General features: G+C 38.8%; 11 protein-coding genes across 13 annotated transcripts; 6 read left to right on the forward strand and 5 right to left on the reverse strand.

Moving 5' to 3' along the window:
* The first annotated feature begins 22,110 nt into the window (after window positions 1-22,110).
* On the forward strand, window positions 22,111-23,207 carry LOC132266058 (alpha-(1,3)-fucosyltransferase C-like). The gene is made up of 2 exons (XM_059766888.1): window positions 22,111-22,682; window positions 22,748-23,207. The coding sequence occupies exons 1-2, from the start codon at window positions 22,111-22,113 to the stop codon at window positions 23,205-23,207; spliced, it is 1,032 nt and encodes a 343-aa protein (XP_059622871.1).
* Window positions 23,208-23,375: 168 nt separating this feature from the next.
* On the forward strand, window positions 23,376-24,615 carry LOC132266061 (alpha-(1,3)-fucosyltransferase C-like). Its single transcript, XM_059766891.1, has 4 exons — window positions 23,376-23,876; window positions 23,928-24,043; window positions 24,101-24,528; window positions 24,581-24,615. The coding sequence occupies exons 1-4, from the start codon at window positions 23,376-23,378 to the stop codon at window positions 24,613-24,615; spliced, it is 1,080 nt and encodes a 359-aa protein (XP_059622874.1).
* Window positions 24,616-26,518: 1,903 nt separating this feature from the next.
* LOC132255715 (uncharacterized) lies at window positions 26,519-35,262 on the reverse strand. Of its 2 annotated transcripts, none has more exons than XM_059751842.1 (6): window positions 35,066-35,262; window positions 34,336-34,452; window positions 27,608-28,063; window positions 27,115-27,341; window positions 26,928-27,047; window positions 26,519-26,866 (listed from the first exon to the last, which is right to left on the reverse strand). In XM_059751842.1, exons 2-6 carry the CDS (start codon window positions 34,354-34,356, stop codon window positions 26,698-26,700), a joined length of 993 nt encoding a protein of 330 aa, XP_059607825.1. In that variant the 5' UTR covers window positions 34,357-34,452; window positions 35,066-35,262; the 3' UTR covers window positions 26,519-26,697. The 2 variants fall into 2 exon arrangements, with proteins under 2 accessions (XP_059607825.1, XP_059607826.1); XM_059751843.1 differs by lacking the exon at window positions 35,066-35,262 and adding an exon at window positions 34,851-35,059.
* Window positions 35,263-36,387: 1,125 nt separating this feature from the next.
* LOC132266063 (farnesyl pyrophosphate synthase-like) lies at window positions 36,388-37,230 on the reverse strand. The gene has a single exon (XM_059766893.1). The coding sequence runs from the start codon at window positions 37,228-37,230 to the stop codon at window positions 36,409-36,411; it is 822 nt and encodes a 273-aa protein (XP_059622876.1). The 3' UTR covers window positions 36,388-36,408.
* A 1,500-nt stretch (window positions 37,231-38,730) lies between these two features.
* On the reverse strand, window positions 38,731-40,231 carry LOC132266064 (farnesyl pyrophosphate synthase-like). The gene is made up of 4 exons (XM_059766894.1): window positions 40,177-40,231; window positions 40,050-40,111; window positions 39,850-39,990; window positions 38,731-39,558 (listed from the first exon to the last, which is right to left on the reverse strand). Exons 1-4 carry the CDS (start codon window positions 40,229-40,231, stop codon window positions 38,731-38,733), a joined length of 1,086 nt encoding a protein of 361 aa, XP_059622877.1.
* A 772-nt stretch (window positions 40,232-41,003) lies between these two features.
* On the forward strand, window positions 41,004-42,361 carry LOC132265758 (uncharacterized). The gene is made up of 2 exons (XM_059766530.1): window positions 41,004-41,383; window positions 41,583-42,361. The coding sequence occupies exon 2, from the start codon at window positions 41,605-41,607 to the stop codon at window positions 42,259-42,261; it is 657 nt and encodes a 218-aa protein (XP_059622513.1). The 5' UTR covers window positions 41,004-41,383; window positions 41,583-41,604; the 3' UTR covers window positions 42,262-42,361.
* A 39-nt stretch (window positions 42,362-42,400) lies between these two features.
* On the forward strand, window positions 42,401-43,403 carry LOC132265757 (probable aminoacyl tRNA synthase complex-interacting multifunctional protein 2). Its single transcript, XM_059766529.1, has 2 exons — window positions 42,401-42,612; window positions 42,664-43,403. The coding sequence occupies exons 1-2, from the start codon at window positions 42,472-42,474 to the stop codon at window positions 43,348-43,350; spliced, it is 828 nt and encodes a 275-aa protein (XP_059622512.1). The 5' UTR covers window positions 42,401-42,471; the 3' UTR covers window positions 43,351-43,403.
* Window positions 43,359-44,980, reverse strand: LOC132266069 (forkhead box protein I1-B). Its single transcript, XM_059766900.1, has 4 exons — window positions 44,730-44,980; window positions 44,483-44,669; window positions 43,679-44,029; window positions 43,359-43,618 (listed from the first exon to the last, which is right to left on the reverse strand). The coding sequence occupies exons 1-4, from the start codon at window positions 44,978-44,980 to the stop codon at window positions 43,421-43,423; spliced, it is 987 nt and encodes a 328-aa protein (XP_059622883.1). The 3' UTR covers window positions 43,359-43,420.
* A 6,661-nt stretch (window positions 44,981-51,641) lies between these two features.
* Window positions 51,642-98,663, reverse strand: LOC132256557 (furin-like protease 2). Of its 2 annotated transcripts, none has more exons than XM_059753049.1 (12): window positions 98,179-98,663; window positions 84,516-85,218; window positions 80,406-80,615; window positions 74,089-74,997; window positions 68,352-68,756; window positions 67,231-67,673; window positions 64,494-64,681; window positions 63,962-64,118; window positions 60,657-60,931; window positions 54,494-55,249; window positions 53,081-53,319; window positions 51,642-51,889 (listed from the first exon to the last, which is right to left on the reverse strand). In XM_059753049.1, exons 2-12 carry the CDS (start codon window positions 84,828-84,830, stop codon window positions 51,719-51,721), a joined length of 4,068 nt encoding a protein of 1,355 aa, XP_059609032.1. In that variant the 5' UTR covers window positions 84,831-85,218; window positions 98,179-98,663; the 3' UTR covers window positions 51,642-51,718. The 2 variants fall into 2 exon arrangements, with proteins under 2 accessions (XP_059609032.1, XP_059609033.1); XM_059753050.1 differs by lacking the exon at window positions 98,179-98,663 and adding an exon at window positions 95,323-95,574.
* A 570-nt stretch (window positions 98,664-99,233) lies between these two features.
* LOC132265871 (transmembrane protein 185B) lies at window positions 99,234-100,774 on the forward strand. Its single transcript, XM_059766658.1, has 3 exons — window positions 99,234-99,427; window positions 99,501-99,571; window positions 99,634-100,774. The coding sequence occupies exons 1-3, from the start codon at window positions 99,390-99,392 to the stop codon at window positions 100,566-100,568; spliced, it is 1,044 nt and encodes a 347-aa protein (XP_059622641.1). The 5' UTR covers window positions 99,234-99,389; the 3' UTR covers window positions 100,569-100,774.
* Window positions 100,775-125,623: 24,849 nt separating this feature from the next.
* On the forward strand, window positions 125,624-130,266 carry LOC132265588 (cytochrome b5-related protein-like). Its single transcript, XM_059766316.1, has 5 exons — window positions 125,624-125,834; window positions 126,269-126,395; window positions 127,373-127,767; window positions 128,312-128,716; window positions 129,782-130,266. Exons 1-5 carry the CDS (start codon window positions 125,761-125,763, stop codon window positions 130,077-130,079), a joined length of 1,299 nt encoding a protein of 432 aa, XP_059622299.1. The 5' UTR covers window positions 125,624-125,760; the 3' UTR covers window positions 130,080-130,266.
* Window positions 130,267-142,934: the final 12,668 nt, after the last annotated feature.

Below are 142,934 nucleotides of genomic sequence, written 5' to 3' on the forward strand. Positions count from 1 at the left end.
TGTTTTCATTCAATTTCAAGCCATAACCATTCGCAAAGTGGTGAGAAAGTCGTGTCAGAAACTCGATCAAAATTAGCTTTAATAATTGATGAACATGCGTCTTTTTCACAAGCCAATGCGAATGGCAAAAAGCCGAACGTGAGGCGTCAATAATGCCTGAAAAAATATATATATTAATAATGATCGGAAAGATGAAAGGAGAGGGAATTCTTTTTAGCATTTCTTGTCGCCTCTCGACATTCATATTCGTGGCTTTTTTGCCACATGTTGGCAAAGACTGGGCGAAGATCACAAGATAGACGTCGATAAGTCTTGTTAAAATTGTTGTCGCTGTGATTCTATTGTTGACCGCGTGAAGATATGCTTGAGATATGAATTATTGCATTTTCATCTTAATGAGCTGCAGCATAATTTCCAATCGGTTGCGAATGTTGGTTTTTCAGTGCCACAGAATCTTGCATCTCGACGGCATCGCGATGCAATTTATTCGGGAATTTCCAGATTGATTCGATTCGTCGTAAAAGAAAAAAAATATTTCGTGATAAGGACGTAAATAATAAGACATAAATTAGTGAGAAAAAGGCTTTTCTGTGACCATTTTTTTTTCTTTAATAAACTGCAAACCAATATTCATTTCCCACCGCAATTTTCTACTAAATAAATGAATAATAAAAAATAATCAATAATTTGGGATAAACATTGAAGAAATTGACATTGAATTCAGTTCTTAATTAAAGCTTTTCAGTAAATTCTTCACCGAAATAAATATCTTTAATGCCGTTTCATTTCGTCTCTTGGTTTCGTCTGTTTCTTTAAATAAACCTCTAAAATCCAATTAAGTCCGACCATTCGCGAATATCAACAAATTTGCTCCGACATTAGAAACTCCTTGATAACTTCACAGAAAACACTTGGCAAAGATTGCTGATTAGTCGCAATATTTTGGTCATTCTTGGAAAGGATCAACAGCAAACAATCAATATCGAGACTGTGTCAGTGAATCATGTTGACGCGTTTCTTTGGCGTGTCGCTGTAAGAAAAAAGAAAAGTGAAGGCGAGAAAAGGAACGTGACAATTCACATGCGCCCGAGATTATTTCATCAAAAGCAACAAGCAACAAGCAAAATAATTGAATTTATACCATTGATTCTGTGTCAATTACTCTAAACTCTTCGTCATCCCTTCACAATCTGCCCAGACATCCTTCAATATGTCGCGCAAGGAGAGCCACAAAAGGGAGAGACTTTAAGGTTCAAGCGTGCCTTTTTGTGCGTGTCCCAAAATTCACACAGTGTGACTTTATTGAGAGCCGATTTCCATTGTTTGTTCTTCCAGCAACTCGAGTTTTGCACACTAAATAAATTTTGGGCTGAAATTTCTCACACAATCCCATACATATGTAGAAAAGTCTTTTTTGCCGGCTGATTGAACTCAATTTGGCCGGAAAATCGATGTGAAAGAGAATTCACATCATTTTGCAGAAATGGAGGCCAGAAATGCAAACGAGACTTCACGATTAATAGCAACTCAATGTGCACTTTATGACGCTTCACGAAATATTTAACACTGTGAGCGGGAGTGTAATTGGAAAAATGAATGAAGAGCGAATGAGAGATGAAATTTCACGGAACTCCCGATCAATCGTCATTAGTTTGGAATGACTTTTCCACCTGCAAATGGGAAAAAATCACATCATTTCCGGCATTTTACGAATTTTATTGCATCCACGCAATCGAATTGTGTCACTCAGCGAACACAAATTTGTGAATCTGTAAAGTTGAGATTGATAAAGCTAATTTTTTTTTGCTAATTTCCGCTAAATTTTTAGCTATTCTGATAGGATAGTGATAGAACGACGCCTCCAGTGTTGTGGAGACAGGAAAAACACTGTTTTCCTCGATTTTTGCGTGGAAAAAAGCACGTTTTTCCTCACGAATTCCCATTCGGAGGTGGAAAATCTGAATGAGAATATCCGTCTGGTTATGAATAGTGACCAATTGATGCAGAAGAGTGATTTTTATTAGCATCTTTCACTCCTTTTTCCTCTGATCATCTTCAATTTTCTGTCTGTTCGGAACTGAAAATTCTAATGGAAAACAATTAACGTAATAAAGAGTGTGATTGAAAGAAATGTTAGGAAATATTCTCAGTCTTGATCGAGAAAGTTTAACATACTCTTTGCCTTTCCAGAGTCAGCGGAAAAATCCATTTTGGGCTATTCGACAATGCCGAGTCATCAGCTCAGCGTGACAATCATAGGTTGACGTCTAAGACAAAGGACAGCGGCATTCTGGCCACCGTCTTCATCTTGAAGTGCAAAAAATGCATTCTGGGATGGAATGAAAGACATTCGCGGTGAGTTCACATCATAATTTACAGCATCTTTATGTCATCTTTATGATCATCAATTAGAAACAGAGCTCAGGAATGATGAAGAAAAATGCTAAAAATATTGCTGACTTTTGCTGAAAATTCGGCAGGAAAATTCAGAAAATTAGCAATTCGAGATATAAAATAAAAATGAGTTCAAAAATGTGCTGCAAAGTTATGTATTTTTAACACTAATTGAGTTTCCTCCATCGGTTTAGCACTTTTCAGGTGAATTTGCTGCTTTTTTGAGCTTTTTAGGCTCACTTGGAGTGCTGCTGAAGGTCAAATGGAAGCCAAACGCAGGATTCAAATTGCCTTGAGAGCCTTAAGCCTGTCATTTCCTCAGAGAGACTCGCTCAAATGCTTCTTCTTCCTCATCATCGGGAAAGTGTGTGTGAGCTCTTGAGTTGCGGAGGGAAAACAGTGCGTCGAAGCCACATAACATGAAGCGGTGGCGGCGGGAAAATGACTTGAGTGAATTGCTGCGGGAGGTGATATTCATGAAAATTCATTTAATGAATATTAATGGCTCATTCGACATCTTTGAAGAATTCTGCCCTGAGGCAACATCGATATGGCAACATGCGAAATTGCGATGCTGCTGAATGTCACCAGCTATTTATGTAAATCGCTGATAATTACACTTGCCACCCTCGCAATCACCCATTCATATTTCCCATGTTACGCACTTCACGATGGGTGGGAAACAAGGGTTTTTGGAATCACACCCAATTTCGCTTCTAATTGAGCAATTTTCACACAATTTCCCCGAAAATTCCCCAAGCGAAATCTACTGACTTTGCGCTCAGCTTTCGAACTTCCCGTGAATTCTTCCAGTGAATTTCTTCCCAGTCAATTGTATATATAGTGGAAAATCTGGGATGATTTCGTCAGTGTTTCCGTCAATTCTGCACACGTATCTTTTTTTTGTCACCATCCACCAATTATATTGGCAATGACACCCAACTTCCTTCGCAACCACGCGGCGTCCGAACTGAAATATTCCCGCCTGAGCAGCGAATGGAGAATTGCAAGGGGGAAATAGTACGGCTGAACTCTGTACACCACTTCCTGACACTTCCAGAACTTTGGCAGTGCCTTAAAGATGAGTTTTCTTTATTTTCACACTTCTCTTTATGAATAATTCTTAGGCTGTCCACGATTTTTGTTTTTAAATAAAATGTGAGGTTATGAATCTGTTAAAACCAATTCTTTTAATTTATTCTAATCCATTCAAGGTGAAATTGAAGTAAATTGAAGTTTAGTAAATCTTAAAGATCTGAATATTGCTAATATTCAAGCACTTCTGCTTCTTAAGTATTTCTGCTGATCTGTACACCACTTCTGACCACAATATCTGCCCCTTGGAGGAGACGAAAGTGGACAAATATGTGGTGACGCTTGCACAGGAGTCCGGAAAAGGTAAATGTGGTCATCATAAATTAAATCAAATCCCCAACTGTGACGTGACCAGAGACAGAAAAAGTCCCTTCAACCCTTCTGAGCTACTAAGCAAGCTCCTCATAATACAATTTTCCATCCAGTCATGCCATTTCTTGCGCCCACCCTCGGCCCACTAACGATATTTTTATTTATTCATCCTACATCCATGGATGAGAACATAATTTTGATTCACCGCCACCCAAATCCATGGCTCAACCCCCATCCCCTTCCGCCCATCAATACTTCGTCTCCCGGGCAGTAAATTTAATATCTGCCATCATAAAAGAGGGTCGCAGGTATGCTCAGAAATCTACCCCACTTTTCCCTGATATATTCGATCAAAAAATATTATTTCAGGCAGGGAAATATTTTACTAAAGCAGCAGAAACCACACTTATTTTCAATATACAGAAACTCCGAACTCACCTCAACATTTGGTCTGTGAATATTCCTCGGAAGTTGTAGGTCAGTTAATGTTTAGTAGAGTTAAAGTGCAGCAACTTTTGCAGATATCTTGTGAAAAGTGGAACATATTTAATGCTCTATTTGTGATATTATACTTTTCACCACACTTTAATCATTGTCACCACTGCTTGTCATCATGTGTCGAGTGAAAAATGTTCTTGGAAAACAGTGGAAAAGTGGTGAAGCTAAAAATGTTCACCAAAAGGCAGATATTACGGTTGGAAGTGGTTAAATATTTGCATTTCAAAAGCTTCTGTTTATGTCATTGATTTAAGATTTATTCTAATGAATAAATGACGCTCAAATGTTCCTTCTTTTCTCGGTAAAGTCGAGCATTTCTGCTAGGAAAAACCTCAGATTAGTCAGATTTCTTTAGCAAAAATCAAAAATTCAATCATAACCTCAAAAATGTTGTTTCCAAGGTCATTTCTAGACTGGAAAAAAAGTCTATTTGCTAAGGTTTTTCCGCGGTTTTTGCTTCAAAGAGGCAAATTCATACTTATTATCTAGTTGAAATATTGTGATATTTTCTAAATTCACCCATTTTCATGTTTGAAATCAATAAATTTAACCCAAAAATGATTTTTCTAAGTATTTTCCGATGAATACACTGGAAAATCAAGACAGAAATAGTTCATAAACAAATCCTTGTGATATTAGACTAAGTTCTGACAGTCTGAAATCTAAGCTTAAGCTTCTTGAGATTGAAAAATCTAGATTAGATTGTGATAACAGTTCGAAATGAGTGTAAGAAACAGTTGAAGGAGTCTGAAAATTGCCTGAAAAATCTATTATTCTATTATTTCCTCTTTAATGTGTACAAAAATATCTCATTTGTGCAAATTATTCATACCTGGTTTCTGTTAGAAAATTCGCTCTACTTCATATCCAAAATAAATATTTAAAAATATCTATATGAATTTTTGATTTTTTATACTCAAATATTCAATTTTCTCCCTTTTCACCATGAAGGAGTTCCAAGAACCACACAGTATGTCGATAATTGTAATAACCTTGACATGTTCTTGAGAGTTTGGAGAGATGAAGGTCATGAATTCGCCTTTTCTAGACAATTATGCTTAGATAGGAATATTCCTGGCAGATATTATCTCAAGAACTTCATTTCTATTTTGACTTTGAGGTATGAGAAAGTGTTCAGTAGTTGAAATCAACTCTTCTGACAATCACATCTTGGTGAAAGTCTCACAGAACTATTTCCTAGACAGAAACACAACATTCAGACAATCATCAAGGATTGTAGCTCTCAACAGACTTGTTATTGAGTGACATAATTGCCTCTGGCGATATTTTCTCACCCACTTTCCATACGCCAGACAGCAAGGATCTCGAGCATTTCATCCAGGAGCATCAAAGTGAATTATAGACTGTTTCCTCACAATCAATGTCGAGAACTCAAGTTTCAACGTTTTTCGAGTCGTTTCAAAAAGCCTTCTCGTTACACTATTAATTGGCTCTTGACACAAGGACATTTGCCAGTGTTGAATGCCATGAACTGGCCTAATATCCTTTCAGCATCATTAGACTGTTGAGAGCCAGAAGGCAAACAGAGTGGCAAATGCGAAGCTTCTCAGTTTCCTTCTCAGGCTGTTTATCTAGGCAATTGCGAATTTTGATGTCGTAAACTTTGGCCTTCGCCCCGAGAGTGAGTCAAAAGTGCGGCAAAATTAATTTCTGCAAAACTAATATTGTACTTAGAAGCAAGCCACATCGTCTTTTTTGCGTGCGCCCACGAACTTTCACTTCTCTGGGGCGAAGCTTTGCAAAATCGCGAGGAGAGAAGGAATTGTATGGTAAAATAAACAATGCCACAATGAATTATTCACTTTTCGCAATATAATCAGTCAACTGGGTGTGCAAAAGGGACGAAAAGACACACAACAGAGTTCCTGTTCTTAAGATGAAAATCCCTTATTTGTCCATCAACTCGAAATTTTAATTAAACTCCAAAATTCGACCTTTCGCCACGTTTTAGCTTTAACTGCGGGGCTTTAAGATCATTTTGGAAGAGTTTTTGTGGTGCAATTTTCTATATTGAAAAATGCAAGCAGTAATTCGTCCTTTGACCGTCACTCACAGGGCTTTCCACGCTGCGACGCTCAATGTGATTTCCGGCGTCGTGAAAGTTGAATGGGAAAAGCGCTGCAGAGAAACGCGCCGTGATACACAAGAAGTGGGAAAAAGAGGCGAAAAACGATGAAAATCCGCTGTATATGAAAATCAGTTATGTTTTCTCTGCACCGGGAATTTTCCTGGCACCACATCGAGAGGGTGATTTAATTTTCATGCAATTGAGGAAGCGAGAGAAAGGTCTCAAAGGACCCCAAAAATGGAACCGAAGGACGACATGGAATGCAATGGAGCTGAAAAATTCATCGAAAATCTTCTACAGCACAGCGGATGGGAAAAAATGTGGAATTGTTTCGATATTCACAATCGTCCTTTGAATATCTCTGAAGATCTGCAAATTTTGCAATGTCTAATCATCATATAATCTTCTCCTTGTCTCGTATTTACTTCCTAATCTCTCTGCTTTCGCTACAATCTATGCCAAATAGTAAACTTGTAGATCCTTTTCTTCCTTGTATCACTCAAAGTGCATTGAATAAATGTATGAATTCACATTTCCAACCATTTTTCTCTCTCTCTCTCTCTCTCCCTAAATCATTGTGGTTTATCATTTGAGTACTTGAATTGACTTTCCTTATTTCCGCTGCAAAATCTTCAATCGTCCTCATAAAGTAACATTTCTGGTGAACTTTCCTCCCTGGGTTTCGCTTTGAGGAAAAAAAAGGGGGGAGTCGAGAGAATTTCTTTTCCCCATTTCCCTCCTTGATAATATCGATAAGAGAATTTATTTTATTTTAAAATACCTTCCTGGGGGATGTAATAAGGCCACGCAGGGTGTAATTCATTCCCGAGGCAGGAAGGTGGGCTTGTGCGATAAGAAACGATGATGTACAAGTATCTGAAAATAACTCCGAGGGTGAAAATGCCTGGGAAAATATTGAGTAACATCTCCAGGCTCTTTTTGGCTCTCACACAAATTATTTCTTTTGACATCCGCACAGGGTGGAATTTCCCAGCTTCTGGACTTCCGGAAGCGAGTGTGTGCGCGCGAGTGAATATGTATGACATTCCCAACTGGGTTGCCATCAAAGCTTTCGCTCTCAGAATGTGCGATGGGGAGAAAGTGTGGATGATTTCATTAAATTTTCAACCATCTCCGACGTCGTCCCTGAGAATCGACACGCTAAAGGCCGCTCCACGTGCAGAACTTCTCCTTGAGTGCTCTTCAGAGGAGTCCCTTTGCAATTAGGCGCCACTTACATGTATTATTTACAAATATTCCTCCAGACTATGTACATATATATGTGAATTTAGCAGCGACGTCAGAGCGGAATTCAAAAATCCATCGCATATTTATTAAATCGCGTATCTGGAGATGTTCGTGTGAGTGAAATTGGCGGAAGGGTTTATTTTGGGGGTAAAAAGCATCAAAGACATTTCATCATGCGTGATAAAAGATGTGTTCTTATGTGTTCTTAAATTAAGTTCAATTAGAGATTCTAAAATTGGCAGTGGAATTTAATTAAATACTTCCTTTTGAACAAGAAAAAGCATCTAAATTTAGGCAACTTTTCAATGATAAACATTTGAAAACAGGATTTTAAATTTAAACTTCAAATTCTGCGTTTCGTGTTTAAATTTTCTCAATGTTTTCAAATATCATTGTGCTGAGTGGCTTTTCTCAAGGCTTTTCCCCTATTATTATTCAACCTTCATTACTATGATAAGATTAAAGTTCTGTGGAAAATTCATTCTGCAAGTTATTATTGATTTATTCATGTCTAAAAGATTTGCCTTTCAGTGTTCCCAACATTGTTGGTTTTCCCATTTTGCACCACTTTGTTTAGAACTTAAGCTGCTGACTTTGAAAATGCCTGTGAATGCAAATTGAAGATGCCTGCAGAATTCCAATCCAAATGCTCTTCGTCATTCCATATTTTATGTGATGCTTTTCAGGCCATTCTGGGCATTGTCGAGAGCAAAAGCGCCCAGATTGCCATCAGATTTGCGTGGTATTCGTGAAGAATTCGCATTTAACATGTGTTTTAGCCATTAGGGCTGAGCTTTTGGCCACTCAAAGCTCAATCGGCACTATGAAATGCCGTTTGCGGCGAATCGTGGAAAAGTCAGAGATTGGAATCGCGCGAATATGCATGAATTATGAGTTCAACGCTCGCCTGTCCGGCTTCCACGACTTTTCCAGTGCTGATGGGAAGTGAAGAGCCCTTGTCTGATTATCCGTCAAATTTGCATGTTATTGATTTTTGCACTCAAAACCCGACGGAGAGCTTTCTTCCATAAATTCCCACCGTATATATGCAGCCACTATTCTTTCAACCCTCAGCATATTTTGACGTCAATAGTGGACGCTTTTTGTCTCCTCGCTTAGTTTGAGAATCAATAGAGAGGAGCGAAAGGAAAGTTTATGCACTTGGCGAGAGTGAGAGAGTTCAGCATTGAAATCAATCATGTGTGAAATTGAGTTTTTGCCATGGCGAAGCGTCATTTTCATAGAAAGATTTTCACTCTTAAGTGAATCGAGTGAATCTATTAATTACACTCGGTCATGCTCAGCATCGGCGGAGGAGAAGATAAATGGCATGGATTCGTGGGTTAGAGAGCGAAGAATATGGTTTTCAACAGTGACAATATTTGGCTCGCGCTTAATTAAATTCACCTAAAGTCCTCACAGCCTTTTTTCCACCTGCAACCACTCAGGCTGGCGCACCTGCGAAGGCAGAAAAAAAGTAAATCATGATTATTGCGAGATGCCAGGAATATTCCGTCTTGGCTTATCTCCGCACTCGAGCTGGAGAGGCTCTCGAGATGAGGCAGAGTCTATTCGAATCGGATGAATCCCACGGATGGTTATATATAATTCACTGTTTCATCCCTTTTCTGTTTTTCCCTCCCGCCGAGACAAGAGAAGAGTCCCGAGCTTTTCTCAAACTGTGCATGCTTTCGGGGCTCTGTGAAGGCCTCGAAAATAATTCCCAAGGCAATTTGGCGGATGAGCTTCCAAAGAGACAGAAATACCCCTGAGAATGGGTGTATGTAAAGAAGAGGAGGAAAAGATGAAAAGCAATTTCCCAGTTAAGGGAAGATGCGCTGCAAGTGTTCACAGAAACTCCTCTCGTCTCTCTCTCTGCGATTTAACATTGCCGCAAAAGAGAAGAAAGGCAGCGCCGAAGCAAAGCTCAAAGGAGTGCAGACAAAAGAAAAGATATATATTCTAACATTGAATTTTCTCAGAATTGGGAGACAGTTTAATTCAATCTTCATGAATTCCATCAATTTGCCGGAGAATTATGTTGCTTTGCCGTGCTAAATTGCCGACGATGTAACGTATGCGAACCATTTACCCGAAAAGGTAACTCTCATTGAATTATATACCTGTAGGATGTGTAGCCTGGCATCCCCTTTGTTTGCTCTATCCTCTCCACTTGGTTGGCAAATACGCCACACTTCGTGCACCATTAAATTTCGGATATTAATAACATTTTCAAATATGTGCTGCAGTTGATGAAATTCGCAATTTGTTCTGACGATAAGCAATTTGCGTATTGTAAATAGTGGCTAAAAATTTCACACAACTAATCAACATTCACACCAAATATACATAAAATATAAATTCTAGTGAAACATTTAAACAGGGTTTTGTCACCCTATTGAGTGAAAATATAAGTATTATAATATTTTCCTAATGCAACACGCAATTTAACTTGCATTTTTCCACATTTTTTCAGAAACAATCTTTTCGAATATTAAATTTTGTATCCTGAAATAATATTTTAGAGGTTATGATCAATCTTAGCATAATTACAACATTTATTATGGGTTATTTGCAAACTCTTCATCAGTTTTCATTATTATTGTGCCAGTAAATTGCAAATTATGCCAACTTAGGCGCAAAAATGATTGAAGATTATTTTGTGGCAAAAATTATCTTAAAGATAATTGATCAGAAGCACTTCTGACCATAATATCTCCCCCTTGGCTGGAAATAATGTTCCTTATTATGTGAAATATGACTCTAAATTCACCATTCAAACTTGACCGTGTTTTATTAATCACAGGAAATTGACATTTAACCTATTTCATTTTCAATTAATTCTTGATTTTGGCAATTGATGGCTCAGAGTGATTTTACTGAGTAAAATAATAAAATCTGAAGTGAAGTGAATGGAAATTTTTCTCTCTCAGTCAAAAAAAATTGACGAAGTTAAGAAAGAATTGAATTAACTCGATTTGCGGGAACTTTAATTGCAGATAGACTAAAAAAAATCGTCAATTTAATTAATAGAGATTCGATGGCAAATCTATGATGTGCGGAATTCTCTTGGGTGACCCAAATAATTTAGATTTAATGGAGGGAATGGCAACATTTGCGGAATATCCTTCCGGGAATCGTGCAAGAGAATGGCTCTGGGATGCTCTGAAGGATGATGGATAGACGACTGTTTGGCTGAGTGATGGGAAAATGGAGAGATAGTCGTAAAAAGCTCATGGAATTTCCTGCTGGGAATGTTTAACAGCTCACTCAACAAATCTGTTGCTGTCGTCTCGCAATCATCAATCGATTTCTAAGGGGAATCGGGAAAAAGGACGATTCAATAATTCCCATCACGTATCCTGAGGCTCTCGCGCAGTGCCGAAGAGAGATATATATTCCATTGAGAGAATCAGCCGACACTCTTTGACGGCACAACCATGATATGGTTCCACAGAAACACACTCTCTCGTCGTCCTTTTGTCGAACGGCTGAGGTTTTGCAGAGTTGGAAGTTTTATTTGTGTTTCGCGATAACAACCCAGCAAAGTTCTCAGTACTCTTCAATGGCAACTTGCAACCCTTCAATTATCCCCACCAAGGGGGGAGATATTATAGTCAGAAGTGGTGTAAAATTCAGTTGAAGCATTTGGAAGTGGAAATGTTTCAATATCATCAATATAATGCATTCAAAGGTCACTTGCAAAAGAAATAATCGCAATAATTGAAGAAAAATAATTCATTTTTGCATCTTACTAGGTTTTTATTTTCCCCCTCTTCCACCCCCAGGTCCTAAGCTCAGAGAGCTTATTTTGGACCGGGACAATTTCCGTCATTGTGCAAGACAACCTGAGCATAAAGCTCACTGAATGAAGTTAAAGCCATGGATTCAGTAACATTTCTGCATATTACGTATGAAAAAGGGGCGGAGCATGTCAATGGGCGGAGCTTGTGGCTGATAAACAACTGTAAAAGGACTATAGAAGAGTTTTGAAGTGGAATTAACACAATAATTGGAGAAAAATAATTGTTTTTCGGCATCTTTCTAGATTATGTTATGAATTTAAGGCAAACTTCGCCACTAAATAACCTCCAAAATCATTCATTCTTGCACCTAAGCTGGTTTAATAAGATGGAAAATAAGGAAAACGCATATTTTAAGTAGTGCCGATGTTCTGGAAGTATCTGTGAAAGTGTCAGAAAGTGATGTACAGATTTAAGGCACATTATCTCCCCCTTGATCTCCACTGATGTATAGTTTAGTCATGTGCGGAAAAGCCCACAAGACAGAATTACAAACACACACACACATGGAAAGTATTGAATTTACATGGGTAAAGAGGCGACCCGGAAAGAAGAAAACGTGGTGAAATATGAACTATGAAAAGTAGGAGAATCCAAAAGTAATTTTACTGGAGGTTCAATGTTATGTAATTTGGACTTAAGTCAGAGCTTTGCTCATGCTTTCCTCACCGGCTCACGGTTTATTTAAACAGTCATTTTCTCTGGGTGTACATAGTTAATATTGTGAAAATGTATGCCTTCAAGTGACACGCAACTTTTCCACGATATTTCCTGTGTCGGGCAGGGAGAAATTTCAATTACCCCTGAGAAAACACTGTACACGACTTTAAAGTGATTCCATTCACTGGCATATTTAAGGCATTTGATTGAAAAGGTCTCTGTGAAATTATTCCCCCGAATAACATAATGAAATTTGTATGATTTTACAAACACTTTTATTTCTGCCTCAAATGAAATGCGAAACATGAGAAAAGAGAGAGAAAAAAACACCCAAGTTTTGAGGTGGCGTCATTAAAAATGAAAATATAATTTGGAGCACGGAAAAGTGACCAATTCAGCCCCACTTTCGAGGCAATGAAAGTGTGCAGAATAGCATCCAATAAATGCCTCTATTTCTAGCATTTCCAGAGTAGTGTAAAACCATTGAAAGTCAGCGAGAGTGTGAAAGTTCTATGAGAGAGTTTGGCTTGTTCCCCGTCGTGTTTGCGCCCCGAGGGGAAAATAGTTTATCGTTTTGGCATTTATATCGCAAACTCTCACCCCACTTCCACCCCCCATAAAGCAAATTGTAAGCGGCTTGGGCGCCAGGAGGTGGAGAGCCGCTTACATTTGTTCCCATTAAAGTGAATACAGCCACAGTGATTCCCATAATTCACATTTAGTGTAGTGTAGCTTTGTGCAATGAATGTGGGATTCTGATGAGAATACACACCACCAAATATCACATACAGCCTTCATCCCCTCAGGACGAGACGCGCTCTTGTGTCGCATCGAGACGCCGTCCGTGATATTCGTCCCAGCGTCTTGACTTTCCGAGTGTTTCGGAGACACAAAAGGAGCGAGCAAGAGATGTAATTCCATTCATGAATTATAATCCCAGGAAGTTTCGGGGAAATTGATTCACCAACAACTCAGTATATAATTCCCCCTGTCACACAACTATTTATTTGCGATACTCAGAAACTCAAACAGGATATTAGTATCAACAGCAAATTATCCTGATAATTTTCGAGAATGCCAACACTGTACAGTAGCGAAAATGAGCTTAAGACAAAATTAAGCTTTAATTCAAATAAAGGCGCATTTATAATGTACATCTTCAGTACTTTCCTCTGGACATTCCAAACTCATGATTTAACGTGGTTATCCCAGCCAGTTTTATGGTTATAACATGTTTTTAGAGACAAATCATCATAGACGCACATCTCTCTGCATTTTGCAATATCTCAGCTCTGAATTAAGATATCGCCATGACCTCAACACCATTTGAAAGACCATAAAATTCGGATTATTTTTTGTCTTAAGACAAATGTCTCTAAAACTTCAAGAAATGCCGAATTTTAAGCACCAAAAATTGTCCTATATTTCATATGTGTCTTAAACTAATTTTCGCTCCTGTATTTTAAAGGCAAGATAAGAGATGAAGAGATTTTGAGGGCTTTAAGAACTTCTCTATGGGTATATATTGGAAAATCACTCTGAAAGGCCTCTTTGAGACTTGAAATTGTACAAAGAAAGGATTTATTGCGAGAATAATTATTTTCCGCACAAAGCGGGTTAATTTTTCCTCCACATCGTCGAACTACCATTTCTCTGGCAGTTCAATTGTGCTCAACTGTTGCCGGAAAATAGATATTCAAATGTCTTTCGAGGGACTTCTTTATGATGAAATTTCTCACCAACCTAAAAGCACAAAAAAAAACAGACACAAAGTCCGCAAAGTGCGCCATTCGAATGGCCAAGTGTTGCGTTTGGTGAATGCGAAGGGTCTTATCGTAAAATATGACCCAGTGCGGAATCGTGAAGGAAGACAGTGGACAAATATTAAAAATAAAATTCATGTGACACTTTTTCGTGCTATTTAATCCACATTTTTTCCACCCATTTTATCCCTTCGGCCATATCTTTTATGTGCGCGTGACGATGTGGTGAAAAGCACGACATTCGACATAGTGTAATAATATCGCATGGAGAAATAATAAAGTCGCGAAGTGCAATAATAAAGGCGGATGAATATTGACGCGCGGAGAGATTAAGAAGAAGAAGAAAAAAGAGGAAGATGAGCAGCATCGCTGGGATACACTTTGAGTTTATTTGCAATATAAATTCCCTGCCGCATTTGCATCTTCGCCGTCTTTCTCTCCTCCATCTTTGGCCTGAGTTTTCTTGTGTTTGTGCTCATGTCTTCCTCACCATCATTGGGACTATTATTACGGGTTATTTAAGTTGTTATGTGACAGCATAACATGGAGGCACTTATTTGTCGTTTGTGGCAATTCAACTAATTGTACACTTGGCCATCGTCCTCTTCTTCTTAAGGCCACTCACGAGCTCTAGGCTTAACTGTCGCACCACTGAACTTGTTGTCCATCGCTGATATCGCGCCAGTAATCCAATTAATTATCGGCTATTTAGTGTCTGACGAGGAAAGGCGCACACAAGAGTGAAGATGAAGACTTCTGATTTCTGCATGCGACTTCCTCCTTCGGGATTCTCCTGCCAAGATGACACTCAATCCCGGGGAGTTTCTGTAATTACAGTGTCGCGTCTGAATTTCATTTAATCTCGATACTCCTCGTCTTTCCCACCGCGCTGTCCCTGCTGCAGAAGCCGAGGTGCCTCATCGTGCCAATTATGTAAATTAAGTGGGTAAACAGAGATTTCCTCCTTCATCTTCTCCAGGGAGATTTGCATGCCAACCGACAAACATCCACCCATAGTTTGCGATTGAGAATCAAATATCGCGTTGATGTGCCGGTAAAGTGATCACACAGGCAATTCTATCTCCATGTTGCAGCAAATCTCATCTCAAATACATCCCAGTGACAATGTGTCCCTCTAAAGGAGCAATTATTGATCAACTCAGCAACGCCAGTGCAATAAAATCCTCAAGCACTGCGAGGGAATTTGTACGTTTCGACATTAAAAGTGTCGCATAATAAAGTAGAGAGTTTTAATACTTGAGACAATCGAAAGCAATCGTAAAGTACTTCTTGTGGTGCTCGAAATTGCATTTGAAAACTCCAATGACATTCCTGTAGCGAATTCAAGCTCTTATTGGATATCATGAGCAGGTGCAGTGAAGTGCATTTAGGAGAATCACAAAAGGAATACAATCATTTCGATTGTGCACTTATTGGGAAAATGAAAATACACCGGAAATTGTGTTATGTTGCAAAAGGAAATGAGAGGAAATTGAAGACCAACGAATTGTTGAGCAAGAAACTTGTACATAAGTTCCTTTGTGCAACATTTTTCTTACAACTTTAGACTATTCATTCCACGGGGGAAGATATTCTGGTCGGATGTGGTGTACAGCTTTTGAGGCAGTGTTAGAAATTTAAAGTGTTAAAGTAATTCAATTGCAAGAGCTTCTATTTCAAGAAATTGAAGCAGTGTCTGAAGTATTTATCACAGAAAAATAAAATTTTTCGTTTTTCTGGTTTTTCTAGCAAGTTTTCTGGATTATGTAATTAATTTTAATTGGATTCTTATAATTAAATAACCTTGAAAATCATCAAATGTGTATTTAAGCTTGGAATATTTCTCTTTTTCTCGACAGAAAACCTTCAAATTGATTAAACTTCAGTAGTAGAAAAGATCTTAAAAGTCAAACATAACCTCAAAAATATCATTTGCTAAGATTTTTCCGCGATTTTTGCTTTAAAGCGACAAATTCATCGTCAGTTTTAGGTTAAAATATTGTAATATTTGCTAAATTTACTTATTTTCATGTTTTAAAGCAATTAATATAGTCTATAATTTGATCAAAAATTTATCTAAACATTTTCCGAAGACGAATAAAATACATGAATAAAACCCGGGGGTTTTAAAATCATTTCATACAACCAGAAAAAAAACCTAGATTAGATTGTTACAAGTTCGAAATGAGTGTAAGAAGCAGTTGAAGAAGTCCAAAAAGTGCCTGAAAATTCATTCAAAGCAGAGACTTTACAGATTTAAGGCCTATTATTTCCCCCTTGTTTCATCCCTAAATTTTCCTCTCACTTTCCTGTCCTAATCTGCACGTGAACGATGATTTCTTGGCGGCAAAAGACAGTGAAATTGGGTGTTTTGCAATGCAAAGTGCAGAAAGATTTTCCGACATGCGGCAAATTTATGGCGTCTGCCGCATGTCTTCGGGCCCAATCCACTTAGTCTTAATGAAGATCAACTGGGTGGGAGGTCAATGAGGCATTGCAAATTACATGTGACTGAGTGACAAATGCGGAATTGTAAATCTCCCTCTTTCTCAATCTTCGCAAACTCCGCGCCATTTCTTATTCATTCCATAATTGCAATGAGAACAGCACTGAAGATATTGTAAATTTTCCTTGGGCGTGTGAATGTGACAAATTCAACTATATAGTATGTGGGATATTTGTACAAGTTTGCCAGCTGTGATTTTTCAATTACACGCCATTATCAAATGAAGGTGGCATTTTAGTTGAACAATCAAATATGCATAAATGTCCTAAATCCACTCTATGGCAGGGAATATAATTAATTTCATCGTCTGCACAGTTTAGATTTTCCTACTTCACGTGCAAATACGATCCTTGGGCGCTTTTTGGGGGTGGAAATTTCAGGCCTTGGAAGCTGAAGATTTGTTCATTTGCGGTATTCTCATCTCTTCTGCACTTAATCGAATAACTTGTGTATGCTTTGCCTCCAAACCTTAAACTCCATTCTCGAGACAATGTGTGTGTGTGTGTGTTTCCTCAAATTGAGGATATGGCAAAAGGAGGCAAACGGATTGACCTGATGGCGTGTATTTGCTGTGCGGCTTGTTGGTCGTTCATTGATTTAGGCGAAAAGGGACTGTTTAGGCAAGTGTGAAGAACTTTTCCCGACAACTTAACCCAGATTTCTATATATGCCATATTCCCTTTGATCTGCCAACCAGAATGCCGGCGGAAAAAGGATGAATAATTCCATGAGTTGTGGTATGAAATTCCACAAATTTCCCACGGCTGAAATGTTGTCGCATTCTTCCAACTGATAACATTGCAAGTGAAATCGATTGGCTTCACATTCAACAAGCTGTCGCGCCCCGGAATTATTGTAAGTGGAAAGGATGTGGGACAATAAAGCCCAGATTTAGATGTATAAGAGATGTTTGACTATTTCCCCCCATGAATATGGCAATTGACAGAGTCACAATTGAGGAAATGCTCTTGATTCATTTTATACAACTCTTAAGAGACCCTTTGAAGCACAATTTCCAATGACAGTCATGAAGCAGAGAAGAAGTCATTGTCGTTTTGGAGAAGAAAGAAAGAACTTTGAAACTTGCACAAGATGGTTTTTTTTTCTTCTTCTTCTGGTGGGGGTGGAAATTCAACAACCACGAGCGAAGAGGGTGAATTTAAATCTCAAATCGAGCAACTTTTTCAAAGCTCTGAATGGAAAGTTTGTGGGGCGATTCGAGGATATTTTCTCCAGAGGAGTTTCAGTGGAAAACACAGAGAAAAAAGATTGAGAGTTGAACCTTCGGTGACGTCAGGGAATTTATTCGCTCGGCTTCTTCAACCGCTTCTCGTCCTTTTTCCCCCCCACTTTGAAAAATAAAGCACTTGCTGAATGGTGGCATTGATACTTTCCACGGTTTGGATGTCTTGTCAAAATCCCACCCAGAATCACTTTCAAAGCATTCAAACATATGAAATCAATTTCACTGACATTCCTTCAGCCTTTCACGAGGATCATCTCTTGTCTGTGTATGTTGAGAAACTCTCGGGGAAAAGCTCACAGTTTCCATGTGAATTCCTTTGATTCCTCAACTTGTCGCAGGGCGTGTTTCTGTCAAATGTGGAAAAGGAATGCGTTGACTTCAATAGAAAGGTATTCCAGGGATAGGAGCTTTGTTGAGAAACTTAATTAGGATCAAATATGAGAAAATCCTCCGCAGGTTTCTCCAAAATGTAAAACACTACAAACAAGTTATTCACTGCAAAAGCATTCGAATGTATACGTTTAAAATTCCACCTCAATGGGGTCACAAATTCTCCAACCACATGGAGGGAAAACATTGAGGGAAAGTTTCCACGTGAAGTACCGCAACTTCTTATTAGATTTGGCAACTTTCTTGTTTACAGGACGCTATTGGCGGTGAACTTTATCAGGAAAATCTCTGCTGGCTTTGCCATAAAGTCGTCACACTTTCTGAATTCGGACGATTAATTTGAGAAGCATTAAAGATTGTTTTCCCACCCTCGTCGAGAGAAAAAATCCATCGCACTTCAAGCATTTTACCGCAAATTTGTGGGGTTTTATATTTATTAAAAACTTTTTCCTCTCCCACGCATATTTATGCCAACACATCCAGCATGGCTGGGATGGATTTAAAGGGAAAATCTCGCCACATCTTTAATATTGGGAGGCCATTGCGTAATTACAATTTTGCTGGCAGGTTACTTTCCGCAGAGAGCGCATGATTTATATTATCCATGGGAACAGTGATTTGCAACACCTGATAATTTTCAGCAAATTTTCAATTATATTCTGCACAAACAAGATGATAACGCCTAATGAGGGTGATATTTGTACATTGAAGTCGTGCATTGAGAGAGCCAGGAAGCTTTAACAAGGATTTCACCAGCAAAGCTCTCCGACAATTACTTTCCACCCCCGAAGGAAAATGAGGAGCAAACGAGAGATTATCAGGTGAAGAACCTTTTAATTTGCTCTGTTTTCCACCAAATTGCCTAAGAGAGTGTCTATTATTAAGCAAAAAAGAAACTCTCTCTCACTCTTGCTTCATGTAAAAGCAATTCATGGCAGTGAAATGCAAAGAGTTGCTGCAATGCATGACAATTATCTGTGGGGATAAATGGTGTGCACAGGATGGAAAATTCCCAGGAATCGACACTCCGCGATTCGTGATATCACACGAATGAATAAAATTTAATCTCCTCAAATGGGGAAAAAACCCAATTTTTCCACTCTACACGATTGAATCATTTACATTTTCATCAAAGAGCAATTAATCTCTGATTTAACACCAATTTCCGCTCTACTTTGTCACTGGAATTTTTTTTAATCAGTGGGTTAACTCCATTCATTCCAGCAAATTCGCCTATTTGGAGCCTTATTAAAAAAAAGCGTTCCAATTCATTATTTTTAATTCACTGTAAAATTCATTCAAGCCCGAATTTTTATATGATTTACATAAAAAAAAAATTCACCGAATATTTGTGGAATATTTTATTTAGCACACATCATTATTTTCCACTTGTTTGAAAGTCAAATGAGTGCAAATTGAGGAAAAATAACATTGTTTTTGTACCAAAAGAGTAGAACATGAGCCATTCCTCAAAATTCCTATCGAGTTTTGGTTGCTCCTTCTCAACTTTGGGCTTCGAGGGTTGTCCGTGCTCAAAGGCTTCCTTCAGAGCCTGATTAAATTGACTCTGAGACATATTGAGCGTGAGTTTGGTGGTCTTTTCTGACCAGTCAAGGATTTCAGCCTCCTCTTTGAGGGTCTCAAAACGTTTAATCACATCGTCCAAGTCCAATTCATCATCTTCACTTGCGGTGGATTCACTTGAAGTTGTCACGAGAACGTAAAGCTTTTGAGACGTTTTCTCTTGGGTCAATCCGGCTCGAAGAACCAGAATGTTCCGAAATAAAGCGCGGATTTTATCGATATTTAAAGATGAAATTTATTTCCCGGAAAAATGACGCCTTCGTGGACTGTAACTTGTCTTGTTTCTATCACATTCTTGGTTTCAATCTCATATTTTGCCGTAACAAACACAAGCCCCGCCCATTTGTTTGCCCCGCCTTTGATATTAATTCACTTGAAAAAAGCAATGAAGCCTCAGCATCTTGTGGAGTTCTCAGCATATAATTTATCGCTTGTGGAAATTTACTATTATTATTATTATGAAATGGAGTCTCCTCTTGCTTGAGCATTGTCCTGTGGAACGCTGTCGTAAATCCACTTGGTGGGTACGGTTTTATAGTGGAAAATATTCGACAATGCGGCCAAAGTGATAAAGCGGAGAAAATTGGCCAATGTTTCCCCAACATCATATGATTTATGTGTAGTTTGTGGTTGACAATAAATACCCCGAGTATGTGGCATTCTTCATCCATCCTAACACACTATTAAATTTAATTAGAATTCATTCTTTGCCCCATTATCCCGGGGAATCCCCGGGTGGATTACAGAGGCTGCGTGGGGATTTTGCAGTTGGGGCTTTGAAAAGGGTGTCCGCACTCTTGTTGCGCTCGCCGAGCGGATGTGGAAATGGAAAGGGGTGTGTGTGTTTTGGAGGGGGATGAGAGACAAGGGAAAATAGATTTTTCGTGTCAGTCGTCCCATCACTGCACAAAACCAAGAGCAACTCATCCATTTAACTCTGTCACGGAACAACAAATTTATCGATGTTGTAGACACAGAGTATAAAATATGTTATGTCACCAGGCAAGAGGAGAAAGAGATACTTTGAGAATGTTATTCAATACAAAAGCTCATATCTCTTACCACCCGTCTTCGCCGCATTCAGCCACCCATTTCTCAAATTTCCACCCATCCCGTCGCCCATTCGAGGCTCCTTTCAACCCCAACGAGTTTCCAGGAAACAAATGTGCACGAGGAGCACCCCGAGTGTGCATTGGAGGCACGTAAACACGCTGTGACACTGACACCGAAGAGTAAATTGTCTCTGAAATTTCCATCTCACCCCACCGAGCTGACATTAAGTAAGTTCAATGGGTGAAAAATGTCATGAACACGATGAAAATTCACACTTTTCCCAACTTTGACGAGTAATCAAAGTTCCCAATTATAAATATCTTCACACCGTCACTGATAACAAGGCTGCGATGCAATGAAAGAAAGGTGAACGAAAGTTATATCTTATCTCGCATGCACGGCTTAATTAGTGCAAAACTTTTCCTGGGTATATTTTCATCGCCATTCTCAAGTGTCTAAATTTCACTGCTGAATTGTGATTTTTCTTATCACTGAAATTATCTCACGTCTTTTATCGAGAAATATGATATTTTTCTTCTCACAATATTTATACACATTTTATTGCACACTTTATGCGATCCGTGAGCTTCAAGAAGTTCAAAGACAGGAAATTTTTAACATTTCTTACCGAAACGTGTCGTCGATCATCACAAATATGGGTCAAATCAAGGGGGAGATAGTATGATCAGAAGTGTACAGCTCGATGGAAGTCTTGGAAAATGTTCAGTAAATTACAATAATCACTTCCTGAGTGCTTTTTTCTTGACAAATTGTCTCGATTCTTTGGATTTCTTTCCATTTTTGTTCTGGAAACAATCACAATAAGTCTTTTCTAGGCAAGTTTCTAGTTTATGTAACCAAAATAGTCATTTAAATGTGGAAAATGGTTATTTAGAAACCTTTCTGGGCGATTTGGACTCTTAATTAGCAATTTTGAATTCATTGGTAAATGATAATAAATGATTTTGTGATCAACAAAGTTTTTAAAGAACTCTTGGTAATATTTTAGTGTTTTTTTTTAGGTTATGGTCGGAAATATACTTTAAAAAAAGCACTTTTCAATGTATTCTTAAGGAAATATTAAATAAAAACTTAAGAAATCTAAAAAATTTCATGTGCTAAAAATGTTAGAATGTGGTGTACAGATTATAAAACGTATTATCTCCTCCTTGGATCAAATATTCAAATGCTATTCTTTGTTTCCGTGCCTTGGTTATAATTTTACGTTGTCTTATTTGTATTTAACAGATAAATTGAGACAGAGCATTTGACCAAATAAGAAAACATATGATTTTCAAGAGTATGTTGAGCAGGAAACAAAAAACTCATTTTAGTCTCAATCAAACTGTATTAGAATTCTTATCGCAATGAGAGGAATATATCAATGTTTTTCTATTTTCCTTATTTTCTTCCTAATCCTGCACTTAATTTACCTTTTTGCACAGCAAAATAATAATTCGGAATACAAAATGGTGACAAAAGTGCAAAAGTATATTTTGCTCTATGACGTGCCAACGTGGATGAGAAGACTTCCTATTGTGAATTTGGATGTTGAGTGTGTTGTGACATCGAATAAGACTTTCTTCGCCGATCTCAGGAAATTCGACGCAATTGTTTTCACAGGATCAACTGAATGGTTGGCTGAGAAGACTTTCCCTCGCGTGCGATCAGCGCATCAATACTACGTCTTTGCAGACTTGGAGAGTCCTTTTTACACACTCCACAGATTTTCCAATAACCCCTCATTGGAGATTTACAACTTAACCATGACTTATCGTAGGGATTCAGACATTTTCTGGCCCTACGGATTCATCAGCAATGCCAATGAATCTCATGTCAGTGATCTTGTAGTTCCGGTGTGGAAAACTCCAGTATATAATGATTATGATCGAGAGAAAGCTCTTGCAATAGCCAAGAAGAAGGGAAAAACGGTAGCTTGGTTCGTGTCTCACTGTGACGTTAAATCCAAGAGAAACAAGCTCGTGTCGGCAATGAAAGAACACGTGAATATTGACATTTATGGCTCTTGTGGTTCTCTCAAGTAAATTACATATAATCAATGCTGATTCTTGAAAATATTTTACTCATGTCTTAATTTCATTTTAGATGTAGTGTCAAGAATACAGAAAATTGCTACGAATTGGTGGAAAAAGAGTACTTTTTCTACCTTTCATTTGAGAATTCACTCTGCAAAGATTACTTGACGGAGAAAGTGTTCAACATCATGAAATACTACGTTGTTCCGGTGGTTTTCGGCGGTGCAAACTATTCACACTTTCTTCCTCCTCAATCATACATTGACGCCAATGATTTCGCCACTGCGAAAGACTTAGCGAACTTCCTAAGAAATCTGGCCAACAATCCTGAAGAGTACATCAAGTATTTCTGGTGGAAATCACACTACAAAACCTTGTCGACGCTCAAGTCTTACAACAATCTATGCAAGAAGCTTCACGAATTCAGTTCTGGAATCGATGGTGGGCAGTTTATTCGAAGTTACAAGAACATGAGTCACTGGTTGAATGATAATCAATGTGAAGAAGAGTCAAGAATAAAATTTACTTGAGAAAAAGTCTTGTCATCAATTTGTTTTTGTATACAAATCATCTCTGGTAAAAATGAGATTACAGAACATCTGATCAAATAGAGATATATTGCCTCGATGTGTTTTAATAGCTTGAAGAAGTAATATTTTTTTCAGTCTCTTCCGCACTTTGCTGCATTTCATATCGCAATGAGAGGAATATATCAATGCTATCTTGTTTTTATTGTGTGTCTGATTCTCCTGCATTTTCTCTACTTAATCCTGCAGGAGAGCATAAAACCTGATGATTACAGAGTGACGAAGAGTGTGCCAAAGTACATATTGATGTACGAAGTGCCGCCGTGGATGAAGATTCTTCCTATTGTGAATTTGGACGTTGAATGTGTTGTGACGTCGGATAAGAATTATTTCCCGGACTTGAGGAAATTCGACGCGGTGGTTTTCAGTGGATCCAAACCGTGGTCAGCTGATGAGATCTTCCCGAGTGTGCGATCGCCGCATCAGTACTACGTTTTGGCGGAACATGAGAGTCCTTTCTTTGCCATGCACAAGTTTTCCGTTGACATCTCAAAGTACAACTTAACCATGACGCATCGCAGGGATTCGGACATTTACTGGCCCTACGGCTTCATCAGCAATCAGAGCATTGATTACGTGAGTGAACTCGTGGCGCCGCTGTGGAAGACTCCAGTCTATGACTACAATCGTGCAGAACTTCTCAAGACAATCGAGAAGAAACAGAAGACTGCCGCGTGGTTCGTCTCGAACTGCAACGCTCGATCGAAGCGTAACGAAGTCGTGTCATCATTGCAGCAACACGTAGACATTGACGTCTATGGCAAATGTGGCACTCTAAAGTATGCGAAGTGATTGCTGAGTGAAGAAATCTTACTAAAACAACACATTTCTTGCAGATGTGAAAGAACGGACGAACAGCAGTGTTACAAACTAGTGGAAGAGGAATATTTCTTCTATTTTTCGTTTGAGAATTCACTCTGCAAAGATTACTTGACGGAGAAAGTGTTCAACATCATGAAATACTTCGTTGTTCCGGTGGTTTTCGGCGGTGCAAACTATTCACACTTTCTTCCTCCTCAATCTTACATTGACGCCAATGATTTCGCCACTGCGAAAGACTTAGCGAACTTCCTAAGAAATCTGGCCAACAATCCTGAAGAATACATCAAGTATTTCTGGTGGAAATCACACTACAAAACCTTGTCGACTAGAATAACATTGAATAATCTGTGCAAGAAGCTTCACGAATTCACTTCTGATGTGAATGAAGGACAATTTGTCAGGATTTATAAGAATATCAGTTCATGGTTGAATGATAATCAATGTAAAACTGTACCTGAAATTAAATTTTAGAATCGTCGTCATGTCTTTGGCAGATTGCTTAAGAGTTGAGAGACTCAAGGGGGGATAATTGTAGCTAAAATCTGTACACCAAACTCTTCAAACATTTAAAAAGATCAACAAGGATATTGTGATACAAAAACTGCTTCAAATCGCTTATCTGGATATTTTTCTGACCATAACCTAAACAAGAACAATTTTCAACATTAAAGAATAATAAATAATTATTAAAAAATCATTTCAAGTACACAAATTATATATTTTAAACAGTATTGATGTTTTTGGCGGTTGTTTTATTACTAAATCTAGCTTTATTTAGTCACATAACCTAGAAAATTCTTTAATGTTTTTTTTAGGTTAAATTAAAATAATTTCAAATTTTTATCCAAAAATATGAACAAATTGGTTTATAAACTGCTTTCTAAGCAAAAAAAAATATTGCCAATATTGAAACACTTCCACTTCTTAGGTATTTTTGCTGAGCTGTACACCACTTCTCACTGCATTATCTCCCCCTGGGAGAGACCTTTTGAAAATGTTCTCAATTGCGAGAATCAGTTGAAAATCGTGGCTGTGACAGTCGCGCACATTGCATGAAAGTTTCTTTTTCCTATTCTTATCACAATCTCACAAAGAGCGACTGTTTGATATCACATCAACAGATTTCCAGTTGGAATCTCACGCCTTTTCGAGCCACTCTCAATTCTGTCTCTCATTAGATTCCTTTTGTGATTACAGTCCTCAGCCTTCATTTACTTATTTATATCCATTCCGCCTTCATGCGTCTCTCGCACGTGCCCGAAAGCAGAAGAAGCAACATCGTCACAGGAGAAGAAGAAATTTCATTACGATTTTATTCACTTTTCCCTTTCACGGTTTTAACCAGCATTTTCATCATCCCCAAACACACACCAGCGTCTCTCTTTCACGTCCATTAGACGTGGAGGAACTGCCTTTTCCCCCCCCCAACACCCACACACACACACACACTTTCCCCACCCACTGTGGCAGTTTAAAAGGGAAATTTCCATTCTGTTTGTTGGTTTTTTTTCCTCATCTCTTCACTTTCCCAATTCATCTGCCTTGGCGCATTCTCAACATCCGTGCTTTTCCGCAGTGCTGCTTTTCTGCGCCTCATCCCGGCAAAGTGGAGGGAATTAAATACAATTTCTTGTACGTTTTTTTTTCTTCTCTCCTTCTTCCTCCGCCATGGCGTGCGTGTGTCACAATAAAAGAAAATCTCTCAGCACAACAAAAGTTTCACTTGGATTTTGGCACGGCAGAGATGAATTCTTCCCGTGCTTTTGCTATCACTGTCGTCAGGTTGAAAGGGAAAATTCCACCTCATTTTTCACGCGCCCAGAGACAAAACAAACTTTCACTCACCTGAATTACTGGAGTTCCACCCCTCTTAATTTCCGCCAAATTGCTGGCAATTAAAGAGGAAATTGACCGTCTCTAAAAAAAACTCCCCTCGAAGTACATTTTGCCAGGGAAACAGTAAAAGAGAACAGTAAACTTGTTAAATACTTGACTTTGACTCCCATTGTCACACTAAATAACTCTCAATTCTGAGAGAATTTCACAAACATTGCATTTCTTCTGCTTATAGCGAACATCTTCTCTTAACATAAGATAAACAGCCAGTATTTGAATTAGAAACTTAAGAGACAGCAGAAACACAATTTGAAATCTAGCCAGTGCTCAAACCATAGGGTAATGACGGGTTATTCAGCTACACTTTTTCACATCCATAATTTGTGATTTGTATACTTCAATAAATCATTTTTATTATAATTCATCATATTTACAAAAAATTTCTACAATCTCAATACTTTTTTTTCTTCTTCAAAAATTACTCCCTAAAAATCATCCTAATACTTTCCAACTAATTTCAAGATAACAAAATATCTCACAATAGAGGTGATAAAATATAAGAAATATACTTAAAGAATTTAAAAAATAATACGCAATTTCATATCAAATTCTACTCTCGCATCTTCGGCATGGATTTTTTTTATATATATAAAAAAGAATAGTCGGGCTCAAAAATATTAGCACTAATTTGGACAATTGCAGTTATGGAAGCTATTCACAGTTCTGTTTTTTTTTTCTTTTATATTGGTACAATTTCTGAATTGGCGTGCAGACTTTAGTAGACATTCTTTCGGCGCTTCTTCATGATGAAGTCCTCCCACTGTGCAATCAGGCAGGGCGCTGAAGGAGCTTCAGTGGGATTCACGTCGCAAAGCTGAGCAAGGGAAAGAGCTGGACGCAGTTTCGTGTGATTCTGTGCATCGAGTTTGGGACTCGGAGTGTTTCTGCAGAAGAACGACATGATTTTAAGTGTGTCGGAAGAAGGCGAAGTAACTCAATTCTTACCTTGGCGAGAGACTAGAACTCGTGAGACTGTCACAGAGCTCACTGATGGACTTGGCTCCCGTCATCTTCCCATAAGATCCGGACTCCTCATCCCTGTCCGATCCATCGTCTGTGTCGAAACTGTGAAGCAAGAGTACAAGTGTCATATGACTGTCCTACACCCTTCCTTCTTAACCCATGAACTCACTCGCCGCCTTCGTCGAGAAGGTCGGGATTTGACGCTCGCATGTGAGACTGTTTCCGGAGTTGCTTGAGCTCCACTTCGCGGTTCTTCATTTCGCGCAACTCCTTCTGTATCTTCTCCTCCACGGGCACATAACCACGTCGAATGGGTCGCCCATTCTGATCGCGCTCGATCACCGGAGGACACGTCTTTGCTATTGGCGACAGAAGGATTGGAGCTCCGTTGCTTGTCTGAAAAGGAAAAGCCAAGATCAGATACAGGATAGTGAAAGGTTTTTATATTCTTTATTCATTCATGGTAGCATCATATTTGCTCCACACTCCCCTAATGTATGTCTTTTAGTGACAAATTAATTTCAAGCTCTCTAGCTTCAGATAAAGCGGCCTTGATAGGTAAAAAAAACTACTCATTTCCCACAATTGCCATGAACTTACGCCCTGAAGTGCTCACAAAGTCATTTCAGAGCACTTCCGCGCGATCACACCCACTTCCTCACCTTCTTGTCCATGGGAAACTGCTGCTGGCTCCCATTCATGCGCCCGCGGGACGCGATGAAGCGCTGCATGAGGCCGCGCCGCGGATTGGGCGCCGGCTGGAAGATCTGCGGCGTGGACATGGTTCGCGTGAGCATCTCCGGTCGGCCGCTCAGGTTCTGCTTGCGCGGCACAAACGTGAAGGCCGTGGGCGTACGATTGTAGGGCTGCGCCGACCTTGGCGCTGCAATCTTGTCCTCCTCCTCGGCGGACACACCGTTCACAGGACTCGAGGATGTCGTGGACACGCCAGAGTCGTCCGTGAGCGCGATCGTTTGCGCCTTGAGCGGCTGAATGCGAGTCGCTGCCGCTCTGAGTTCACGCTCGCGCCTCACGACCTCGTTGATCTCCTCCTGAATGCGCCTCAGCGGATCCTCACGGCGCTCCTTGATGTCAATCAGCGGCGGCACGATCGGACTCTGCAGATATTGAGGATCATTAGCCACGCGGAAAATGATCAATTTAGCAATCCGGCATGCGCAACGCAAGGCATCAATTATCCATCACCTGACGCAATGTTAGTTGGATTTGTGGCCATATTTTCATATGGTTTTCGCCTCATTAACCCAGAAAAGATTGGAAATTGATTGAGGAGAGCAGAAGAGTTTGGGAAATGTTAGATGAAGAGATGCTCAAGATCACCAACTGTGCCATTTCATATACAATTACTCACTTTGTGCGGGAAATTGGGTGAAATTTTTCTCTATCTTATAATGCTTTTACAACAACCTTAAACGTGCCGTTCCACTTTTGTCATGTGGCTGAAGAAGTATAGAAGAGAGAGAGAGAAGTTATTGGTCAAAATAGAAATCTAGCAAGTCATTCTTCTGCGCTGTTCATGTTCTGGAGAATTGTTTTTACTACAAAGTCATAAATTGTAAAGAAATCAATATCCTGCTTTAAGCCCCGCCCACTCAAATACTCCGCCCAGTTTCACATTACTTTGTTGCGTTTTTTTGTGCGCGTGTCTTAGAAAATATCAGTTATATTGAAGGGCTTTTCATACAACAAACTAGAGGTTCTAAAAACTAGCAAAGATATTCTTAAAATCAGCTCAGGAGCACCTGAGTTGTGACTGTGTTTGAATTGCAGGAACACAACATTTCATGCCCTCAAAAGACACTTTACTTTAGCATTTTCCCAGCAGCATTAATTCAATTACAGCAGAGAAATTCCTCTTTTTTCCATACAGCTCTCATTGCATCTTAGCGGATGCTGAATACCCTTTTTATCACAAATTTCTTAATGCAATCTCTCTCTCAATCTCCCGCGGTAATTCACAAAGTGCCCTTGGCGAGCTCTCAAACATGGAAATTTCTCTGGGAGTTTTTTCCACTTTCTGATTGGGCTTCATCAGATGGAAAATGGCTTTTTTTTTGCCCATCAATATTGCTCACTTAATTCCTTCACATTCGATCTCATTTATATGTTATGAAATTCTCTCGCGAATGCCCGAATTAATGAGCAATCTCTGAGGGTAAATCTCGATGCCAATTTGTTGTGTGCTTTGAATGCCATTCGCCTTCGTGTGCAGCTGAAAAGTGCATTTTCTCAAGATCGCCAACAGTGTGTGAGAGAGGGAGAAAATGCGTTCATGAGGGAAGCCGCGGGCTTTTCATACCTCAAAGCTGGCCACTTGCGTCGGTGGGTGGAGTAAAAATTGATGAAAATGGATGATTGTTCAATTGCGAGAATTCCCATGTGATTTTACATTATTTTTTTTTGCGAAATGATTTGAACAAACATTGAAAGTCTGTGAAAATTGCTCAAGACATTGGAATGATTTGCCCAGATAATACAAAACATTTTTGCTCTCATTTCAACACGTGTAAATTGTGGTGGTATTTCTTTTCCTGCCTTCACAATTTTAAAGACTATCGTTTTTCCACGTGATAAAGCGTGTAATTGGCGGTTGTACGAAAAAAAATATATATATGAAAGAAATGCCCACAATTGTTGGGTGGAAATATTTTGCAAAATGCACTTCAAATGTGGGTGGATTTAGCAGAGACATGCCAGAGTGTTGGATGTGCTTTTATATGGAAATCAGTGTGAAAGATCAATTAGAAAATTGTATTCAGAATTGAAGGCGCGGGGAAAAGTTTCTCCTCATTTCTTCTGTATTCATACGATGACTTTTTTTTTCTTATTCATCTTCAGGCAAGAGAATTGCACTTGGGCTCTTGGTGAGAGAGATAAATAATTGCATAAATTGCAATAATAGAAATGCAACGCGGCGGAGTTGCAGAAGAAACGAGGAAATTCCATCTTTTCTTCTTTCTCGCCATTTATGTACACCTTTCGCCGATGAGGAGGAGGGTGAGTGACCTTTAATTTTCGTCTTCACGCCACACTGAACCACATTAACAGCATTTTCACTCCCATCGCGCAGAAATGACAGGGAGTCGCGAGAAATTGCACGGAGAAAATTGCCCCCCGGAAGAGGATGAAGAAGAAGAAGCGAATAGAATTGGTTTTCGAGTCATCATCATTATCGAATGGGTGAGACAGTGCATAAAAAGTGAGGCGTACCGTTTTGCCACAGTCGAAACCACCACAAGAATCCACATACACAACAAAAGACATGCAAGATTGTAAGAACGTCTTAGAATCGTGATATCGCGTCCAATCTCCTCGCCTCGCTGGATTTCTGAGCTCCGCAGACACCTGGACTGTATAATAATGGGCATGATTTGTAATTCAAAACACAGCATTAAGAACTCAAGAGTCAGGGTAAACTACCAGGGAAAGTTTTTAATTATCTTTCTGTTCTTGCGTTTTAAGAGCCCCAACTCAAGATCTTGCGAAACATTCTGAAGAATTGCGTAATTGTATAATGCAACATAATCAAAGATAGATATTTTGCAACTGTGACAAACATTGCAAACAATGAGAAATATTGAATATTATGTGCATTTTCTGCCAAACCAATAAATTGGTCAATAAGTGGGCGGAGCTTCTGAGTGGGCGGATTCTTTGGTGGAAAAACCATTATTGAGTGCAATTTCCTTATGACGCACAATATTTCCCACACTCTTGGCGCTCTTGTCATTGACTACAAAGCGATGCACTGATAAAAGATAAACTAATAACATTTACTCTTGCCACAAATGGTGTCACAATTGCTTTATTTTCAATAATTCGGTGCAATTGAGTGTTTGCGAGGCTCTCATAAAGCGCGTCACTGCGGGAAGTTTTATCACGTGGAATTTCTCTAATTGCCTCTTGAGCTTTTCACTCTCAAGGCTACGAATCCCCATCAAAAAGCGTGTTGCATCAAAATGAAAGAAAGCATTTTCATTTACTTGAGCAAAGGCAGAAAAAATGCGAGACAGAAAAAAAGAATAAATCATCGTGGAATGATTTATTTCGGTATGTTTATCGCATTGGATTGAAAAATTGTAACAGTCCAGATGAAAAGAAAACAATCTTAATTGATTAGTGAGTTGGAAAAAGAAAGCGAAACCCGTACAGTCGAAATTTCATGCATCAAAACTATACATAGATTGGCTTGAGACACTGCACGAGATCCACACGAGTGATCATGAGATTTTTATCTAGCCTCAGCGTGATTTGTGCTGAATCAAATCTTCTCGCGAGTCTTCTCGTGTGGCATTAATGGGCTGGTGATTTCAGCACGTAAAGATGAAAAAAAAACTTTTCTTATTCTACACTTCGTGGTCGCGGATTTATGACGTATTGTCTGAGACTTCTCGTCTCAGGAACTTCCAGCCAAACACAATTGCCCATTAAAAGAGAGTCTTCAACACGCAACCAGCTTCACAAAAGTCAATGTTAATCACATTGAATTAAATTGCATAAGTCAGGCAATCACTGCTCGCCTCCAAATATTTTAAGACGCTTTTTGGTGGGCTTCAGAGTTGACATTATGTGAGTAAATCCGTGGAGTGAACACGATTCTTAACAACTATTTGTAGTTTTATTGCGCAAATAGACTTGCTTTCGTTGTTATTTTCTTAGGAAATAAGCGGCTTAGCGTCTTTGATGACTTTTAAGAGTATTTTGAGAATTCTGGACCATTTTTATTATATCATTGAGAGCCTCGATAACGATTTCATAAGAGGAACTTCCCGGTAAATTACTCTCCACGATTATTTACTTTATACTTTAGTGGAATACAAGGGGGAGATAATGCAGTGAGAAGTGATGTACAGATCATAAGTGTCCAAAAACTCATAATCTTCCTTTCCTGCGAGCTTCTTTTACTGACTAAACATCCACTTTCTTAGGATTTCTTTAGAATTATACGAAGAAATAATAATTTTCTAGGTTATGTAATGAATCAAGAACAGATTCAGTGAATATATCGCTTTCTAGCACATCAATTCTTATGCTAACATCGAAAAGATCGCTAATCATTGGCAGAATTAGGTATTTTCATGCGAAAAACATTGTTTTTCTGACCATTTGATGTCAAGAAACACTGCAAATTGTGTTGAGATTGAATATAACCTCAAAAATATTGATTTGAACTTGAAACATGTTTATTCAGATCACTTTTTGCACGATTTTGACTCTGATTTAGCAATTTTGATCACCTAGAAAGCTTTCAATTGAAGTCTTTTATGCTCTATTAGTGATATTTTTGAGGTTATTGTTGGAAAAGACGCCCAAAAGAGCGATTTTAAGTGGATTTTGAACGAAATTATGTATGGATCCTTAAGTGGTGTACACAATAAGAGCATATTGTCTTCCCCTTGATGGAATATTTCGCAGCTCATTAGCGCTGAATGAGTAAAAAAGACAGTTTATTTGCATTTGACAAATATTGTTTGTTTCGAGGAAAACCGGTTGAAATTCAATAATAATAAAATCCCCTAAACTCCACATTTTTATGGTGAAGGGAAGAGCAAACCGTGCCTTTTTTTTGGGCCATTATCACATTCTCAAATTGATCGATTTTATTGTCTAGAGAGCGCGGCAAAATTGCGCGTTTTTCTATCAGGCAAACAATTCCAAAAGTCACGCGCGTTGTAATCAATATTGGAATATATATCATCAAGTGCTCGAGACAAGGTGAAGATTACTCAATTGCTGCATTCAATGACCCACGGAGAATGGCTCCAATTATACCCCGATGGTCCTCAGCAGCAGATTGAGTGAAAGTGAAAGAACTTCCCATTCCTCAGAAGAAACTGCACACACACACACACACAGTTTTCCCATCTAATGCCCAACAATTGAGTCATCGCCGCAAAAAGCAATGGTTTTTAATATCACTTTCTCTCCTTCGTCGTCAGAACATTGCCTTGTGTGCGCGTGTGTGTGCAGGAAATTATCTCTGATAAGCGGGTGTTTTTGCCCAATTGCCTTGATCATTGAAATCAAGAGTTGCGAGAGGTATTTTTTCCCACCTTCTCTCTCTGGCCATGACAAACATAATTACACTGTCATTTCAGTGGATAATGAGACATTTCACCCGCTCACGCCCTGCACTCTCTAGAGTGTGCCATTCATTCTCCCGTCACTGTAAACCATCAGCAAAAGCGATATTCGACTGAATAATGCTACAATTTCTCAATCAGACAAGCAACAAACTACTTCGCGCAGTCTTAATTGATTGGAATGCGAATTTTCGGTATGGTTCAGGAGGAAGAGAGTCACAATCAGCCATCATGATCTAATTGCTCAGTAATACCGGACTGAGTATTTTGCCACGATAAAGTGCTGTTCTTTTTGCCCTGTTTCTCTTCTTGAACACTGAGCCATCAATTATATGGTCTCGATAGGCGCGAACGTGAATGGTATTAAATCGCGCTTTATTTGCACACACCAACACATCAGCAAATGTGCGTTATCAATATGAGAGAAAATTGCCTTCAATCGCATGACACACTCACGGGCAGCTTTTCAAGTCTCTCTCCTCTTGACACTGACAAGTCATCAGATGATATTTTCTTCTATATTTTTCATTCGGTCAATATTTGGAGACTTTCTTTTCTCTCTCTCTCAACAGTCGGCGATTTGTGTGCCAGCGTCTCATCACTTTCCTGGTGCTAAAAATTGCTCAATATCTTGCCATCAATTTGAGCACCACTTTGCACCTCATTGTGATCTCTCAAGAGGCTGACAACTTCTCTAATGAGACAGCGGAAACACATGCTCAATTGCAGAAATCACGGGAAAACTGCAGATCTTCGCGGTGAATCTTCCAACTGGGCGGAGCTGCCGAAGGGGCGTGGCTCATTGCCACTTTGTCGCCCCTTGCACACCGTCGCATTGAACTTATTTACTGTGTTGAGGTGAGGAAATCTCACAGAGATGCGATCTCTTTGTGGTCTTGCGACATTTTCTCACTTCGCTCATCAATGGTTTTGTGACAGAATAAAAAAAAGGAAGGAAAGGTGTGAAGTTGAGGTCGGATTGTGAAAAATCAAGTGCAAATTCCGTGAGATTTTGTGCCATAAGTACAAGATCATCGGAATGAAAGCTCATTAATCACCCGTGCAAGATCGAGAAAAGAGACAGGAGAGAAATTTAAATTAAAAAAAAAACTACACAGCAGAAGAATTTGAATATCCACCAGAAAGATGAAGAAAGAAAGAGAGATGAAAAAGGTAGAAATTTTTTGGTGAAACTACAAGACTTTTTCGCGGACGCGTTTATCTCAAGTGCTCGTGAGAGTGCAGAAGTGAACATTTTGCGATGCAATCCACTGATAATCACTTACCTCAACGTCAATTTGCCCCATTTTTCTTTTTTGTCTTGCTTGTTGATCCGGTTGTCTTGGCAAATGTTTAATCCTAATGCCCGAAAATTGCCTTCTCTCTCTGTGTGTGACTTTCTCCTGCCGAAAAAAGACATATCCTCTCTAAACATATGTATTTCCCACCCACAATTCGCGAATGTGTGTGTGTTTATCTCTCTAGAATGTCAGATTGTGTTAAGTGGGGAGGAAAGGGAGAAGGTGTAATTAATGAACTGCCAATTCGCCTAACAAACTCGTTTCACCCGAAATTTTCCCTTTCTGCCTTGATTCTCATCAGCACAACAGCGCAAAACTGTGAATATTTATGGACTTTTGAGATAAAAGCGAAAGCTTCCCTCCTAAACAATGCAGAGCGACCCGGCAAAAGTGTAAAAATGTGTTGTATATGTATTTTTTTTTGGCAAAATCCACCAAGTTAATTTCCAAGGGAAATGATATGCGGAAATGGCAAGATAAATATTGGGAAATTTTCTCACAAACTCTCCGCGTGATTTGTCTGAGTGTGTTTCTTGTCTTTCACTCCCGATTGTTTGGTGTGTGTGCCGTTTTTTTTTTCAATCACTTTCCCCGCGACTTTCTAACGCGCTCTGGGCAATGAGAACAGCAGCCCGGATCCTCGAGGAATCGTCGCGCTGTCCTGATCACCGCACAGTCAAGGGATTCCCCAAACACAAGAAGCAATTTGCCTTACGCTTGCGCTCTTCGATCTTCGTACCGCACAATAATCTCGCGCGTTTCACTCACTGAACAATGAAAGACTGAAGTTTTGAGTCTCTTTGCCTTTCTGCGGCCCCACAGATAATTGGGCTCTCTCAGGCGCCCCCTCTCGTCATTTCTCTCGCAATCTCTCTCTCTCTCCGGCTCTCTGAGTGTGACTCAGAGGCCAGGAGGTATTGTGTGTCGCCGGTGAAATGGAACCGAGCACTCACCTCAGCCGCCTCTCGGCGGCATTCCGCACGGCTGCCCAGAGAGTCGCCGTTGGCCCAGTTTCGCGCCACTCGGCGCTGACCAGGTGAGTCTCCGCAGACGGTCAGAGTCAGAGGCTCTCTCGCGTGCCCCAACAATTGCCCGCGATCGGAGAGTAAATGCTCAAATCCAGCGATGTAGAAAACTCGCTGGATTTATTACGCGCTCATCGAATGCGATGGTGAGTTTGATAGATTGAAATATAACGTCTCTTGCAGCTGCAAAGTCTGCAGAAAGCTTATTTGAAGAGTTTAGCTAAGACACGCCCACTCAGATGCTCCGCCTCCTTGTTCTGATTCTTGCCGTTGAACCTCCAATAAATCCTGTTCGTCAATCGTAAGTCTTTTTGATATTATAACATGGAAAAAGACTACAATTTCAAACAATCATTTATGACAAACATTATTGCGCGTAGAAAATTGATCAATTACCGCGGCTCTCTCGCAGCCATTCCTGACCTCACGCGGCAATCTGTTGCACGGCTTTTGCTGTGCCTCTCGAGAGATGAATTTCACATCACATGAGAACGATCTCGGCGGCAATTAAAGTTATCTCAGAGAAAGAGAGAGAGAGAGAGAGAGAGAAATGGATTGGAAATTAATTGGCAGTTACAATTCAGTGACAATAAAACGTGTCGTTACTCTTTTGGTCTCCCTTCTTTTGCTGCCCGACCTTTTAGAACTTCCTGTACACTTTATGGCTTCTCTCGTGAGCCAAATTCAACACTGGTGAGGAAATCAGAAAAGCCACATTAATTGTCCATTTATTTGCTTCTGTTGCAAAAAAAACCATTTGCTGAAGAAATCATTTGTTGGCACTTCTTGTCTCTGTTCTCCAATGACGATTGCCTTCACGGAAGTTAGATAATAGATTGAAGTGTTTGAAGAGTGGAGATAGATTCTCACTGACGCGCAGTACTTTCCTTTGCTTTGGCCGTCAAAGTTTGAGATGAAGGAGAGATTGAAGTAAAATGTTTATTCATTATCAGAGAATTCATTTCTGCTTCTCATTTTGCACTACATCGACTGATAAGATTAAATTTTCTGCTTCACTACAGAAACTATTCTCTTAAATTCCACAATTATACTGCTTAACACCGTTTTCATAATCAGCGATGATGTTTGGAAATTGTATTTCTCTCTTAAAATAAAAGTTTACTATCGTCTTGAAGATTTCAGATGGAATTTCGCCCGGATTCTCGATGGCTTTTGCCACCAGATTCGCGCAGCTCTTCTTCATGTAGTCGAAGTAAAGCGTCGACAGGTTGAGTTCGTCGTAGAGATCCTTGATCTTCTGGATGCACTGCGGATCCTTTTTGCCGTAGCACTTTTCGAAGACCTGCCTTTGCTCCTCGGAGGCCATCTTGAGACACTGCACGGCCAGCCAACCGCACTTCCCGGACTCGATGTCGGTGCCGCTCTTGAAGGACGAATCCATGTAATCGTAGCAGTCCCAGAAGTCGTTGATGACTTGCGCCAAGTAGCCGATTTCCAGGAACAGATCTCGCGATCTGGCGAAGGCTCGCGGCTCCGTGCGTCCTGCCAGGATCATCACCATCCCGAGTTGAAAATAGTAGCAGAATGACGACTTTCCCTTCAGTATCAAGTCGTAGTTCTCCTGCGTGAACTTCTCGAAGCTCTCCCTGGAAATCTTGTCGTCGAAATGCTGTCCAAGACTGACTCTCCAGATCGCTTCGGTCATCAAGTCCACCAGACTGGCGTAGCAATCCAAGTGCGAGAAGTGCTTCTTGAGCAGAATATAAACGCACGAAATCAAGGTGTGACTGTCGTTGGTTGCTCGTCCAACGCCGACGACATTGTACCAGCATTTCTTCCTGAACCTCAAAGCACTGCCATCGATGATGTCATCAACCAGGGTCCAAGCGGTCATGAGCTAGAAGAAAAGCGTTAGAACCGCCATTTTGATTTCTAAGATCATATTTTCTTACAATTTCCGAAATGGCAATAAGATATCCTGTGAGTCTAAAATATTCTTTCGTCTGTCGCGATTCTATAGCCATCAACTGATAAGACTTAAATAGAGAAATCCCAGTGTAAACGATTCCACTTATTTCGTTATACTTCAACATCTATCGAAAGAAAGTTCATCAAGATTTGAAGCCATTCAGCACGCAAACTTAACTCACTTCCTCCAAATAATCCGCATCGTATTTCTGAGCCAAAGCCAATTCTTTCAGTTCGGCAACCACTGGAAAAGACAACGTTTCACTATTGCATTCGACGATAACTTCAGGCTACAGATCAATTTCTAACCAATATCGTAAATGACGCTCTTTTCTCTGTTCGCTTGAATATCCTCTAAATCCATTTTGGGCACGATCAACACTTCACTTTTCACTTAATTCACGACTAAAAGCAGACTAAAATTCGCTTCGGACTTCGATTTAATTTATACCCAAAATATCGTTATGCAATTGATGCGTTAGACATTTTTCTGACTCTTAATGTAAATATTTACTGAATATTTTGACCTGAAATCAATACTTTAACTACATAATCATGATTTCATTGACAGTTTGACGTCGACATTCTATTCGCATATATTTTCCGTTCTATTTACTATACAACATTGTCTTATCACTTACCAAAGAATGCGAAGAGTCAAGAGCATTGAAATCTTTATCAGCGAAGAAAGTGATGAAAACGTCGGTAAAACAAATTTTTGCAATAAATACAACATGAAATGATTCTATTTGAAGGTATTATGTTCATTTTGCAATTTAAAAACGTTCTTTTTTTATTTCATTGCATATATTTTAGTCTCATTTTTTTACAATTGTATTTTTACATCAAATGTACACTGATGCTTCTTAGAGCGATTGCAGACTTGCAGATTACCCTAGAATCGGCGCGGACTCGGATCAATCCTCCGTTGATGAGCTTGAAGTGTGTAAAGGTCAGTTGAGCGATAAGTCGTGGTTTATCTGCACTTTTACACACTCAAATGTGGATCAGTCATAATTTGTGGCTGAATTGGCGCTATAAACACTCAGAGGATATTCTTCTTTGTTGACACTAGCGCCACTTTAGCTTCGTGTTCTGCTCTCAGCTATCAATTGATTTGTTTATTTGGTCAAAAAGCGTGGAATTTTACGATAAAATTGCGAAAATGAAAGATTTTCTGGAGAATCGAATGATTTTAAGAGCCAAGGAAATCATTCGTAAGAAATCCGCCATTTTCTCCGTTTTGAGCTGTGAAATGTTTCGGCGAATTTCCGTCCGAGCGCGCTATCATCGAGAATCCCATAAATATCGGTTGAACTTTCGATATATCGAGTGATCAGTAGCGTTTCATAGCTCAACCAGCTGTCTTTCACACTCGCGCTCTCGCTTACCCTCCCGTGGATTATCAGCAAGTCTGTAATCGCTCTTAAATTCCACAATTATACTGCTTAACACCGTTTACATCATAATTAGCGATGATGTTTGGAAATTGTATTTCTCTCTTAAAATAAAAGTTTACTATCGTCTTGAAGATTTCAGATGGAATTTCGCCCGGATTCTCGATGGCTTTTGCCACCAGATTCGCGCAGCTCTTCTTCATGTAGTCGAAGTAAAGCGTCGACAGGTTGAGTTCGTCGTAGAGATCCTTGATCTTCTGGATGCACTGCGGATCCTTCTTGCCGTAGCACTCTTCGAAGACCTGCCTTTGCTCCTCGGAGGCCATCTTGAGACACTGCACGGCCAGCCAACCGCACTTCCCGGACTCGATGTCGGTGCCGCTCTTGAAGGACGAATCCATGTAATCGTAGCAGTCCCAGAAGTCGTTGATGACCTGCGCCAAGTAGCCGATTTCCAGGAACAGATCTCGCGATCTGGCGAAGGCTCGCGGCTCCGTGCGTCCTGCCAGGATCATCACCATTCCGTGCTGGAAGAAGAAGCAGAACGAGGCCTTCCCATTCAATATCAAGTCGTAGTTTTCCTGCGTGAACTTCTCGAAGCTTTCCCTGGACATCTTGTCGTCGAAATGCTGTCCCAGACTGACTCTCCAGATCGCTTCGGTCATCAAGTCCACCAGACTGGCGTAGCAATCCAAGTGCGAGAAGTGCTTCTTGAGCAGAATATAAACGCACGAAATCAAGGTGTGACTATCGTTGGTTGCTCGTCCAACGCCGACGACATTGTACCAGCATTTCTTCCTGAACCTCAAGACACTGCCATCGATGATGTCATCAACCAGGGTCCAAGCGGTTATGAGCTAGAAGGATAAGTGTGTGGTTGTGATTTAATTGTATGTGGCTAAATTTCCATGTTACGTCGTTTTTGCATTTGGAAATTCGCATTTGGGATCATTGTCCCCAATACATATGGTTTTTGGCCAACACTCCTCTTGTCTCTCGCTTTTTGAAGTGGAGAAATAGCCAAAAACTAGTTTTAGAAACGTAAAATTTCCAGAACACCAATATTTCGTAATACGAAATTTGTCCGAACATAGAAATTTTTAGCATATTAGGAAAAAGAAATGTTAAATAAACTTTTTTTCACATACAATTTCCGAAATGGCGATAAGATATCCTGTGAGTCTAAAGTATTCCTTCGTCTGTCGCGATTCTATTGCCATCAACTGATAAGACTTAAATAGAGAAATCCCAGTGTAAGCAATTCCATTTAGCTTGTTGTACTTCAACATCTATCGAGGAGAAAATTCATCAAGGTTTTGAAGCCATTCAGCACGCAAACTTAACTCACTTCCTCCAGATAATCCGCATCGTATTCTTGAGCTAAAGCCAATTCTTTCAGTTCGGCAACCACTGGAAAAGACAACGTTTCACTATTGCATTCGACGATAACTTCAGGCTACAGATCAATTTCTAACCAATATCGTAAATGACGCTCTTTTCTCTGATCGCTTGAATATCCTCTAAATCCATTTTGGGCACGATCAACACTTCACTTTTCACTTAATTCACGACTAAAAGCAGACTAAAATTCGCCTCGGACTTCGATTCAATTTATACCCAAAATATCGTTATGCAATTGATGCGTTGCTCGATTTTCATCCATGCAAAATATGTAAATCTCTTGCTGAATATTTTGACCCCAACTTAACCACTCACAACAAAAGTCAAATGCAAATTTTACACTTTATATACTTTGGTTTATTTACTGTTTTACATTTTTTTTCTTCTTTTTAATAAATGGAAATGATTAAAGTCAAGAGCATGAAACATTTTATCAATGAAGAAAGTTAAGGTTGAACTTATCGACACTTGTCGATACGAATTGCATGCAATTTCACAAACAACTTTACAACACAAAGTCAGTCCTTTCTTATTAAATTTGAATGAAAAAAAACCAGTGTGAATGAAGCTTTCTCTTTACAGATGCAATTGCCGATATTTTCTGAAACAAATAATGAAATGAGGTTATTATCAGTGATTTAAAAAACTGGAATTTTTTGGGTATTTTCTTATATACAAATATTCAATATACTTCCATGTTGAAACTATTCGCGGAATTGATGAAGATGTGTGCAAAATTTCAACACACGCACAATGCGAAATCAAAGATGCTAAATTTTGAGGTCAGACGTAAAAGAAACACAGGGAATTTTACACAATCTTTGTATGTTTTTCGTATTCGCTACAATTTCTTATCAAACACGAAAGTGAGATTCACTGATTTCACTGAAATTGTGTGCAATCAAAGTCTAGCAAGTTTGGCAACAGCGATCAAATAAAGATTCGCATTGAGTTAAGAAAATGAGTAATAAAAATTTTAGTCCTGACACGATTGACTGTTACAAATCCAGCGCATTTGAGTTTGCCAGCAACAGCCATGCAAGCATGCTGACTGTGCGTGTGCTGGCATGCGAGTGCGCCTCTTTATCAGAGTGTGTCAAGAAGTTTACTTCGCTCTCGTGTGTACATTTTGCCATCTCAGTAGGTTGTGTGAAAATGCTCGGGAAATCTCATAATTCGTTGTGAAAACACTCGCGCCTAGTCAATTGCATCCCAGTGAATCTTTCCAGTTGCAGGACGAGCTTCGAAAGTCCTTCCGCACTTTGCCATCCACACTCGCAGGTTTGTTCACCTTCGCCACTCTTTCACTTTCTATTTTGCCTCTCTTCGTTGGTCTCTATTTTGCGCCTAACGTCGTCAGTCGGAGTTGTGCAACGGCCGCCAAGGTCCATTTTCGTTGGCATTTCAGCTGCCTTTGTTTACCTCCGGAGTCTGGAATCTCTCTGTGTCAACACGCGCGCTTATCAGTGTTTCTCCGCAGATTACAAGCCCCGCTGGTGAGGATGCAGAGCATGACGTTCTGGTGGGACGCGTCGCTGGGCGAGTTTCTGTTCTCAGGATGGAGTGTCGTGTCCACGGGCGCCTTCGTGGGCGTCTGTCTGCTGCTCGTGTGCCTGGCCGTGTTCTACGAGGTGCTGAAGGTGCACCACATCTTCATCCGCCTGCAGAGCCTCCGCCGAAGTCAGGCGCAGCAGCCGCGCGCCCAGTGCGCTCCGCCGTCTGGCGAGTCCGACACTCTGCTCACGGATCCGCCGCCCACCGTGGTGTTCGGCTCGCCGCAGGCCAGGCGGCTGATCCAGCTGTCCAAGGAGGCGCTGGTCTTCCTCTTCCACACCACCCTCGGCTACGGCCTCATGCTGGCCGTGATGATGTACAACGGCTTTGTCTTCCTCACCGTCGTGGGCTCGCTGACGCTGGCCTACTTCTGCCTGGGCCACATCTCCATGCGCCTGCACATGGAGCACGTGCGCGCGCGCCATCTGACCATCAGGTGCTCAGAGCGCTGCCCCAGCGAGCCCAGGGCCGCCGATTCGCCGCACGACAGCACGCCAGGCGCCTCGGGCAGCTGCCACGACGACGGCACGCGCTCCACGTGCTCCGGCAGCCCGTCCAGGAGCAAGATCCAGGTGGTGGCCGAGGAGATTGCCAGCCGCATTTAATCTAGGACGACGTCTTCTTGGCCAAAATACAAGACATCATGTATTATATTTTACATTTGATATATATTCTATTCGACTGTGGTAAATTTGCGCGTTTTCACTGGCATGCAAAAAGGCGCGCAGAATCATCGATTCGTCGACGAGTTGCCCGATGCGATTCTAACCTCCACTCTCGTTCCGTGCTGTGAAGATTTTTCCTCAAGGGAAAATATGTACAGTCTGAAGCCAATTGTGACGGAATTTGAGGTGGAAAAGGCCGAGAGTATGTACGCGATGAGGGACACCAATCCGCCTGAGAGTCTGGCGGACAGTTTCCTGGCCAAACTCGAGCGCAGCATCAATATCGACAGGGTGAGTCAAGGTCGTGTTTTCCGGTGAAATCCTCACGTTTCGACCTTCCAGGAGAGTGATCTCAATGAGCTGGAGGCCAAGCAGAAGCTTCTGCTGGAGAAGCTCAAGGAACTGCGACGACAACTGACTCTGCTGCAGAACGAGCTTCCAATCTGCAGGAAGCCTTTTCAGCTGCCAGCGAGGGCGCCTTTTCCGCCGGATCTCGTCATCTCTGTCGATCCCGCTGCGATTCCGTACAGTCTCCTGCTCCTGCTGAAGAAGAGGGCGACTGGGTTGGCCTTCTTCGTGGACTTCTACACGCACTCGACTGTGAGTGAGCTTCCGGAGGAGGCCAGGAAGTTCGCCGATGAGATTCTGCGCCTGGGCGCATGCTATGGCGTCCGCGTGACGGTGATTTGGAAGACAGGCATGCCGAGCACCTTCCAGGTCACCGTGGGCTCCGCGGGAAGCTTCTGGGGCGAGGACAACTTCATTCGCTACTTGACGCGCCTCGGTGTGCTCGAGAAGCCCTCAGAGGCCGATGACGGTGTCCTGGATCTGGCGCACCAGCTGCTGGCGCTCGACGAGGACAAGAGAGAGCTGTCGAAGGCCGCCGATCGCCTCCTGGTCGCCCTGAAGAAGCAGAAGCCCTCGCGAACGGCAGATTTTGCGATCTACTCGGCGCTGAGGAACTTCAGGAACGCCACGAAGATCGCGAAGGTGGACGCGGCCCTCAAGGAGATTGAGGGACGCTTGTAACTTGGGTGAAAATCTTTAATCACACTGAAAACTGAAGTAAATTCTCTCTCTAACCATCACAAGAGTTTCACTACAGCAACTCATTCTCGTACTCCAGCAAGTCCTCGAAGATTCTCTGCTCGTTGAAGGACGTGGTGAAGTTGTAGTCGTCCAGGGGCGGCAAGTTGTAGGGCAGAGGCTCCACGATGACGTTCGGCGAGCTGGTGTTGATGAAGTAGGGAATCTCGACGTCATCCACGGGCTGAGGCACTTCGTTTTCCGCAAAAATCTGCCGAAAAAATGGAGTAGAAAATCATGGCGGCTTAACGGTCACTCTCGCAAATCACACCTTTGAATTGAGCGAAACATCTTCTGGGCACACCGACACGAGGCTCGGGGTGTCTTTGGCAATCTTCGGCTCCTGGCCGGCGGCCGAATTCCCGGGCGCCGCCGCCTTCGCAGCCTGAACGCGCGTCTTCGGCTGGCTCTTCATCTTCACGCGCCGCAGGAATGTCCGGCCGCCCGGCGGCTGTCCATTGGCGTTCTCGTTCTCCGCCTTCTTGGCCTTCTTGTGGCGCTTCTTGTAGGACTTGCGCGAGTCCAGCGCCAGCTCCCAGTAGCCGCCCTTGCCGCGCTCGTTGCCGCCGCGCGCGGTGTTCTTGAAGAAGTAGCCCAGAGACAAGTTGTGCCGAATGGAGCTCTGCAAGGGAAAGCGGGATGCAGGTCAGCGGATCGCCCATAATTCGGCATTTAAAATCGCTTTCCTCGAAGGAAAATTCAATATTTGTAAGTTAAGAGGATGATTTGGTAGATAAAAGAAAGGAAAACATCGAAAAAGGATGAAAATTTCGCAGCTTTTTGGGAGTTTAAGACGAGTTTAAGAAATGTTCCTTCTTAAAACCCCAGAAATACTTAAAAACAATAATTTTTCTAACTCTTGAGGGAATTTCAAAGGTGTTTCCGACGGTATTCCTATTCATTTTCATGCATGACCTGCAAATGACCTTTAAGGACGATTATTAAAGCCATAAGAAGAGCTTAAAAATATTTCAAGCAGGGAAAACATGGTCGCGCGACTGGTCGGAGATTGAATGAAGTGCAGGGAAAGTGCCCAGACTCGATGCCGGGGAGGATTTGGGCGACTCCAGCTCACCTGCCAGTTGGTGTTGCACAGCCTGTAGTAGGCGAAGCTGGACTGGATCCAGTCGTACACCTGCTGCAGCGTCATCCTGCCGTTCTCCATCAGGCTGATCCCGATGAGGTGCGCGTAGTTGAAGGGTGGCTTCGTCTGGGCGTTCATCTTGTAGTACTCCTCGTCCTGCCTGTACTTGTCGCGGTCCCTGTGACAGAGAGGGGCGGCATTAGAATTGGCAGTGGCGCCGGCGGCGCGCGTGACTCACGATCGGAGCTCGTCGAGGAATTTGTTGAAGCGCGTCATGGGAATGTCCAGGACGGGCCCATCGGCCAGCTGCATGTAGCCATTCTTCAGCTCCGTGAGCCAATTGAGGTTCGTGAGTTCGTTCTCGTCATCGTCGAACTGGCCGCCGTCCTCGGCCGGCTGGCCCGCTAAAGACGCCCCCGTGGGGCGCTTCCGGCCAGCGCGAGAGTCGGGTGACTCACTCTCCGCGCCCCTTGTCTCATCTTTGGCCATCATTGGGAGTCACATGGAATTTTCCACCCTTTTTGGCCACGCAATACGCAATTCTTCCACGCGCGGTAAAAACGTCTTCGCTCACAGCAATGGAGAATGCAAAACGTCCTCCATCTTGAATTTCGAATTATCACTCATCTTAGACGTGATTTTTCACAATTATTGCACTCTCCTGACCATTTGGCGGACACTTTTTCACTCGCACAACACTTTTTCCTCTGCCAGCACGACAATTTCCTCACACTTGATCGACATTTTCATGGCGAAAAGTTCTGCGAACGAGCGTGCTTTTCGCAGTGCTCAAGCTGCGATTTTCATCCCCCAACCGACACTTGGCGCCTCTTGTGCGATCTCAGAGCCCACAGGAGGCCTCACTTGGCCAGGAAGTCAGCACTTTGGCGTGGAAATTGCCTCTGAGGACGACTGAAGTGCCCACGAGCTGCGGTCGATGAATGGACAGGACAATGGCGCTACTTTCGTGCAGTACGTGGACGCTGGTCATTGTGACGTAATCAACCCCTCGCGGAACCCCTTTTGGAGCGAGAAGGAATGAGAAATTAGTCGAGCATGTCAATTGAGTTGCACCTGCCGCAATTTCATCGCCCATGAAACCGTCAATCGCTGCCTATTCACTGTTTCCCACGTGCAAGCGGACCTGGAGCGAGACCTGGAACAGCAATTGGCCATATGTTGAGGGAAGAAGTGTGATTTCAGAGCGTTCTTCTGTGTCCCGAAAGGACGGTTGAATGGCCGCAACATTTGGGTTCAATGCAACTACAAGAAGTTGCACGAAACTAACAGTTGGAAAATACAAAAATTGTCGTTATTTCGTGATTTTCGGTAGTTTTAGTTCTGATTTTTCTATTTAAAATCACAAATTACTCTTTTTCATATAAAAAAAAAGGATTAAATATATGATAAAAATATATGATTTCTCGAAGCTTTCCAGATCACAAAATCATCTCTTATGACTTGTCAATAAACTCAAAATTGCTAAATCAGAGTCAAAATCGTTCGAAAAGTGTTGAAAATCAACACTTTCCAAGTTAAAAAATACTATTTTTGGGGGTTTGTTTGATCTCAGTAGTGTTTCTTGCCATTAAATTTGTAGAATTGCAATGTTTTTTATCTTTTAGACTTGAGCATAAGAATTGATGTGCTAAAATGCGAATTAGTCACTAAATCTATCCTAGATTTATTACATAACCTAGAAAAAGGATAAATATTAGTATTTTTGCCTTGATTTCTGCATAAAAATGATCAGAAATCAAGATAATTTGTCAGTAAAAGAAGCACACAGAAAAGAATTGAAGAAATGCAATAAATCTCTGTGAGGACCAAAAGTTCATCTGATCATATTTCTTAAGGACTAATTTTGTCCTGTTTTAAGCTCTCCACAAAGTCTCATTGGCGTTCGTTCATACCTTTAAGTGCCTTTCTTTTCATGATCACATGAACTCTCGAGAGTGTTCCAACACTAATTAAACCGCATAAGGGATGGCCCTGAGGGCGCAGAGATGTGGAAACACCCCAAGATGTCTTGTGCTACATATAGAGAATGTAGGTCAGAGTGCGAGAGGCCGAAGCGAGGCTCGCAAGTGGCGCTGCGGAAGGGCGCAAAAAATCCACCACGAGGAAAACACCGGCAATAAAATTTATTTGAGATGTGGCAGAGCGGCAAAACCAAGGGCGGGAGGGAGTGAATTAGTCTGGAACAGGTGTCTTGCTCACTAAGTGGTAGATATTTCACCCTCCTTTATTGCTTTTTATTTATTCTCAAACTCCCCGCTCTCTTTTCCCGCCGCCGCCGCCGCCGCCGTCGCGCGATGGGAAACAATATTTCCTCTCGAACCCTTGCATATTTTCGCCCTCCTTTCCACCACCGGAGCAGAGGTGGGAAAAAAAAACACAGCCGCGGCGAATTTTACGCACCCCCTCAAATGATTTTCAGATCAATTCTCAACAGTAAATCATGGCTTTTCTGCCTGACAATAAAAATGTAAGAATTTTCACTTAAGCGCCCATCTTTTCACCCTCAACGACGCGATGATTTATTGGATGGAATTTGCTCTCAGCGAGAGTTTCACTTTCACCTGAAGGGAATGGTAAGATGAGGATTAGAATTTATAATGCTGCATCTTGTAAACTCAGGGGGATTATTTAATTTAATACCATCTGAGTTTATATTTGACAACGTGCGCGTGAACTTCAGGCTTTCCAGCAAGGTTTCCAGCCAGCGAAAGGTGGTTTTGCAGGTCGAAGGAGAAGAATTTGGGAAACGACAAGGGGGAGATATTGTAGCCAGAAAGGGAAAGAAAAATTCAGATAGAATTTTTAGGGTATTTATTAGCATAATATCAAGTCGTTAAGGCTTAAAATTGTTTCTGAAAAATTCTAAACTAAGTTCTTGAAGCTATTTTGATACTGTTTTGGATTAATATTGAAAAATAACATGTTTTTATTGACTTAAAACGCTGTCTTTAGGTTTTTTAGACAATAAGATTAAGAAAAAAGCAGATAATTGATGCAATAACAGCTTGAATGTCTGAAAAACTCACTTATTTCTTGGAAATCCTCCGGTAATTTTAGTCTAGATTCAGGAAATAACGTGCAAAGCATAGATTTCAGCCACTGCCAAAGTGCTCTCAAACTGACGTGAGATTGTGCAGAGATTTGAGCCACATTTTCCACCCCCTGGAAAATTGATGAGCTCGAATGTGAAACTTGCTCACCCTTGGCGAGAAACCATCCACTCACCTCATCTAATTGCTATTTATGACCGGTGGAAATTATTCATGGCGCTCGGCATTTGCATTTATCATCAAAATGTTTGCCTTTTAATTAACAATTTTATCTTCAGCGTCTCCCATGAGCAAAGAACGTCGCCAAGACCTTGGCCCAAGATGGTGGAGCGCGAGAAGACGCGTCACTTCTTTGGCAGAGATTAAAGCGAAGCTGCAAAGATTTCTCACTGACTGAGAAAATGACCTCAATTCAGAATTAAAGATTCACTCAACGCAATCAAATGCAAAATCATCTTTAATCAATCATCACAAGAGGCGCAATTTCCCTTCATGTTTGCTCTAACATTTGAGAAGCCCTTTGAGAATTCTCCTCCAACCCTTATCATCTTTCTTGGTGGAAAAGGTCTCTCGAATGTTCTTGTTCTCTCCGTGTTCATTCATTATCACGAATGAGAAATTATTTGAGGAGTCCACAGAGGGAAATGCTGTGCAAATTATAAGCCCAGAAAAGGGAAGACATCGAGGGACAGCCAGCGAAATCCCAGCAGTAATTTCGTCCTGTTTGCCGCCTTTTGTCGCTCCTTTGCTTAATTCAAAAATGCCAACTTTCCCATAAACTCTGATTGCTCTGCATTTGCCGAGTTCAGCCAACTCCGAGTCGTAAGTCAGTGAAGTCAACAGTTTTTGGGGGCAAAATGAGTGCAAGTAATACACAGTTGGGAGAAAGCAAATAAAAAATTGCAAGGCACGTCAAATAGTTGCCAATTGAAGGACAGAAATTTCCTTATTTAAGGCCAAAAGGATTACTAAAAATGCAGTGTTACTTCTTCGTGAATCTTCGACTCATTTTCAGTGCATTGCGATGCATTTATTTCATGCCATTTCAATGTAATTCGTTTCACAGAACGATTTTGCAGTTGTTCTAACAAATATTTTCTCTAATTATCTCTTAAAATTTTAATTATAAAATGATTATGCATAATTTTTAAAGGATCTAAAAGCGAATTTCTCAGCTGAAAAGCTTGCAAACACAAATACTCGATCTTTAATCGGATATTTACGGTTTTACGTCAGGTTTTATGATAAAAACGAGTGTGAAGCTGAGAAAACCTCCTAATTTTTGCACATAAGAGAATATTTAAAAATTGCGAAGGAAAATCTGTAGTCGAGATTAAAGAAAAACCATAAAGTATTCTTTAATTGTACAATTTTCTACTTAAACTCAACCTCAAAATCCTTTTTCTATCCATAAAATTACTTAAATTTATATTTCTTAAATTTTTCTCCCTAAAATTCTCTCTCATGTTCTTAAAGACTCTATAAATGATCTCCAAAATAGTTTAAATAATTCCATCATCGCTCTAAAATTTCTTTTTATACCTGAAACTTCCGCCAACGAGACAATTTGATACGGAAAATGAATTTTTCTCCTTCATTTTCCACTCTTTTTTCTCTCTAAATCCCACACAGAATTCTCGATTCCGTCTTTTTGGGCATATTTTCTAAGATCTCAATCTTGATCGGAGCAAAATTCATATTTAAAGCCCTGGTTTAGGGCTTAATAACCATTTTTATTATTATAGTCTCACCTGAATTTCTGGGGCAAAATCGTGTGTGTGTGTGTCCTATTTCTCCCTCCGCAACTGTGCTGCTCTGTGAAAGGACGAAAAGGTGGAGGCAATAAAACACACATGGTTTGATTTAACATATCACCACATTATATTAATATTTTTAAGGTATATTATAAAAACATTTGGAATTTTTTTTTTTAAATGTATTTCATGGTTTTTCTTGTATTCTTCCGTCTGTCGTCAATCAATTTTTTCACCTTCTCGTGTGATACTTCTTCACAGTGTGCTTAAACATTGGCAATTTATACATTCTCTCGTGGAGAATTCTCCTTAGTTTTCCTATTCTAAAGGTTCAAAAGTGGAGCATTTTTTTCTTCTGCACGGTTTTCCCTCAGGTAGGAAGGAAATTTGGGGGAGGGGAAGAAGGGCGTTATCAGCTCCAGTTGGGTGGAAAAGAAATAAAATTGTCTCTTTATGAGTGGCTGTCATCAGAAATGTCCTTTCTTCGTGTCGCCTTGCCAGAAAACTGTACAAAGAAAGCAATATTACACATTTTCCACTCTTTTCCACCTTCAGTGTTACTTACAAATCCCATCCAATCACATTAGTCACAATATAATTCTCTTATTCTGTTAATTTCTTTGCATTTTTCTTCTGTCTTCGACAATTTCTGATGGCGAAAAAAACTGATAAAGGAAGCTTTTTTTTTGTTTTTCAAAGGGTTTTCTTTCCGGTGTGATTTGATATTTATATCACAATAATGTTGTTTTGGTGGATTTTTATTTTACAATGAATTTTTTTCTGTCATAACGAAGAAGAGTTAATACTATTTTTTTTCTTCTTTTAATTCTCTTTACACAATTTTCTCTCCACTTTCATCAATTTAATCTGGGTTTTAATCGCAAAAATTGGCTTTGATTCTTGTATTTAACATTTTTCTCACCTTCTTTTGTTTCTCTGCAATTCCTTTTTCTCTCTTTCTCTCTCTGTGTATATGAAAAACATTGTTTATAACACGGCAAAAATCACATCACAATTATACTTAATAATTAACAAAATAACAAAGAATTGTTCTCAAATATTTTTTTCTCCCACTTTGAAATTTTTCATCTCTTTAAAATCTACTTAGTTTTTCTTCAGTTACATTTCCTTTTTCCTACTTAAAACACTTTTGTTGTCTGTTTCGTATAAAAAACTGTTTTACATTTAAAACTCACTTTTCACGTGTCATTTTATCAGTTTTTTTTCCTTCTTCTTTTAGTGTTTTCCTCTGCAATAATAAGGTCATAATAATTTCAATAAAGTAGTTTTTTTTTAATATATATAATTAGTTAAATATAGTACTTTTAATAATTATATTTATATAGTTTGTCACTTTTATATATTTATACTTATTTATTTACAGAAGACGCAATCTTCAGTTTTATGTTTTCCTCAGAGATTTACTGTCTTTTTCTCAAGATTCTTGTCTTTTATGCCAATAGAAAATTATATGAAATTCTTGGCGAATTGTTTTTTTTTTTCTTCTTCATTTATTATAACAATTTTTTCTTTATACTTATTCTTTTAATTAATATATTTTCACCTCACTGACAAAATCTTTTGGTTCCTCAATTCTTCCTAAGCCATTTTGATAATAAGAATAATAAAAAAAATTGTCAACCAATTGTCTAACTTTTTCCTCTTTTTTTTCTTACTATAAAATCTATTAACTAATATAATTGAGTATAAAAATGTTCCTACGGGGGAAAGATAATCAACAATAGGAAAAAGAGTGGATTTTCCTTGTTTCAAACAAAAAATGGAATGACTTCCGATGGGACAAATTGTTGGTGTTTATTATCTCGAGGAGTTTCTTCAATTAGATTTATTGGGGAAGATGTTGGGTTATTTCGCTTTTTATGATTTAATCTTGGAAGGTTTTTTTTTCTTCTTGTATTGTAGAAATTGAATGTGGTCTTTATGACTATTTTGTGCTACTTGGGCTCATTTTTCATGGTAACTGCAAAAAACTTATTATAAATGCAAACGAGACAATGTCATTCCTCTATTGGACTTCATTTGCTATACATTTTTCCCACCACAGCGATTTGAACTCGCGGATGAAGTTTTGCGTAAAAGAAAATTGCACTGATGATGATGAAAATTATACTGGAGAGAAGAAGAAGAACTGCGCTCTTGTGTTCCTTCTTTTCTCCCCAATTCAGCTGATGGTGGGGTTTTTGGAGAGAGATTTATCTATACGTGTGTAATTTCTGGCGTCTACAAGTGTTTTCTCCCATCATCAGTGCGCGCATTAGAATATTCCGTGTTAATACTTGGCATTGAGTTCAATTCCGCCCCTTGTTTTCTTTTTCATCCCTCTCACACTTCGTCGGCCGCATTTGCGCCACGCCGCCGAGTTAGTTGTTCAACCCGCAATCTCATGTATTTCTATAAAAGGTAACTTCACCGTCAGCCTCTTCCTCCTCGTCGTCGTCATCGTGACACAAGGCGCGGTCCGATTCCTCCGCTGGAACTCTCACCACAGTCTTCTGGTAGTTCTGCGACAGTTTATTATACTTGATTCCCGTATATCGATGGTAACTATTTTTCTGTTCGGCCGCAAAATAGAAGAAAAGACAGGAAAAACAGGCAATTATTTGATGCTTCACCACACAAGTGACATTCTATTAATTTCCTCCTCTTCACTTTGGCAAAACAGAATCGATATTTTTCTAATAACCCAGACCATTAAAGTGGCGTAGAAAAATGTTAATCAAATATTATTTGAAATCAAGGGGGAGATAATAATGTACAGATCAACGGAAGTTATTCTTGCATTATTTCATTCCCGAGTGCTTCTTTTACTCACAAATTATTCCAATTCTGTGGATTTCTTTTGATTTCAACGTAGAAAAAGTCATAAGAATCGTTTTTTTAGGTTATGTAACAAATCAAGAACAAATTTAGTGAATAATTCGCATTTTAGCACATCAAATCATATGCTCAAGTCGGAGAGATTGCTAATTATTGGCAGAATTAGGCATTTGTAAGCAATTCACAGCGCTTTTTTGCGATCTCTTGATACCAAGAAACACTGAAAAATTGTATTGAATTCGAACATAACCTAAAAAAAAGTGATTTGAACTTGAAAAATATTCATTTTGAAACATTTTTGAATGATTTTGACTCTGATTCAGCAATTCTAAGTTCATTTTCAAGTCATAAAAGATGATTTTGTGATCTGAAAAACTTCCAAACTGAGTTTTTGGAGATCTCTTAATAATATTTTTGAGGTTATGGTCGGAAAAGATGTCCAAAAGAGCGTTTTTAAATAGATTCTAGCAGAAATATCAAATGTAAACTTAAGAGATTCAATTTAATTTGGAAAATTAAGTGAAAACAGTCTAAAAACTTCAAGTAAATTTGGAAGTGTTTTGGAAATGATGTTCAGATTAAGGGCTTATTATCTCCCCCTTGTTTGAAACGTGTTTCTTTACTTAAGACACTCTTCGAGGGATGTTTTACAGGCGATTTACTATTAAAAAGGAATTCCAAAAAGAAGTCAAACGTAGTTTTTCCACTAAAATACACATCGAAATTCAATGCAACTCTTTTTAAAGTGAATTTTTCACGAAGAAAAGACATGTAAAAATAGGGTGTGTCTCAAAAGATCTTAAGAATTGGGACACATTTTGTGAATAACGTGAAATATTCCACATGTTTCATCGGGATTCTGTTCCCCAGATTAAGTGCAGTCTTCGAAAGGGAGGAAATTGATGAAAACACCCCCAAAAACTCACCTTCACTACAGTAACAATGAGGATAATGCAGATGATGAGCAGCAGCGCGGCCACGGTGAGCGCGGCGACGGTGATCTGCGGCGACGTGAGGTGGTTGAGCAGCCCCTTGGCCTCCGGATCGAGGAACGTGGACGCCGTCTGGCTGAAGGCCCCAAACGGCCCGCTCAGCTGGCCCAGCGACTGCTCGGCCCCAATCTGAATCCGCCTCTTCCCGGCCGGAGATGAATTTATGCAACCGCCTGGAAAATGGCAGAAAAAAACGCCCTGAAGAATCTCCAACAGAAGCCAGAGATTGTGGCTCATTTGTTGTGCAAATGATAATGCAAATTCACCCCCCTGAAGAAAAACCGAAGTGCGTGCCATTGAGAAGGTGATAATAGGAAAGTTGATTCTTTCCCGTTAAATATTCACAATAAGGCTTCGGAGAGAGGCTTATTAATTCGAGATACCTTCGCATACATATTCAAAAGCGCCTTCTGAGAGTGTCGCTGGCAAAAATCGGCTACGCGAAGGCCTTAATAAATTGAAGGCGTGCGAGATTACAAGGGATGATTAAGATTAGAGGGAGATGGAGTGAAATTGAGGCTATTTTCCCATGGTTTTCCACTGAAACATGTTGAATAGAAGTGCTGAAAATATCTGGATAAACCACTTAAAATTCTTATTCACTCCATTGGCATTCAAAAAGGCACTTTAACGTTCTTTTGTATATATTTTTTTCCTAATAATTCTGCGTTCTTGAAGCTTTTTCAACGTCGATAAGCAATTGATTTGAAATCATTTTCATTTATCGTATTTTTTACGGGTGTTTCTTAATTACCGTTGCCATGAATTAATAATAAATTACTGATTTTCTGGATAATATAATAAGAAATTAACTAAGAATCACACTTTCTAACGAGAAAAATTCTGTAATTTTCACGACTAAATCTGTATACAGGATTTGGGCCGCGATTGTGCGGAAGAAATGAAGAAATTGTGCAAAAACCTTAAATGGTGTCTAAAAACATACAAAAAGTCCAAATCAAGACGCTTTTCTGATGTAAATGTCTTCTGGACATTCCAAACTCATGATTTAATGTGGTTATTCTGGTCAGTTTTATGATTATAACAAGGATTTAGAGCAAAATATAATCCTTTTGCGCACATCTCTCTGCAATTTGCAACATCTCAGCTAAAAATTGAGATATCGCCATGATTTCAACGCCATTTGAAAGATTATTAAATTCTTTTTATTTTTTGTCTTCAGCAAAATATCTCGAAAATTGAAAGAAATATCGAATTTTCAACGCCAAAGTCAAATCTTCGCTATTCTACGCGTTTGCTCGCTTGACTCGAGAATGCTTTGGATTGCTGAATGTTTGACTTGCTGTGGCGCAATATTGAGTGTCGTGCGGGCCGTGCGTGACTCACCTGTGTCTTTGTTGCAGTGGCAACAAGTCTGGTCGTCGGGGGCTGCGTCGGATGCACAACAAGGCACACATTGATTATTGAGGCGGTCGAGGTGCAGCGGGAAGGCGCACGTGACGCACGAGTACTGGCCGGGTCCGCTGCACGAGCGGCACGACTCGTGGCACGTCTTGCACGTCTGCGTGGGCGGGTCGTAGAACTGCGAGCCCAGGCACTCCATGCACAGGCCGCCGTCCAGCATGAAGTGCGACGGGCAGGACGTGCACGCGAGCGGACCCGCGCCGTTGCACGTGCGGCAGTAGTGATGGCACTTCTGACAGCCGAACGGGCCCTTGAAGAAGCCCTCCGGACACTCCGGGTGGCACTCGCCGCTGGCCAGCTGCCAGCCCGCGGGGCACGTCACGCACTGGTCGCGCCGCGGCCCGCTGCACGTGTGACAGCTGAGGTAGCACTTGGCGCAGTTGCCGCGGTCGCTGTAGTAGCCCTCGGCGCACGTGGTGCGACACTCGCCCGACTGCAGCTGCAGCCCGCGTGCGCACACCGTGCAGTTCATGCGGCTCACGCACTTGGTGCACGTGTGCAGGCAGCGCACGCACACGCCCGCCTCCATGTAGTAGCTGTCGTCGCACGCGCTCACGCAGCGGCTGTTCTGCAGCAGCAGCGACGCCGAGCACGACAGACAGTCACGCTCCGTGGGACCCGTGCACGACTCGCACGTGGAGTGACACGGATGGCAGTGCCCGTTGTCCGCGAACTCCGCTGCAAAGAGACGAGAACACCGCATTGAAATCGACTCAATCTGCCTTCAATCTCAGGCTCATCTGGAGCCTTCTGATCCTGGACAAAAGCCCCAAAATATGCTTCAACTCTTCCGCTTTGGAACATAAGTGAAGTTCTCGACGCAATTTCCTTTTTTTCACACAAAATTCTAGGAGAAAAATAGGACCATGATATGGATTAGTTAGTCCTTAGCGTCATATCCCACTGGTTTTGAAGTTATCGACAATTGAGTTATCGATAATGAATTTTAACCAATTCTCAACACATTTTTATAGCGAAAGTTATTGAAATCAACAATTTAAGGACGAATTAATTCATATTGGTTCATATCGCAGTTCTATTTTTCCCGAAAATTGTGTCAGAAAGAAAATCATTTTGTCCTGGAGGTTGATTACCAACACTAAGACGGCGATGGCCGCAAATGAGGCTACAATAAGTGTAAATGCTGTAATTTTTAATAAATGTATGTAAATATAATTTGGTGTCGATATTTTCCCCGTAAATTTGTGTCAATAACAAAAAATTTCACCTCAATTTGTGTCGATAAGTATCGAAAACTTCCATCAATTTCAACTTCAAGTCTGATAACGCAGTAATAATTTTGCAGTTTCTCACTTGTTAAATGTGTGTGTGTGAAAAAATAATCACAATCTGTCAAGGAAGATTAAATGCGGCGCAAATGAAATACTTTTAGTTCAAAAAAAAAAATCTACAAATTTTCAGAGTGAAAAGGCGAACAACAAACGACCATCTCATATCTTACTTGGGCCAAATTCAGCACTCAACTCGGCACACATTTGGCGGAATGCAAGTGATATGCAGAATTGAAAATGTATATACAGGATGAAACAATAGAAATGCAATTTTCTCTAAATGTACAATATGCAGATAAAGCTTCCTCTTCACTTCATAACAAAAGCGCCACAGACAATTATGCAAAATTGAAATTGTACAAGAAGAATTTATTAGGGGTTATCCGACTTGTGAGCTGCGTTATGTTAATGTGTAACAAGAGAAGTTTAATAGGATATAATCAGGGGGAGGAAAAAAAGGCATTTTTATGCGATAGAAAATATCTCAACCCCAACTTCAATGGGGGTGAGAGAAACGCTAAAATAATCCGCAATCCTTTTTGCTGCGAGCTTAAATTTTCTATAGAAAGCAATTAAAGGCCACTCCATTTGTGGCTTCGGTGTACATTAGTAAACCCTTCCAAATGTTCCACGTAATTACTGCATAATCATCGTCGGTGGCGAAGAGAGGGCAAAAAATGCTTCACCTTCTCAACAAGGGGGAGATAATGTGCGGGAAAGAGTGTTCATTTGAGCTGAATTAATTGGAAGTCTTTTAATATTTTCTACAATGCGTCATGAACTCTAGTGTTGAGTTTGAATTCACTTTTTTTTTATTTTTCCAGCATTGATAATCACTTAATATGGTGATTTTGTAATTTCAGTGTAAAAAAAACAGTGCAAAAATGGAATATAACCCCAGAAATAAAATTTTTAATGAATTATAATGGCTTAGTCACACGAAAGAGCAAATAAACACGGGATTTTATCAGTTTTTTCAAGGTTTTTCTAAACCGAAAAGTAATCAAGTTATCAAGGTAATAAAATATCGTTTTCCAACTACATTTCATATTCATAATCTGAGATTTGGAGTAACTAAATCAAGGGAAAAGTCACACGCGATTTGAGATCCATTAACTTTGTGATTATTGAATAATTTCTCAATTTTCGTAATTGTTATTTAAATTTTGCTTTATAATATTTATTTTGGCAATATTATTGGCTTATCCATTTTGACACAAACAGAGAAAAAGTCACAAATTTGCCGCAAATTGAAATTCGGATTCCTCAAAGGTCAATTTCTCTTTTGGGAAATACAATTTGAACTTCTTTATGCCTTGCAAGTTTGACAGGCTAATTAAAACTTCATTCTCGCGCTCAAATTTCCTCCTCTCCTGGCCAGAATTATACGTCAGGACGTCATAGAGTGTGAAAAAATGCGTGAGAAAGTTTTGCGTAAAATGCGATATTATTTATTAGCGTCCCCCACGCCTATTTTGCTGCCCTCTGGCGGCGATATGTAGAGAAAATAATCAAATATTTTAATTTCAATGAAATATCCTGAAAAAATTTGAGTTTTAGTTGATTTATTTATTAATTTTGTTAGAAAATATTCAAATTTTAATTATGTGCATTATGAAAAGACTTCGTAGGCTGTTTTTCTCAGGCAAACATAACCTAATTGTAGTTAATTTGGGTTGAAAATTGATTTTTAGACAGTTGAGTAGTTTTAAGAAATGCTGGAAGGTATTATATATTGTGAAAGTGACATGAAGTGATGTACAGATGTCAGAGAATCATCTCCACCTTGGCGTCCTGATGAAATGCGGCGGTAGTTTGAGAAAGTTCGTCATTTCCGCGCCAGAATGGAACAATCAGATGAATCACGGGCTCATAAATAGGTTAAACGATGCAACAAGTGATTCTCTCCACTAATGACATTGCCAGAGTATCTTTGGAAATTAAATCAACACGTGCAGGTGTTGATCAGGCGACTCGACAGTTATGAATTCAATTATTTCCACTCCTGTCATCATTAAAAAATCCCTTTTGCCGGTCGCTTCGCCATGAAATATTCAAATGCACAAGACAGAAAGCACCGAAAGCACAGATTAAATAGATTTTGGCGGAGCAAATTTTGCAATTAACAACGAGAAAATGCGACTTTGTCGCCAGACATCCACTAAAACACCTTTTTGATGAATATTTCACTAAAACAGAACGTCGACTTTGGCTGTTGTTAAGTGGAAAATTACTCGCTTCGAGCGCTAAATATTTCAACAAGAAGAATTAGTCTGCAAAGGATATTGATTATCCTCTATCTTTGTTTTGCATCCGCTTTCGAAGGAAAAAAAATTCCTCTCTCAGCACATAAAACTCTCAAGTTTTACATCTCATTTTCTATTTAGATATGTAATTCTTTTTAGCCCCAGACAAGCCAAACTGATGGAAATATATATAAAGTTTTCCACATGCAAGAGAAATTTCCGCTCATGGAGAGGAATTTTTATTCTACTGGCAATTTTATCGCTTGCATTTCGCCTCGGAAGAGCAAAAATTACAGAGAATGTCAGAATTTTGAGTGAAAGTTCTCATTTTTATGAACAACACTCAGTTAAAATGAAGCGGCAGATTATGTGAAATTACTCAATTTTACTTTGTATAATTTATTCTGTTTGCAATTGAAGTAGTTAAAACATGTGCCAAAAGCAGCAAAATTGAATATTTTCACCATTTCGGGGAGGTTTTTTCAATGGGTTTTTTACTTATCTAAATCAACGGGTGAATCGAAAAACTGTGAAAAGGAAATTTTTCATAATTTACGTTTTATATATTTTTGGATTGTTTTTTTCTCTGTTTACCTAATAAAAAAAATTGAGATTTGTTTCTTATGAGGCACTATATGAAAAATCAAGTTTTTAATGAAGTTAATGAAAAGTATTAAAAAATGAAACATTCTATAAAACCATCAACGGATGTTTGAGTTTAAATTCAGCAAATTTCGCAGCGAAATTAACGTTAATTTTTCAATAACTTTAACATAAATTGAGCTTGAACACCTTTAAATACATATCAAATTTCATAGGAAAAATATTAATATAATTTACAGCACTTGGAAAATGTGAGAATATAATAATTTCTGTGAGATTCACAATTTTAGTGTCTTTGAGAGAGTTTTGGAGAATTTCACGACCTTTCCAAAACAGTAAAACTCGTGAAAATCCGTTGAGAATTGTGGCTTTGACAGGTGTTTCAAATAAAACACATTCGCATCACACTATAATTAAATTGCAAACAAAATTTATGCTTGCATTTATGCTTGAGTGCATTTTCCTGTGAAAATGTACTCGTCAGACTTTAGCTAACTTTGCAATGTCTCTCTCCTCAGCATCCTTGTATACACTCTGTTCCTCATTTATATCTCAAGCTACTTTATACGATTGAGAAAGCTTTAGAAAAAATTACACGGAAAATATTGAAAAGCATCCCAACTTCAAGCCTTCCCACGCTGAGGCAAATTTCATATTTCTCGAGATAGAGAAAAAGAGTGAATTGTGTGTGTGTGTGTGTGTGTGAGTTTGCGGAACGGAAAAAATTCCACGACGAGCGAGAAAATAAATTTTGTTATCTCTACCGGAAATGTGGTAGCAAGTAGCAAGAAGTGAATAAATATTCTTGCAAATACACCTTGTGGGTGGGAAGAAAAAAAAGTCAACAACTTCCTCCCTCACTTTTTTCCCTCATGTCCCATCATCTCGAGTCGCCGGCGCACGAGGGGCGGCAGAGAGCTCCCTCGAGCTTATCTCACAATTCCTTCGCCCCGCAGCCACATCCCAACCGCACACACCAACCCCCGACACAAGGGAAAGACATTGTGGTGTACAGTTGTCTGCAGAAGTGTTTAGAAGTGGAATTGCTCGATTATTTGCAATATTAGGGGCTTAAGAACTGAATTTTTACACTATTTTCTTCAATGAAAATCTCATTGCTTGTCTAGGTTATGTAAAATCAAGGGACGAGTCACAAGGCGATTTTTGAGGAAACTTAATGTTCTCTAATCAAATAATAAATTATTTGAGAAAAATAATAAAAAAATGTATTTTTTCCCAAGTAAAATTGAAAAATAACCAAATTTTGAGTTAAATAAAGAGAAAAATGGTTATTTTGCCAAGAGAAATTACAAAAAATCAAAATAAACAAATTTTAGAATTAAATAATCAAGAAAATTATTATTTTCCAAATAGTTAATCACAAATATTCCGAATATTCACAATTATATTCAAATTTTGATTAAATATTCAGAAAATGATCTAAAAAATAATCATAATTTGTAGAAAATAATTAAAATTATAATGATACAGAATATGTCTATTTTAATAGCTGTTTGATTGATTTTCTACTCAAAAATAGCAAATTTCTGCTCTCAGTGGGACAATCGGTGGGTTTTCAAGGATTCTTTCACATATTGCAAGATTATTTTTAGGTTATGATCAACAGTCTATCTAAAAGAGCAATTCAATATTTAATGACACTTAAATATCCGCTAGAAACTTCAAATATTTCTCAAATTCTGCCTCTCTGTAAGTCTTTTTCAGAGTCCTTCAAGTAAAAAAATGAGTTTTTATGACAATTACGGTCTAAATTTGAGGTTATGATACTTTTAGCGGTGAGAAAAATGTATCAAGTTTTGAATAAATAGAGAAGAAACGATGGTTTAAAGTTCTGGAAGTGGTGTACACCGTTTTAGCCGTATTATCTCCCCCTTGGCCCAACACAGAGCACGGGAGAGACGGCGGAATTGTGGAAAGACTTACATTCATCGCAAATTTCGCTTCCTGCCGAGATGCACTTCCCCTTCTTGTTCTTGATCCAGCCATCCTTGCACGTGAGACAGACGCCGTTCGTGCTGCACGTGGCACACCCTGTGGCACAGGCCAGACACTCCTGGCGCTTCTTGTCGCTGTAGAATCCGTCCGGGCAGCTGTTCACGCACTTGCCATCGATGGCGAAGCGGCCGGGCTTGCACGTGATGCACTGACTCTCCGACGAGCCGTTGCACGTGAGACAGGAGGAATGGCACGGGGCGCAACTGCAAGATGGACGGGAAAATCCATTAAAATTCATCCCCAAGACCATAGAGCTCAAGTTTTGCAGCATTCGCAGGCGAGTGAGCATGATGAAATTTTAAATTACATCTCCCAAAACCGTCAAGCGCGCGTCCTCATTCATAAACAATCACGCTGGCGGGAATTTTGCTCCACTGCCATTCATTGTGATTTCCCCTCATGTCGTGTGATGTTAAATATCACGACATTATCAAATAAAATTCCAGCCAAGATTGGCAATAAATGATGATAAAAGTTTGTCGTGGCAAAAATACATCACACGCCATATGATGTATTCATGAGGACATGAGATGGAATCTTGTGTCGCGATGCAAATTTCCTCACAACAGTTGCGCTCTTTGCGTTCTTCAAGTATTTGCAAAGATTTTCCCTCGAATCTGCACATTTTTGTACTGGTTTAGGACATGTCCATGGAGTGTCCTCGGACAAGTTGATGGACAATAGAAGGAAAATACTTGTAATTATATCAATTTCAAGAGTTTCATGACAATTTTCAGAGTATTGACAGCATATTGAGTTCAAATTGAATTTGTCATAGGTCAACATAAGATTGTCTTATGTTATTCTGTAGGATTCTCAGATGACATTCTGACTTTTTGTCTACTTTTCATCACTATCGTGCAATTTAATGCGCAAATAATAATCTGCCAATTCAATGTGAATTTGTCATCAGAGTTTAAAATTAATATTTGATCCTTTTTCATTAAATATTTGCTGTATTATAAAATCACAAACACATAATGTCAGTTCTTTTCGCAGAAAAAGAGTGCAAAATGTCATCAAACAAAAATGTTATTAGCTTTTTGGACTTCAAATATAATTTTATCATAAATTAATGCATTGAATTCGCCAGAAATGTTGTGGAAAAAAAAATTTATTAACATGTAATGAGAACTGAATGAAATGTTCATGTGGGTTGTTTGTATTTTCACATCAGCGCATCAAATTAATAAAATAGATTTACATCGAATAAATTTTATTTATTCCCATTGAAATTGCATTTTGCAGTAAATACAAAATTGTACGGCTAATGAGAATTCAATGAAAGGGTGTAGATTTTTGGCTCTTTTCCCACAACAAAAGTAGGAAAAGTCGGGCGAGAAAATGGCGTGATATACGCAATATTTGTGGCTGCATTGAGAGTTTATTTATTCCCAAGGTTTTCCATCATAAAGCAGAAATTGAATTGGAAGAAATTCAATCGTGTTATCAAACATCAGTTCAGCAATTTTGCTTCTGTGTATTTTTTCTTTTGCCTCTCACCGCAATTACCCCGAGGAAAATGGGAAAGAAAATGCATTGCAATGGGAGGAAAATGTACAATTTGACATTGAATTTAATAAATATCTTCCTGCATTTTCACTGTGTAATATTCCACCAAAGAGGATTTCCTGCGAAATCAATTGTGTTGCAAAACGTCATTGAGGACATTCCTGCTGGAATTTTCCACTCTTGTCCAGCCCCAATTATATTGAACGTCTGCCAAGATTTGCGAAAACGGCGCAGGGAAATTTGTAGAGTGAAAAAAAAGTCATTTTTCGAGAATCATAAAATCATTGAAAATCTCATTTGGTCATTCGCAAATGGCATGAAAATTTAATCTTGTGTGTTAAAATAAAAGACCTCAAAAAATGTTCTCTCAACATATTTTCCCATTTATTGACTCTTCGCATCGTTAGTGTTTATTTGCACTTCGCAGTGTAAAGAGAAAAAGCAACATTTCTTTGAGATCTTTGTCGAGTTAATTTTCCTTATTCTCAATTCACACAAAATGGGAAAAGATTGTACGTGAATCTTCAATTTCTTCCCCTTTCCTTCACACACACACATTCTACGTCTTGAGAAGGGAAAATTTAATTAAAGCCAAACTTAGAAGAATTCCCGTAAAGTAGAGGAAAATGCTAAGAAAATTCCCCACTCCCCTTGACGCCTTGCCCAGAAAGTCACCGAAGAGAAAGTGTTAACCCCTATTTTTTATGGGTGGCCAAATTTAGAAAATTGTCAAGAGAAAGTTAAATTTACGAGCGACACATTAAATAAAAAGGGGGCGCGCGCGCGCACCCATAATAAATGCAATAAAATGGGCATCACGAGGCAATTGCATATATGCAATTACTCGAGGATTCCTTCCTGTTCTCATTAATTTGCTAAGATGCTTTTAATGAGATTCGCTGCTATGAGCGCACACGGATCAAGAGGGCCGCCGCCGAAGAAAGAATTCTCCTCCAATTTCCTCACCCACGGAGGGAATTGCTTAAAGAGATTTCCTGACCCACTCTCTCTCTCTCTCTTCTTCATGCCATTTTCTCCTTTTATGGACCCTTCTGTGACGGGCCTCGCTCGCCCTGGGAAATGGCCAATAAACACGAAGGGATGTTTTAATATGTAGGTTATTCGTGCGAATTGCAAATGGGTTCTGCATGGGAAAACTGTTGATTGGAAATGCACTTTGTCATCATTGAATTATCCCTGTTGCACAAAACGAGATTATTCTCTTATAGAGAATGTGCAGAACTTCTTTCCAATTAATTTGCAATTAAATTGCAACTGACAGTTTTCTGCAGTATCCAATTTATTTTTCTGCATTGATTATACTTTTAATGGACTTTCATAGTCACTGTTTATGAATGGGCGGGGCATTCGAGTGGGCGTGGATCAGTATTCCGTGCACAGTGGAAAGGATGTGATAAGCAAACGCCAAGGCTACCTTATAGGTCAGCCCAGCGAAGCAATCAACACAAAATGTTGGAAATGTCTCAATCGAGACTATCAAAATTTTATCAGTGACACTAGCGCCCCTGGAAGTAGTCAGACGAACTTCTATTGTTAAAGACAGTTGTAGATTTTTGCTAGAGCTTTCCAGCGAGCGATTTCAAGATTTCAAAAATCATTTTTTCGACTTTAGCGCCCCTTGCGTAGGATTACCAAGTTATGATGTTTAGATGAAAGAAGCTAGAAGTCTAGAAACAGCAAAAAGCACAGCATTTTCTCACCTGTAATCTTCGGTCTCGAAGGTGTGCAGCGGACAAGCGGAGTAGCAGCGATTCTCATAGATGACTAAGTGATGATCACAGCTGGAGCAGAAATCAGGGCGATCTTGACATGAGGCACAATTCGCCTCACATGGAACGCACGTGTTGTTCTCGTAATCTGCAATGGCAGTGTTTTGGCATCAGTAAAGGAGAAGTGCACAAAAACCGGGCATTTAATGAATCGCGCGTCGCGTTGCTGTCTTTCACGCAAATCGTGTAATGAATTTTTCTGTCTCTGCTGCATTTTTTCCTGGCTTTTTTTTGCTCTTCTCCCTTCAAACTGTGTCACATTGAGTCGCACAGAAGGGAGAAATGCTCAGGGAAAAAAAGACACTTGCAGAACAGCAGACGTTGATTTGAGAGCAATTTTAGATGGTTTCAGAGCACCTGGAGCGATGCATGCTGTTTTGCAGATTGCATCGTGCACTTTGCATTGTGTTTCGAGAGGAGGCAAAATTACATGTGTGAAGTCACTGTGGCACTCTTGACTTACTTTCGTAGTAGCCTTCGGGGCAGCTCTGCAAGCACACGGCCAAGTCGATCACGTGCAAGTGCGCCGGGGCGCACGTCAGGCAGCTGTCCTGGCCGGCTCCGGCGCAGGTTTCGCAGGACTCGTGGCACGGCCAGCACACGCCGCCCTGATTGGGGAAGCTCCGCGGCGGACAGCGGCTCACACAGGTGCTGCAAAGACACGCGAGACGACGTGAGAAGAGACCTTTTGCCACTGCAAATACACGTCTCGACTTGGCAATTCTCGCCATCGGATTATTACATTATAAAACACGTGAGTGGAAAGCGCAAAGAATTCTCTCAATTCCACAGTGGTTGCCAGTGAAATATGGACGTGGGGAATGCAATTTAAGTCGTCACTTTGTGGCAAACTGCGAAGACGTTCAATGTCTTTGTCTCCGGTGAAGAAGGAGAGGAAAAAGGCGTAACGCCTCGTTGCAACATTACTAATTTCGTATTTCAGTCCGTATAAAATATTAATCTGCCGTTGCAACTTTACGCTTTTTAATATATTATATTGGCGGCCGTCTGGTGGCGCTAGTGTGAAGTACAAATAAATAAATGTTGCAACATTTATTAGTAAAATCATATTTTTGACAGCTTATTAAAAATGCTATGAAAATTAAAGTTGCAACGAGGCGATAATATTATCATGCTGAAATGTTAATTGATTTTTCAACCAAATAATATACTTCTGTGGAGATGTTTCCGCTGATTTATTTCAAATTTGTTTCTGAATTTCACTTGGTTTTGATTAAATTCTCCAAAATATGTCACAATTTGAGACTATTTACAAGTCTTTCGCCTTGAACAACATTTTTTTTGCAGAACATTTGGATCTCATTCGAGCGTGAAATAAATGTCACTGAGTGACCTTATTTCGCAGCAAACAACTGTTCACACATATTGAAAACTTTTGAATCAAGAAATGTCGAGGAGATTCTTTAAAACTCAACGCCACACATCATTTTGCAATGCAAGCATTTCACATGAAGAGATTTTCCATCTTAGATAATCCCATTTTTCTATCTTATTGACGTGAAATCCTGACTTTTTCACCTTCGGCAAAACTGACAAACTCTGGCCAGCAAAATGCCAGCTTTCGTGAGTTTTAACGAGAATTGAAATGACAGTTGGAAAACTTTCACCCAGAAACTCCATTGCTGACCAGATTTCCCAGGAAAAGCCGAAAGCATGCAATTGGATTCTGGTGTCTCTCTCTCTGGACATCAATAGTGCATCAGGTGAAATTGTGTCAACTGTGAAATTTTTAAATCAATTAAAGTTTGGCGATGAAAATTAAATTGAGATGACCGAAAAACAGGGAGTGAAATTTAATTTCTGACCAATATTTCCCCGATGAAAATCAATAGAGGAGAAATTAATTTAACATGAATAGTGAAAAATTATCGATAATATCAATGTAATTAGTTGATAATTTTGTGAAATATTTTCTGTTTCAACACACATTTTATTCATCGCATTTTTAATTACGCAATGCAATAAATGCAATTTTGTTTGATGCTCTCCGAGAGAATTAATATCTCATCAAATATATTTGATATTGCCAAATGCCACGTGAATTAAACATTCGGTTATTCAATTCAACCTACTCTGTTTTACAATCCCTTCACACATTCTGCAAGTAAAATCATATTTTCCACCCCCATTCAAAGGGGGGGAAGAATTCTTTCCGCATGCATGCGCCATCCTCGAAATATTGAATGTCTTATCAACAAAGGCTGATGCCATTGTGAAAACTTCCAGTACTCTTTCTCGACGAAGGCGGAATAATTTATGAACACGCGCTGTGTGTGAAGCACAAAGAGTTGCGCGTCAACATTGTTGTCACACACATAAAAGGACGTGATAAGCGAACACTTATGATCAGCTGGGCGCCGCCAACTCGACAAACCCTGTTTTAATCGGAAAATTTCCAACCGCCATGACTCAGGTTTATAATCAATGATAAACTTCTCTTGTTTTAAAAATTTTTAGAGTTTTGCAAGAGCTTTCCAACAAGCCCAAAATCGTAACGATCGGGCAATTAGAACCGAAGTTATGGCGTATTTACAATTAAAACTTTAAATCGTCATAACTCCGGTTCTATTGCATCCACTAAGAACTATAACCTAGTTTTAGAAACATCCTGACTTGGACTACAACATACCAAAATCTCATCAGAATGCATAACAGATTTGCCGAGATACAGGCGTTCAAAGTTTTTTTTTTCAATATGGCGGCATTCGTTATGACGTCATAAACTAATGGTAAATGTAGCATACTAAAGGACGTCGAGACACGTCTTTTGGTGATGAGATGATCAAAATCGGTTAATAAACAACTGAGATATAGACCGGTAAAAGTTTAAACTTTGACCTTCCATATCTCCGCTCCCAAAACGTCAGGCCCCACAAGAAGGGTATCGTTGGAAATGTCTCGGTTTCAGCTATAACATACTAAAATTTGGGTTCAATCCATGCCATAGGGGCTGAACGATTGAGCAAAACGTTTTTTGGTTGTATTCAAAATGGCGGACGAACGGGTGAAGGGTTAGTTTTGATATCACCAAGTTCTAGCGGCAGTAGGATTCTTGACCTTTGGTGAAAACCTCATGACGATAACTCTTACCTTTTAGGCGCTACGAGTCCGTTTCCTACGGACCGACGGGCGGAAATCAGAAAAAATGACCCCCCTTTTTATCATCAGCTGTAACTTACTTGTCGAGGCGGTAGTGCTTGCAGGCGACGCACTGTGTGGGGCCCTTGCCGTAGCAGCCCTGCTGATCGCACTCCGGATCGCAGTCGTGCAGCACGACCTTGTTGTTGGCGTCCGCCATTGCGTTCTCACGCTGCGTCGTGGGGATGTTGTGGCCGCCGATTGTGATGTACGCCTTGTCTTGCGAGCTCGCGGCGCCGGCGTAGATGTTCTGGTAGTTCACATAGCCGGCATACAAGTCGGGCGCGTAGTAGTTGCCCACCAGCGGCTGATTCATGTCCGTCTCCGTGGGAAAGACGAAAGGATTCGAGATCCTCGGCAGACCGCTGCTGCGCAAGCCCTCGTTCTTCAGCCGAACCGGGTTGCTCTTCGTCCCGTAGAAGATCAGCTGCCACTTGGACAGAATGCCAGGCTGGTTCACGCGTCTTCGGCCACCATTGATGACCTATGATAGAATTTTGCGTCAGTTAATATTGCTTGTTTTGAGTCTGCGGAATAAAATCGCTCTTTTGTGATTGATTTTCACCTCTTTTTTCTTCGATTGTGTGCAAAGTGAAAAAGTCACTCACACATTTTTCAAATATGTAGCAATTTATTTGAATTAGTTTTTTCTTGACTGAGAAAAGCAATTTATTTCCTTTGTGCGCCACAAATTGATTTGCATTCACAAAATATTTAATCAAAGACTGCATTTTTACGTCGCGCACAGAAAACCTTTAAATAATTCTTGACATGGTAAAATATCTTCTTCTTCTTCTAGTTTATTGGGCAGAAAAAAACCATCTTCGAATGAAGGAAGTAAAGTTCTAAGACATTTGTATGATGGAATATTGAGAATTATTGTCTAATTTTGCAAGCAAATTGGCCAACTGAACGTGTATTCTTCGCATTTAAGGTGCTTTTGCTGTCGATTGACCATCGAGGAACTCCAGAGAGAAAGCAGAATGTCCATCCGAGAACAGATAGACAACATTCTTGGACAGATTTTGCACCAGAGAAGACAATTTTCGTGTCGATTGCTTAATTTCGTGGCTTCAAGAGCATTTGAGGCTTCAAACAAGCGCTTCAGACCAGAAAAAAAACCCTGAAATGCTTCGTGGAGGAAAAAAAGAGTCTCACTGACCTGCAGAGTCCATCTGCCTTCGGCCTTCTCGCCCCAGAAGTGGACGCTGAGGAAGGGCCAGTCGTCGAAGTTGGACTTGACGACGTCGCGCGGGCGCTCGAACAGCAGCGTGCTGGTGGTGCCCATGGGCGACGTGAGCAGGATGCGCAGGTTGCCGCGCGGGAAGAAGCGCAGCGTGATCTTGCACTGCACGTGCTCCAGGAAGCGCACCTCGTTCACCGTGCCGGCGCACCCGTTCACGTCCATGTGCGTCTGCAGCGTGTAGCCGTAGGTGCCGTCGATGGAGCGCTCCTCGTTGATCTCGCGACTCTTGCAGATGTGCTGCGGCGGCACGGTGGTCCACTGCTCGGCCACGCTCACGATGGCGCCGGCGTCCATGAGGCCATAACCGAATTTGTGGCTCACCTGCAAAAGCACGCGAAACAAGTGAGGTTCTGGGCTAATTGATGTCATTCCGTGTCATCAGCATTGCGCCCACCCACTCAAAATTGAAAGCCACCCCCAGCTTATTGACCGCTCTCTGTCATTTTCCGCCCTTGCGTGAATCCCAATTACTCCACACAGTGTATCAATGCTTTGTGGTCTGTGGCAATGCGCTCATAATTCGTCAAACACTGACTTTTTGCGAGATGATTTTTGCAAGACATTTCTCAGTGAATCATTTTCACTCACTATTTCACCATTTTTGTTCTAATCTATTTTCAGAGACGTCCTTATCGGGACTACAACATACTGAAATCTTATAAAAATGTACAGTCTAGTTGAGCACCCCTAGCGGTAGTTGTACCAAGTTATAATGTTCGAGTGAGAGATGGCATTTTACGAGACCTTTCCAATGAATACAAGATCATTCTGATCGGTTAATTAGAAGCTGAGCTATAGCAGTTTAAAGTTTCACAATTTGGACTCTAATATCTAGGGTTTGGAAGGACCTAGGTCCTTAAGTAACTATTCATTTGGAAAGGTCTTGATGTCAGCTATAACATACTAAAATTTGGACTCAATCCATACTATAGGGACTGAATAATTAAGGAAAATGTATTTTGGTGGTGTTCAAAATGGCGGACAGATGGGTGGGGGGTTTGGGAGAATGAGAGAAAATCTCTCAAATTGATTCTAAGCTCTTCAAATTGCTTCAGAGAAGAGGAAAATAAAGTGATTCTTTGCCAATTAACACAAGATTGAGGGGAAATCTTTCGCTTTTATGACTCAGTGGGCGGAGCTTAAGCGTAGGCGGAGCTTCGAAGCATCTCTCTATGACGCTATTAAAGCCTCACCATCAACGCATTGATGCATAGCCATGAAATTATTCGTATTTCATTCTATAAAAGTTGAGACAATAGTTTTCTAAATGAAATTATTATTTTCTGAAAAGTCATGTTCTGCCAAATTCACCATATAGACATTAATATATTTCATTTTCCTCTCAGGAAAACTTTCTCAAGCTCTGAAATGTCTGTCTTTCACCAGAAGAAGAAAAAAAAGGTGAAAAGAGCGAATGATGGAAGAAATGTGAATTTTGATAGTAAAACTTCAGCTCTGCGATTATGTCGAATATTTCTCCCATTCGATTGTGCAGAAAAGTTTCACGGACACGGAAAAAAAATGTATATTTTTTTTTCGGCAAAAGTTCGAGCACAAGTTCAATGATAATACAAACATGAATCATAATTAATCGGACAGTCTTTCACTATCGCTATCTGTGCAACATTTTGGATTCTGTCGAGAAATCTGCATTGCAGAAATATGCGACGAAGTTCATGTCAATTTTATGCATTCATTCACGTCTCAACTGTTTCGATAAAAAAAAAGATTCCACACAAAACAGAAGCCATATTTAATGAATTTTTGTGTGTGTGTGTGTTAAAAATAAAATAAAACACACATGCGAAAAGGTGACTTGCAATGATGGAAGGAAAAATAAAATACGGCGAGTAGGAAAGAAATGCACATAAATTATGCAATAATAACACAAAAAAAAAATTTAGTTCAAGAGCAAAAACGTGACCAAATGACGTTTTAGTCTTCATTATTCGGCCATCGAGGGGAGTTTTGTGCAAACATTAATTTATGCATTTCCTTCTCTGACTTGGCCAAAATATTGTGCAAATGATTTCTAGGCTAATTAAATTCTCTTTCATATCATTGTCCAATGCTAAGGGCAAAATTATATGCGTGCAAATGTAAATTGACCCAAATTCTCACTTGTGCATTTAATTAAGCCATTATTCCACCCCCTAAACGGGGAAAAAAGCCCAGGTGAAAAGCTCTATTCGCTGCGCTTAGAGGAGAATGGGGCAGTTTAGTTTTTTGGAATCTTCTCAGAGATTTTCACATGAATAAATTGCTAGTCTTCACACAATGTTTGTAGTCCTTAAGGTCTACAATTGACGAAAATTTGCACAGGATAGCATTTACTGTTTAGATAAAATAAGTGAAAATTGACGAGAATTTTTCTGCCGAATTGATTGTGTGTTTTCTCCATTAAAAAGGCCACAATTCGCGTGAAACACTATTATGGGATATTGAGAGTTAAGTAGAGATTCTAAATATGCCGGAACTTTTCCTCCTGATCACGGCCTTTTCAGTGCGTGGTGGAAAATGCACAAACACCGCCCACGGGGCAGATATAGATTCCATCGCGGGGCAGTTTCGTTTCACCACAAACTGACAACAGCGCGCTCTGACAGTCTGACGCAACATCACGGTCGAAATTTTCTTGTGGCAAATATTGAAGGTTTTTCACAAAATATTGCTCTGATTTGCATTGCTTTATCACGTTAATAGACTTCTTCGTTGAAAAGTGATGAAAAACACGCGAAAATCACTGATTAGAGCAGAAATTTCGAGAAGTACATTTTGCGCGGAACTTTTCGCGTCGCGTCAAGTTGCCACTAGTGACGAATGGTGGCGTTGCAATACGTGAAACATGACAGGCAACTTGATTCTCGCTCAGAACTTTTGACATTTCGTGCATGGGTCGAGAAAAGTCGCGAAAAAAGTACTTTTAAGGCGATTTTTAGGGAATTAAACAGTCTCAGTGTGAAGAGTAGAAACTAAAGTGATCATTTGCCCGCGATTCAACAATTCCACAATGGAATTGATGGTAAATAAAAGTGCATTCTAACACTGCCCCACGCCGACACGAAACATCCCCTTGTGGGGCAGTTATAGTGATATTACAATACTAATTTCATTCTTTTTTAGAGGAAAAACCATCAGTTTTAATCCCCAATGAAAGGCATTTTCTGAAGCTCAATAGACGAGAGTTTATTTAAGCGTTGTGATTATTGCAATATATTCAGCTGATTTTTCAAGAAAAAATCCTAAAATTGGAACGACATAACACTGCCCCCACTTACCCCTAATCGAATTGGTTTGGGCTGAAATTGTTACATGAAATAGACAGTGAAGCATACATTAAATCCCACAAATTGCAATATTGGACAAATCGAAAAATTATCTCTCAAATATCCAATTGATTTGCACAGCCAAAATGGTTTGAAACTTTCCTGCATTGTGCAGAGATTTCAACTCAATAAAGCGCTGTTGGGCGCCCAATTAGAGGACACAATTAAATACTCACTCTAGCAATATTCAGCTAATTCGCAGCATTTTCATCCCTTTTCGCATGTTCCCCATCAATTATTTCCACTAATTGTACTGGATGGCCAAATTTCAACCCACTCGACGCTCAGGTGTATCATTTAATCCCTTCACCGCGTCCATTGAAGTCCGCTTACAAGCTATTATGTGTTCACCTTTCACCATCAGAAGAAGCAGAGAATCATTGGCAAGCGCCACAATATAAGCAAATTAATAGCCTTATCACTCTGAATATGTAATGCAATAAATGGGAAGATTAGAGCGAAAAGATGAAGCAACAAAGTTTATGTCTTCAAAGTGTAATGAATTGCTTTTGGGGAGATGCTCCTTAACTCAAATCACAAGACGTCTGTTGGAAGAGTTTCTCGACGAGTATTTAACTTTGCCCTGACTGTTTACCTTGTTTTGTACACTTAATGCAAAGTTCAAGAGTGAATTTACATCCTAATTATTAACATGCTGGATTTTCTGAGTGGTTTATTGAATAAAAAGCATGGATTAATTAAATAGAGAGTCAAAAAATTAGAGTGAAAAAGACTCTCAGAGTTGATGATAAAATTTAACCTTTTTCTGAGAAAATTACAGCATTTCTCAGAAGAAGAAAAAAAAACCATGATAATTAGCTCATCTTAGAAAATCCTATTAAAATCCTCTTGAATGTCTTTAAGTGTGAAGGAGATCTTTTTCACCTCACGTCGGAAGTTAATTTTCTCCTGAGATGCGAATGGCAAAAATGAATTTTTTGTTAAATTGCTCATAAATTTTCATGCTTTTTTTCATGTCAAAATATTTAATTCAAATTCGACGGGTGCCTCGAAAACAATCCAAAAATTAAAATCACAATTTTTCAACGGTGCGAATTAGAAATTAAGCATTAATACAGCTGCAAAATTTGCCAAATTTACGTCAAAACCCTCAAAACACCTTCAAATCGTCCGTTAAAGTGCAAATATTGCTCTGTATTTATTATTTTGTAAATATTTTAGTTCATTTTATTGGTATTTATTGAAATTTTTGACTAAAATATGGCAAAATTAGGAGAAATTCTTAAAAAATTTCTTCCCAAAATCGATTTTTAATAGTCTCCGAGTCGATTTTATCCAAACAAGTTTTAAAAACAACTTTTCATGTTTTACTTGAATTTTTTCTTTAAGGTTTTGAAGTGAAAAAAATTAAAACAAAAATGAGAAATATTGTGGATAATTCTGAAAATCTAAAATTTTCATGGAAAAATTGTTGAATATTCGACATTTCATTCATAAATTTGTGCTTTTTAGATAAATGAGATTTTTTTACTTTTGTCTCACAATAATACAAATCTCAAAATGTTTGTACAGAAAGAACAAATAAAGAGCTTTTCCAAAACTATACATAAATCATAAACTATGATAAATCGACCGTCGATTTGCAAAGCTACAGAACTGGCCGAAGCATTAGGCATATTAGCACTAATTTCATACCTCAATTTTCCAGTTAATTATCAACTTTGATAAGCAGAGCCCATAAATGTGCTCTTATCCGAATTGCCGCCGCGCATTGCGCTTTCATATGCCGATTACGCGCCCCAGCAATTCCCCTCAAATAATGCATTCTAAATCTCCATTCATCGCGGAATATGTTCACTCTCATTTATCAAAACCAAGGGGGAGAGAATGTGGTCAGAAGTGGTGTACAGATCAGTGGAAGTATTTGCAAGTGCTTGAATATCATCAATATTATGCGTTTAAAAGTCATTTTCAAAAGGAATTCACGCAATAATTGGAGAAAAAAATTGTTCTTTGTATTTTTCTAGGTTATGTTTTTTTATTGAATTTGATTTTGCCACTAAATAACCTTCAAAATCATTCATTCTTGCACCTAAGCTGGTTTAATTTGCAATTTACTGGCGCAATAATAATGAAATCTGATGAAAATTGCGAGCTTTCAATGTAAAACTCATGTTAATTTAGCTATGATTGATCATAACCTCAAAAATACTGTTTCAAGATATAAAATTGTCTATTTTAAGAGCTGTTTGCTTGATTTTACTACTCTAAAATAGCAAATTTCTGCTCAATATCGATTGAAGTGTCTGTGGTGTACAGATTTTGGCCATACTATCTTTCCCTTGGTTCAAAACAATCGCACTCACCTTTCTCTTCACGCCGTTGAGGATCCAGCCGTTCTCCTTCTCCAGCGGCTCCGGCCGCGACGTGAGCACCACGAGATACTGCATGTCGCGCCACGTGAGCGCCGGATTGGCCTCGAGCGCCAGGGCGCAGATGCCGGCGGCCAGCGGCGCCGAGGCCGACGTGCCGGTGTGCTCGACCGTGCAGATGCGGTCCGGCCGCAGGCGGCCGTCCATGTCCACCGTGGCCACGCTCTTGTCGTGGCCCGGCGTGCCCGAGCTGTACGTGGTGGCGAGCGTGGAGGAGCACTCCTCGAGGTACCACGGCTTGTAGCCGCCCTGCGTGGCGCTGGAGATGGACAGCGTGAAGATGGAGTTCGTGTAGCCGTCGCAGTTGCACGAGTCCGTGTAGCGGCCGCCATTGCCGGACGCCCAGATGAAGATTGAGCCCTTTCCCTGTCGTCCACTCGTCACGCCGTAGATGAACGCCCGCCGCGCCAGCGGCCCCGGCCCGTCCACCGTGCTGCCGTCGTCCTCCGGGCCCCACGAGGCGCTGTAGATGTCGATGTGGTCAGGATTGAGGCCCAGCGCCTTCGCCTCCACGGCGTCATTCACGCTGCCGTCCAGCATCCGCACGCCGCCGATGCTGGCGTTGTACGCGATGCCCACGCCGCAGTAGTTGTTGAACGCCACGGCGGCCACTTCGCCGGCGCAACGCGTGCCGTGCTTGTTGTCGCCGTTGTCCTGCGGCATCGGATCTGAGTCGTTGCCGTTGATGTCATACGAGGCGTCAGGATCGTAATTGAGCGCCAAATCCGGGTGGTTCGTCTGGATGCCATCGTCGAGAATGGACACCACGACGTTCTTCCCCGTGTAGCCCTTCTGCCACGCCGGACCCACATTCATGTCCAGGCCGTCCTTCGCGCCGCCGTTCTGCAATGCCAAAGAAACACACAGAAAAGATATGAATCAGCTTCAACTAATTATAGTCAATTCTCCGGTGTTTTTCCACCGATTTTTATCATTGTTGGTGCAAATGAAAGATAATTTCATCCTCTTCAATTTTTCTTATAACACAAAAGTTCGTCCAACTCCTGCTTTTGCTGTTATTGTAGCATTTTTCATAACATTCCCAAAAAAAACGATTATCTGAGTATGGACTGTTTAAAGCGACTACAGCGCCACAAGCGTTGGTCAGACGAAGTTCACTGAGATATAAGAAATTGTAGAGAATTGAATTACCTTCCATTTGCTGAAAGGATGATTTTAATCGGTTCATAAACACCGGAGAAAAATGCATATCTTTATAAATTTGTGGGCGGAGCAAAGACATGGGCGGAGCTTGTGCAACTCCGAGAATTCACGGTTATCCTCAAATGTTGATTCTCTTTTAATAAGCAGTACATTATAAACTTTGTGGTATTTGCGTGAAAGCAAATGCAAAAGTCAATATTTCATAACATTCACATAACGTGCTTCTTTGTTCTTTCTCTTTTGCATTTATTCCAGCACTGCAAATCATACATTGTTGCTCATTTAGTGCATTTTGTACAAACTTTTTTCTGTTTCACCCCACAGAACAATTTCTGTGAAAACCACAACGACTTTTTGCAGCCACTGCGCGTCTGCACATTAACAAAATTGCTTTTCTTATTTGATTAATCTGGAGCGAAATGGATGCGCGCGAGTAAAAAAGATTCTGCGAATTGTTGTCTTTTATTTTCCCCTGGACCAACCAAAGAGCCAAAGGGTGTGGGAAGAATTTTTAATTAAACCTCCCCCCCCCCCACCCCGCCCACATTAATTAATTGATGAGGTTCTCGACAAGTTACTCTCATTCGCACTGTTGCAGCGTGGGCGTGCGATAAGGACTAATTTCATGAGTCTCTGATGTCCATTTGTCAAGGGTTTCGTTTTCCCCGTTGCCCAAAGAGTGAAATTTCAACTATCAAAGTTTGTATAAAATTTTCCCCTTCATCCCCCTCGTCTGCCGCTCAAATTTATTGACCTCTGCCGATTTTCCAGCTCATGGAGTAGCCATTCAACCATGGAGTCAGTATAATTTAAATGTCCAAGAATTCCACCCAACAATTCACTGCTCGCGCTTCGACATTTTTTTTTTCCTTCTCGAAGCATCTTTTATTTAAATTCCATGCCCAGGAAATATTGATAGCTTGAATCCAGAGAGAGAGAGAGAGAAAAAAAATGTGCATTCCATGGCGTTACATCAAGAGTGGAGGAGAATTTATAGATTGGAAACTCTTCAAAGTATCAATGTTAATTCCAAACATCCTCTTTTGAGCTATTTCTGAACACTCTTCAGTTAACATTCCCTCCTTTGTTACCTCCCTGCTCCACTTCTCTCTCTCTCTCACTCTCAACCCCCATACAGCGTTGAGAGGCGAGAGACTTTCTTATACATGGACTTCGTGAAGAGCTTTGGGGAAAATTGTAGCTCACAAACACGTGCAGATCGATGAATTCCATCGTATGAGTGTTATTGATGTCAATATCAGAGTGCATGCATTGTTTTCAGGCTTTAGTTCATGGGAAATCTTTGTCACGCAGAATGTATTTTCTTCATTCAACTTCCTCCAATTGTGTTAAACTTGTCACAGAGACTTTTTTTTCTTCTTCACAAATGAAAAACTTGTGCACACACCGGAAATTAGACTGCTAAAGTCTTCTCTGTGTGTAAGAGGAAAAAGAATGTACAAGAAGATTATACACAGCTTGCTAACGAATGCAGTGCAACGAGAGAGTGTAAGAAGCTTATTGGGAAGAATGTGGGTGAAGTTCAAAGAAAAGGCCACGCCCATTCACTTGCCCCGCCCACTGGCACCTCACATTTTGCACAGCACCAATGTGAAACACTGTGAATGATGATTTTCTATTTATGGCAAATGGAGAGGCATAAAAGTTAAGGAACTAATTTAGAATTCTCCGCCATGACTCTGTTTGTGGGAAAATTCAACGGTCAGAACGAAAATGTCTCTCGTATTGAAACTATACATATGTATGTTTAGAGTTTCCTCAATCAAAGTTTTGCTTCATTTATAAATCATTCAAAACATTGATTTCACTTGTGACACACAAAATGGTTAAGAGAACTTTCATGCTTGGGCGCAAAATGTGCAGAACGAACTTTTGGGCTGCCTAATTGTCAAATATTTGCCAATGTAATTTCTTAATAGGTGTGATTTCAGTCGTGAAGATTACACACATTGTCTCTGGGCCGAACAATTTCCTCCATGGACATCTTGCGCGGGCGGATTAGATGCATAGCAATTGGGAAAGCGAGAGAGAAGAAGGAAATCAAATGCTCTTTTAATCTATTTTCATCCCCACTTAAGGGAGATTTTTCTCCAAGTTAATCTCCTTTGAAATCATTCTGGGGCTGCCATCGTCCGTGGCGAAGGAGGAAGAAGAAGTAAAAAAAAAAGAGAAAAAGTGCTCGTGATTTGTTTTTCCCACTTATACCACTGTTGAATTTCTTTTTCTTCCTTCCAACGCCACACAAGGAGCTTCTCCACTCCTTGAGAATTTTCCCACTTCTGCCACTTTGTATTACATTTCACGCCTAGGGCAATTTCTGTATTGTTTAATTTTCAACTCAATTCACTCTCTCACTCTCTCTCTCCGCCCACTTGAGCATTTTTCACGTGATAATAGGAATTTCTGGTTGTTTTTCCTCCCCATTCCCATAATCAGATATGCATAAATTTCTATAATTGTACAGCATTGCACGCGGTGGCGTTGGGCGGAAGGAAAAGTCTCCCAAGAGAGTGTGTGTCGTGTTCCGGATATTGAAAATAGAATCATTTCAGGAGAGGATATTTTTATTTTTCCTCCCCGTGCGCCGCCGGCGCGTTCCTTTTTTTTTCCATCCTCGCCACAGGGACAAAACAAGAGCGGCAAGAGGAGGAAATTGAGTCAAAAGTACCGAGTGAAGAATTCTCAACATCCTCGGAATATTTTTCAACTCTGGCAAATTGAATTTTTACTGCGAATGTCCTCTTTTATTTTGCAAGTCGTAACTTCCACATGGTTGATTTTGGAGCGTGATTGTTTCAAGGCTCGCCAGAAATTCCCTTTCCCCCCCCCCCCCACTCTCGAGACAAAATGGGTGTTGGTGACTTCCAGGAGTGTGTTTTTCCCAGGATCTCCCGACTTATTTCTGCCATTCCCAGCGTCATTTGCATTGGGTGAAATTGTCTCGTTTGCAAATTTCAGATTGAAAAGGTAACAAAACAGAAAAGCTCGTGAAGAGACGAGAAAAGAGCTTTGATTGAAATCAATTAACAATGACAGTGAATTCTCTTGAATAAGTAACAGATTTTCTCAATGATTTCCAAGAATTCCAGGTTATTTATAATGTTATCAAGGGGGAGATAACAGGCCTTAAATCTGTACACCACTTCCAAACACTTCTAGAATCTGAAGTTTTTAGGCTATTTCCACATCAATTCTCAAATTAAAACGAATCTTTTAAGTTTCCATTCAATATTGCTGTAAAAATCAACTTAAAAACGCCATTTTTTGAACATCTTTTCCGATCATAACCTCAAAATTATCTGTTTATGATTTGCCAATTAACTCAAAGCTACCGATTAAGAGTCAAAATTGCCCAGAAAGTTTTCTAAATGAACACTTTTCAAGTTCAAATTAATATTTTTGAGGTTATATTCGACTTCAACACAATTTACAGTGTTTCTTGACATCAAATGTTGAGAAAATCACAATTTATTGTATATAAATAATTATTCGGCCAATGACTAGCGATTTCTCCGACTTAAACATAAGAATTAATGTGCTAGAATCTGTCTTTGATTTTTTACATAACCTAAAAAATAATTTTTATGATTGATTCTGCGTGAAAATCGAAGGAAATCCAAAGAAATGGGTCAATTTGTCGGTAAAAGAAGTAGTAAGGAAAGGAATATTGGAGGTTTTTCAACACTTCCACTTCTTAAGTATTTCTGCCAAAATGTACATCAATTCTGACTATATTATCTCCCCCTTGAATTTTATCTCAACTGTCGAAAAGTTGAAAGTGCTGAATTTCTTAACATTTCTCTATACATTTGAAAACGCAATATATTTATATCCATCAAGATATACATAATCAATAGAAGAAATTAATATTTAAATTTATTTATTATTAATAAGCGTCTTTCTATTTATATTCATGACTAAATAATGGCAAAAATTGCACTTTATCTGCTTTCAAAGTCTGCTTTTCAATTGAATTTTTCACATTTAAAGCTATTTACAGAAATTCCATTTCATGCAGAAGATAAACAAAGCATTTATTTACACACATATTTTGTAAAAGCATGAAAATATATTTTAATTTTGTTACATTTTCAACTCATTTGCATTCAATTCTGGAAAAAGTTCCTTCAAAAAATTCACACAATTCGCCTTTAGGGATAAAACAGACAAATTGCAATTTTAGTTATTATCCTTTGTGTGATATTGCAACTCTCATTATACTGAGAGACAGTAATTAATAACAGTTGTTAAACATAGTATGGAAAGAGTAAAACTTTGCATCAAAAGCTCGTCATTATAAATAACTACTGATTGAAGCTGTATTATGTTTTCAATACGCAGCAAAACTGTTTGATTATCAACTTCAGTGGGAGAAAAGAGAAAATTGAGTGTGTTTGAAAGCAACTGGAAATTCAATTTGAAGGCTAAAATTTCATATGATTTAAATATATATTTATTAAAATTTTCATTGCCAAGAGAGAGAGAGAGAGAGAGAGAGAGAGAGATATTAAGCTCTTTTTCTTCGTGCACTCAATTGATGTGTATTTCTGGGGCGTTTTTTTTACGGGGTATTTTCAAAGGGAGCCACAAAGTCATGGCATTTATTGGGGAAATATTTCAAAAAAAAAAAGAGAGAGAAAAAAAACATAAATTTGTACGACAGTGAAGAATTATTAGAAAAGCGAGGCGGCAGAATTTCCCTCCCAAAAAAGGCCGCTTATGAATTCACCGTCGAAATTCCCATGTGATTTCTCGGCCGCATTTGGTGTGTGCGTGGAGGCCGAAAAGTGAAAGAGAAAGTGAATTTTATCGAGCATCATCTTAGACATATGCTGAGGAGAGTGTGAGTGAGTGTGTGTTGTAAAAGTCAACAACTGACGTGATCATCAATTTAATTTGCGCTGTGAAAAAAAGCCTTCGATTGAAATTTGTGTCAATCAATTTCTCATTCAGCACCAATAAAGACATCTCATAAATTTCACAGCCATCACGCTATCAATTCTCCCCCAAATCGTCCAACACACGCGGCCCAATAGAGTGTCAAGGAAAAAAAGCGAGGAACTCACCAGGTACCACTGCTCCTTGAAGAGCGGATCCGGGAAGATGTTGTGCTGCCCAGTGTCTCTGTAGTGGATCTGCGACTCGGGGGCAATGTTCCTCAGCAGCGATGTGGACACTGTGGCTCCGGTGGTCGGAAATCTAATACTTCCGGACCCAGAAGCTCCATAATCACGTTTCTTGCGCACCTTCTCATGCTGCTGCTGAAACCATCGAACCTACAAATACACACACATGCAGAAACACAGAGAAACACATGTGAGAGATTTAATTATGAAGTAATTTCCTCATTAATCCAATTTCATTTACTACTGCGCAAGCATTCGCTGTTTATTTGCCCACTTTCAACCGCCGGAATAATTAGTCAAATTAAATGCACTCCCAGAATTCATATTTTATCGCCGCAGAAAATTCTAATAATCGCTCAATAGCTCGCACACAAGTCAATTCTGTGTCTCTGCTGTGAATTTTGCCCAATTAACACTGAGATTTTGCCAATTTGGCTCTCTTTTTAACACAATTTTCGACTAGAGATCGATTATTTTGACTAAAAGCCCAAATTATTCCACTAAAATTTACTCTAATAGGGAAAAAAGTATGAAAACAGTTTCATAATGTCATAGAAATACATAGAAAATTACAGATTATTTTCAATTTATCTGGAAAAATATGTTCTATTCGACAAAAAGAGTGAGAAAAGCTATAAATTTATACTTTGAAGACCTTTTAAATACCGAGACGTTGAAGCTGAAGTTGTCCAACAAAATGCTTTTAGTATCTTTTTTTTTATTATTATTTTGAGTGAGAAAAGCTATTTTTTATTTTTATAAATAAAATCGTATTTTTAACTCAAGGGGGAGATATTATGGTCAGAAGTGGTGTACAACTCAACGAAAGTACTTAAGAAGTGAAAGTGCTTAAATTTTTTTTCAATATATTGCGTTCAAAAGTAACTTTCACAAGGAATTAACAACATAATTAGAGAAAAAGAATTGTTCTTCACATTTTTCTAGGTTATGTTATGAATTAAAGGCACATTTTTCCACTAAATAACCTTCAAAATCATACATTTTTGTGCCTAATCTGGGTTTCATTTGCATTTTACTGGCACAATATTAATGAAAACTGCTAAAAATTGCAAGTTTTCAATGTTAGACTGTTTTAATTAAGCTAAGATTGATCATAACCTCTAAAATACTGTTTCAAGATATAAAATTGTCTATTTCAAGAGTTGTTTGATAGATTTTCTACTTTAAAATGGCAAATTTCAGCTCATTGTCGAAGTTCTTTACAAGGATTCTTCTAGATCTTTATGAATAATTTTTAGGTTATGATCCAAAGTGCATCCAAAAGAGTGACTGAAAATTTAATAACAATAAAATATTCACTGAAAACTTCAAATAATTCAGAAATTCTGTTTCTCTGTAAGTTTTCAGGGTCATAGAATTGAAACTGGCGTCTTTTTAGGCAAAAGACTCCTAAATTTGAGGTTATGATGCTTTAGGCGGTTGGAAAAAAAGTATGAAGTTCCGTAAATCGTTAGAAAAATATGGAAAACACATGTTAAAGCACCGGAAAACTTCTAGAAATGTCTGTGATTTTCTCTTGGAAATTGTTGTTAGTGACAGAAAGTGATGTACAAAGTTTAGTCATATTATCTCTCCCTTGATTTTGTCTTTGCTGACTTTTTGAGAACTTCATGTCCTTCGATATTCACAAGAATTCTTCTCTGCTTCCAAGGAACACTTCAATTGCCCACAATTTACTCTCAATCTCACCATATTCTTCCCAATTAAGAGAGAACTTTCTCTAAAATATTCTCAAAGTATATGAAAAATGCTTCAGCAACTTCTCCATTAACACCTCGGCGGCACTTCAAAATTGTAAAGCACCGCAGTTAAGACACGGTCGTCGTGCAGTTCAATGAGGAAAGCTTAAGACTCTGCACGAGACTGTTGTGCAGCATGAAAGACTATTGAAGTTCTGGAGATTGAAAGAGCCAGTATTAATGAGAAAATTTCTCAACAATCTCAGCCTCGAGCTGGGAAGTTTGTGCTGGGCTAGAAACGCAGCAAGAGCATAGAAGAAAGTGAGAATTATTCTCCTCCCGTAATTCTATTTATTCTGCATATTCAGCACACTTCAAACTTCGTTACGTTATGGTTGTGACATTTTCTATGAGCGTCTTGTGTGCAAAACTTGGCAAAATTTGCCTTCTCAGACGACAAAGTCTTAGAAAAGATGGACGACATTTAAAATCAACTTAGCAGAGAAGCGATGATGTGCATTGATTGACTGCTGGGAAAACACCGAAATCGTTAATTAATCTGACTCTGCACGATTGTTTACTCCCAAGGGGGAGATAATATGCCTTAAACCTGTACAACACTTCCAAACACTTCTGAATTTGTCTCACACTTTTTAAGCTTAAATTATAATGAATTTCTTAAATTTCCATTCAAAATTTCCGTAAGAATCGACTTAAAAACACATTTTGGGCGGTCTTTTCCGACCATAACCTCAAAATATTACAAAGAGATCTTCAAAAACTCCGTTTTGAAGCATTCTAGATCATAATAATGTCAGTATGATTTGCCAGTGATTTTAAAATTACTAATTCAGACACAAAATCATCCAGAGAGATTTCTAAATAGATATTTTTCAATTCCACCTCAATATTTTTGAGGTTATGTTCGAGTTCAATACAATTTGCAGTGTTTCTTGGCGTCAAAGGTTCAGAAAAGGACTTTTTATTGCATATAAATGTCTAATTCTGCCAATGATTGGCGATCTTTCGGACTTCAGCATAAGAATTGATCACAAATCTGTTCATAATACGTTACATAACCTAGAAAAAAATATTTTTATTATTGATTTTGCAGGAAAATCGAAGGAAATCCAAAGAATTAAGATAATGTGGCGGTAAAATACCGTCTCAGGGAAGAAATATTCTAAGCTTTTGAATACTTTCACTTCTTAAGTACTTCTACTGAGCTGTACACCACTTCTGACTATATTATCTCCCCCTTGGTTTAAACTATTGTTACAGCAGTTCGTCAGATGTGAAATGCGAATTCTCGTGAATAGAAGTGGTCGTATTTCGTTAAAATTGATTTGACACATATTCAAAAGCTTCTAATAAAGTGCCAGAGCTTTGAATTCCACTTGATTACAAATATCCCAAATATTTCTCGCTAGAGTTCTCCCCAGAATTATACTCGGAACTGACATTTTCTCATGCACAAACTTTATGGCCATTTAATCAGAAAGTGACGATGAATTCTGTGTGCCACAAATACTTCACGCGATGAACACCTCATTCACACTGCGAGCGGTGGTGAATTAAAATTTTGGTCAGTGAGTGAATGAAAGTGAAATAACACTCCGCATAGCATTTGCAACTTTGAACATTGTTACACTTTTGCGTGTATTTCCAACATTGTGTATTTCCCATGTTTGCAGACGTCCGGGAATTTCACAGTCAAAACCATCCACGTTTTCCCATTCTTCTGCGAAAGTTTTTATATACCCATCGTCATCGTTATGCATTGTTGTGTTTTGAGAATAGCGTTGCAGATTACGAAATATTGCAATGTGAAAATTTGAACTCCACGACAAAATATCATCAGAAGGTCTCACATGACAGCGGCAATTAGCGGAACTAAGTGGGACTCAAGTCCATCAGCCACTGAGCAATAAATGTTGTCAAGTTGTTGCATATGTTTCGGAGAGAATTAAATGGTTAGAATTCGAGGAGCAAAGAGAAATACTTGAGAAAATGGGCGGAGCGATCGTGTGGGCGTGGCTTCTACTTATTCCAATAATGTCTAAGAGCGCTCTCGCTTATCCTCTCGTGGATCACCCGTAAGTCTGTAATCGCTCTAAGATATCTTCGGAATTGGTTCTCACAAATTTTGATGCAAATTAATTTTCTGTGTCTCAAATTCGCGAAATTTTAAGACCTTCTGCCCATGAATTTGAAGAAATTCATTGAGATTTTCTGCATTTCCCCTCAAAACATATGCAACAACCGAAATAATTGCAGCTCAACTTCATAGTTACCGAACAGCGAATTCCGCTTAGCATTTTACCGTGACTAGTTTTGTGCATTTGCTCACCTCGGGTTCGGAACTGAGTGCCTCGTGGTGGCTGTCGCTGGTGGCGGTGGATCTCTTGGAGATGCGGTGGTGGTGGAAGTGGTAGTAGTCCCTCAGGCTGCCGATCTGGCCCATGTTGGTGAAGCCATGCTTGCCGGCTATCCTGTTGACCGCCCCCTCGTCGCCGCCGGGAATGTAAACGGCGAACTCATTCTGGTAAATTGGCGTTCGCCTCGCGCGCGGCAATCTTCTCTGATCGCCATCTTCGGCTGTGGCGATGTGCAGGAGGAGCAGAAGCACTGAGGACAATCTCGCACTGCTCATTGGCACCAACATTTTCTCACCCCCTGAATTTTTTTTCACTTTGTGTCCCAAACTTCTGTCTCTCAATCACTTCACCGCCAATTTGGCGCACTTTTGCAGAGAATAATCGTGTGTATTTACAATTTTTGCCACATAATTCACAAAATTCACAAAACAATATTTCACTCACTATTTTGAAACACCCTTTAAGTGCGAATTTATATGCTTCTATCGCACGGTTTCATTCTTCACCATAAATTTCGCCTCTCTTTTTTTTCTTTCTTCTCCTTCAACAAGAAAATTCTCCTTGCAATTTCCCTCTTGGAACACCACTTTGCCTCAATTGCCTCCCTCCTCTTGCCTCCTCCTCATCTACCAATTATATCACAAAGTTATGGAGCCTAGCACCTTGTAGATACACCTGTGGAAGAGAAGAAGAGCCGCTTCAGACTAAATGCACAACATATTTTCCCTGCGCTGTGCGAAGGAAACCTTATCTGACAGGAAAAGCGCACTCGTCACTTGTGAGAGGCCAAAGATTGACTCCTTTGATACACCCTCCGAAAGGGGGTGTGAGGGCACATTCTCTCGTTCATCGACGCTGTGCGAATTGTTTGGGGCTGATTTTACTCGATACTTTCCACATTAACTCTTTACTGACTATTGTAAGTCGAAAGTACAAGTTTTAGTTACAGTTATGACGTGTTTAGAGAGTAAATTTTCAATGTATTTCAGTTAAACTTGTAGATTTATTAACTCGAAGAAATATAAGTCGTTGCAACATTACAGATTTCGTATTTCAATTCGTAAAAGATACAAATTTGGGTTGAAACTTTATGCTAATATTGGTTACCGCTTTGTGGCGCTAGTGTGCCAATCAAGATACGAATAAAATACGAACAAGAAGGCGTAGCAATGCGAAGTTGAGAGTTTATTTAATACGAATTTCAGCTGTCAAAATGTCCTTTCAATTCATTTCACGAAAATTTTCTGGTTTTTCGTTGTCTTTTTGCGATGAAATACATGAATTGACTTCAAGTGTCAATTTTCGTAAATGTTATGAATCTCAATCTTGCAATTCATATTTTTGACAGCATATTTAAAATGTTATGAAAGTAATTGTTGCAACGACTCGTGAATTTGGAAACTTTAGAAAGATAAATTCATCAATTCTTCTCGTCATATAAAATACTATAGAAAAATCACAACATTTTCAGCTGTGGAAGGCAAGACGGCTTCCTTTTGCCACTCTTTCTCCTCACTCATGAATGGTGGGCAAAAATACGGAAGAGTGTTCAGTAACCTATTGACTAAAAGCCATATTAGCAGCACATTGTATTAACATTTAATTCCCAGAAGAGCACTTTCAATTTGTATAGCTTCACTGGTGGAGTAATTAATACTCAATACGCTCAATTTCCTCTGGGGCTTCGTTAAACTCTTTGACGCTTATGAAATTTTATAATGTGCTTTGCACAAAAAAAAACTAATATTAACAGCTGAAAAGCTGTTCGGCGCTGAACATTGTTGAACAGAAGAAGACGCAGCGAAAGCACTTTCGCACTTTTTCAGCCATTGATCCATGGTTTAAAACACGACTAACTTTTAATTATGAATTTTACATAGCATTAATTCAACTCTTTTTTCTCACTCTTTCCCTTGCAAAAAGCCTTCAATACTCGTCGCTGTTGCGCTAAATTATTCAATTGCATCGCTGCCATGGATAAAAATGATTTAAGATAGTGAAAACTTTTCTCGATGCGAGAATACATTTTTGCTGCTTTGCAAGAGTGAAGTTTTTTCCATCTCTTCTCCACAGTGTGCTGAAGAATTACCAAGTCTGTTAGCATTTTGTGTGTTCGCTCACACCATTAAATACAGCTTCTGTATTAAATGCTAATCCAAAATTAAACAGGTCGCGAGCCTTCTTTTCTTCTCAGTGCGAAATGCCCATATTTTAGCGTGTCTTTTTGTACGAAAAATTCTCGTTGAGGTCATTCAATGTCTTAAGATGGCTAAAATGAAAATTTATGATAAAACTCAAGTGACTAATTAGACACGGATGAATGCATGCAGACAAGAAGGTTATTCGGAAGATTTTCCCACTTTGCGCAGAAAAGCTCTTGATGGGAAAATAACTTCTCCACATTAAATTCAATGGAAGTTAATGGTAATTAATCTTCAAGTTTCATTTGATTTCTCAGCATAAATCTTCATCGCTTTATTTAATTTTTCCTTTGCATAATACATTTTTGTCATCGAAATTTGAATTTCAAAATCAACTTTTGAAGCTCTCAATGCGCACTTTTTTTTCTGATAGCCAATCAAAAAGCACACTTTTCATCCCCGAACAGACACTCAATTTTCCCTCTCATCCGCCAACATCTCCTCTAGCATGCTGAAAGGGTTAAAAAGTGCTTGAAAGTGAGCTTCCGTCACATGTTTGACTTCCAATTAACGTTACACCAAAAATTTTTTCCCCTGGCGAAGGACAAAGTGTTGGTGCAAAAGACATCAAATCGCTAAAAGTCAGCTCTATTTCGGCATCGGCAAAAAAAAACCAGCCATTCGCATTGCAAAAGAGTGGCGCACAAAGAGCAAATTCAGCTTGGTTGGAGGAACACATTGGAAAGAGCGCGATCCCGCCTTTTTTTTGTATTGCAAAACGCCAATTTGACTATAAGGTGAGGACACAAAAAGAGCCGAAGCACTCCATGACCTTCCAAAAGAGCTTAAGCTTGTTACCCGGGATAAGAGGAAGTGTGCTTGAGAGCCGAAAAATATTGAGTTTCTTCACTAATTAGACGGCTTTTACGGAATTGTTGCAGAACAGAGGAAAAAACTGGCTGAAAATGCGACTTTTGATCCCGTAAAAATTTACTTAGGCATGATTTGTCACGGGTTTTTAATCTAGTTTGAGGTTGTTTTTCTTTTGTAGTTTTCACAAAAAAACAAGGGGGAGATAATATGTCTGAAATCTGTACACTTCCAGACATTTCAGAATGCCATAGAAGACATTTTTCAACTGTTTTCATCATTCATTTTTGACTTATCACAAATCTAATCAAAGTTTTTCAATCTCAAGAAGTTTGAAGCTCGTCAAAAGCATAGATTTCAGATAGTATGAACTGATCTTAATGTCTCAAGATTTGTTTATGAACATTTTCTCGTTTTCATTCTCTAGTTTTGTCTTCGCAAAATACTTTAGAGAAATTCTAACAAAATTGTGAGATTATGAATCCGATTTAAAAAAAATTCTTCTTAGATTAATTTTTATCCTCTAAAACCCCAAAAAGATGTAAATATAACGAATATGAAGTGTTTCTGCTTGATAATAAAGCATAAACACATAACATTTTTGAGGTTATGATTGGATTTTAGGGTTTTTATTAACCAAGAAGAAGTTTTTTTTCGATCAAAAAGACTAAAATCTCCTAAGAAAAAGAGAAATATTTTTAACTTAAACATAAATTTGATAATTTTAAGGGTTATTTTTCGCCAGAATCAATTTTAAATCAATCACATAAACTGGAAAATCAATAAAATTGATTTTCCTAAGCAAAATAATATATAAAATGTCTCAATTTGTTGAAACAGACGCTTTTTGCAATGCAAATTCAATTCTTAACACTTCCACAGAAAGCTGTACACCACTTCCGACCACAATATCTGCCCCTTGTCACAAATGGATAGATAAATGAAGGTTAAGAGATAATTCAATCGATAATAAGAAACCACTTGAAAGAATAAGAATTATAAGAATGACTGGGAATTCAATAAAAGCTCTCTTTCCAACTCTTTATCTTTTTGCAAAGTCATTGCTTTGAACAGTAAATTAGCAGTCGTTTAACCCTGTAAGGTCGTATGGAACATGTTTATCCAACAGAAGATTGCTTTTGAGAGCTCAAAAATATTATTATTTGATTAGTAGATGAATTTTCAATGAAAGTTTCAGTGTTCTATGATTCAATATAGTAATTAGGACACGCCTCTCGCAATGCTCCGCCCCTTTCCACTGCTTTAGCGGGTCAATTTTCAATATCCGCTCACAAACAACCAAGTGAAAAGTGGATTTTACAATAGTAAAGCATAATTCTATGCTTACTCGATATGGCTGTAAATGACTTCATCAGATAGAAATTCACTTCGATAATTACATCAAACGAATCCATTGATTTGCAAGCACATATCACTGACACTCGCAATATTTGATATGCCAAAGAGACAGTGTTGCGAATAATCATTAAAATTTGCAATTGCAATCTGACCATGCGTTGCCCATGAGAATCATAAAAAATTCACCCATGCTGTTTGCAGAAATAACCAGCAAAAAAAAAGAGTTCACAATGAAAAATTTATTTGTATTGTAAATTAGTATTTTTAGTATAGTTATTTCAGAAAGGGTGTGAGAGATAATATAATGCAAAAGCGAAATTGAGCAATTTTTTCTGCATATTCTCCTCCCGTTCAGACTTTATATACACATATATCTGTGTGTGTGTTTTTTTTTACCCACTGAAACAATGCCTTTGTGTTGTGTTTTTGTAAAAAAAAAAAAGAATGTTTGTTTATTTGTTTAATGAAAATTTTACTCTGTGATTTTTGCAATTCAATTCATTTCCACTGCGTATTTTCCACATTCTCACTTTGGACCACTTTTCCTCTCAACTCTTTTCCTCCGCAAAAGCCTGTCTAAATATTTATGTATAATTTTTTTTTCTGTACAGTTTTTCTTCTATTGCAGTATTGAGTGTGTGTGTGTGTTTTCGCGCTGGCACTCGCCAAAGAACTGCGCGCTCGCGAGAATAATTGACACTTGCAATAATATTAAATGAAAATAACCGCAAATTTATATATATCAATGGAATTCCCCGGGCATTTTTAGTTAACCAGAAAAACACAAAACTCGTGGAAATCCCCTTTTCAAAAAAACACACACACACACACAAAACAGGCACAAAAAGCAGATCTCATGTAATCAGTTGTGGTTCTGAAATGTGTTTCAAAAAATATTACGTAATTAATGCGGTGGTTTTTCAATTCACACGAGAAAAAGAGGTTTAATTTAATCGTTTTACAAAATTCTGGTTGAAAATTCGACTTTTATTGAGTGTACAAATACATATGTATGTAGTTATCGAACGGAAACATTAAAGGGATAAATAAATCTGTTGGAAATTATGTACATCATTTGACAGAGCATTTAAACAACATACAGTCGTGAAAATTTGATTAGGACACCTTTTCCTTTTGGTGCTAAAAATGATCAAAATGATCCAGAAATTCCACTCAACGATGGATTATACGATTTTTTTTTTATTTTAAAAATTGAAATATCGCCATGATTTCTACGCCATTTGAAAGATTATTAAATTCCGATCACTTGTTGTCTTATGCAAAATATCTCTAAAATTGAAAGAAATATCGAATTTTTAGCGCCAAAAGGAAAATTGACCTAAATTTTATATATGTCTCAAACTAATTTTCGCTACTGTATTTCTATTACTCTGAATTTATGTGAATACTTTTGTAAAAAAAACAAACAATTTTCTGCGAATGAAAACACTGATAAAGTTGTTAATTAATTTCAAATTACTTTTCACTGATAAAGTTAAATAAAGTTTTGCACAGAAAACTGATTTTTGAAGTGTGAAAGCATAAAATCAGTGGAAAAAGCATTTTTCATCTATTATTTAATGAGAATTCCAACAGAGATTATCAAGAAGAATATTAAGACTGATGAAAGTTTTAATCTAAACATTGTTAAGATGTGAATTACGAATGAATAAATGAATCTACAATTGAGTGTAAGAAAGAGGATTTAAAGATTTCAGACGCACTGATTTTCTCAGTGAAAGCAAAGAATATTTGCAGCCGGAAAAATCGACTTTATCGGAATGCCAGGAATGACAGGAAAAACAGAGTGAAATTGAAAACTAATTGACGTTGAAATTGGTGAAAAACATTTTGCAGATTTAACATTTAATGAGAAAATGTCTCGCAAGATTATTGATTCCATTTTTGCCATTTCTATGCTTCGAAACTCTTAATTATTTACATGTGATTGCTTCCATTTCTTCACCATTTTCACCGTTCCTCAGCATTCAATGTGAAAAATAATTACACACAAATCGCTAAGAGGATTTGGAATTGTATGCAGAGTTGGGGAGAGTGGGTGGCAAAAGGCGGAGTGAAATAATATATATTGTGGAGAGAAAAAAAAAGTCAAGCATGTTGTTCAGTCCGCATTTTCAATCCAATTTCATGTTTTTCCTCCTCTTCCCCCATCAATTGGCCATTGATGATTTTTATCGAAATATCCCATTATTTTCCAACCTATTTTATTGCCCATTTTGTCATGCATACAGAGTGTATTTTTTTCTCGCTTTGAATACCACAAATTTATTTTCTCATTAACCCACCAACTCATCAATGAAAGTGCATCTCGAGTGGGGAAGGTAATTGCTTCGCACTATGGATGAGTTTTCGTGTTTTATGCAAGGTTTTTTTTTCATTATTATTATTATTATTGATGGAGGGGAAAAACTATATAACTCGGGCATTGAAAATTCCCATAATTGTCTGTGGAATTCTTGTGGATTTTCTCGAGGAAATGTGAAAATAATAAGGTTTCTTCTGTTGTGTGGATTGAATGTTATACAAGGGGGAGATAAAATGATTGGAAGTGGTGTACAGTTTGAAAGGAAAGCTTCTGTGTCAACAAATTGAGGCATTTTCTTTAAATTTTTTGCCTAGAAAAATCAAATTTATGGAGCAATTCTGAGTCACACACAAGAATGTTAAACTTTAAACATGTAAAAGTTAAGGAGCCGAAATTAATAAGGAAAACTCGCTTTTATTATTCTCATTTAAACAATGTGTTAGAGTTTTAGGCGCCGCAAATATGGTAAAAATTGGCAAGATTACTAAAATTCAGAAAACACCTTAAAAGGCAACCATAACCTCAAAAATGTCATTTTAGCCTAAAAAAATATTTCTTGTTTGTGCTTTATAGTGGAATTTACTCATATTTCAGGCTTAAAGTATTTTTTTAGGCCAAATTCTTAACCTCACAATTTCACAGAACAAATTTTGGGACATTAAAATTACTTCTTATAATCTGAAATCTAAATATTTGATGAGCTTAAACTGCCTGAGACGGAAAAAACTTAGATTAGATTCTGAAGGAGTCTAAAAAACGAAAGAAAATGCAGCTAAAGACGCTCAAAAGTGTCTCTGAAGTGTTAAAGATTCAACACAGAAACTGTGGAAGTGTCAGGAAATGGTGTACAGATTTAAGGCATATTATCTCCCTCTTGATGTTATATTAAAATCCAAAACAATCAATAGCATTCGGTGGTGTTTAAGTGAAATTTTCCAACGAACCCAGAAGTGTGTGTGTGTGTAATTTGAAAGACAAACAGTAATCGTAAAATCAATGGAATCAAACACACTTCATCGTCACATGGAAATGTCTGAAGAAACACACTTTTCACTAGAGAGGAAAAGAGAGAGAGAAGATAAAATTCTCTCATTGAAATCTCGAGCGGAAAATTTAATCTGCAATGTGCCAGAATTTTCAGCCAGAGCAACTTTTGAAAAACATACCAACAATGGCGGATGGAAATGAATTTGCTGAAAAATATCACCATGTCGCAAACAAATGGATACGAAGCAGAGTCAGAATGAATGCAATTTCACATGCAAAATTTCCGCTCTATGACATTTCTGCTGGTGAAATTTCCTCTTGATGCAGATTAACTCGAAATTGATTTGACAATCACGATTCAGTTGATGTCTTTTTCTTCATAAAATCACACACACACACACCAAAAAGCTGAAGTTTGGCGCGTGCATGAAAATATATATCAGAGAAAATTGACTGATGGATAAAAGATGCTTTTCCACCTGAGACTTTGTGACATATTCCTCTGGGCTGTGAGGGAAAAATGTTAACAATGTGGATAATAACTCTGAGAATTTCACCGTGTTTCACTTGTGAAAACTGCAAGTGGAAGAGATCGAAGGGCGGATGACTAATGACAGTACGAAAAGCACATCAAAAGACGTCTTGATCATGAGAAATATATTTTCTCAAGACAGTGAAATTTGAGTAATTTTTAGAGAGATTTGAGACCATTAAATAAGCCTTATTTAATGGTAAATTTCTCTTTAATATTGCTGAGAATTTTGCCAAATTCACCTTAAAACACCTAATCTTTCATTAAAGTGTTAATATTGCTCTGTAATAATTATGTTGTGAATGATTGAGTTGATTTTGTTGGTATTTATTGAAAATTTTGACTCAAATATGTCAGAATTGATTGAAAAACTGAAAATATTATATTTTTAAATTGATTTTTAAGTCTTTGAATACATTTTATTCCTTTAAATAAAAGAAAAATCAAATTTTCACTTTTTAAATAAAATTTTTCTATAAAGTTTTCGGCTGAAAGAATTAAGAAATATGAGAAATGATAACGAAAATTCAGGTAGTTTAATTACATTTAAGGAAAATCCCGAAAATCTCTATTTATTAATGCTTTCAACTCATTTGACTGTAGGGGTAAATGGGGCAGCTTCAGATTGGGGCAGCTTCAGATTTCTTAATTTTCTCAGTGATTTTCAAATGAATAAATTCCTGGTCTTCACACAATGTTTGTAGTCCTTAAGGACTACAATTGACGAAAATTTGCACAGGATTGCCTTGACTGTTTAGATAAAATAAGTGAAAATTGAAAATCACGCACAAACTAGAATTTTGCTGCCGATTTGATTGCGTGTTTTCTCCATTAAAAAAGCCACAATTCGCGTGAAACACAATCAAAGGTTATTGAGAATTAAGTAGAGATTCTAAATATGCCCGAACTTTTCCTCCTTGGCACGGCCTTTTCAGTGGGTGGTGGAAAATGCACAAACACTGCCCACGGGGCAGCTTCGGATCGCCACGGACTGACAACAGCGCGCTCTGACAGTCTGACGCAACATCACGGTCGAAATTTTCTTGTGGCAAATATTGAAGATTTTTCACAAAGTGCCGTTCTGTGCTGCATTGCTTCATCACGTTAAACGACTTCTTAGTGGAAAAGTGTGAAAATACACGCGAAAATCACTGATTAGAGCAGAATTTTCGAGAAGCACATTTTGCGCGGCACTTTCGCGGCGCGTCAAGTTGCCACCACTCACGCATGGTGGCGTTGCGATACAGGAAAAATGACGGGCAACTTGCTTTTCGCTCAGAAATTTTGACAGTGCGTGCAAGGGTCCAGAAAAGTCGCGAAAATATTACTTTAAAGGCGATTTTTAGCGAAATAAACAGTTTCAGTGCGTAGAATAGATATCAAAGTGATCATTTGTCCGCGATTCTACAATTCCACAATGGAATTTAAGGTAAATATCAGTGAAAATCTGAAACTGCCCCAGAGAAATCCGAAACATCCCCGTGCGGGGCAGTTTCAGATAAATTACAATATTATTTTCATTCTCCTTTAGAGGAAAAAGGATCAGTTTTAATGCCCAATGAAAGGCATTTTCTGAAGCTCAATAGACGAGAGTTTATTTGAGCGTTGTGATCATTTCAATATATTCAGCCGATTTTTCAAGAAAAAATCCTAAAGTTTGAACAGCATTTTGAATCTGAAGCTGCCCCACTTACCCCTAATTTAAGACGATTTTCTATGAAAAATTTACAACGTAAATAATTAATAATCAACTTTTCATAGTTTAACATCCCAAAGAATATAATTTTTTCCATTTAAGTTCTTTCGATTAAAAGAATGTCAGTTTTTTGCCCTATTAAATACAAAGTTGATTAAAAAAAAAATGTTTAAGTATTTTAGGAGGCAATATTGAAAGTTAAATGTGTCCATAAAGAACTTCTTCCCATTAATACATACTTATTTTGTTAGTTAAATATGATTGCTTGTTAATGCTCTCTAAAAACCTGCAAGAGAATTCTTTAAAGCAAGACTTTGCTGGTGAATTCGCCTCGCTAAAATGAACAACTTGTGAGAATATTAACTATCTTTTGAATGCGCAAAATTACCTCAAAGAGTTGAAATTAATATCAAAATTTCGTCTTGAGAATCTCTGACGGAAAACTTGCTTCCTGGAAAAGCCAGAGTCAAAAGCTCTTTATCATTAAGTTCACTCATCAATAGTAATTGCCAATAATCCTATTAGAAATACGGATCAAGGCTTATTTCCAAACACTGGCGAAGATTAAAGCATCTGCTTAAGTGTTTTTCCTGATACATTTTGCACAGAAAAGTTAAAGATTCTTGTATTTAAATGCATTTAGAGGTAAGAAATAGATATTTTCGGGCATTTTTTGTCTTCTAGGAGACTGAAAAGCATGGAAAATAATCAATTGCACTCTAATAGAATTCTCAAATTGATTGATATTATCGAAGGAATCGAGTTTCTGTTCCATAATTGCCTCTGATTCGCACAATTGTGCGCCTCTTTCACACAATCTTGTGGCTTTCTGTAACTTCACTTTGGAAATTAAACCAAATTCGCTCACCTAAACGCTGTTAAATTTTGAATTTTCTGCTGAAACAGAATCTCTCGTGCTAAATCCTGTTTCACTTAACGTGGTAACTTTGCATTTCACACACAAACACACACACACAGAGACTTTGGAACTGGAGTTGTTTTCCACCGCAGAACTTCTCAAGACGGCGCGGTCAATTCGGACTAGGAGGAAAGGCTGGTGATGGACAGCAGCACAGTTTCTGGGCACCTCGTCAGCACTGCCGAAGAGCGAGAGCGAAAGAGGGAGAGAGCATGAGATTTTGTAAAATGCTGAGAATTTTACTTTTACTTTCCAGGCCGCGCGAAGTGGTCTTCAGGTTCGCGAGTGTGCGAGAGAAAGAGAGCGCGAGGAAATGGAAGGAAAAAAAGCGTGTTGTAACAAGCCAGTGAATAGGTGTCTCTCTGTGTTTGTTGACGCGCTATTTTAACAATTATTTACAACACTGGCGGAAACATTGGCAGGGACATATTGACAAACATTTGTGTGGAGGAAGTGCGCGCGGTTCAACACAGGCGAAGCCACTCCGTTGTCAGCACTTTTGGCATCTCGCGTGAATTTTAGGTGGAATTTAAAAAAAAAAGGAAGCACTCATTGCTTTATGGATTTCTTTGTCACAGCGATTTTTGCTACATTTTCAACAAAATACTGCGGCTGTGCTTATGTGTCCGTATTTGTGCAAAAACAAAGTAACACAATAATAAAAATTTATGACAATGAGTGACATTTCAAGTCTGCACCAGACTTTAATTGGATGCCAAATTGTTTATTATTCGTGTCGAGGTTACATAAACACGTGCGATTGTAAGTTGACGTGCTTCTGATATTCAATTGTCTTCTCCTCTTCCCCAAAACTGGCCCGCAAAGTTACCTTTCGCGAGTAACTTCCAGTTCTCTCTCCGGTCAGTGTCTCGACAGAAACTCTGTTTTCTTCAAACCCAACTATAGAGTCTCATTTGGACAGCTCACTGACCTAGGCTTGATCTTGAGTCAAAGGCGAAATTCATAGGATTTTTGTGCCAAACCGGACGTGATTAAATTATATCACAAAAATAATCTACATTCGTTTTGATGGCGTGAATTAGAAAATTTTCCATTGTAACCTTCGCGAAATCTTGATTATGAGTTAGATTAGTTTTTTAAATTGTATAACAAACAATTAACAGATGATTGCCTATCCAGGATTTGATCCAGATTTGATTACAAAGTCATTGAGTTCATCGAAATCTCCACTAAATTTATTTTATTAGCGTTCAATGGCAAGTTAGAGCAGCTAAAGCAATTGCTGTTGAATGTTCTAGCTGAAACATACGCTTCACTGGAATTGTCTTCCACGCTCTGTTCTTAATATATAAAGGTAGACTTTAGAACCACTTAAGGTTGCTCGGCAAAAACTTATCACGAAGTTTTCTTTGAATGGAGAAGGCTTTGTTCCTCAATGGGACGTTAAAGCTACTTGTATACTATAAACGATGCTATAGAACCTATAAAACACCTGAATTTTGAATCTAACCACTTTGATTAACACAATTTCTTACGATTTCCGCTTGAAATTGATGGAATTTCGATCAATCGAGCCCTATTTATTCCTTTTCATTCAATTAAGCCGTGTCTTTTGAACATTCCAAACTCCTTTACCGCAAACTATAATCCATATTTCTGATTGGCTGCAGAAGTACAAAAGCGCCATTGAAAATTTGATTGAAATTTAATAGCACAACTGCATTTATTGTCAAATACTTGACAATTGTATAATATTTTTCAACATGAAGCATCGCATGAATTTTGTCCCATGAAATAAACATTAAAGCCACAATTGCATCCCTTTGTGGAGTCATTTTTTAAGAGCTGCCATGAATTTTCCAACCCCACACGAGGCATTTCAATTTTATCGCTCTTGCGGCGGAGAAAAACACCCAACGAGAAACTATATTTTCGGACAATCAATTTGCCAGCTTTACAGGGAGTTTCACAGAAAGAGAGAGAAAAAAAAGTAAAAGTCATTTTATAACTGTCCCACTTTTAGCAAAAATAAATATCACGCAATGACTTTTGTATTTGCCACTGTTGGACACTTGAGGGCGAGCGTCTAGAATTGTTCGCGTCACTGTTTATTTTGCTGCGATTGGACTTTTTGGGGCTTTTTTCCTCTCTTGTGTTGCTGAAAAATTTGTCGAAACGTCAAAAAAAATTTTCTACGCACACAAGCGCGCGCGTGTGTGAAATCTTCTTGATTTTGGCAAGGAGTGAGAGAAAGAAAGAGAGGGCGAGAGTGAGACAATGGCCTAAGATTTGCCAATGTAATTTTACTGTCTAAATTGCTATTTTATTGGCACTTTTTACACCGCCGCCAGTCGATTAAAAACACATCGGATCGAGTTTTTCTAGCCATGAAGTCTCACTGTGATTAATCACGAGACGGTTTTTCACAGCCGCAATTTCACTCGTGTTTTGTGAGTGATTGAAAAACAAAAGAGATGCGAATATTCTCGTGATTCGGACGCGCGAGGCTAGAAAGTTTCAACTCCGAAAAGCCACAAAAGATCATGCCTTGCTGTGCATTTTCCTCTCTGTTTTTCGTCGCGCGGCAAATGTCTTCTTGACACACAAAACTTGGCCTTCTTTTCCATCCGCGCCACTGTTGGCGTTGTGCAACGCAGTTGGCTGACTTTTCGCGGAATTTTCCCTCGAAATTTCGCCCCTTCTGGTGAACTTTTTCGCCCCCCCCCCCCCAAGAGTTCATCCCCGTCGTGGCGCCCCAAAATAGCGCGAGCGAGACAGACTGATGGGAAAATTTCAACATCGCACAAGAGACGCTTTAAGGGTGGAAATTAAGGGCACACTTACATGTTTTTCTTCTTCTCTCAGTTGCGAGTCGCGGCGGAGCAGAAACTGCACGGGAAAGATGTGAAAACCATCGCGAAGCAGAATTTCAGGGCTGAAGAAAGAGGGTTGCAAATTGGATCCTTGTGTGTCACCACTCAAAAACGCCACGAAGGGTGATAAAAAGCGACAGAGAGAGAGGGACAGAGAGTGTGACAGAGAGGGCGCGAGAGCAAAGAAGGGTGTTTTTCCTAACACACACAATTATTATCTCTCTATGCGTGACGTTTTCCTCCGCAAATCCTGCGGTGCCAAGGAAATCCGTCCTTCACTGCCTTTTCCGACGCACGAGAACGCACACTTTTAGCACATCGCGCGAGTGTCACGCGTGAGGCTCACACTTTTGGGCCACGATTAGGCACACGCCCGAAAATTTTCTCCCTCGAAATCTCGTGTTACAAAAGTCGAGACATTCTCTCACTACCACCACTACTGCTAAAATGCCAATTGACACTGCTTTGGGGGCTTTTTGTGCAGCACTTTCGGCCTCTTTCGCGCACTCTTCGCGACGCTCTGGTACTTCACTTTGGGCGGGAATCGATGTTGTGCTAGAATTTCATCGAAAGCAGCAGAAAATCCCATTTTCAGGGCAATTTCGAGGAGAATTTTCACTGCTAAATCAGTTTTTCGAAAAGGATTCGCGCTGAAATAAGAGAAAATGCCGAAAACTTTACTCATTTTCTCATCGAAAAACTCGTTCCCGCTCATTTTCAATACCACAAAGTTGGCAATCGTGCGTCTTTTGACTCCTTTGACGTATTGTAAGTGTCATAAAAAACATGCACTGTAAAAAAGCCAAGATTACTTTCATTTTCCTCTCAAGAACCTCGAGTAGAAAGCAATTTTATCTGTAAATAAGTTTCAAAAGCACACAAAATTTAACAACTAGAAAGCGTTGATCATGAATTCTCCCTCTAACGATTACACGCTCGGTTCATAACTGTCACATCCGAATTTACAGTGTCAAAACGACGTGTTCGAATTCGAGTGGAATGTCACTTTCGGTCGAAACTTCAGTGAGTGTTGAAATTTGTAGTTTTTCTGTATATCGCGAGACAAAGTGTGAATTTCCCAGAATTCTCCAGTTCCTCCGCTCAGTCAGGCGTCGCAGATCCCATCCAGGCTCTCCTCGCAAGATGTTATGAGGCGGGCTGTCCCTTCGCCGCGGCCCGACGATGAATCTTCAGTCGCTGATTAAGGACTTCAATCCAAGGTGAAATTCGACTCTCTCTCTCTCTCTCTCACTCTCCAATCCCACTGACCCCAATTTGTCCGGACTCTTGCAGCAAGTTCATCGTCCACAGCAGTCTGCTCCTGTTCACTGTCCTGTTCTGCCTGCGCATCGATGGCTTCATTGGTAGTGGAGGAGCGCCCCTGGCGCCCCCTTTGTCGCCGCTCCTAACACTGTTCCTCTTGCAGATTGGCCCTACTGGGCCATCTTCAGTCCGCTGTGGATCTGGAAGGCCATCGCGACGCTGGGCGCCACCGTGGGCGCCGTGGTGTGGTGCCGCTATCCGCACTACAGGATCGAGGGCGACTCCTACGCGCACTTCAAGGCCATGCTGATCTCGCTGTCGCTGCACCTCATGCTGCTGATGTTCGAGCTGCTGTCCTGCGACCAGCTGAGCTCCGGCAACCACCTGTGGGTGCTCGTGTTCATTCCCTTGATCTTCGGCAGCGTGGCTAGCGTGGGGGCGTGCGTGTGGGCTGTGAAGCACGACAGGTCCTTCGAGTTGGAGCTCTTCTTGGCCGTTAACACGCTCCAATTCGTGTTTCTGCCGCTGAAGCTGGACGACTTCGTCGGCTGGCGCTGGGAGATCGTCTTCATCCCCTTCTGGATTGTGCTGTGCCTGAGTCTCATTGGTGTGCTGTACAACATCATCTTCTGCGGCATCCTGCTGCGGACGCCCGAAGTTTCTGCCGAGCAGAAGCGCTCCGCCGTTAATTCGGCCATCGGCAACACGCTGTGCGTGGTGTGCATCCTCGCCTTCCAGGTCCTCATCGCCGACAAGCTGGACGGCGACCTGAACTGGCCGCTGATCGCCGTGGCTGGTCCACTCCTCATGGCTCTCTTCATCCTCATCCTGCTCAGCTTTAGCGCCAAGGGCGGCAACAAGTGGTGGTTCGGCATCCGCAAGAACTTCAGCCAGTTCATCCTCAGCTCACTGCCGTGCCTGCAGGAGTACGGCAACATCGCCTATCACATGGACAGCGGCCAGAATGTTCCGCTCGACGCCACGAATCACGTCCAAGTGGATCAGCTGTACGGCAAGAAGGCGCAGAAGATGCAGAGCAGCAAGAATGACCACCACAAGCCCGTCGTGCCCATCATCAACATCGATCTCCCGGACTGAGGGATCGACCACTTCCTCCCCCGACCACTCTTCACGCGCACGCTAGGAATGTTTGTACATAAAAAGGATCGTTTCGCTGTTGATTTAACAAATTGTAGCATTAGCCAGAGTAACAACATATTGTATATTAGTTGATCGCCAAAATATTTTATACATGATTGCATAGATTTAGAACAAATTAAATCAATATATTTTACGCATAAAAACCTGCCTTTTCCACTAATCCCACTGAACTGGGTTGTGACTGCCAGATAGTGCTTATCACACAGGCGATTCTGTGATTTGATAAGCATTTGGGCCGAAAAAAGGTCTTTGAACTTAGATGATTAGCTTATTTAGCACAAGAGGTAAAAAATTCCGTACATTTTGTACAAGATTTCGTATCATTTGTTCGATTTGTATGCGAAAAATACCATCAAATCTTAAGCAAAAGCGGCTCTTTCTGCAAATTTATCAATAAATTAGCGCTAATTTCTTGTGATTACAATAAAATCAACGGTCAAGAAATTTCTTTTTTTTAAATTACAGTCAGTAAAAATCCGTTTGAAAAGAATTTGAATTTTTTTCTGAATCTTAATTTTAAAAATATTAAAAACACTGAGAAAGAAGGCTATAAATGTTATTCGGATTGAGTATAAGAATTTGATTCTTTATTGTCTTTATTTTAAGACATTTTTAAGAAACTGAGATCTAGTTTCCTTCTTGATCTTCTTATGTACTCTGAAAATTTATTCATTAGTAATAAGGAAAACATCTCCACTGAATTATATTTGTCTGTTGAAAATCTTTCGATTTTTTCGCTCTGCACATCGATTAATCTATCATGAAGCCAAACTATGGTAAAAAATGCTTTGGAACTGAGCTTTAGCAATCACGCTTCACTTCTCTGTTATCAGAAGAACAAATCTTGACAGTGTTTCGTTAATGGAATTATAGGAATTGTGAGAGGATTTGGCTGTTCGTGGTCGCGATACGGCCGTGCTTAAGTGAAATGAATGCAGAGTGGCGGTTGTGATCAAATAGAATTTGAATATCTTGCCAAATATTAGCCTAAATGGATAGTATAAATATTATACTGTGCACACCGGCGCTCTTGAACCGTTGTCACTTCCGCTGAGCGCGAACTTTTGCATGCGACAAAATTCAGTTTCAACTTATAATTTAATGTCATCAGAATTAACATGGAGGATTTAATTTAATTGCAGCGCGACGACCAAAAATTTCGCATTGTCTTCTCCTGGGGGGGAGGAAATGCACGAGGGGTGGGAAGTGAAATTGTGCTGAGAAAGTGATGGTGAAGAAGCGCAGAACTGTGGAGGTTAATAGATCAGAAGTTGTTGATATTGTGCAATTTTAAAAGAAGGGTTTTGCACAGCTCTATCGAAAAGAATATCCACAAGTTTTGCTTGCGTACTTCTTTTCTCCTCCCTCCGCCAACCACCCTTTTGTGCGCCGCGAGAGGAGAAGGGAAAGTTTCTGCATGGCATTGCGAATGAAATAAGATCCGAAACCCACAATCAGATGACACAGTTTCCGTCGTTGGGCCGCTGAGGGTATAAATTCAATGCAGTGTGTGAATGTTTCTGAAAACTTTGCCACCCCCGCGATGGCACATGAGGAGGGAAACTCTGCCAAAATGTATTTCATTCCTGTGCGGCTCCTTTTCCTTTTTTGGGGGTGGGGTTTTCTTGTGGGCGGCGCTAGGGCACGGATGGCAAGAGCAATATTTACGACTTTAGGTGGATTGGAATTAATTTCATTGAATTCAATACGGTTGGAATTCAGCATACATTCGCGCGCGCCATTCACCTTTTGCCAGAGGCAAACGCCACCATTAGTGGGTGCGACCCCCGGACTTTCTAAGGGGGTTTGGCGGCAGGAGTGCTGAATGGCGACGTGAAATATTGGTGCTGGAGCCAAGAAAAAGAGTCAATTCACCACACTGTCTCTATATCCACTCTGGATATGGGATTAAATTGCGAAAATCCACCCCTCAATGCACACACACACACACCCCCAAGTGCTGTCGATGCTTCCCAATCATTGCGCCGTAATTAACACTTTTCCGCCAAAAGACAGTGGCATCTGGTGAGGTATTTCGTGTCGCGAGCAATTAAGACATTCATTGGCACTCTCTTGTCGGCACTTGTGTGTCTTCAGCGACGATTCCTTATCAATAAAGCGTGGGAGACAGTAATTGAGTGGAAAAGATATTGAGCAGCAAGAGGAATGCCTTCATTCTCAAGCGTATTCATTCTAGCTAATCCTTCGACAGTAGAAGAACTAGGAGACACAAGAGCAATTCATTTCATTCATTTGAGCATTACACAAGGGGGAGATATTACAGTCAGAACTGAAAAGTGTTCAAAAACATACAATATTCCTTTCATGAGTGCTTCTTTTACTCACTAATTGTCTCAATTCTTTGGCTTTCTTTTGATTTCAACGTAGAAAAAGTCATAAGAATCGTTTTTATAGGTTATGGCAATAAGTCTAATCAAATGAAAAGATAATATGATTTATTGTTAATTTTATTTTCTCAAAACATATTAAGGTATTTTCAAGATTCATTTTCTTTAATATTTAATTCCAAACCTTAGGATTTATTGAGAAATTTGAATGTGTTTGAAGTGTTAAAAATCCTGTACAAAAAAATTGTAGAAATAACAGAAAGTGCTTGTTATCTCTCTTAGACACGCCCACTCGCAAGCTCCGCCTCTTCTGATGTGTAATCATGGAATTTAAACCCCCAAATCACCTTACAATTTCATGTAAATGCACATGATTGAGAAGTTGTGTATCTTTTTGGAATATTTAACATATTTTCCATCAAGTTGCATTTGTAGAAATTCCATATTGTGTCGAGTGCCGAATAAACCCCACAAATTGAATGGTAAACAATTTATCGGCGGTGGAGGAGTACAAGAGAGCTTCGCCGAAGAATATGCTGATGATGATGGGCGTGTGATTCATGAAATATGAATTTTATATTCTACCCTGTGACATGGCAGAAGGTGTGTATTGCCAACTGTCGATTTGGGGATGATGTATTTGTGAGGGTGGATTTGCCGCGTCTTCCGCGGCGGGAAAGCACTTTTCGATATATTCTGTCTCTGCTACAATATTTATTCTCATGTAATACACTTGTATGCCACTGTGACATGACGGGGAGGCATCATTTATTACTCCTTCGCACTCAATTCTGGGGGTGATTTTGCTGCACCGCAGCAAATATGCAAAGGTTTTGTCGCTGCAAACGGCATTCTGATGTGACAGTGCATAAGATTAAATCTCAGGTTGAGATGCAGAGATGCTGAAAAGTGTGAGTTATATGAGATGCGAAGGAGTTGTCCGTGGAAAGATGCAATACAGATCGTGACATCCTCGACGGTGTGTGCAGACAAACACCAACAACAACAACTGCATGTTGGGAATTATTCATGGGAATTTATGGCGCACATGCAATGATGAGCTGCTCCTTGTGAGAAGGATTCGCCACAATATCTTGTGGAGGATGCAGAACAATATTTACCACACACATTTCGTTGCTCAATAGAAGACGACAAAACCCAACTGAAAATATGAGCGCATTATTCCAATATCTGGAGTGGCGCTAATAGATTTCCACATATCGATTGAGTGTGATAAAAATGGTGGTGGAAATTCTCACCACGCTTTTGGGCAAAGAGGGAGGAAGAGATATGAAGGCGAATTTGCATGTATGAGAAATTTGAATTGCAGATATTGAAATTGGTTTGTCTGCCTCGAAAAGTTATATTGATATCCTTTCTTCGCTTTTGTGTATGCTTTTCTCATGTGAAATTATTCACATATTCATCTTGTCTTTCTCGCTCACATTGCAGAAAACAGACAAAAAAAAATATAAAGAAAAGGGATAAATTCACTTTAGTCTAATGAATTGCTTTCTCTATCAACAACATATGTAGACATAAAAGTCCTCTTTTTTTTGATCCACCACGTCAGCATTAAATGCGAGACAGAAAATTGAATTATTCAAGAGATAGTTTCTGTCTATTAGACAAAACTTTAATCATCCCCTGTAATAACATCACCCTGGGATGATTGGTATTGATTAAAAAGTTTGCAATTTCCGTGAATGTACGCGAGAGCAAATAAAATCAGATGAAACACCTCTTTATGAAAAATTTATTATTCTCAACAGCAATTTAAATAGAATTTTCGTGTCATGTTGAAACTTTTCAACAATTAAGCGAACATGTTCCGGAGCAAACTTTCACCTCACACCGCATTTCATTTTTCACCCCCATCGCTTTGTTAGCATATATTAATGGGAAATCAATGATTCTCTCTCTCTCTCCACAGGGTTGCAACATTATTTGGATAGATTATTGTTGAATTCATTCAACACCAAATCCATTTATACGTGATTCACAAAATTGTCCGCGATTATAAATCCGTGATTGATGAACATGAGGTGAAAATATTGCTGAGAAATACACAAATTTTCGTGGAAATAAAATTATACTCCAGAAGAAAGAATTGGCACAGAATCAAAAGCTCTTATTTTCCATCATTGACAACATTTTGTCACATTGTTTTGAATTTATGGTGAATTGTGTAGGTTTTTTCGTGTTGCAAAAAATATAAGTTATAAATAATCAGGAAAAATTGAGATAAAAACAATTTTTTCTAACCACGAAAATCAAAAAAAAAACCCAGCGAGCACAAAATACTAAGATTTCAAAGATAAGAGTATAAAAGCTATTTCTTTCGATTGCTAAGATTCATTGATAAGTTGTGAAAATTGATGGGAAATTAGCAGAATATTTGGCTTGAAATTGATGTGTTTGTAATGCTTTTGGCATTTGCAAAAATTAGCAAGTTATTTTCCAGTTCCACACACGTTTTTTGCGTAAAAACTGGCGTAAAACCGTAAATATCCGATTATGGATTAAGTATTACAGCTATATTGTATATTAATTGGCATTTGGAAGCTTTTCAACTGAGAAATTTTCTTTCTACTATTTTTTTTTAATAAATAACAATATAAAATATATGTTTATTTGTCGTGAACAACTGCGAAAGATTCACGAAAACGTAAACGTTTTTCGAACATCTTCTCACTTTTTAACAAAAAATACCTGCCTTTTTTCAGTGTGTTTGTGACTCACTGAGCAATCACATGCTAATTTTCTGAGCTTTTGCCAAATTTTCTTTATCTCTCCAAGAAGTACGGAGAAAAATTGAGTCTCCAGAATGTATAGCAAAAATCCCTTTTCTCCCACCCCTTCGAAGCTTTCGCAGCTCTCATCTCCTTGAGCAATGTAACATTGTCCGCCTATCTTAGTTCGAGATTATGTGATTTATTGGCTGGAGACTGGCTGTATTTTGCGGCCATATTGATGACACTGGGGCGGAGATTGGACCTTCGACTTGGGGGGTGTTTGTTATTCAAATTGCGTGCCCCATCCATTCTGCTTTATGCACGTAAATTACTTTGGCAAATTAAACCAGTGGCAAAAGGCGAGTCTGAGAGATTGCATCACAGGGCAGCACACGGGGGCGCTTCTTGTGCTCCGCGTGTGAGTTTCTCCCTTTCTCAGGGGGGGGGGGGGGCGGAAAGTGCGCCCCTGGTCGCTTATCGATGCGACGGAGAGTGAAAAGTCTCGTCCCTGCAACTAAGTAAATCTCTGGACATAATTGGGACATAAATAAGGACTCTTGCGACAATATGTGTGGAATCGCGCGGCGCATGTGGAGAATATGAAGCATTTGCGAAGAATGATGGACACCATAAAACCCTCCTATCCGCCATAAATTGCACTTAATCATGATGAATATTTTATTCAAAACCACCCATTGAGCAAAGCAGGCCAGAGAATGTCGATATGATTATTTACAAAATTTCTGCAGAAATTCTCTCTCGCCCCAGCGAGCCAAAAGACCTTAAAAAGAAAGCAGTTAAATCAGCTAAAAAGTGCTAAAAATACTGAGCTAAAATTTGAGCAGCACTCGAAGAAAAAGTGCTGAGCCGAAGTATTAAAATGAAAGCGATTAAGCGATCGCAGCGGACGATGGAGGAAGCTGAGGAGGAAAGTGTTGAAAAGACATCAATTTACAGCACATTTTTAAGCTGGATTTTACTTCTATGAAAGCTAATTTTTCATCAGTTTTCTTAACAATCTTCTATTGTGCTCAATTTTTAGCTTTTTTCTGATGAAAAAAGTTATCAGAAGATCTGTAAGTCTCTGTAAATCCTTTAACATGTAAATCTCTCAATTTTGAAGGGATTTTCATGGCGCAATTTATACAATTCACTTGAGTGTTGTTATCACGAAGTATATTATTGAAATGACACAGTTTTACATGATGCGACATCTATGCATTTAAGTGGCGAATTAGTATTTTGACTGGTCGTCGCTTCGATCGCTAGTTCAGCAACTGAATGGTTAAAATTTGAGCGGATAAAAGCACAAAAATCAACAATTTCAAGCTCAACTTTGAGATCTCAGCATTTTGTGTTCGCTGGGACTCTTCAGGCTTGATTTGTTTCCGCCGCCGCGGGGAAATTTGTATCAAATTTTCCAATCTGAGTGAGAAAGTCAAACTATAAATTACACTTTCGCAGGCACCAACGATATTTTATCCCACTGAGTGGGTGGTATTTCTTGCAAAAACACACCCCGTTCCCGATCTCAAGGCAGCAGTTCTCCTCCACATTTTTGGTGGACGAGCGACGGTCGGAGTGAGGAAGTGAATGTTGGAAGAGAAAAAGATGGAAATGGCAATAATTCTTTGGTGGGTGTCTTTTTTCTGCTTAGTCAAAAAATCACAAAGAACTATATTTCATAAGCTTGTTTTCGTGTGGAATGCGCACTTCTTTCACCCCCAGAAAACCCACCCGTCTGCCCCAGAAATGTCTCACGACACCCATTGTAGGTGGAGAGATTTATATTAAGTCACTCCGGAGCGTCCTTTGCCTCCCTTTTGCTGGGGGTGAATTGAGTGGCAATTGTGGAGACACCGCACTGTCTCCACCAACTAATTCTCCACGGAACTTGTCGTCTTTGCATGCCAGTTTGTGTGCTTCCGGGGGTGACTTTTTACCCCACCCCCACCCCCGAAAAACACGCCCCGAAACTGTGCCAGAAAGGGCTTCATTTTGACCTCAAATCACAGGACGGAAAGACTTGGTGGAAAATCTAAATACAAATATTTGGAATCATGCGAAAAAAAAAACAATGTGATAAGTCGCAATATGTTTTCCACCTCCTTTTTCCATCCTCTCTTTTCCCATGTTTTCCTTCCTCACCACCTCATATTGAGTTAGCAGATGTCGCTACAAAATTATGCCTAGCAATATTTTTCGGCACAGCGCGCGAGCTTTTCCTCTCGACCCCAGTGAAAAAGCTCTCGAGAAACATCTCTAGACCTTTCGTTACATTGTCAGCGACAGCGGAATGGAAAAACATAGGAAATTTTAAGTATCTCAAGTACTTTAAGTAGCTTTGTTTCTTCTGATTTGCTTAAAAATAATGCAAATCCGGTGAATATTTTCATATTCATGCTTATGCTCACATATTAGCACAATTTATTGGTCGTTGCAACATTACAGATTTCGTATTTCAATTCGTAAAAGCTATGAATGTTGGTTGCAACTTTACACTAATGTTGCAAGGCAAAATTGGGAGTTTATTTAGTATGAAATTCCGGTGTCTTAAAGTCATTCATTTGCGATTACTTCTAAACTTCGGTTCTGAGAGTGTTTTTAGGACGGAATATTCCAACTTTCGCCCAATTTCTGCCCATTTTCCTCCGCTTTGACGTAAGGAAATGTTCTTTCAGTGTTAATTGAGCGTATTTTCAGTGTTCGTGTTGAATTTTCAGCGATTTCCGAGGGATGTTTCCAACGCAAAGTGTTGGAACTAATTTTGTAACACTAATTAGTTTTTTCGGAAAGAGTCAAAGGATGTCCGGAAAACACATAACCTCAATCTGGTGCATTGAAATGTGCACAAAAGGACAGATATATTCAATCAATTTGTATTTATTTACCAGAAAACATCAATATTGTCTATTTTCTCATGTTTTCCCGTAAATTGTACGAATTCATATCTTTTACAGCTTATTTAAAATGTTATGTAATTAAAGTTGCAACGACTTTACGTGAATTATAGCGCAATTTTATGACAGATTTCCTGGACAGAAGAATGTCCTTTTATTGGGAAATGTCCAAGATTTTGCGCCTATCAGTAGTATTTTATTTATCACGCAAAAAAATATTCAATTCTCATCGACAAAGTCGTTTCAGTGAGAAAACTAGAATTGAGGTTAACTTCTTCTGCTGCCGTCCAACAATGTGCACTTCTTCGTGCGGTGTTTTCGGCATGTCGCTCACGTGATGGTGTGCGGAGAAAAATGGGAAAGTGTAAAAAAGTTATGGAGTAGTGTTATGAAAAGACGTGACTGTGATTCCTTTGGGTGTTCCGGGAAAAGTCTGACAGTCATGAAAAATATTATGGCATGTATTTTCACGAATAAATTTTACAACGCATATCATGATAATGTCACAAAGTCCGCGACGCTGCTTCAAGATTCGAAAACCAGCAAAGAAATGGGATTGAAATGGAAAATGTGCCATATTGTTCTTCTTGTACTCCAAAGACAACTTTTAATAGAGTTTCGCCATACTTTCGTACGTGAAATCTCTCATATTTTAGATTCTTGGCTGTTCAGCTTCAACAGTAATTATCCTCCACTTTGCTTATTATGACAATTTTCAAGTATTGTCCACAATGACAAAGGAGAGAGATCCTGAAGGAATAATGATTAAAGCATCACATTGTTGAACTTTCGAGCGCTATTAACTTGTAATACTTTATGTTGTTGAATGCGAAAATTACTTCTCAACAAATATGAAACATTCCTTTGACTTTGCTTCCTTCTTTTTGCCCATCTTTTTCCCTCCCCCACCCTTTTGTCATTGTCCGAAATGTCTTTCAATTGGCACTTCGGGCTGAAATCCGGAGTGCTGCAGAGGGATGAAGATTCTGCCAAGACACGCCAAGAGAATTCCTTAATTAGAAACAGGCTGCAGTGCTCAAGGGGAGTTGAGGAAAAGTGTGATAAAACATCGTCCAAGGGAATTACAAATGCGCGAGGTGAGATGAATTTATTTAATTATAATCGCCAGAAAATGCTGTTCGCAGTGAAATTCCCATTTGGCGACAATTCTCGAAGGCCATTTCCATATAATAAAGTGTATAAAAGTGAGTCTCAATAAATTTTAAATTCCATCCAAGGGAGGGATAATATAGTTGGAAGTGTTGTACAGTTTTTCAGAAGTATTTGGTAAGTGAAAGTGTTGTAAAATTCAATATAATTTCACAAATATGAGAAATTAATTCCAGTTTTTCATGATTTTCAGTCTCCTTGAGGACAATAAACACCCGAAAATATTTATTTATTGCCTCTAAATGCTTTTAAAGACAAGAATCTTTAATTCTTTAATTGAGGCTCTAATTTGACAAAATATTGCAAACAAAATTTGTATTGCAAAGGCAAAAATTTTCAAAATTTGATTTCAACGACCTTTTCGAACATAATTTCTACGATATCTCATCGATTCTCATGCAAAAGAAGCTTCTTCCTAGATTCTTAATACTTAAAAATAGATTTTCCTCCTCATAATCTACGAAAGAGTGTGTGAGAATAAGGTTTTTTTCTGATTTTTTCTCATTAATAGAAGAAAATAAGTGAAAATAGTATTTGGAAGTGGTGTACAGATTTCAGGCAAATTATCCCTCCCTGGATTCCATCAATTCCAGGACTTCAACGGGTCCTTTCAGTGTAATTCAATGATATTAATTTTCCGAATGCGAAACAGCGAGAGAGCTTTATTGGATTGTCATGATGATGATGATGGAATAATTATGACACAAAAGTCACTTCAGCCAATCTGACGATGGGAAATTGCATCGCATAAGCGCATTAGATCCATAGTGAATGTCACGTGATGAATCCGATGCTGGAAGTCAACAAGGCACACAGACAGAGACCTCTGTGTTGTGTGCTGTGCATTATATTGTCAAAAGTGTCACTACCAATAACATCCACACATTTAATTGCGAACCACCCTGGAATAATGCCACTCCTTCGCGCTCAGCATATCGTCAGTGTCGCGCTTGGGAATTTTCACCAATTTGTCCAACACAGTGACAAAGTTTTGCCATTTTTCATGCGAGGCGCTTTTTGGCACATTTTCAGAAAATCCATAAAGAATGTCGCCACACAATGTCACTCTGCAACAGTTCTCATGGTTAATTTGGCTGCTCAGAAGTGGCCAGAAATTGCCTGCTTGACAACTCAACAACATGCTCTCAATCTCACTGAATTTAGGTCATTGATTGCAATTGATAGACACACGAGAATGGCTGAAAATAAATGGGATGAATTACTTTGAAAAGGCATTATTTTCATCACAATTTATAGTGTTAATTCACATAATTATAGGATTATTAACTGTTCTTAAATTCTGCTGAAATTTATTAAAAAAAAAATCTTAAAATTCTCGATGATTTATAAACTATTCAATTAATATTAATAATCAAATATCTGTTTTCATTCTTTATTTTCACTTTCTTAATTGTAAATCCAAATAATACAGAATTATACGGCGCGAGATGAAAAAAAGCGCCTGGATTGACCAAATAAATAATAATAATAACTGTTCTTATCAAGATTATTGTATCTTTGGAAATTCTTATTGAAGTAGAATAGGAAAAACAAGGCTTCAATTGCACTAAAACCACTGAACTAATATTCTTTCATATTAATTGTCAATTTTTATAGTGATCAATAACAGACAATTTCACTTAATAATGGCAAAATCAATGCGAAATTCCTTTTGAAGTATTATAATTTTTTTTTAGAAAGATTCCCTATATTTTCGGATAAATTCTCAGTCACACAAAAAATGTTAAAGATGTGTTATATTTATTTAACACACTCCTTTGCTATTCTGAGTCACACATGTAAGGCCTCAAATGGCGATTGTGCTATAAATTTTATCACTTGTGTTATTTATTATTCTGGCTTACATGTGTTAAGCACAACCTGGAGATATTGATTTAATGAATGCGTGAAAAGCAGAATGACAGATCAAAAGCTGCAGAATAATTTGCAAATATGGATCAATTTGTAATTGTAACTCTAATTTTCAAGCATAAACATGAAAAATGTTTGCTATAAAACCTTTTAATCACGGATTTACAAGTTTTATACTTGAATTTTAATAATTTTGGTAAAATTCATAATTTTTTCTTCTCATACAAATTGTGATATCGCTTAAAAAAAAACACTGTTTTAGCTGTTTTTTAATATTTCTGTATTTGACTGAGAATTGATCTATTTATCAATATAAAGCCACAATTTATCTCTTTTATTGTGGCTTTATATATTTTATTCCTCGATCTGTTCGCTTTTCCTAGAATAAACAATTTTCATTCCATCCACTTTACATTGTGAAATCCTGTAACTAACTCTAAAAGCCACACACTTTAAACTACAGCATTTTCCACATTTTCCATGTTGTTGGGCGCAAATTTAAATTGCAATTTACTAACTGAATAATGGCCACATCAATTGCTATGGCAATCCAACGTGGACTGTGGGAATTGATTGAATAAATTAATATAATTAAGCATGTATGCATTGAGAGTGGAAAACTCATCGAAATCCACTAACAATTACTACGAATAGAGCTTCATGGCATTTCATTTGGGTGAATAGAAACAGCCAGCATTCTGCAAAGTTCTCTCCAATGCATTCAATAGCATATGAAGGCGTCTCTCTGTTCAAATCTAATGCAATTCGCACGAAAATACCTTTCAAAATGCTACTAATTAGGCAAATATATTTGATTGAACATGGTGAAACAGTGCAGATATTCCTGAAATGCGATTAAAGTTGTTCTTTTTGCATCGTGTATTAAATTTTAGCGCTTAGTTGAGCAGATTTAGCTCGCAAAATTGTTATGGTATTTCCGCGATAAATAGCAATCAGGTGAATGTGTTCAAATGCTGAGAGCACACGTTGCTCTAATGTTAATGGGGGAAATTTAATTTCACCCCCCCAAAAAGCACTCTTTTCCAAGAGGTCAACACAATTTGTCGAATGGCAATTGAATTAATTGCTAAATAGCGGCCGATGACTGAATTTAAATATTGCCTCGATTGCAAATTCCATTCTCTGTGCAAAACTTTTAGCCCATGAACTTCAAATATAGAGTGTGAGTGATTTTCTGTCAACATTTATTCAATGGGATTTCACTATCAGCAGATAATGTGTGGAATGATTGAATTACAGGCACACGAAGAGCTCATCAATGGCTAAACACTTTTGTGCAGCGATTCTGCAACAAATTTTACGCACAAAGAAAATGTGTAATACAATTATATTCTCCATTTTGAGCATGGTGAAAATATAATTCAATTTTGTACAGCATTTTTAACATTATTATTTTCATAACTTGTTTTACGGAAACAACTCTTTAATTACAGACTTAAATTATTGTCGAAAATATTTTATTGTTTCTCATTATGACATTTTTTCCTCTCGACGAAGATTTTCCAGATGAAAATCCAATAAAAATATTCTAATTTTTATACAAAAATTCTATTTTCTAATTTCTACACGATATTCTAATTTTCACACGAAAATTATGCTTAGAAAACGAACTTTTATTTCTTTAGACGCAAATTCTAAATTCTAGTTTATAATTCTATTACAAAGATGAAAATTCACGTTTTATAGATGAAAATTCTATTTAAAATACAAAAATTCTTTTTTCCGGATGAAAATCACGAAAACATAAATTTTTAAGAGAAAATTTAAATGTTTCATACAAAAATTCTCCTTATTAGGCGCTTGTCTGGAGGAAAATCCACTTTTCAACAGTTTTCACCTTGATTTCCACACACTTTCGGTGAACTGTACACCGCTTTCCGGTTGTATTTTCTCTCCCTTGCCTCTCATGATGCAAATGCATCGTGAGATTGTTGCTGAAAGCTCATAGTTCAAATCCTGTTTACCCTGACAACTTTGTAATGCAACCCTTTCGCTAAATTGTGCAAGTCATCCGTGGGTGAATTGCGGACGGAAAGCGCGCACTTTGTCATGTTTTGCTGCTCTTTTGCCTGGGCGAAAAGTGTGCATAATGGAGAAGTTTGTATGAATCTCCGAATGTCGTGTGAGACGATGTGAGGGGGTGGTTTAATTAAGTGGAGGGCGGGATAAAAGACTGCGAAGAGCAATTCGGTCTCTCAATTGCGGCCACACCGAAAAGCTCATCCGCACACGAGTGTGGAGGTGAAATAAAACTGACAAAGACAAGAGGATGGAATCGAATTTCAACTTTTACATGAAGCCTGACTTCAAGTCGGGGAAAATTGTGTCGAACACACATCTTGAGGGTGTGGAGAAAGAGTGAGTTAACATGCTCAAACGATTTCACCCACCCACAAGACCAGCAAACGCCTTCGCATGAGGATTACAATGGAGCATACTCACACCCAAGCAGCCTCGCAGTATCATCCTGGAAAACTCCAGCAAATATATACAGAGAGAGCACCCAATAGTCGAGGCAAGTGGTGGAGAACATCCCTTCAATTACACGAAAATCTCTCCCCAAGTCATTTATCCGCAGGCAATCCATTATACAGTTTTCATTACCTCGTTCTAATCATGTGGACTAAGTTACATGGATTCCGTCGTCTTCGGCGGTTTGGGTGAGCTTAAAGCTCGGGACTTTGTCCCACTTCCAGCGAATGTCCTTAGCACATCTCCTCGTCACCTTCTCAATGGGCGACACGAGCAATTTTATTGATGAATACACAGTCAACACTCAATGGCTGCTTGAGGAAGAGATGAAAGGAACACACCTTTCGTCGTTGGGCAACTGTTTTGCCGCAGTGAGAAAATTTGTGTCTCTCCATGTGGAAAGGCGGCTTGGGAAAAGGCGAGAGAAGTCAAAAGGAGCAGAGAGATACGGAAAACACGACTCTGCAGCTCCTGAAAGCATTATCAATTGTGCTTTTGAATCACAAAAGTGATCGATATTGGGAAATAAATACATTTTCCGACACTGTTTCTGGCCATCACACAATAACGTCAGTGCAGTGAGAAATGAAAAGATGTTTTCTTGGTAATTCCAAGTGACGAAAGGAGAACTCGATGAATGCAATTCTTAATGGAAATATTGCACAGGACAACCAGTGAGTCTTCTCAGACTTTTCACTGCTTTTCAAGGGGGAGATAATATGGTGAGAAGTGGCAATATTTGATTTTCTGCAGATTATTTTACTCTTAGACATTAATATTTTTATGCAAGTCTTAATTTTGACATATTTTTCTACGTTATGTGACTGATTTAAGACTGAATAATATTTTAAACTAGAAATTCTTATGCCTAAATTGAGAGTATTTTCACTTCATTAGTAAAATTGTGTATTTTTAATTCAATGGAAATTGCGATTTTAAGAAAAATTGCTAAAGTTAAGCATAACCTCAATTTTTCATTAATAAACTATTGCGATTTTGAGTTAGAAATAGGAAAAAGAAAATTAATTTTTATAATTAAAGAAATATGATTAAGAACAATAAGTAAAAGTGCAGTTTTAGCGGAAGAAAATCATGAAATATTGTATGAAAACGTAAGTTTAAAAATTATCAGTTAGTTTTTGGTTATATTTTGGTTAGATTTCGGTTAGATTTTAGTCTTGCTATAAACAATTCGTAAATTCTAAAATCCTGAGAAGTGTTAAGGACCTTTCATACAAATCGTATTGTACAGATTTTAGTCATATTATCTTTTCCTTGCTCCTTTTTTGATCAAAAAGACACATTTTGCTCAAATGACACCAGAAAAAAGTATATTTTGGCGAGTAAAATATTCAGAATTATCAATAAATTCAGTATTTTTCGTCAGTCAGTCAGAAGAAGCATTTAATTTCTCCGTTTCTTTGCAAAAATATGGATTTCCATCGACATTTTACACATCTTTCCTCCCTGTTTTCCTTTCGTTCAATGAAGAATGTTGCGATTAACATGGAAAGCTCTCACACACATCTCCTCAAGGAATTTCCCGCTGACTCATCGCTTCCTTACCTGGGGATTTGCCTGAATCCCATTTCGTCCATGGATTCGCTGCACATTCCATCCATTGCACGTCAATCGTGACGCCATCGCGAATGCATGAATGCTCACGAGAAGATAATTAATCACTGGGATTATGTGCTTTATTCAATGTTTTCTCCCATGCTTGCTGATCACTCAATTTCACCCTCTTCGCCGTCACACGACGAACAATCATTTCGGGGGGTGGTGACGAAGAGAGGGTGTGGGTGATTGAGAGCATCGAGAGAGGGAGGAAAAAAGGCCCCTCATCGACTTTCTCGCCGAGGGAAAAATCCCCAAGAAGATGTCAGCGCTGAGAAAATTCCATAAACATGCGAGGCTTCTTGATTTCCATTACAAGCCATGCTGAGGATATTATTCATCAGACAGATGGAGATTGATTATGAAGTCATGGCATCTAATTTATACATTCAATATAATGCGATACAATTCGCGCGCATGAAGGGTGGAAAAATGACGGAAAATGCTTAAGAAAGCGAGAACAAGCGATGAGTTTGAGAAAGTATATTATATACCCTCGAGCCTTTAGATGGGCCAAAGATTATCCCTGAATGAATACAATTCGTTAAAAAACTCCTACAATTTCACGCCTTTTCCCTAAAAATTCCACATAAATTTTTCCCTCACGCCATTGCAAGTCAAGTCTAGTGAAAATGATGAAAACTTTCTATCAAACTTTTTCCATAATTGCTCATTTAATCCAATTGAAGCTTTGTTCCACCGTCGGATTTCACATTGTCCCGCGCGTAATTTATTTATTCAGATCTGTCCTCGCGCGCGCGTCTCAACCCTTAATGAACAATTTTTGTGACTAAATGTGCGGGTGGCTTTTTGCTCATGCAGAAAAAGCTCTCGTGCTCGCGGAGCTTTCATGTATTAAAAAGTTTGTGCAGTTTAATTGGGAAAATGTTGGTCGAACGGCACGAAAGTTGAGGAACAGTTTTGTGTGTGGCATTAAAATTAATTATTTCATGCTTAATATCAAGCGGATTGAGATTATTTCGTATAACTAACAATTTTTGCCTCGTCCAACGGATGCAACTCAATGAAAAGGTTTGATATTAAACCTAAATTAAATTATACTGAATTGTATTAATTATATGCACAAATTGGATTTTAGATTAGTATGAATTTTGAATGAAAAAGCCAAGGGGCAGATATTATTAATTTGTATTAAAAACGGAAATATTTCACTTTTTCTTATTTAGATTTATGCATTTGTGTTCCAAATACTTTCATATTTGTTGATTAAAAGCTTAAAAGTCAATTATAACCTCAAAAATATCACTTTAGTCTCGAAAAACGTTTCTTTATTTTCTTATTTCTGTCGTTTGTGCTATAAAAGTGTCAAATTCACTCTTAATTTTCACTCTGGCGGTTGAAAAATCTGGAATTAAATTGTGATAAAAGTTAGAAATTGATGCAAAAAGTGCAAAAAGCGATGGAAAATGCCTCTAAAGACGCTCAGAAGTGTCTGAAGTGTTGAAGATTCCGCGCAGAAGCTAAGAAAGTATCAGAAAGTGGTGTACAGATTTCAGACATGTTATTTTCCCTTGGAAAATCCCATGAAAAACAAACATTCTTGCCTGAGATAAAATATTGTATGAAAATTATGAGTTTTCATTTGTAATTTCCACTGCTTTTGAGCACGAATTGCGTTGTTTAGCACTTTTCAACTATTTTTTAATAAATTTTACAGGTAAATTATTGCGAAATATTGTTGCAAATTAAAAAAATATGAATCTCACTCAAGTCAACAAGTCCCGAACAAATATTTAGTGGATCGAAATTCAGTGCAAAATAAACCAATATTATAATCCATCACATGAAATTTAATCCGCGAAAATGTGCACAGAATTGAAATTCAATCAGGCAAAATGCAAAAAATGGAAATTTATCGTAGTCCAGAAGAGTATAGTATTATTGCCGGTGTATAAACTTCGAATCAACGCAAAACAGAGTCATAAAAATAGGAAAATACACACAATAAAGTGGCGCCAACATTGATATCGCGAATGGGGCGCGATTTGCCGCCCCGTGGCGGTTTTTTTTCCGGGTGGGGTGAGTTTGGAATGAGACTTGACAGTGTGTTGAGAGGAATTTTCCTATTAACTCCGTCGTTGGTGGTGCAAAAATGCCAAAGTCAGACATAATTTTGTCGCGCGGACAAGATTGGAATCCAATCCTTGAGGATTATGAGAGACATTTTGTGCTGAAGAAGTTTAGTTGGCGGAGGAGATGCAAAAAGATGGCAACTTCCGACATTGGGTTAATAGTTGCTGCACAGATGGCGCGAAAATTGGGAGTTGGGGTGGGGAAATTAATGAAAAATTCCGATCGCGTCTCTATCAATGCATGCGAAGAGTCTCTCAAGGAAACTCACGACTCTGGGCGTCTTATCTAGGCCACGCCAGGCGAAACTTTCCCCCATTCTCGCGCCTTGGCATTCAAGGCAAGCACGCGAGCGAAGGAGCTGCCGATAATCCCACAAATCTTCAATCGCAAAACTGTTTTGGATTAGCGAAGGAGTGGCGCGTTTTTGCCTTCTCTGACAACCCAAAGGCATAATCACAAACTTGCCTTCGACACTCCTCAGCCGTCGCTCGTCTTTTTGGGCATAAGAAGTGTGAAAATATCTCTGATAATCCCAAATTGAAGTTTCGCCGAGAATCTCATATATTTGCCACACTCGCAGCGCGGATTAAATTAACTCATGAAGGAGAAATATCGCAGGGAAATCTCATTCACAGAATGTAATTCTGACTCTTTGGGGCTGATTTCACACACTGAATTAAATATGTAAGTTTTGAAAACCACCAAGAAAAACATCAGATTTGAATAAATATTGAGCATTTCATGCAAATTGACAATTAATTCAGCGAAATAATATGGACAAATCGCTGGCAAATTTGAATGAAAATGAGGCGAAATTAGAATATTGATCAATTCCAATAATTTTCAGTTTATTTGATTGGTTAGTTTTTGAAATTTTAATTGTAATATGGAGAATTGATGGACAAATTAACGATATTAACAACAAAAAGTCGGGTTTTGATCTCTTTTTTGTGCTGTTTTTGATGACTATTTTGTATAAAGCATAATTTTACATTTTTTCTATACATTTAATTAATAATTTATAAGACTTCCTTTCATTCTTGTCGCTTTATATTTGCATTTTTCACTCAATCTCCCCCTAAAACTCTTTCTTTAAACAGAATTATTGAACCCACAATGATTCTTTTACGAATCAATCAGCGCATAAGAGCGATTACAGACTTGCCGCTTATCCTCGAATCGACACCTCAAAAATATCACTAAAAGACTCTAATTAAAAGCTTTCTAGGCGATAAAATTGTCTATAAACTCAAAATTGCTGATTCAGAGTTAAAATCGCGAAGAAAGTCGTCTGAATAAATTGAAATCCTAAGAAACTGGATGATTAGTCAATAAAAGAAGCACGCAGGAAAGGAATATTGTGAGTTTTTGAACACTTCTTAAGTATTTCTTCTGAGCTGTAACACTACTTCTGACCACATTATCTCCCCCTTGAAATTTGCAATTTACTCTCCTGCAAAATGTCGATTTTGAGTTTCCGTTCAATGAGGCGTCTTAAATTAAAAAGGGATCAGTTGCAAGCATTGAATGATTGCAAATTACGCTCGCCTCGCACTACAATAAGTCTTCAGCAAAATGACGCTGGGAAAATGGAGTTTGCCAGAGGAAAACCGCCAATTGTACAGAACCACAAACTGGCAGACAAGAGTGTGTCATTTGCTGAGTAAATTCGCGCTTTGGCATAAATATTGGGCTGGGAAATTCGGCGGATTTGGCTCTCGTGGCGTTCGCCAAGTGCCAATGAGGGTCAGAAAATGCGAAATATCCATAAATATTTTTATTAGCTCCACGCATTGTCCTGGACTTGGTCCTGAACGTGGGCGGTGACTTTCTGATTCCAGCTCGACTGGCTACAATAATAAAATTAATGGGGAAATGTGTAAATGAGCACAAATTGGTTTTTCAGTTTATTCATCCAAAAAGCTCCGGCAACTAAACGAAATTAATGGTCCATTTGGTCCGCCTGTTCGAGAGGGTGGACGCGCCATTAGAGCACACACAGAGTGTCCTCATGCAGGAGACAAACAAGGGTTGAGAGGGAATTCTAGAGGAGTCAATATGCTGGGGATGTACACTGGCTTCTGACATCTCGTGCACACATGTTACACGCACAAATTACAAGGAGATTCTAAACTTGACACAACAACGCCATGGATTCTTCTCAGGGATTATGCCAGAGGAATTAATTCAATGCCAGACCTCACAAAACAACCCCCAAAAGCAACTTCCTCTGGCACAATATAAACTTTATTTAGTGAATCTGCCTTCGACTTGACTTCTTGTATGCTAATGTCTCGCAAACGCGCGCGCGTTGTCTTTAAAGAGTTTATTCTTTCATTTCTTCTGTGCATATATAGAATTTCTCACCAACAAGGGGGAGATAATATGGTCAGAATTGATGTACATTTTGGCAGAAATACTTAAGAAGTGGAAGTGTCGAAAAACCTCCAATATTCCTTTCCTTACTACTTCTTTTACCGACAAATTGACCCATTTCTTTGGATTTCCTTCGATTTTCACGCAGGATTAATCATAAAAATTATTTTCTAGGTTATGTAACGAATCACGGACAGATTTAGTGAATAATTCGCATTCTTAAGACGGAAATTTCACTAGTTATTGTTAGAATTAAGTATTTACATGTGCAACAGTGCTTTTTTATCCTTTTATGCCAAGAAACAGTGCAAATTTATATTAAACTCAAACATAACCTCAAAAATAGACATGTGGAATTGAAAAATGTTCATTTAGAAAGCTTTTTGGACAATTTTGACTCTGAATCAGCAATTTTGAGTTCATTTTCAAGTCATAATCAGTTGATTTTGTGATCTAGAAAGCTTCGAAATGGAGTTTTTGAAGATTTCTTAGTTATATTTTGAGGTTATGGTTGGAAAAGACGCCTAAAAATGTGTTTTTAAGTCGATTCTTACAGAAATATCGGATGGAAACTTAAGAAATTCATTAGAAACAGTCTAAGAACTTCAAGGTCTAGAAGTTTCAGGTAAATTTGAAAGTGTTTGAAAGTGGTGTAAAGATTTAGGGCGTATTATCTTCTCCCCAACATTCTCCCCATACTGTTGGATGATCTTTGGGCAGCCACAAGGAATGGACTCACCTCGTCTGGCAGAGACACTGAAATAACAGTGAGGTTTTGAGTGTATAATGGTCTGACCATTGCCAGAGAAGGAGAGACAATGGCATAAAGTGCGTTAAATTGAGACTTTGGCAATTTTCCCCAACATTAATTCTCCAATCCTTGTGGTGGGAGTTTTCCACTATGGACTTTAGTCTAATTTATGCACCCTTCCAAAAAGTCCTTCAACCCAGCCAAAAATCCACTCATCATGCGATGGAAAGTATGTCCTTAATCCTTGCATTCTAATTTCCGTGTATTCGAGAGTAGAAAGAGAAAAATTCATCCATCCTGACCATCACGAGAGTCACAATATTAAGCTGAAAGCAAATGTTTACCTGCTCTGTATCGCCTTTGTCAGCACACATTCATCATTGCTTGAGTTTACCAGGGAAAAAAGACCATCGAGTGGCAGAAGAGCTTTTTTCCCACGGTTTTGGCGCTGAAAGTCCAGTAATTAACATGGTGCTTTTTGTGCATATTCAAGCATTGGCTGAAAGTTTTAAATTTCAATCTCGCTGCCCTTTCTCTCTCTGGCCACTCAATCGTGGAGTCGCCGCAGTATTGAGAAAAGCGCGGGGGTTGAAAAACGAGCGCCAACTTTGCAGTACAACTCTTAAACAACAATAAAAATAAACATTTCAGCCAGCGGTAGTAAACAAGAGCTTAACATTGTTGCAAGATGCTACAAGAGAGCACTTCATCTGCAAACTTTAGCCTCACCCAGTCAGCCAAGAGCCCATGAATCAAATATGTGAGCTTCATGCAACCTGTGTTAGTTTGCCGATAAGACGCACTCAAGTGAGGTGATTGTGAGCTCGTTGCAATTCAAATTTGAATATGATATGCTCAACCAACACCACTCAGCGAGCATAAAATGGTAAGATCTCCAAGGTAAGCTTTAGAAGTCTAATTGTTTGGCTTTCTTTCGCTAAAATCTCAGCAGATCGATTGATGCACTTCCGATCAAAACGACGACCAGTCAAAGTACTGATGCGCACTTTAATGCACAGATGTCCGCATCATGTAAAATTGTGCCATTTCAATAATATAGTTCGTGATAACAACACTCATGTGAATTGTATAAATATCGCCATGTAAATAACCTCAAAATTGAAAGATTTACAGCACATTTTCATGCCAAGTTCTGATCAGAAAAGAGCAAAAAAAAATTTAGCACATTATTGAGCGGAAAACAGTAGTAAAATCCTGATAATTGCTAACAAAATTTATGAAATATTAGCTAATTGAAGCAAAAAAAAAATTAGCGTAATATTTTGCTTGAAATTGCTGCGTTTGTAGAGCTATTGAGTTTCCTCTATCGTCCGCTGCTATCGCAGATCGATTCCATTTCTATTTTGTTTGAGGGCTGCTAAACTTTTAGCAATTTTCAGTTAAAATATCTGCTTTTCTTAGCTTTTTGTCTCGCTGAGATGCTAGAAAAAGCACTAATTTCAGCTACACTAGGGCGCTTATTCAATGCGTGAATCCAAGGCTTCTCGAGTGACTCGAGCGTCAACTGGTGAGCACGGAAAGCGAAAAAAAGCGTCAGTATTCGAGATGACGAAATATCAAGATTGCATGGACGAAAAGGAATAATTATAGTGAAATAAATACTGTGATAGGAATAATATTAGATTATTTCATTCGCTAACAGATTAACTGATTTTCAAAGTCGTATTTTCACTTTAATTGTGCGTTTAAAATAATTTAAATCGAAAGAACTTGACTGAATTAGTATGAATTGACTCACAAATAGGCTTTAATGCCTGGAAAAAGCTTTAAAATTGCTCATAATTGCTCAAAAATTGACAGTTTTTCGTCACTTAATCAGCATTTTTGCTATTTTTGGCTTCTTTTCCTCACTTGAGCCACTGATTATCACTGGGTTTTCCCTAAGTTTTCCTCATTTTTCAAATATGACAGTCTGATCAACTGAGCAACTTGCTCAGTTACAATAGAATGCTCAGTTGAAGCGTTAAAATGGTGAAATTTAAGTTGAAATTGGTCTCTCAATACATCTAAAGTTATGATTGTCTTTGGGATTCTGCTCGTTGAGATATTTCATGCAGAATTCCTGGTGAATCCCTGAGAAGAGCCTCAGGAATCCGAGTCAGTAAGTGGATGACTGCCATTGTGGATTCAGCCATAAGAATGACCATTCATTGCAAATTCCTTGCGGTCGAGAGCAAATATGAAGGGGTCTTATCGGGGAAGCCATTGAGGCCACGATGAATTTGTATTCAGAAAACAGCCGTTTGAGATCTTTATCCCGCACATCCCCTCACTCGCAGTGGCACATTTCCCACCCCCCGAAGGAAAATGCACATAATATTAAAATTTATAAGCAGCGCATGTGATTTCTCTATGATAAACTTTCTCCTAAACTTCCACATCTTGCTCAATAATTCCAATAATGTCACCGTCATATCGCAAGGAAAAATGGCATTCGCGTTGTTTATGGGATTCTGGGCGCATGCATTATTCATGAGCATCGAATACACATTACAACACGATGGATGACGCCAGGATGGATGTCACAAGACTCCTGGCGAACATGCAGTCACATGTGAAGTCATCTGGAGCAGTGGAAATGTAATCAAATTGCGAATTTCGAACAGCGAGTAAACTTTTCCAGCGAATTCACTTGGTTTGATGTTGTGTTTCTCATTTATTTTTTTTTAATAAAAAATTCGCGGAAAATCATAATTTGAGTGCAGAGAATTCCCAGTGAATATATTTTCTGTGAATCAAATAAAACGTTGCAAAATTTTACAAATTACTTTCATTCATTTAACGAGAATTAAAAAGCCAGAAAAAACATAAATATACAGTAGCGAAAACTAAGTTAGGACACTGCTTGTTAAAACCATAAAACTGACTGAAATAACCACATTAAATCATGAGTCTGGGGTATCTAAAGGATATTTACATAATAAACGCGTCTTGGTTTGGACTTGTCAACTTGAATAACATGGATTTAGAGCAAAATATGAAGAGTCTTAACTTAATTTTCGCTCTCCTCTTGCGCACATCGCTCTGGATTTTGCAATATCTCATCTCCAAATTGAAATTTGAAAGATCATGAAATTCTGGTCATTTGTTATTTTAAGGTCAATGTCTCTAAAATTGAAAGAAATTCCGAATTTTTAGCATCAAACGGAAATTTATCTATATTTCTTATGTGTCCTAATTTAATTTTCGCTACTGTATATATAATAAATATATTCAAGCTTTCAAAAGTCGGCAAATGAGCTGAATTCTGCAACACAAATGCAATTATTAGTTTCATTCACGAAATCTAAAATTTATCTACTTTTGAAGTGAAAATTAAAAAGCAGTGGAAGTCGATATAATTAATTAATTAATTTCTACTTCTTTGAATTCTATAAAATAATAATTAATTTAGGAAACAACGAGGAAAAAATTTGTACAAAAAATTCTCTAGCATTCATTGTAAAATGTTTTCCTAAATACGTGTTTTTTTTGACATGCGACGTGAAAATATTTTTAATAATAAAAATTCAAATTAGATTAAAATACGTCAAGTGTGAATTGTAAAATCGTCTGAATTCATACATATTTCATGATGATTTTCACTAAACTGCGTTCAGCGGCTTTTCACGGTGGCCTTGACTTAAGTCTTGCATTGCTTGGAATTTCCGCGCTCTTGCAATCGTCTCAAGACATCATGCAAATGCCGTGAACCTGTTTCGTCGCACGTACGAAAGGTGATCATTTGAATCGATTAGAGTGATTCACATGAATCTAATCGACTTATAATTCTGAGCTCTCTGACTTGTGCAACTCATTGTTTTGCAGCCACTCAATTGAATTCTCACTTGTCTGGTTCTGAAGTGTTGAACACATAAATTAATTGGCAGATTTGCTCACTCTGATTCTTCACTCATTCAATTTGTACTGTTTCTGCTGCAAAAAGAATTCACAAGGTGGAGATATTATGGTCCTGAAGTGGTGTACAACTTCACGAAAGTGTTGAGGAATTGAAAATGATAAAATATATCGAATATTTTCACTGAAAAACCTTCTATTTCAACAAATTGAGGCATTTTCAAACATAATTCTGTTAAAAAATAATAATTATATTGCTTTTTCTAGGTTATGTGATTGACTTAAGACAGTTTCGGGTGATTAAAAAATCACCTTCATCATGAAATTGTGTTTAATCTAGGATTGTTTCTCTTTTTTCTTGGCAAATTTGAGCTTTTTCTGTTTAAAATAACTTCATATTTACTAATTTTCTGGTGTAAAAAGGTTCAAATTAGGTGAAAAAAAATGTTAAGACTGTATTCATAACCTTACAATTTGATCAAACCTGGATTAGATTTGCGATAAGTTAAAAATTCGTGGAGGAAACAGTTGAAAGAGTGTAAGAAATGCCTTTAAAGACGTTGAGAAGTGTCTGGAAGTGGTGTACAGTGTTTAGCGCGTATTATCTCTCCCTTGAGAGCCCATCAAAGCCCGCGCAGTGACGTCACGCCACTTATCAAACACACAGAGACGAATTGGAAGAAAAGCGCGAGTGATTAGTGGCGGTTGTGTGTGGTGGAATGAGCTGATTAAAAAGCCAAAACATGAGCTGCTCGCACATCGACTTCCTCGAAGCCGCACTTCAATCGCCCGCGAATGCTGAACACGTTCGCAACTCAAGTGTGTCTGGCCACAGAATGCTATTGCTTTCTGCTCAGAATTGAGAGTCTCGAGTGAATCTTCGGTGTTTCAGTTCAGTGAAAACAAGAGTGAAAAATGCAGAAGAAGGGAACGTCAATTTCGCGGAAATATCCCTCGCTCAGGGATATTCCCAAGAGGACGCAATACAGGTTCGGGATTCACACAATTTCATTCACTCTTTTGCACTCTGTGACCCAAATTGCTGTGCTTTGGAGGAGATTTGTGGTGTTTTGCGATGAGTTTGGCAATGTTTTCACTTTGGATGGTGAAACAGAATATCAACAGAATATATTTCATTTTCACTTCTTCCCCCCCCCCCGAGAAGCTTAAGTCAGATTTCTATTTTTGTTGAACTTTAGCCAGAAAATGCGCATAAAATTCCCTCTCATTTCTTATCATTCTCAGTGTTATCATTTCATAGCTCAACAATTGTTTGTATTTAGACTCAAGAGAGCAATCCCGGCTCATTTGTGTTTATCAACACTCAATTTGTGTTTATTGTCGCATTTTTTGCCGGCTGATAAGATTCGCGGTTATCAGTTGACGAGCTGCATGATTGACAGCAATTGTGCTTCTTTTGCAGTTGGCTCGAGGGCCGCCGGATGGACGATGGCGCCGAAGGGCTGTGGAGAGTCCACGATGGCATTTATGACTTGACTGACTTCGTGGACAAACATCCAGGCGGTCGAGAGTGGCTCGAACTGACCAGGGTTGGTTAACAAGTCCGCGGATGCGTGAAGAAAGCTTCGCATTTGCATTTTCCCACGAATTTTGCTCACAATTGAGCTTCAATTTAGCGCTTTTTGATCATTAATAGCATAAGAATGTGAATAAGAAATGATTAATGCGCTCAAAACTTAACATTTGCTCTCTTATTGACGTAAGAACATGTTTCAGAACATATGTTTTACAGTGGATTAGAAATTTGTACGAACACTTCGAGCCAAGGGGGAGATAATATGGCTAATATCTGTACATCTTTTTCCACAATTTGTATGGAGAATCCTTAATCCTTAGAATGATTTTTCGACGGCATTCTGCCTATTCTGATGCTAATTTTGGCTTTATCATCCTGGCAATTTACTACAAATCGACTAAAATCTAACTGATAAACTTTCAAACCTTCATATCTGATGTTTTTAAATCATTATTATGATATTCTTCCTTCTAATAATCTTTTAATATCACTGAATAAACCAAATGTCTCTTAATTACAATCTTTTTAGCTCAAAATCGCAACTTTTCCGTACAAAAATTTGAGGTTATGTTTGATTTTGACGTGTTTTGTCACAATTTATGTTCCAGAATCGCGCTTTTCATGATTTTTTATGAACAATTCTGTAAATTAATTAACTAAATTCGCTTTCAGTGGAATAATAGAATACCTTGAGGTGTTATTTTGTCATTAAATCGAGTCACATAACCTAGAAAAATGTGTCAAGATGATTAAAAAAAATTGCAGATCTGCATTAGAATTGATTTCTAGGAGTAAAATGATCCGATTTATTGCAATATATTCGGCATTTAATCTTCTATATGCTTCAGCTGAACTGTACACCACTTCCTACCGTATTATCACCCCCTTGATCAAGTGGAAAATGCCACTAAAATGCAGATACGATGTTTGCTAATGAATCTGAGGCATTTTCCTCTGCGGATTGCTTACTGAACAGACTACATTTTGCAGGGAACCGACATTACGGAGGCTTTCGAAGCTCATCACCTCAGCGAAGCTCCGGAGCGGCTTCTGGAGAAGTTCAGGATTCGCGACGCCAAAGAGCCGCGGAACTTCACGCTCACGTTCAAGGAGGACGGCTTCTATCGCACGCTGAAGCGAAGAGTGCGCGCCAAGCTGAAGACCATCGACACTGTGACGCCGGCCAGGCTGTCCAATCTCTACACAGACGTGCTCTTCGTGATGACGTACGTGATGGCCGTCGCGGCGGTGATCACGAAGGGCTACTTGGTCGGCTTCTTGGCCGGCATGACGCTGACTTTCGCGATCATCTCAGCGCACAACTACTTCCACCGCCGCAACAACTGGAGAATGTTCATCTTCAACCTGTCCTTCATGAACTATCAGTGAGTCCATTAGGCTATCTTGAGCACGTCTCGATAAGATTGCGATAAGAGTAATTCGAGGGTAAAAAATTATTGGGACAGTTCGATTTACTTATCAGAGATAAGTTTAAAATATATTTAAAGATTCTTTAGAATATTTTGCTTTTTCGACAACATTTTCTTACACAACATGCTAATTTTACACGTTTTTGAGAGCTCAATAACATGTGAAAAGCGTGTAAAAACAAGAAAATCTTCTCTAAATCTTGATGAAAGGTGACCTCAGAAGATTACTTGTGAGGTTTAAGATTCTCTAAAGCACCTTTTCAAGACATGATCAACATTCTTGCGCTTATTAGCAATTTATTCATGGATATTTGAGAACAATTTTCTCATCCGTTCGGAATGTTATCTAATCAGGATGACGAACAAGTCAAATGGGAGTAAGAAAATAGTGTAAATTGCAAGTTGAAATTTGAATAGAGATTTAATTCGCGCCAGTGATTGTTTACCAACAGTTTGTGGGTCAAATCCGTGTAATTATCTATAACTTTGTCGCTTGCAGAGAATGGAGAATTTCGCACGCCTTGTCGCATCATTTGTACACAAACTCCCTGCATGACCTGGAAATATCTCTGGGTGAGCCGTTCCTCTGCTGGCTGCCTGACCCCAAGATAAAGAACTTGTTCCAGCGCTACGCGTCGTGGATTTACGGCCCCTTCATCTACTGCCTCATCTACGTGACGGAGTTCATCAAGAAGCTGATTCTGTCCAAGAATCGCCTGGGTTTGGACGATCTGATCCCATTTTCCGTGCCTCTCGTCATGTATTTGGCCACCGGCGAGGCGCTGACGAGTGTCATCAACACGTGGCTGTACATCATCTTCTCCGGCAGCTTCGTGTTCTCCCTCATCGGCTTCAATGCGTCGCACCATCACAGCGGCGTCGTGCACGAGGGCGACGCCGTTCGGTGAGTTGCACGACTTTTCCGTCGCCTTGAATTATGACGGACAAAAAAGGGGGTTCATTTTTTTCCGTCCGTCCGTCTGTCGGTCCGTAGTAAATGGACTTGTAGCGTCGAAACGCCAAGAGATATCGACATGAGGTTCTCACCAAAGATCAAAAATCCAACTGCCGCTAGAACTTGGTGATATCAAAACTAACCCTCACTCGTACGTCAGCCATTTTGAATATCCCCAAAATACACTTTCCACAATTGTTCAGCCCCTATGGCATGAATCGGGCTCAAATTCTTATATATTATAGCTGACCTCAAGACCTTTTCAACGAACCGTTACTTGAGGACCTAAGTCCTTTCAGTTCCTAGATATTAGGGTCCAAATTTTGAAACTTTAAATGGCCACAACTCCTTTTATAATTAACCGATCGGATTGATTTTGTATTCATTGGAAAGGTCTCATAAAATCCTATCTTACACTCTTACAACATAATTTGGTAGAATCACCGCTAGGGGCGCTGAAGTAAAAAAACGATTTTTGAAATTTCAAAATCGAATAACTCGGAAAAACCGTCAGGCATTTCCTTTAAATTTTAGTATGTTGTAGTTCAGATCGAGACGTCTGTAAAAATAGGTCATAACTTTTTCTGATGGTAATAGAACCTGAGTTATGACGGTTCAAAGTTTTAATTTAATTTACGCTATAACTTTGGTTCTATTTATTCAATCGTTTCGATTTTGGGCTCGTTAGAAAGCTATTGCAACACTGTAAAACTATTTAGAACAACAGAAGTTCATCAGACCACCGCCAGAGGCGCTAATGTCAAGGACAACATTTTTGAAATTATAAACTCAAAAATTTTATTCCAAGGTCACACTTATTTGAGATAATTTCTTAGGTGTTTCGATAGTCCAGATCGAGACGTTTCCGAAATGGAGTTAAACTCATTTATCACTGCCATAGAACCTGAGTTATGGCGGTTTGAAATGTTTCGATTGAAACAGCGTTCGGTCGAGTTGGCGGCGCCCAGCTGACTATAAGCATTAGCTTATCACGTCCTTTTCCCGATTTCCCAGGGAGAACTGTGACTGGGGAATCTACCAGATGGACACGGCAATGGACAGGAATGACATCAACAAGTCACACTTCTTCACGCTGACATTCTTCGGCCAGCACATTCTTCACCACATCTTCCCAACGCTCGATCACGGCGTGCTGGCGCAGCTTCAGCCCGAATTCGTGCAGACGCTGAAGGAGTTCGAGTACGACTTCAAGGAGTGCAGCTGGTTTGAGCACATCATCGAGCAGCACAAGCAATTGGCGCGCATTCAGCCCAGAACTGAGTTTGTTGGACAGCTGAAGAAGACCAAGTGAATCGCGGCTCAATCCGCGCACGCTAATGAGAAGGCACACAAATTTCCTACTCGAGTAATTCAAATACTTGACTTGAAATACTTCTTAATGGGTTTCAATGAGTCATAAATTTTCTTATGTCAGTGTGAGTTTATACATGGAATTAAAAGTGAAATGAAGTAAGAAAGAAGGTTTGTTGTATAGAAAATACTGGTGTTTATTTATTTACAGCTCATATGGCCTCATATCTTGTCCAATTTTCCATGGATTTCCACCAAATTGGGCTCAAATGAAAGATATTGAAATTATCTACAACTTTGTAAAACATTATAGAGATTTTTAACCACTCCTTGTTGGTCAAAAAGGGTCTTTTGTGTACCACTCGGTAAAAAATTCACCGGTTTTTTTGACAACATTTTACTAAATATCTCCGAAACGAAAAAACTTTTATATTAAAATTTTTTTTCTTAAATATGTATCACACTTTGGGCTACATTTCCCCTACACATGCCAAAGCGATATTTCTTTTCTATCTGCCTGAAAAACAGGGTTTTTCCACAACAAGTTTGAGTAAAACCGATGATTTCTTCTTGATTTTCAAGCAAAAACTGCTCAAAACACTTCAAATTTACTAAATTTGCCCGAAAAACGGGCCTTCAAATGACGTTACATAACATCCCAGTTTACTACATACTTAACATACCTGTTTTCACCGCCTCTGCAACGTATAAAATAAGAGATTACAACCGAAAGTGTTCGTCATCGAGCTCAAATATTGAGTGGCATGTTTTGCATTGACATTGAATGTCGAAATGAGAATGTTTTTTAACATTTTTTCCTCACTCGTCAAGCTTTCTTGGGTGTTTCAAGTGACACCGCGTGCTGCTAACTAATGAGAAAATCACGCATAGTTTGTGTAAATTTTTTACTCGTGTTGAAACCTCCAATTAAAGTCTGGATGTGCGAATTTTGGTGTGTCTGGAGAGACAAAGGGGAGATTTGGTGGAAAATTTGCTATTATTGTTTGTCGTCTTGGTGCTTTTTGGGGTGGAGAATTGAAATAAAATTTTACAGCATGACATGTTTTTTCCCGGAAAGGCTCAGCCAAGGCTCAAGGGGACAATCACTCGCAAGTTGAGACCCAACTTTGTGATTATTCTGATTATTTCATACAAAATTCTGTGGTTATTTTTTTTAATTTTTCTGAATATTTAATCAAAATTTAAATATAATTCAATAATTGTGAATATTCAGAATATTCTGATTCATTGGTTGAAAAAATATTTTTTTTATTATTTAATTCAGAATTGTATTATATTATTTTTTTTAATAATTTTACATGGGAAATAATCTTTTTTTTTAATTATTCAATTCAGAATTTGATTATTTAGATTTTCTTGTAATTCTACTTCAGAAAATAATCATTTTTTGATTTTTTTAAATTCAGAATTTGATTATTTTGTATTTTTTCTGGGGAAAATAATAATTTTTTAAATTATTTTTTTTTTAATATTTGATTTTTTTTTCCATTTTAGTTGAGAAAATAATCTTTTTTTTTTATTATTTCTTTCAGAATTTGATTATTTTTCAATTTCACTCGGGAAAATAATAATTTTTTTTAATTATTTGACTCAAATAATTGATTATTTGATTAGAGAACATGAAGTTTCTTCAAAAGTCGCCTTCTGACTCACCCCTTGGAAAGGCTCGACAGTGTGTATGTGTGTGTGTGTGTGTGTGTGTGCGGAAAGGGCATGGAAATTCCTGGGATGTGTATTTGATATATCAAATTGTTGGAGAAATATTCCATATAAATGGGTAGTCCTTATCGCCCACTCTATCTCGTGGCGCGCGTATAAAGCTCAGAAACCTCTCAAACGATAATGCCCAATAAAAACAGAAAGTTCGCCGGAAAAACTAGGGGATTGTAAATATTTACATTGCCGAAGACGGCATCCGGAGATGCCGAAGGTGGCGTGAGTTGAAACAGTGGCGGACAAGATGGTGATGGGGAAATCGTATTGATTGTGGAAGCTATTATGGCTCTCTCGTGTTTTTTTTTTCTTCCTTTCTTTCCCTTTGCCTTGTCGGATTGCTGGTGCAGAATTATAAGGATTGCTTCCCTCGCAAAAGATGCGGAGATAGTATGGCATTGTGATTTGACTTTATGGCTTTTTTTTCCATGCTCCTCTCAATTCCTCATTCCACCCCTCATTTCAATTTTCAGGGATATTTCCCAAGCATTTCACTGATGCTTTTCTTCCCCGCACTTTCCTATATCGTTTGCGAAGGAATGAATTGCCCGTGAAAGGTAGCGTAGCCGAAAATGGCCTGTCCCGGCGCTGCTCAAGCGACTATTTTGGCACAGCGCTTCAAATTGGAATTGATGTATCGGTCGGAATTGCCTGGGCGAAAGGACAGTCGCAATTCTGCATATTTATTCAAGATTTCATTGGGTTTCATGCGTTAAGACGAGCGCTTGTTCAGCAGAAGCAAAGCCATCGAGATTTATGCCACTGATGCGCATCATTCGAAGGCATTTCGCTATTTGTCAATCAAGAGCAAATCTTTATTGCTGTGCCCCATTAAATTTACTGCCCTCGCGCTCATCATATCGCCCTGATGGCTCTCCAAGGGGAGACAATTCTCCGAAATACTGTACAGCTTTTCAATGGAAAGCTTCTGTGGCAACAAACTGAGGCATTTCCTAAATTATTTCATTGCTTTTTCTAGGTTATGTGATTGATTTAAGACAGATTCTATCATCAAATTTGTATTTCAGCTGGTAATTTTACTCTTTCCTCGGTAGAAAACTCCGGATAAATAAAGAAACAACCTAAAAGTCAACTATAACCTCAAAAATATCTAAGAAAGTGTCTCTTTGCTTAGTTTTCTTCGGCGGTTTTTTACTCTAAAGTGATGAATTCAACCTTATTATTCAGTAGGAACATTGTGATATTCGCCATATTTACTTATTTCTAGGATTGAAGTATTTCTAAAACCGATTTCATAACCTCACAATTTGATGTGAATTTTTCTGAGCATCTTCCAAAGATAAAACTAGGAAATCAAGACAAAAATTGTTTATGAACAAATCGTGAAACATTAAGATCAATTCATATAATCCATAATCTAAGCATTTGAAGATCTTAAACATCTTGAAATGTTCAGAAGATTCTGCATAAAGGCCTAAGAAGTGTCAGAATGTGCACAGATTCAAAGCATATTATTTCCCCTTTGTGTACAACAAGAGAAAGAGAGATTAAAATCGAAGCTGGGTCTTAAGCAAGACACGTGACGTCGTGAAATTTATGAGAAAATCAGGTTTTTCTGTATTATTTGACTGCAGAAAATTAAAGAATTCTTCACAGTTGAAAGGCCTAAAAGAAACTTTAAAGACACAGATGAGTTCCAGATAATTCGTACATCACTTACGACCACAATATCTCTCCCTTGTGGCACCTCATGCTTGATGGCATTACGAAGCAAGCAGACAGTGTTCATCGGTGGATTGACGACAGACAAGACATACACACTCGCTGTCCATCCAATCCCGCAATTGGGGTTGCTGGAGAGTCAATTAAAGAAGCAATTTGTATCTCAATTTATAAGGCCACTTGCGATCTGCACAAGGTGGCAATTTTCAGTGCTCTCTGGCGGAATTCAATCGCTATTTATACAAATCACGTTCGCTGCTCTCCGCGTGCGTGCCAGAACCACCCTCGCGCGATGGCGCGTTTCTGTATGATTGAGCAGCGCCACGGGACACAAAGGGTGTGAGTGACTCGCTGCGTACACCGCAAAACATTCAAAGCATCCGCTTGATGAACTTCCACAACACTTTCACCCCCGTCCCAACTTCTATCGGGCACAATCGAATACATGTTTATGGCTTTGTACACAAATACCGCCGTCTATATGCAAAATTAATTACACTAAAGGAGTTCATTTCCACTACGTTCGCATCGCACACGAATTTCACTACGCACTCTCGCGATTGCGGTGGTGAAAGAGGGACTTTTGAGGCAAACAACGCCCAATTAGGTCGCTTTGAAGATCCGCACATCATATTTGCCACCCTTGTCTTCACAATATATTGAGTGTATTTGAGGAAAATGAGGGTGAGAATTCGAATATTATGAATCTAGACATTTTGGGGTGCATTTCAATAAATCCAGGATTGAATTTTTACTCACCTTAAGTCGTCTTATCATCTTGGGAAGCTTATAGAATTACTGCAGATCAATCTGGAATGTTCTTTTCTCTATAATTGATTACTTAATAATATCAAAAAAGGGAAGAATGTGATTATAAAATGTTGCTTTATCTCTGTGAAATGTTTGCAATTTCTTCACATTCAGAAATTTCAACTTTCACGAATTAATCTCTCGTTTTCGATTCGGTAGAGTCGAAATATCCGCATTTCTTATACTGTTCTGGCAGTGTGTGTCTGAAGGTTTCCTTCTTGACTATCATCAATGAACGATTGCCGAATATTTTTCCTGAATTTCCACCGCCCAAAAGAGCGCTATCTTCACACTCCACATTCCACGTCTGTCGATGAGACTTTGCCAGCATTTTCATATTCATGTCGACGGCAGAAAATGGATCGAACAGCGGCTCTTCTGTGCAGCAGTGTTGGGCGAAAAAAACCCACCCCAAAGGCCAGCCGCGAGATGATTTAGTGCACTTTTCGAATGTTGAGGAATATTAATGGGATTCATCATCGACTTTGCGGAGCAATTTCAGTTTATACATCACGGATTGTCAATTCGTCAATGAATTGGAAAATTGCCTAGGAATCTGCATGCACGCCATTGAGTTTTCCACCCCCCCATTCAAGGGCGGGAAAAGCCTCCCCTGTCGGTAGGCTGAGAGGGGATCTCTGATGAGATATGCGAGGCGCGTCGTCTTAAATTGAAGTGTAATTTATTTGAATTCGATTGCAGATTCAGACAGCAAAATTACCGACGAACAGCAGAATTCTTCGCGCGTGTCTTTAAAGTTTCACGGGCGAATGTCGCATTGATTAAATCGCCAAATCCTGTCAGACGCGCGCTGCAAATTGACATTGTCTGGCAAGCGAAGACCGCATTATGACGTGATGGTATAAATTGCATAACAGGCTCAAACCCACCCACAATTGCGCCCAACTCGAGTATTGCCGTCGAGATCTAATTAGCGCTGTTGTTTCTTTTGCTAAACTGCCAACAAGAAGCCTCCATCGTTGGTAAAGATGCCTTGAAAGCACTTTACTCCATTCCTCGTCGAGCTCCTCACCTTTTCACCCATTTCCCCACTCCCACCGACGCATCGGAAGTGTCGCTCAGTGTCTTCGAAGTCTTAAGGATGTGTTGAATTTGGAGTAGAAGTAATTGTTGCAAATTTGCCACAAATTGCAACGTAATTGCACACAATTTTTTTTTTATACATTTCAACAATCAAAAAAGAATTCAGTTTTGTAGTTCTCAATGCAATAAAAGTGTAATAAACAATAATAATAAAGCAATTTGCCATATTCATGTGCCTCAAAACCCAAAAAAGACCATCAAAACACCTTTCAATCGATTTTTAAAGTTCTAATATTGCTCTGTACATTTTTTTTCAGCTCATTTTATTGGTATTTATTAGAATATTTGACTGAAATATGGCAAAATTAATAGAAAAACCTTAAAATATTATTTTCCAAAGTTCATTTTTAATAATATTTGTGTATATTTTATCCAAATAATTGCTAAAACATGATTTTTTCATACATTACATAAACTTTTCTCTAAAGACTTAAAGTAAAAAACTTAAAAGATATGACAAATATTATTTGCATTCAAGGTCTAAGGACATTTTAGGAAAATTCTGAAAATCTAGAGGTTGTTTTAAAGGAAAGACAGTAGTTTTTGAGACGATTTTCTTAGAAAAATTGTCCGGCGTAAACGATAAATAGTCGATTTTTCAAAGTTTATGCCGAAAAGCATGAAATTTTTCACATCCGTGCGTTCTGGATAAATAATAAAGAGCTTTTCAAAAATATATTAGACGAAAACTACGATAAATTGACCCGTCAATAGGAAATTCAGTCATTTTTGTGGTAGTTTTCCTGAATTCTGTAACATTTTATCAATGATTTTGCCATTAATGATGCGTGCAATTTCCGTGATAATTCCTCTGAAAGTCCGAAGCATCGTTGAATATATATATATATATTTCTGGGGATATTTTATGAGTGTCACGAGTCAAGACAGACTCATGGGAAGTGACGGCGGGAAAAGGGGGACAAAACACGATTCGGGCGTGGAAAAGCTTCATGGCAACTCGAAGGAATGCTTCACAGTGAGTGTATCGTGAAGTTGAGTGAGAAAATGGACAGCCTGAAACCATTCTTGCCAGCATATAAAACACTTAACTGCCTGCGAATGGCGAGTATTTTGAATAGGTCGCTTTTGGCACCACAGTTTTCATATCGCACGCCATAAAACTTGGCACTGTCGATATCTAGGCAAGTGTGACACTAAAATGTCCAACCCAAGAGAATGACAATTGAGTTTACACTTTGCCTAATAAATTTTATTATTAATTTTGCTGTGTGTGTGTGTGTGTGAAATTTACGATGGGCTTCAGAGAAAGGATTTCCCAGCTTTAATTCCCTTCCACTTTGGCACCACCTTTCGGGCTGTGCTTAGAATAAAACGGACACGTTTGGATGTCTATTGAATAAAGCATTTTGTTTTTATTTACCCGAATTCATTTGGCCGGAAATAAAGGAACTTCGCCAGCGGCGGCATGAATGGAATCTATTAAATTACACACGGCAATTCTTCTCGGCTTTCTGGCCGGTGAAAGCTCGCAGGAAAAAAGCGACCGAAGTCAGCGCGTTGAGGTTGGGCGAAGTAAAGAGGTAAATGGCAATAGTTTTTTTTTTTCTCTCCACACCTCCTGCTGAATATGACGTACGAGGACTCATTTTCAATCAACTCACTCGGGCCAAATTGAATAATCCTGCCAGAGTGCGAGAGAGCTTTTGTCCACGGAGCTTTTCTCTCATCGCCCTCAACATATGCACGTGATGCTGGAAAAATAATAGCACAGGAAATCGAATAATACAATCACCTTGTCTTCATTATCCAAAAAGGAGAGAGACGATGAAAAAACCGTGTCCTCAATGCTCGGGTGGGAAAAAGGGGGTAGAGAAGTGGAAACTGAGAGGATAACGTAATTAGTTCCAATTAGTACTCAGAGAGGAAATATTGTGATGTAAAAAGGTAGAAATCCAATTAATAGAATTTTTTCTTGCAGTTGTTGAATTGAGTTCTGCACGGAATTGACGATTAATAAGAGGATTACATTACTAAGTTCACCTCAAAGGATGGCGATAAAAGGATAAAATCAAGGGGATAATCTACGATATTTTTTCTGTGAGTGAAAATATTACTGCAAAACCGCATAGATTCCTCGTGGATTCCTCAAATTAAAGGCAACCATTTAGAGTATTCATTGAAGTGTTCCAGATGAGTTGAGCGATGATACCGAAATATTAAGTCTAACTTGAGTCAAGGGGGAGATATTTTGGTCGAAAGTGGTGAAATATTTAGAAGATTTGCATTGGGAAAACTTCTGATGTGTTGAAATTGTTCTTGAACAAATCCTGGGACATTAAGAACAGTTCATACTATCTGAAATCTAAGCATTTAAAGAGCTTTTAAACCTCTTGAGACAGTAAAGTCTGAATAAGATTGTGATAAAAGTTAGAAATGAGTAGAAGAAACAGTTGAAAGTGTCTAAAAAATGGAGGTTTACAGATTTAAGGCATATTATCTCCTTTTTGTGTAAAACAAGAGAGAAAAAGTTTCAAATCGATGCTTGGTCTTAAGACAAGACACGTGACGTCGTGAAATGTCAGCCTTTTTGACTTTGAATTGAAGAATTTATGAGAAAATCTGGTTTTTTTTTATTTCTTTTGACTGCAGAAAATTAAAGAATTCTTCAGTTTACGGAATCTTAACAGCCATTTAAGCTGTGTTGAATATTCTGCACAAAAGCTAAGGATGTGTCAACAATCAGTGTGCAGACTTAAGGAATATTATCTCCCCCTTGGCTTGACTCATGTTTGCACGTCATTTGCAAGTGGGAGTAAATGGAATAATTGGAATAGCATGTGCCCTTAATTGTGTGTCAAATATGAAGATGACTGTGTCACATTTTGCGGGCTGAAAAATGAAAATGTCTGGCATTTTGCATAACCGCGCGTTGCGGCTGAACACACGAAACATTTCGCCCGAGAACACCTCATGAAAGCATCATCAATTCACATATCAATCGCCCCTCATCTCGTGTGTGCTGGATTCTTAAAGGGAAGCATTCCATTCTTGGACATATCTCATGAGCATGTTGCCGAGTGAAGCGCAAGTTAAAAGCTTCCCATAAATTTTAATGGGGCTTCTTTCGGACGTCTTTGGCATCCACAGCGAAGCACTGAGAGGGCGAAACAATCAATAAAACTTAGATAAATTCACCCCGGAAACTAATTACACCCCTCACGAAATGTCCCCCAATCCATTTTCCACCCCCGCACAGGGCGACGCAAGGAGAGTTTTTGCGCAATTACGGCACAATTCCACCTTCAATGCTAAATCTGGCGTGAGCATTAATTGAGTGGTGCAATTTATTAACACGCCCTCGAGTTGGTGTTACACGTGTGCTCATCAAATTCAAATTTGTAAAGTTTCCATTTCGGATGTTCGCCACAGTGGCAAAACAAGTTGAGTGAGAGCACAATTTTAGTCCTTTTTAGTCCTCTCTCTGTGCTGCCTGAAATTTCATACACAACTCCGCTTTTCCATTCAACAGCGCGCACACACAACTTTCCAAAAGGATCATGCAAGTTTCGTCTTTCTCCCTGGAGGTTTTCCATGTTTTCTGATTGCACTGCAAGAATCTTTCGCCGACAAGAGATGAATTCTTCGCATGGTGTGACAAAAAAGGAAGAATATTCTCATAATTTTCTGTTTGTTTCTCATTTCTCTGTTCTCAAGTAACCCATTTTTATGGCAGAGCCTTCAGGATGTTCATTGAGATCAAATTTAGTCATTGATCTTCTTTTTCTCGATGTAATTTATTGAATTTCGTCAAGGGGAAGATAATAGAGCAATGTTAAAGCTGTGGAAATATTTCATATTATGAACATAGCCTTGATTCTAAGTAAATTATTTTACTCTGAGAAATTAAATTTCTAATGCAAGCCTTAATTTTCACATATTTTTCTAGGTTATGATTAACTGAAAGTATTTTCACTTTATTGGTAAAATTGTATGTTTTTACTTAATGAAAATCGTGATTTTAAGAAAAATTGTTTAAGTGAAACATAACCTAAATTTTTCTTTAATAAACTGTTGCGTTATTGAGTTATAAATAGAAAATAAAATATAATTAAAGGATTATGATCCAGAAGAATACGTAAAAGTGCAAGTTTAGCCAAATAAAATCATAAAATATGTATGAAAACTTAATTTTTGAAGTTTTCAATTACATTTCGGTTAGATTTTAGTTAGTTTTCGGTTAGATTTTGGTTATATTTTAATTAAATTGCAGTTATTAGATGATTTTAGTTTTCTCATAAACATTCCATGAAATCTGAAGTTCTGGGAATTCTTAAAGATTTCTCATACAAATCGTGATGTACAGATTTTAGCAATAACATATTCCCCTTGTGATAAAAACCAATTTTGTGAAATTTAACCAGTTGGTTGAGTGACAAATAACCCAAAATAACCTCGCAAATTACTCATAAATTAATTAGTAAAGCAATGAGAAAGAGATCTTCTTTTCATCTTTGTACATTTTCCCGTCCTTCTGATATTTTTACACTCAAAAATACTCAATATTTATTCAGCTTGAACGATCAAACTCGTGATGATCATTTTTCTTAATGTTTTCCCACGAGTCGCTGATCACAATGTCTCAATAGAAGCTCGTGAATTTGAAGAAGCCTCGTGGCCAAACAGGAAGTTGATTCTCATCCACGAGCTTTCCTTGCTCGTGTTCCAGAACAGTCGAATCGGATATAAAAGCTCCAGAAGATCGCCAAGAGATCAGAGTAGGGAAAAACATGTTGGAAAGATAGCAAAATGCGTTGCATCGTTTTGACTGTTCTTGTGACCATTGCGGTCTTGTGTTGTGGTAAGTTATCTTCTGACGTAGCTTCTGACCTAGGAATTAACCTTTATTTTGCTCCTCTTCTCCTCAGGATTGCCTCAGAACAGCACAGATTCCAAAATGACCGCCATTGAGAACGCTGTGAGTCAACTTGCGACTGGAGTTGATCAGATCATCTCAGTCTTCTGGAGTGTCCTGGGAAATGTCCTCGTCCAGCTGGAGGACTCGCTGGGCAATATTCTCACACTGCTGCTCAACAATTCAGGATTGATTGTTGACGTTGTGACGAGTGTGAATCAGGAACTGAGCGGAGATCTTAAGACGCTTCTGCAGAAGGTTCTTGACGCTCTTGTGGCAATTGGCATTGTCGTTCCGGCGCTGATTATCAGCATTCTCAGCGGATTCTTCGGAACAGCCGCTGACGGAGGCTCTGGACTCCTTCCCACGAGACTTATAGGGTAAATGTTGAAGTAGAAAAACTAAAATAATCGGACATTACAGGGATTTTGTATACAGTAATATTTATTTAATAAAAACAATCATACTTGCTTCACACAAAATTCTTTTGTAATTCAGACTAATCTTGGTGGAATTTTCATTTCTCTATATTCCATTTTCTGGTAGTTTTCGAAACACAATATCAGATTACATGTGAATGCACTCAAAAGCAGAGTTTTCATGAGTTGCAAAATTCTCTGAAACCTTTCGTCGTCGCAAATGCAGCGAAATGAAACTTCGCAGACAGAAAATGTCTAAGATTTTCCCATAAATTAAATTGCAGGTGAAGAGAAGACATCAAAAATTGATTGTTGTATTTTCATTGCTTTGAAATAATTCAATCAAAGTAAAGCAGTAATTGCAATTTTAATGTGAGAGCAGAGAAAGCTTCACAAAGAGCCTGATAATGCGATTCGGGATTGAATTTTCCACCAAGGGGGAGATAATACAGTCAGAAGTGGTGTACAGTTCAGCAGAAGTACTCAAGAAGTGAAAGGTCTCAAAAACTTGCAATCTTCCTTTCTTGAGTGCTTTTTTACTGGATTAATTATCCAGATTTCTTGGATTTCTCTTGATTTTTTACGGAGAAATAGTCATATTAATCCTTTTCTAGGTTATGTAATGAATTAAGAACGGATTTAGTAAAAAAAATTCGCATTATAGCACATCAATTCTTATGTTAATTGGCAGAATTTAACATTTTCATGCGATAAACATTCGTATTCTGCACCGTTGATGCCAATAAACACTATAAATTGCAATCAGATCGAACATAACCTCAAAAACAATAATGTGGATTTGGAAAATGTTTATTTTTTTAAAACTTTCTCAACGGATTCAAATCTGAATTAGCCATTTTTAGTTAATTTGGCAAATCATAACAGATAATTTCGTAATCTAGAAAGCTTCTAAACGGTAACTTTTAAGATTTCTTAGAGCAATTTTTAGGTTAAGGGGCGGAAAAAATGTGCAAAAAATCGTTTTTCACTGATTTCTTGGAAAAATCTCTGACGAAAACCTAACAAATTGGCTATAATTTGTGAAACAGCGTGGAAACTGTCAAAGAATTTGAAGAGCTGAAAGTGTTGTACAGATTTAAGGCATAATATCTTCCCCTTGTTTTCAACCCTCATCTCCGTGTAATCGCTGCACATGGAAAAATGCATTTCCAACTGATGCCTTGATACACTTTCCCGGACGCATTAAAACTTAATGAGACTCTCGGAAGTATTCTTGTGCGCTTAATTCTCTCGCGCGCGCGAGTATTATAAAGAGATTGGCCGGTGAATGCTCGAGCAAGTCATGCGTTTTATGTCCCCTTGTTTGGCCACGCGAGGGGTGAATGAGAACATATAATTTTTCTGCTGCTGCTCTCAATCCCTCCACAGCCATCCGTGGTGTTAATTCAAAGCTCAGAGGGGTTTTGCAATCGTCTGGCGGTTGGAACAAAAGCCGCCCCATGTTCAACAGCGGATGAGAGTTTGATTGAAACTGAAGAAAGCGTCTCAAATGGGGAAAATGCGTTTGCATGCGAGGTATTGGATTAATTGAAAATGAGAAGTTTCTCCATTGCAGAGCTGCTGGCAAATATTTGAAATGCGATTTCAGGAGGCAAATTGAATTTTCCCATTTGAAGGACTTGGCAAATTATTCACCAGGATACACTCTGCGCGTCTCCTTCTGCCCTTCATCCGCAATTTCTTACACCAGCGTGCTGAGACGCTGTGCGCACTCCTTTGAGAACAGGACTTTTCTGTGATGAAAGGCAACGTGAAAGGAGTTGGAAGGGACTTTCTGGTGCTCGAGAAAGAGTGGAAAAACCAATTTTCTCCACCATTTTCCCGTATTATGACCACCAGATTTGGATTTGCTTCCAATTCAGAAGACCAAAAGAATAATATTTTAGCTCTTAATCCTGGGTGATTCAGTTGAACATAATTTCAAATCACACACAATTTCATCTATTGAATTGATAAATGTGACATTTAACTATATTAATATCACTTGACATATTCTAAAAGCGAGTTTTGATTGTGATCAATAGAATATTGCATGCATTTAATACAATAACACGATTATTATTGAATGACAACAATTGAATTTGTCCAATGAGAACAATACTTTTGACGATTAGTTTGATATCAAAATTCAAATTGGATAATTTAACATTATTTGCATTATTTCCATGTTAATTGTAGACTAAATTAATATTTCATAATTCAATGAAGCATG

This window comes from Phlebotomus argentipes, unplaced genomic scaffold (assembly GCF_947086385.1).
Source record: "Phlebotomus argentipes unplaced genomic scaffold, Phlebotomus argentipes genome assembly contig_5, whole genome shotgun sequence".
Lineage (NCBI taxonomy): Eukaryota > Metazoa > Arthropoda > Insecta > Diptera > Psychodidae > Phlebotomus > Phlebotomus argentipes.

Excerpts from the sequence above, each read along its gene's own strand:
- LOC132266063 (XM_059766893.1), bottom strand. The coding sequence starts at position 37,230 with ATGACCGCTTGGACCCTGGTTGATGACATCATCGATGGCAGTGCTTTG.
- LOC132265588 (XM_059766316.1), top strand. The coding sequence starts at position 125,761 with ATGCAGAAGAAGGGAACGTCAATTTCGCGGAAATATCCCTCGCTCAGG. Across the intron at positions 125,835-126,268 it reads CCCAAGAGGACGCAATACAG|TTGGCTCGAGGGCCGCCGGA; the intron begins GTTCGGGATTCA and ends CTTCTTTTGCAG. Across the intron at positions 128,717-129,781 it reads CACGAGGGCGACGCCGTTCG|GGAGAACTGTGACTGGGGAA; the intron begins GTGAGTTGCACG and ends CCGATTTCCCAG.
- LOC132265758 (XM_059766530.1), top strand. The coding sequence starts at position 41,605 with ATGCAGAGCATGACGTTCTGGTGGGACGCGTCGCTGGGCGAGTTTCTG.
- LOC132266064 (XM_059766894.1), bottom strand. The coding sequence starts at position 40,231 with ATGGATTTAGAGGATATTCAAGCGATCAGAGAAAAGAGCGTCATTTAC. Across the intron at positions 39,991-40,049 it reads ATGCGGATTATCTGGAGGAA|ATGTTGAAGTACAACAAGCT; the intron begins GTGAGTTAAGTT and ends TCTCCTCGATAG. Across the intron at positions 39,559-39,849 it reads TTATCGCCATTTCGGAAATT|CTCATAACCGCTTGGACCCT; the intron begins GTATGTGAAAAA and ends TTATCCTTCTAG.
- LOC132265871 (XM_059766658.1), top strand. The coding sequence starts at position 99,390 with ATGAATCTTCAGTCGCTGATTAAGGACTTCAATCCAAG. Across the intron at positions 99,428-99,500 it reads ATTAAGGACTTCAATCCAAG|CAAGTTCATCGTCCACAGCA; the intron begins GTGAAATTCGAC and ends GGACTCTTGCAG. Across the intron at positions 99,572-99,633 it reads GCGCATCGATGGCTTCATTG|ATTGGCCCTACTGGGCCATC; the intron begins GTAGTGGAGGAG and ends TTCCTCTTGCAG.
- LOC132256557 (XM_059753049.1), bottom strand. The coding sequence starts at position 84,830 with ATGTTGGTGCCAATGAGCAGTGCGAGATTGTCCTCAGTGCTTCTGCTC. Across the intron at positions 67,674-68,351 it reads AAGGCAGATGGACTCTGCAG|GTCATCAATGGTGGCCGAAG; the intron begins GTCAGTGAGACT and ends ATTCTATCATAG. Across the intron at positions 64,119-64,493 it reads CCCCGAAGGCTACTACGAAA|ATTACGAGAACAACACGTGC; the intron begins GTAAGTCAAGAG and ends CTGCCATTGCAG.
- LOC132266069 (XM_059766900.1), bottom strand. The coding sequence starts at position 44,980 with ATGGCCAAAGATGAGACAAGGGGCGCGGAGAGTGAGTCACCCGACTCT. Across the intron at positions 44,670-44,729 it reads TTCCTCGACGAGCTCCGATC|GGACCGCGACAAGTACAGGC; the intron begins GTGAGTCACGCG and ends TCTCTGTCACAG. Across the intron at positions 43,619-43,678 it reads ATGTTTCGCTCAATTCAAAG|ATTTTTGCGGAAAACGAAGT; the intron begins GTGTGATTTGCG and ends TTTTTTCGGCAG.
- LOC132255715 (XM_059751842.1), bottom strand. The coding sequence starts at position 34,356 with ATGGGGCAAATTGACGTTGAG. Across the intron at positions 28,064-34,335 it reads TGGGGCAAATTGACGTTGAG|AGTCCGATCGTGCCGCCGCT; the intron begins GTAAGTGATTAT and ends CAATATCTGCAG. Across the intron at positions 26,867-26,927 it reads AGTTCTAGTCTCTCGCCAAG|AAACACTCCGAGTCCCAAAC; the intron begins GTAAGAATTGAG and ends GTTCTTCTGCAG.
- LOC132265757 (XM_059766529.1), top strand. The coding sequence starts at position 42,472 with ATGTACAGTCTGAAGCCAATTGTGACGGAATTTGAGGTGGAAAAGGCC. Across the intron at positions 42,613-42,663 it reads GCAGCATCAATATCGACAGG|GAGAGTGATCTCAATGAGCT; the intron begins GTGAGTCAAGGT and ends TCGACCTTCCAG.
- LOC132266061 (XM_059766891.1), top strand. The coding sequence starts at position 23,376 with ATGAGAGGAATATATCAATGCTATCTTGTTTTTATTGTGTGTCTGATT. Across the intron at positions 23,877-23,927 it reads CGCCGCTGTGGAAGACTCCA|AAGACTGCCGCGTGGTTCGT; the intron begins GTCTATGACTAC and ends GAGAAGAAACAG. Across the intron at positions 24,529-24,580 it reads ATGGTTGAATGATAATCAAT|ATTGCTTAAGAGTTGAGAGA; the intron begins GTAAAACTGTAC and ends TGTCTTTGGCAG.
- LOC132266058 (XM_059766888.1), top strand. The coding sequence starts at position 22,111 with ATGGTGACAAAAGTGCAAAAGTATATTTTGCTCTATGACGTGCCAACG. Across the intron at positions 22,683-22,747 it reads GGCTCTTGTGGTTCTCTCAA|ATGTAGTGTCAAGAATACAG; the intron begins GTAAATTACATA and ends ATTTCATTTTAG.